Here is a 144,179-nt window from a genome sequence, read left to right as displayed (position 1 = left end):
TACGGGTTAGGGTTAGTGTACGGGTTAGGTTTAGGTTAATGGTTAGGGTTAGGGTTAGGGTACGGGTTAGGGTTAGATTTAGGGTTAGGGTTAGGGTTATGTTACGGGTTAGGATTAGGTTGAGTTACGGGTTATGGTACGGTTTAGGTTTAGGGTTAGGTTTTAGGGTTAGGGTCGGGTTAGGCTTAGGGTTAGAGTTAGGGTAAGAGTTAGGGTCCGGTTTAGGGTACGGATTAGTGTTAGGGTTAGGGTTGGGGTTAGGGTAAGGGTTAGGGTTAGGTTTAGGGTTAGGGTTAGGGTAAGGGTACGGGTTAGGGATCGGTTAGGGTACTGGTTAGGGTTAGGTTTAGGGTTAGGTTACGTGTTAGGTTAAGGGTTCGTGTTAGGGTGACGTTTAGGGCATGGGCTCGTGTTAGGTTTAGGGTTAGGGTACTGTTTAGGGTTAGGGTACGGGTTAGGGTATGGGTTAGGGTGCGGGTTAGGGTTTAGGATTAGTGTTAGGGAAATATTTAGGGTTAGGGTTAGGATTAGTGTATGGGTTAGGGTTAGGATAACGGTTAGGGTTAGGGTTAGTTTTAGGGTACGGCTTACGGTTAGGGTTAGGGTTAGGGTATGGGTTAGGGTTAGGGTTCGGGTTACAGTTAGGTTTAGTGTACGATTTAGGGTTAGGGTTATGGTACGGGATAGGGTTTGGTTTAGGGTACGTGTAAGGGTACGGGTTACGGTGAGTGTTAGGGTTAGGGTAGGGGTTAGGGTATGGGTTAGGCGTAGGGTTAGGGTTTGGGTTAGGTTTAGGGTACGGGTTAGGGTTAGGGTTGTGGTTAGGGTTAGGGTTAAGCATAGGGTTAGGGTTAGGGTACAGGTTAGGTTTAGGGTTAGGTTAGGTTTAGGGTTAGGTTAGGGTTAGGGTTAGGGTTAGGGTACGGGTTAGGGTTAGGGTGGTGGTTAGGGTTAGGGTTAAGCATAGGGTTAAGGTTAGGGTACGGGTTAGGTTTAGGGTTAGGGTAGGGTTAGGGTTAGGGTTAGGGTTAGGGTATGGGTTAGGGTACGGGTTAGGGTACCAGTTATGTTTAGGTTTAAGGTACGGGTTAGGGTATGGGTTAGGATTAGAGTTACGGTACGAGTTAGGGTTAGGGTTAGGGTTAGGGTTAGGGTTAGGGTACAGGTTAGGGTTAAGTATGTTTTAGTGTTAGGGTACTGGTTAGGGTTAGGGTTAGGGTACGGGTTAGGGTTAGTGTTAGGGATAGGGTTAGGGTACGGGTTAGGGTGAGCGTTAGGGGGAGGGTGGGGTTAGGGGTAGAGTTAGGTTTAGGGTTAGTGAGAGGTTTAGGGTTAGAGTATGGGTTAGCGTTAGGCTTAGGGGTTAGGGTTATGGTTAGGGTATATGTACAGTTATGGTTAGGGTTAGGGTACTGGTTAGGGATAGGGTTAGAGTTAGGGTGTGGGTACGGGTTAGGATTAGGATTATGTTTAGGGTTAGGGTACGGGTTAGGGTACCGGTACGGGTACGGGTACGGGTTAGGGTTAGGGTTAAGGTTCTGGTTAGGGTTAGGGTTAGGGTACGGTTTAGGGTTAGTGTACAAGTTAGCATTAGGGTTAGGGTTAGTGTACGGGTTAGGGTTAGAGTTAGGGTTAGGTTTCGGGTAGGGGTTAGGGATAGGTTACGGGTTAGTGTTAGGTTAGGGATAGGATTAGGTTACGGGTTAGGGTACGGGTTAGGGTTAGGGTTAGGTTACGGGCTATGGTATGAGTTAGGGTACGGGATAGGTTTAAGATTAGGGTTAGGTTACGGGTTAGGGTATTGGTTAGGGTATGGGTAGGGTTAGGGTTAGGTTACGGGTTAGGGTACATGTTAGGGTTAGGGTTTGGTTTAGGGTTAGGTTACGGGTTAGGGTTTGGGTTAGGGTTAGGGTACTGGTTAGGGGTTAGGGTTAGGTTTAGGATTAGGATTAGGGTTAGGATTAGGTTTAAGGTTAGGGTAAGTTATAGGGTAAAGGTTAGGTTTAGGGTCAGGGTTAGGGTTAGGGTACGGGTTAAGTTTAGGTTTAGGGTTAGGGTTTGGTACCGATTAGGGTTAGGGTTAGTGTTAGGGGTAGGGTACGTGTTAGGGTCAGGGTTAGGGTTAGGGTATGGGTTAGGGTTAGGGTTAGGTTACGGGATAGGGTACGGGTTAGGGTTAGGTTTATTGTTAGGTTTAGAGTACGGATTGGGGTTACGGTTAGGTTTAGGGTTAGGGTACGGGTAGGGTATGGGTTAGGGTTAGGTTTAGGGTACTGGTTAGGGTACTGGTTAGGGTTAACGTTAGGGTTAGGATTAGGGTACGGGTTATGCGTAGGGTTAGGGTTTGGTTTAGGGTTAGGGTACGGGTTAGGGTTTCGGTAATGATTACGGTTAGGGTACTGTTTAGGGTTAGGTTTAGGTTTAGGGTTAGGGTACACGTTTGGGTTAGGGTTAGGGTTAGTGTTAGGGTACGGGTTAGGGTTAGGCTTAGGGTTAGGTTTAGGGTTAGGGTAGGGTTAATTTACGGCATAGGGTTATTGATAGGGTACGGGTTAGGGTACGGGTTAGGGTTAGGTTTAGGTTTAGGTTTAGGGTACTGGTTAGGGTTGGAGTTAGGCTTAGCGTATGGGTTAGGGTTAGTGTTAGGATACGGGTTAGGGTATGGGTTACGGTTAGGGTAAAGTTATGGGTTAGGGTTCGGGTGAGGGTTAGGGTTAAGGTACGGTTTAGGGTTAGGGTTAGGGTTAGGGTATGGGTTAGGGTTAGGTTAAGGGTTAAGTTTGGGGTTTGGGTTAGTGTTAGGGTTAGGGTTAGGTTACGGGTTAGGGTTAAGGTTAAGGTACGGGTTAGGTTTAGGGTTAGGTATAGGCTTAATGTTAGGGTACTGGTTAGGATTAGGGTTAGGGTTAGTCTACCAGTTAGGGATAGGGTTTGGGTTAGAGTACGGCTTAGGGTTAGGTGGGTTTAGGGTTAGGGTACTGGTTAGGGTTAGGGTTAGGGTTAGAGTACAGTTTAGGGTTAGGGTTAGGGTTAGGGTACGGGTTAGGTTAAAGGTTAGGGTTAGGGTTAGGATTAGGGTACAGGTTAGGGTTAGGGTTTGGGTTATGGTACGGGTTAGGGTATGGTTTAGATTACAGGTTAGGGTACTGGTTAGGGTACGGGTAAGTGTTTAGGATTGGGATTAGGGTGAGGGTTCGAGTTAGGGTTAGGCTTAGGGTTCGGGTTCGGGTTTGGGTTAGGGTTGGGATTAGTGTTAGGGTTTGGGTTAGGGTTCGGGTTCGAGTTATGGTTAGGGTTAGGTTTAGGGTTCGGTTTCGGGTTCGGGTTTGGGTTCGGGTTAGTGTTCGGGTTAGGTTTCAGGTTAGGGTTAGGGTTAGGTTTCGGGTTAGGGTTCCGTTTAGGGTTCAGGTTATGGATTGGGTTAGTGTTAGGGTTAGGATTAAGTACTGGTTAGGGTTAGGGTTAGGGTTCGGGTTACACTTAGGCTTATGGTTTGGGTTAGGTTTAGGGTTAGGGTTAGGGTTGGGGTTAGGTTTTGGGTTCCGGTGAGGGTTCGGGTTAGGGTTAGGGTTAGGGATCGGGTTCAGTTTCAGGTTAGTGTTAGGGTTAGGGTTAGGGTTCGGGTCAGGTTTCAGGTTGGCATTAGGTTTAGGGTTAGGGTTAGGTTTTGGGTCGGGTTAGGCTTAGGGTTAGGGTTCGGGTTAGGGTGAGTGTTCGGGTTAGGGTTAGGGTTTGAGTTCGGGTTCCGGTTCGGATTAGGGTTAGGTTTAGTGTTAGGGTTCGGGTTATTTTCGGCGTAGGTTTCGGGTTAGTGCTAGGGTTTGGGTTAGTGTTAGAGTTAGGGTTGGGGTTATGGTTCGGTTTCGGGTTCGGATATGGTTCGGGTTAGGGTTCGTGTTAGGGTTAAGTTTAGGATTAGGTTTCGGGTTAGGTGTAGGGTTCGGGTTACGGTTAGTGTTCGCGTTAGGGCTTGGTTTAGTTTAGGGTCCGTGTTAGAGTTAGGGTTCGCGTTAGGGCTAGGGTTAGGGTTCGGCTTCGGCTTCGGGTTAGATTTAGTGTTAGGGTTCGTCTTAGGGTTCGTGTTAGGGTTAGGGTTAGGGTTAGGGTTCGTTTATGGTTAGGGTTCGGGTTCGGTTAGGGTGAGGGTTAGGGTTCGGGTTAGATTTCGGGTTGGCATTAGGGTTAGGGTTAGGGTTAGGTTTTGGGTCGGGTTAGGGTTAGGGTTAGGGTACGGGTTAGGGTGAGTGTTCTGGTTAGGGTTAGGGTTTGAGTTCGGGTTCCGGTTCGGATTAGGGTTAGGTTTAGGGTTAGGGTTCGGGTTATTGTTCGGCTTAGGGGTCGGGTTACTGTTAGAGTTAGGGTTGGGGTTATGGTTCGGTTCGGGTTCGGCTATGGTTCGGGTTAGGGTTCGGGTTAGGGTTAAGTTTAGGATTAGGGTTCGGGTTAGGGTTAGGATTAGGTTTTGGGTTAGGTGTAGGGTTCGGGTTATGGTTAGTGTTCGCGTTAGGGCTTGGTTTAGTTTAGGGTTCGTGTTAGGGTTAGGGTTTGCGTTAGGGTTAGGGTTCGGGTTCGGCTTCGTGTTAGGGTTATTGTTAGGGTTCGTGTTAGAGTTGGGTTAGGGTTACGGTTAGGGTTAGGGTTCGGTTTATGGTTAGGGTTCGGGTTCGGTTAGGGTGAGGGTTAGGGTTCGGTTAGGGTTCAGGTTAGGGTTCAGATTCAGGTTAGGATTAGTGTTAGGTTTAGGATTAGCGTTAGGGTTCGGGTTAGGGTCGGGTTAGGGATAGGGTTAAGGTTAGGGTTAGGATTAGGGTTCGGGTTCGGTTTAGGGTTCGGGTCAGTGTTCGGGTTAGGGTTAGGGTTAGGTTTCGGGTTAGGGTTTCGTTTAGAGTTCGGTTTAGGGTTTGGGATAGTGTAAGGGTTAGGATTAAGATCGAGTTAGGGTTAGGGTTAGGGTTAGGGTTCGGGTTACAATTAGGGTTCGGGTTAGGGTTAGGGTAGGATTACAGTTAGGGTTAGGTTTAGGGTTTGGGTTCAGGTTCGGGTTCGGGTTAGGGTTAGGGTTAGAGATCGCGTTCAGGTTCGGGTAGGGTTAGGCTTATGGTTAGGGATAGGTTTCGGTTCGGGTTAGGGTACGGGTTAGGATTCGGGTTAGGGTTAGGGTTATGGATAGGGTTCGTGTTCTGGTTAGGGTTAGGGTTCGGGTTGTAGTTCGGTTTAGGGTTAGGGTAATGGTTAGGGTTCAGGTTAGGGTTCTGGTTAGGGTTAGGTTTAGGGTTAGGGTTCGGGTTATGATTAGGGTTAGGGTTTGGGTTAAGGTTAGTGTTCAGTTTAGGGTTAGGGTTAGGGTTAGGGTTCTGGTAGGGTTCGGGTTAGGATTCGGGTTAGGGTTAGAGTTAGGGTTAGGGTTACGGTTATGGTTCGGGTTAGGGTTAGTGATAGGGTTAGGGTTCGGGTAGGGTTAGGGTTAGGGTTTGGGTTAAGGTTAGGGTTCAGTTTAGGGTTAGGTTTCGGGTTAGGGTTAGGGTTCGGGTTTGGTTTTAGCTTAGGGTTAGGGTTAGGTTTAGGGTTACGGTTAGGTTTAGGGTTCGGGTTAGGGTTCAGGTTAGGTTTAGGGTTAGGGTTAGGGTTACGGTTAGGGTTAGGGTTCGGGTTAGGGTTAAGGTTCAGTTTCAGGTTCGGATAGTGTTCCGGTTAGGGTTCGGATTAGGGTTCGGTTTAGGGTTAGGGTTAGGGTTCGCGTTAGGTTTAGGGTTAAGGTTAGGGCTCGGGATAGGTTTAGGATTAGGGGTCAGGTTAGGGTTAGGGTTAGGGTTCGGCTTCGGGTTAGGGTTAGGTTTCGGGTTCGGGTTAAGTTTAGGGTTAAAGTTCAGTTTAGGTTTATGGTTATGGTTAGGGTTATGGGTAGGTTTAGGGTTAGGGTTACGGTTAGGGTTGGGGCAGGGTTCGTTTAGGGTTAAGATTTGGCTTAGGGTTAGGTTTCGGGTTAGGTTTAGGGTTAAGGTTAGGGCTCGGGATAGGTTTAGTATTACTGTTCGGGTTAGGGTTAGGGTTAGGGTTAGGTTTAGGGTTCGGGTTAGGGTTAGGGTTAGGGTTCAGGTTAGGGTTAGGGTTAGGGTTCGGGTTAGGGTTAGGGTTAGGGTTCAGGTTAGGGTTAGGGTCAGGCTTCGTGTTCGGTTTCGGGTTAGGGTTAGTGTTAGTTTTTAGTTTCGGGTTCGAGTACAGATTGGGTTAAGGTTTGGGTTAGGGTTAGGGATCCGATGAGGGTTTGGTTTAGGTTTAGGGTTAGTATTAGGGTTAGGGTTCGGGTTAGGGTTAGGGTTTTGGTTAGAGTTAGGGTTCGGTTCGGGTCCGGGTTAGGGTTCTGGTTAGTGTTAGGGTTAGGGTTAGGGTTACGGTTCGGGGTAGTGGTAAAGTTAGGTTTCAGGTTCGGGTACAGGTTAGGATTAGGGTTAGGGTTAGGGTTAAGGTTCGGGTTAGGGTTCGGGTTCGGGTTAGGGTCCAGATTAGGGTTAGGGTTAGGGTTCGGGTTACGGATAGAGTTCCGGTTATGGTTCGGATTAGCGTTAGTGTTAGGATTAGGGTTCGGGTTATGTTTAGGGTTTGGGTTAAGGTTCGGGTTACGGTTAGGGTTCGCGTTAGGGTTAGGGTTACGTTAGGGTTCGGGTTAGGGTTCAGATTAGGGTTAGGGTTAGTTTTAGTGTTAGGGTTCGGGTTAGGGTTAGGGTTAGGGTTATGGTTAGGGTTAGGGTTCAGGTTACGTTTAGGGTTCGTGTTAGGGTTCGGGTTAGGGTTAGTGTTCAGGTCGGTTTGGGGTTAGGGTTACGGTTAGGGTTCGGTTTTGGGTTCGGGTAGGGTTCGGGTTAGGGTTCGTGTTAGGGTTCAGGTTAGGGTTAGGGTTAGGATTCGGGTTGGGGTTAGGGGAAGGATTAGTGTTCTGGTTAGGGACAGGGTTCATGTTCGGGTTAGGTTTAGGGTTAGGATTAGGGTTCGGTTTACGTTTCGGGTAATGGTTTGGTTTAGTGTTAGGGTTAGGTTTAGGTTTAGGGTTCGGGATTGGGTTAGGGTTCGGGTTCAGGTTCGGGTGCATGTTAGGATTACGGTTCAGATTGGGTTAGGGTTTGGGTTAGGGTTCGGGTTCGGTTTAGGGTTCGGGTTAGGGTTAGGTTTCGGGTAAGGGTTAGGGTTCGGGTTTCGGCTCGGGTTATAGTTAGGGTTAGTGTTAGGGCTAGGGCTGGGTTAGGGTTAGGGTTTGGTTTCGGGATTGGGTTAAGGTTAGGGTTCGGGTTCGGGTGCGTGTTAGGATTAGGGTTCGGATTACGGTTAGGGTTTGGGTTAGTGTTTGGGTTCAGGTTAGGGTTCTAGTTAGGGTTAGGTTTAGGTTTAGGGTTCGGGTTAGGGTTAGGGTTTGGGTTCGGGTTAGGGTTCGGGTTAGAGTTAGGGTTAGTGTTCGGGTTGAGTTTCGGTTTAGGGCTAGGGTTAGGTTTAGGGTTATGTTTCGGTTTGGGTTAGGGTTCGGGTTAGGGTTAGGGTTCCGGTTATGGCTCGGATTAGGGTTAGGGTTAGGATGAGGGTTAGGGTTAGGGTTAGGGTTAGGGTTAGGGTTAGGTTTAGGGTTAGGTTTAGGGTTCGGGTTAGGGTTAGAGTTAGGATTAGGGTTCGGGTTAGGGTTAGGGTTAGGGTTCCGGTTACGGTTAGTGTTTGCGTTACGGTTATGTTTAGGTTAGGGTTCGGGTTAGGGTTTGGGATAAGGTTCGGGTACGGGTTCCGGTTAGGGTTAGGTTTAGGGTTCGGGTTAGTGTTCGGGTTAGGGTTAGGTTTAGTGTTAGGGTTCGGGTTAAGCATAGGGTTAGGGATAGTGTTAGGGTTCATATTATGGTTAGGTTTCGGGTTAGTGTTAGGTTTAGGGTTCGGTTTCGGGATCTGGTAGGGTTCGGGTTATGGTTCTGGTTAGGGTTAGGCTTTGGGTTCGGGTTAGGTTTAGGGGTAGGATTAGGGTTCTGTTAGGGTTAGGGTTGCGGTTCGGGTTATAGTTCGGGTTAGGGTTAGGGTTCCGGTAAGGGTTAAGGTTAGGGTTCGGGTTTGGGTTCATGTTAGGGTTAGGGGTAGGGTAGGGTTCGGGTTAGGGTTCAGGTTAGGTTTAGGCTTAGTGTTAGTTTAGGGTTCAGAATAGGGTTAGGAATAGGGTTAAGGTTAGGGTTCGGTTTACGTTTAGGTTTCGGTTAGGGTTAGGGTTATGGTTAGGGTTATGGTTCGGGTTCGGATTAGGGTTAAGGTTAGGGTTAGGGTTCGGTTTCAGGTTCGGGTAGGGTTCGGGTTAGGGTTAGGGTTAGGGTTAAGGTACAGGGATAGGGTTAGGGTTCGGGTTGCTGTTAGGGTTCGGGTTCGGGTTAGGGTTAGGGTTAGGGGTCGGGTTATGTTTAGGTTTCAGTTTAGGGTTCGGGTTAGGGTTCGGGTTCGGGTTAGGGTCATGGTTCGGGTTAGGGTTAGGGATATGGTTCGGGTTCAGGTTCGGGTTCGGGTTCGTGTTAGTGTTAGGGTTAGGGTTAGGGTTAGGGTTAGGTTTAGTGTTAGAGTTAGGGGTCCAGTTCGGGTTCGGTTTAGATAGGGTTAGGGTTATGGTTCCGGTTCGGGTTCGGGTTCAGGTTAGAGTTCAGATTAGAGTTAGGGTTAGGGTTCGGATTAGGGTTAGGGTAAGGATTAGGGTTCAGGATAGGATTAGGGTTAGGTTTAGGTTTAGGGTTAGGGTTCGCGTTACGGTTAGGCTTCGCTTTAGGGTTAGGGTTAGGGTTAGGGTTAGGGTTCGGGTTACTGTTAAGTTTCCTGGTTAGGTTTCAATTTAGGGTTAGGGTTAGGGTTCGGGTTAGCGTTAGGGTTCTGGTTAGGGTTCCGATTAGGGTTAGGTTTAGGATTAGGGTTCGGGTTAGCGTTAGGGTTAGGTTTAGGGTAGGTTTCGGTTTACGGTTAAGGTTCTGGTTTCTGGTTAGGGTTAGGGTTAGGGTTAGGGTTAGCGCTCAGGTTATGTTTAGTGTTTGGGTAGGGATCGGGTTAGGGTTCGGGTTCGTGTTTGGTTTCGGATTTGTGTAGAGTTCGGGATAGGGTTCGGGTTAGAGTTCGGGTTAGGGTTAGGGTCTGGGTTCGGTTTAGGGTTAGGGTTAGGATTAGGTGTCGGGTTAGGGTTTCGTTTAGGGATCGGTTTATGGTTCGGGTTAGGGTTAGGGTTAGGGTTCGGGTTACAGTTAGGGTTCGGGTTAGGGATAGGGTTACAGTTAGGGTTAGGGTTAGGGTTAGGGTTAGGGTTAGTGTTTGGGTTCGGATTCGGGTAAGGGTTCGGGTTACAGTTAGGTTTAGGATTAGGTTTCGGGTTAGGGTTCTGTTTAGTGTTCGGTCTAGGGTTCAGGTTAGGGTTAGGATTAGGGTTCGGGTTAGGGTTAGCGTTAGGGTTAGCGTTAGGGTTTGGGTTCGGGTTACAGTTAGGGTTCGGGTTAGGGATAGGGTTACGGTTAGGGTTAGCGTTAGGGTTAGGGTTAGGGTTAGGGTTCGGGTTAGGTTTAGGGTTAGGTTTAGGGTTTGGGGTTGTTTTAGAGTTAGGGTTAGTGGTAGATTTAGGGTTAGGGTTCTGGTTAGTGTTAGGGTTCGGGTTCGGGTTAGGGTTAGGGTTCGGGTTAGGGTTAGGTTTAGGGTTAGGGTTCGCGTTAAGGTCGGGTTTCGGTTAGGGTTAGTGTCAGGTTTAGGGTTAGGGTTAGGGTTACGGTTTCGGTTGGGTTCGGATTAGGATTAGGGTTAGGGTTAGGTATTGGGTTAGGGTTCGGTTTCGGGTAAGGGTTCCAATTAGGGTTAGGTTTATGGTTCGGATTAGGATTAGGTTTCGGGTTATGGTTAGGGTTAGGGTTAGGGGTAGGTGTAGTGTTCGGGTTAGTTTTATGGTTCTGGTTCGGGTCAGGGTTAGGGTTAGGGTTTGAGTCCGGGTTAGGGTTACGATTCAGGTTAGGGTTAGGGTTAGGGTTAGGGTTCGGTTTAGGGTTAGGGTTAGGGTTCGGGTTAATTTTAAGTTTAGGGTTAGGGTTTGGCTTAGTGTTAGGGTTAATGTTCAGGTTAGGGTTAGTGTTAGGGTTAGGTTTCGGGGTATGTTTAGGGTTAGGGTTAGAGTTAGGGATAGGTTTCGGGGTAGTGTTAGGGTTCGGGTTAGAGTTAGGGTTCGGGTTAGGGTTAGGTTTAGGCTTAGGTTTCGGGTACGGTTGGGGTTATGGTTAGGGTTAGTGTTAGGGTAAGGGGTAGGGTTAGGTTTGGGATTGTGTTAGGGTTCTGGTTCGGGTTCGTGTTAGGATTAGGGTTCGGGTTAGGGTTAGGGTTCGGGTTTCAGTTCGGGTTCAGGTTAGGGTTCGGGTTAGGGTTAGGTTTAGGGTTCATAAAAGGTTTCGGGTTAGGGTTCGGTTTAGGGTTCGCGTTTGGGTTAGGGTTAGGATTAGGTTTCGGGTTAGGGTTAGGTTTAGGGTTCGGGTTACGGTTAGGGTTCGGGTTAGGGTTAGGTTAGGGTTAGGGTTAGGGTACGGGTAAGGGTTATGGTTAAGGTTAGGTTTAGGGTACGGGTTAGGGTTAGGGTTCTGGTTCAGGTTCGGGTTAGGGTTAGGTTTACGGTTAGTGTTAGGGGTAGGGTTAGGGTTCGGGTTAGGGTTAGGTTAGGGTAGGGTTCTGGTGAGGGTAGGTTTCGGTTTAGGGTTAGGGTTAGGGTTATGGTTGTATTCGGTTTGGGTTAGGGTTCACTTAAGGGTTAGGCTTAGGGTTTGGTATAGGGTTCGGGTTAGGGTTAGGTTTTGGATTAGGGTTAGGGTTCCGGTTCAGGTTAGGGTTCGGGTTAGGGTTCGGGTTAGGGTTAGGGTTAGGGTTCGGGTTAGGGTTAGGGTTAGGGTTAGGGTTCCGGTGGGGGTTCGGGTTAGGGTTAGGTTTAGGGTTCAGGTTAGCATTAGGATTCTGGTTAGGGTTCAGATTAGGGTTAGGGTTAGGATTAGGTTTCGGTTTAGGGGTATGGTAAGGGTTAGGGTTTGGGTTCGCGTTAGAGTTAGGGTTCGCTTTAGGGTTATTGTTAGGGTTAGGGTTAGGTTTCTGGTTAGGGTTAGGTTTCGGGTTAGGTTTCAAGTTAGGGTTAGGGTTAGGGTTCGGTTTAGGGTTAGGTTTAGGATTAGGGTTAGGGTAAGCGTTAGTGTTAGGTGTAGGGTTAGGGTTCGAGTTACGGTTAAGTTCTGGTTAGGGTTAGGCTTAGGATTAGGGTGCAGTTTATGGTTAGTGTTTGCGTGAAGGTTAGGGTTAGGGTTAGGATTAGGGTTCGGGTTAGGGTTAAGGTTAGGGTTAGGGTTCGCGTTATGGTTAGGGTTCACTTTAGGGTTAGGGTTAGGGTTAGGGTTAGGGTTAGGGTTACGGTTCGGTTTAGGGTTAGGGTTCTGGTTAGGTTTCGGATTAGGGTTAGGGTTAGGATTTGGGTTTGGGTTAGCGTTAGTGTTAGGTTTAGGTTTTAGGGTTCGGGTTATGGTTAATGTTCGGGTTAGGGGGATCCCTGGGTGGCGCAGCGGTTTGGCGCCTGCCTTTGGCCCAGGGCGCGATCCTGGAGACCCGGGATCGAATCCCACGTCAGGCTCCCGGTGCATGGAGCCTGCTTCTCCCTCTGCCTGTGTCTCTGCCTCTCTCTCTCTCTCTGTGTGACTATCATAAATAAATAAAAATTAAAAAAAAAAATGTTCGGGTTAGGGTTAGGGTTAGGGTTAGGGCTCAGGTTATGTTTAGTGTTCGGGTTAGGGTTAGGGTTATGGCTCGGGTTCGTGTTGGGTTTCGGATTCGGGTAGGTTTCGGGATAGGGTTCGGGTTAGAGTTCGGGTTAGGGTTAGGGTTCGGTTTAGGGTTAAGGTTAGGATTAGGTTTCGGGTTAGGGTTCCATTTAGGGATCGGTTTAGGGTTCGGGATAGGGTTAGGATTAGGTTACGGGTTAGGGTTAGCGTTATGTATAGGGTTCGGGTTACAATTAGAGTTCGGGTTAGGGTTAGGGTTACGGTTAGGGTTAGGTTTAGGGTTAGGGTTTGGGTTCGGGTAAGGGTTACGGTTCGTGTTAGTGTTAGGGTTAGGGTTCGGGGTCAGTTTCGGTTAGGGTTAGGGTTAGGGTTAGGGTTAGGGTTAGGTTTCGTTTCGGGTTATGGTTCGGGTTCGGGTTATGGTTCGGGTTCGGGTTAGGGTTAAGGTTAGGGTTAGGGTTAGGGTTAGGGTTCGGGTTAGGGTTTGGGTTCGGTTTAGTGTTAGGGTTAGGGTTCTGGTTCGAGTTCCGTTTAGGGTTAGGGTTCGGGTTAGGATTCGGGTTAGGTTTAGGGTTAAGGTTAGAGTTAGGCTAGGGTTCTGGTTTGGGTTTTGTTTAGAGTTCGGTTTAGGGTTCGGGTTAGGGTTAGGGTTAGGATTAGGGTTCAGGTTAGGGTAAGGGTTAGGTTTCGGGTTACAGTTAGGGTTTGGTTAGGGTTAGGGTTAGGGTTAGGGTTGGGGTTTGGGTTCGGGTTGGGGTAGGGTTCAGATTTGGGTTAGGGTTAGGGATCGGGTTCAGTTTCGGGTTAGGGTTAAGGTTAGGGTTCTGGTTAGGGTTCGGTTAAGGTTAGGGTTAGGATTAGGGGTAGGGTATGGGTTAGGGTTAGGTTCCGGGTTAGGGTTCAAGTTAGGGTTAATGTTAGGGTTACGGTTCTGGTTAGGGTTAGGGTTCGGGTTAAGGATCGGTTTAGGGTTAGGGTTAGGATTAGGGTTCGGGTTAGGGTTAGGGTTAGGGTTACGGTTAGGGTTCGGTTCAGTGTTAGGGTTAGGGTTAGTGTTCAGGTTATGGTTAGGGTTCTGGTTAAGGTTAAGTTTAGGGTCTGGTTTCGGTGTAGGGTTCCGGTTAGGGTTAGGTGAAGGGTTCGGGTTCGGGTTCGGGTTTGGGTTAGGGTTAGGGTTAGGGTTAGGTTTAGGTTTAGGGTGAGAGTTCAGGTTAGGGTTAGGTTTCGGGTTAGGTTTCATGTTAGGATTAGGGTTAGGGTTAGGATTAGGGTTAGGGTTTGGTTTAGGGTTCGTGTTAGGATAGGGTAAGGGTTTGGGTTAGGGTTAGGGTTAGTGTTAGGGTTCGGTTTAGGGTTAGTTTTAAGAGTAGGTTTAGGGTTAGGGTTAGGTTTTGGTTTAGGGTTTAGGTTTAGGGTTTGGGTTAGAGTTAGGGTACGGTAGGGTCAGGGTTAGGGTTCGGGTTAGGGTTAGGGTTCGGATTTGGTTTACGGTTCGGTTTAGGTTTCGGGTTAGGGTTATGGCTCGGTTTAGGTTTCGGGTTAGGGTTATGTTTAGGGTTAGTGTTAGGGTTAGGGTTCGGGTTCAGGTTAGGGTTCGCATTAGGTTTCGGGTTGGGCTTCGGGTTAGGGTTCGGGATACGGTTAGGGTTGAGTTTAGGGTTAGGGAGAGGGATAATGTGGTTGTGGTTGGGGTTAGGGTTAGAGTTAGGGTTATGTTTACGGTTGGGGTTGGGTTTAGGGTTAGAGTTAGGGTTAGGGTTGGGGTTGGGTTTGGGGTTGGTGTTGGGGTTAGGTTTAGGGTTGGGGTTTGGATTAGGTTTAGGGTTAGGGTTAGGGTTAGGGTTTGGGTTAGGGTTAGGGTTAGGGGTTCTGGTTCAAATTAGGTTTCGGGTTAGGGTTAGGGTTAGATTTAGGTTTAGGTTTAGGGTTCGAGTTCGCTTTAGGGTTAGGTTTCGGGTTAGGGTTAGGGTTAGGGTTAGTGTTCGGGTTCAGGTTTGGTGTGGCGGTTGTTGGGGTTTGGGCTAGGGTTAGGGTTACGGTTGTGGTTGTGGTTGGGGTTAGGGTTTGAGTTAGGGGTTAGGGTTAGGGTTTGGGTTAGGTTTAGGGTTAGGGTTCTGGTTCGGGTTCGGGTTAGGATTACGCTTAGGTTTAGGCTTTTGTTTTGGGTTCGGGTTAAGGTTAGAGTTAGGGTTCGTGTTAGGGTTAGTGTTCGGTGTAGGGTATGATTAGTGTTAGGTTTAGGGTTAGGGTTCGGGTTAGGGTTAAGGGTTATGGCTAGGGTTCGTGATAGGGTTAGGGTTCGGGTTCGGGTTAGCATTCGGGTTCGGTTTCGGGTAGGGTTAGGGTTCAGGTTAGGGTTCGGGTTAGTGTTAGGGTTAGGGTTCGGGTTAGGGTTAGGGTTCGGCTTAGGGTTAGGGTTCGGTTAGGGTTACGTTTAGGGTTAGGGTTTGGGTTAGGGTTAGGTTTCGGGTTAGGTTTAGGTATCGGGTTCTGTTTCGCATTCGGGTTAGGGTTAGGGTTCGGGTTAGGGATCGGGTTAGTGTTTGGGTTAGGGTTCAGGTGGGGTTAGGGTTCGGGTAAGGGTTAGGGTTAGGGTTAGGTTACGAGTTAGGGTTAGGTTTAGGGATAGGGTTCAGTTTAGGGATAGGGTTAGGGTTAGGGTTCGGGTTAGGTTTAGGGTTTGGGTTAGGGTTCGGTTTCGGGATAGGTTTCGGGTTCGGGTTAGGGTTAAGAATCAGGTTAGGGTTCGGTTTATGGTTAAGGTTAGGTTTCGGGTTAGTGTTCATTTTAGGTTTAGGGTTAGGGTTAGTTTTAGTGTTCTGTTAGGGTTAGGGTTCGGGTTCGGTTTAGGGTTAAGGTTCACGTTAGGTTTAAGGTTAGGGTTAGGGTTAGGTTAGGGTGCAGGTTAGGTTTAGGGATCGGGTTAGGGTTAGGGTTATGGTTAGGGTTAGGGTTAGGGTTCGGATTCGGGTTAGGGTTACGTTTCCGGATAGGGTTAGGGTTAGAGTTAGGGTTCAGGTTAGGGTTACGGTTAGGGTTAGGGTTAGGGTTAGTGTTAGGGGTAGGGTTGGGGTTCGGTTTCGGGTTAGGGTTAGGGTTAGGGTTTGGGTTAGGGTTAGGGTTTGGGTTAGGGTTCTGTTTCGGGTTACTGTTCTCGTTTGGTTAGGGTTAGGTTTCAGGTTAGGGTTAGGGTAGGGTTAGGGTTAGGGCCGGGTTAGGGTTAAGGTTCAGGTTACGGTTAGGATTCAGTTTCGGGTTAGGGTTAGAGTAAGGGTGAGGGTTAGGGTTGGGTTCGGGTTACGGTTCGGGTTAGGGTTAGTGTTAGGGTTAGGGTTCGGGTTAGGTTTAGGGATCGGGTTAGGGTTAGGATTAGGATTAGGGTTAGGGTTCGGATTCGGGTTAGGGTTAGGATTCCAGTTAGGATTAGGGTTCGGGTTAGGGTTAGGGTTCGGGTTAGGGTTAGGGTTAGAGTTCCGGTTAGGGTTATTGTATGGTTAGGTTTCGGTTTAGGGTTCGGGTTAGGGTTAGGGTTAGGGTTAGGGTTAGGATTGGGGTTAGTGTTCAGGTTGCGTTTCGGGTTCGCTTTCGGGTTATGTTTAGGGTTAGGTTTAGGGTTAGGGTTAAGGTTAGGTTTCGGGTTCGGGGTAGGGTTGGGGTTGGAGTTAGGGTTCGGGTTGTGGTTCGGGTTCGGGTTAGGGTTAGGTTACGGTTGTCTTTGTGTTTGGGGTTAGTGTTAGGATTAGGGTTAGGGTAGGGTTAGGTTTTGGGTTTGTGTTCGGGTTAGGGTTAGGGTTAGGGTTAGGGTTAGGGTTATGGTTAGGGTTGGGGTTAGGTTTCGGGTTGGGTTTCGGGTTCGGGATCGGTTTATGGTTAGGGTTAAGGTTAGGGTTCACTTCAGGTTATGGGTAGCGTTAGGGTTAGGGTTCAGTTTAGGGTTTGGGTTCAGGTTAGGGCTGGGGTTAGGGGTCGTGTTGGGGTTTGGGTTATGGTTCAGGTTAGGGTTAGGGTTGGGTTTAGGGTTAGGGTTAGGGTTAAGGTTGTGGTTGTGTTTGGGGTTAGGGTTAGAATTAGGGTTACGGTTAGGTTTGGCGTTGGGTTTAGGGTTAGGGTTAGGGTTCGTGTTGGGTTTGGGGTTGGGGTTGGGGTCAGGGTTAGGGTTGGGGTTTGGGTAAGGGTTAGGGTAAGGGTTAGGGTTAGGGTTCGGGTTAGGTTTAGGTTTCGGGTTAGGGTTCAGGTTCGGGTTAGGGTTCGGGTAAGGGTTAGGTTTACGGTTAGGGTTAGGTTTCGGGTTAGGGTTTAGGGTTAGGTTTCGGGTTAGGGTTAGGGTTCAGGTAGGTTTAGGGTAAGGGTTCGGGTTAGGGTTAGGGTTCGCGTTCGGTTAACGGTTCGGTTTAGGGTTCGGGTTAGGGTTAGGGTTCGGGTTAGGGTTCGGATTCGGGGTAGGATTAGGTTAGGTTTACGTATAGGGTTAGGTTTCAGGTTCGGGTTAGGTTTCGGGTTAGGTTTAGGTTTAGGGTTTGGGTTTTGGTTAGGGTTAGGTTTCGGGTTTGGCTTAGGGTTCGGGTTAGGGATAGGGTTCGTGTTAGTGTTGGGGCGGTTTAGGCTTAGGGTCGGGTTCGGGTTCGGGTTAGGTTTCGGGTTCAGGCTTGGGTTAGGGTTAAGGTTTGGGTTCAGGTTAGGTTTTGGGTTAGGTGTCAGGTTAGGGTTCGGGTTCGGGTTAGGGTTAGGGTTAGGTTTCACGTGAGAGTTTGGGGTAGGGTTCGGGTTAGGGTTCGGGTTAGATTTCGGGTTCGGGTTAGGGTTCGGTTAGGGTTCAGGTTAGAGTTAGGGTTCGGGTTAGGGTTAAGGTTCGGGTAAGGGTTAGGGTTCGGGTTAGGTTTGTTGTTAGGGTTTGGGTTGGGGTTCAGGTTCGGGTTCGGGTTAGGGTTGGGGTTCGGGTTAGGGTTAGGGTTAGGGTTCGGGTTAGGGTTCGGGTCGGGGTAGGTTTCGGGTTCGATTTAGTCTTAGGGTTTGGGTTAGGGTTAGCGTTAGGGTTAGGATTAGGTTTAGGGTTAGGGTTCGGGTTAGGTTTCGGGTTAGGTTTAGGGTTAGGGTTCGGGTTGGTTAGGGTTCGGTTTAGGGTTCGTTTTAGCGTTCGGGTTAGGGTGGGGTTTGGGTTAGGTTTCGGGTTAGGGTTCAGGTTAAGGTTAGGGTTCGGATTAGGGTTAGGGTTCGGGTAAGGGTTAGGGTTCGGTTTAGGTTTGTTGTTCGTGTTCGGGTTGGGGTTCGGGTTGGGGTTCGGGTTAGGGTTAGATTTAAGGTTTGGGTTAGGGTTCGGGTTAGGTTTAGGATTAGTGTTGGGGTTGGGGTTGGGGTTTGGTTTAGGGTTAGGGTTAGGAATAGGTTTAGGGTTAGTGTTAGGGTTAGGGTTAGTGTTAGGGTTAGGGTTAGGGTTAGGGTTAGGGTATGGGTTAGGGTTAGGGGTAGTGTTCGGGTTAGTGTTAGGGTTAGGGTTATGGTATGGGATAGGGTTATGGTATGGTTTAGGGTTAGGGTTAGTGTTGGGTTTGGGGTTAGGGTTAGGTTTAGGGTTAGGGTTGGGGTGGGTTTGTGGTTAGGGTTAGGGTTGGGGTTGGGTTAGGGTTAGGTTTAGGGTTAGGGTTAGGGTTAGGGTTAGTGTTAGGGTTAGGGTTAGGGTTAGGGTTAGTGTTATGGTATGGGTAAAGGTTAGGATAACGGTTAGGGTTAGGGTTAGGGTTACCGTACTGTTTAGGGTTAGGGTTAGGGTTACGGTATGGTTAGGGTTCAATTTTTGTTAGTATTCTTGTTAGGGTTAGGGTTAGTGTTAGGGTATGGGTTAGGGTTAGGTTTAGGGTTAGGTTCAGTGTTACGGACAGGTTTAGGGCAAGGGTATGGGTAAGGTTTAGGATTAGGGTTAGGGTTAAGGTTAGGGTTACGGTTACAGTTAGGTTTAGGGTTAGGGTTAGGGATAGAGAATGGATTTTTTTTAGGTTACGGTTAGGGTTAGGGTAAGGTTTAGTGTACGGGTTAGGGTTAGAGTTAGGTTTAGGGTACTGGTTAGGGCTGGGTTTAGGGTTAGGTTTAGGGTTAGGGTACTGGTTAGTATTAGGTTTAGGATTAGTTTTGGGTTATGGTAAGGATTAGGTTTAGGGTTAGGATTAGTGTTAGGGTTAAGTTTAGGGTGAGGGTTATGTTAGGGGTTAGGATTAGGTTTAGGGTTTGCGTTACAGTTAGGTTACGTGTTGGGTTAGGGTTATGGAACGGGTTAGTGATAGGGTTAGATTTACAGTATGGTTGGTGTTAGGGTTAGGGTTAGTGTTAGGGTTAGGTTAATGGCTAGAGTTAGTGTTAGGGTTAGGATTAGGGTTAGGGTTGGGGTACTGGTTAGAGTTAGGGTTAGGTATAGGTTTAGGGTTATGGTTAGAGTTTTGGTTAGGGTTAGGGTAACGGTTCGAGTTAGGGGACTGGTTAGTTTTACGGTTAGGCTTAGGTTCAGGGCAAGAGAACGGGTTATGGTAAGGGTAAGAGTTAGTGTTAGGGTTAGGTTTAGGTTTAGGGTTAAGGTGTGGGTACGGGTTAGGTTTAGGGTTAGTGTCAGTTTTAGGATACGAGTTAGGGTTAGGTACTGGTTAGGTTTAGGGTTAGGGTTAGGGTTAAGGTTAGGTTTAGTGTTAGAATACCGGTCTGGTTAGGGTTAGGGTTAATGTTACGGTTAGTGTTAGGATTAGGGTTAGTGTTAGGGTTAGGGTTAGTTTTAGGGTACAGGTTAGGGTAAGGTTTAGGTTTAATATTAGTGTTAGTGTTAGGGTTAGGGTTAGTATTAGGGTAATGGTGAGGGATAGTGTTAGGGTTAAGTTTACGATTAGGGTAGCGGTTATGGTAAGGGTTAGGGTTAGTATTAGGTTTAGGGTTAGGGTTAGGGTTATGATTAGGTTTAGGTTATGGATTAGGGTTAGGTTTAGGGATAGGGTTAGGGTTAGGTTTAGGGTTGGGTTCAAGCCTAGGGTACAGATTGTGGTTAGGGGTAGGGTTAGTGTTAGGGTTTGGGTTAGGTTTAGGTTTAGAGTTCGGGTATGGTTTATGGTTAGGGTTAGGGTTAGTGTTAGGGTTAGGATACAGGTTAGGTTTAGGGTCCTGGTTAGGGTTAGTTTTAGAGTTAGGTTAAGGGTTAGGGTACCAGGTAGGGTTAGGGTTAGAATTAGTGTTAGGGTTATGGTAAGGGTTAGGTGTAGGGTTAGGATTACTGTTAGGGTTAAGTTTATGGTTATGGTTAGGGTAAGGTTAGGGTTAGGTTTAGGGTTTGGGTTAGGTGTAGAGTACGGTTTAGAGTTAGGGTTAGTGTTAGTTTAGTCTTAGGGTTAGATATAGGGTACTACTTAGGGTTAGGAATAAGGTTAGGGTTAGTGTTAGGGTACGGGTTAGTGTTATGGTTATGGTTAGGGTTAGGTTTAGGGTTAGTATTAAGGTTAGGGTTAGGGTTAAGTTGAGGGTACGGGTTAGGGAAAGGGTTAGTGTTAGGGTTAGTGTTAAGGTTAGGGTTAGTGTTAGGGTACTGGTGAGGGTTAGTGTTAGGGTCAGGTTTAGGTTTAGGGTACAGGTTATGGTAAGGTTTAGGGTTATTATTAGGGTTACGGTTAGGGTTAGGGTTAGGTTAGGGTGTGCGTTAGGGTTAGGGTATGGGTTAGGGTTAGTGTTAGACTTAGGGTTAGGTATAGGGTACTGGTTAGGGTTAGGGATAGGTTTAGGGTTAATGATAGGGTATGGGTTTGTGTTAGGGTTAGGGTTAGTGATTGGGTTAGGGTACGGGTTAGGGTTAGGTTTACAGTTAGGGTTAGGATTAGGTTTAGTGTTAAGTTCAGGGTTAGTATTAGATTTAGGTTACGGGTAAGGATTAGGCTTTGGGTTGGGGATAGGGTACGGGTTAGGGTTAGGTTCAGGGCTAGGGTACGCATATGGTTAGGGTTATGGTTAATATAAGGGTTAGGGTTAGGGTTAGGTTTAGGGTACGGGTTAGCGTTAGGTTTAGGGTTAGGGTTAGGGTTACAGAACGGTTTAGGGTTAGGTTTAGGGTTAGGGTTACGTACGGTTAGGGTTAGGGTTAGGGTTAGGGTTAGGGTTACGGATAGTTTTAGGGTTAAGGATAGGGTTAGTTTTAGGGTAAGTGTTAGGGTTAGGGTTAGGTTAGGGTTAGGGTTAGGTTTAGGGTTAGGGCATGGGTAAGGGTTAGGCTTATGGTTAGGGTTAGTGTTAGGGTTAAGTTATGGGTTAGGGTACAGGTTAGGGTATGGGTTAGGGTACGGGTTAGGGTTAGGGTTAAGGTTAGGCTTACGGAATGGTTTAGGGTTAGGGTTAGGGTTGGGGAACGGGTTTTGGTTAGGGTTAGGTTTAGGGTTAGGGTTAGGGTAAGTGTTAGGGTATGGGTTAGGGTTACGGTAAGGGTTAGGGTACTCTTTAGGGCTGGATTTAGGGTAGGTTTAGGGTTAGGTTACCGGTTAGGGTTAGGTTTAGGATTAGTGTTTCGGTTACGGTAAGGATTAGGTGTAGAGTTAGGGTTACTCTTAGGGTTAATTTTAGGTGAGGGTTAGGGTACGATTAGGGTTAGAGTTAGCGTTTGCGTTAGGGTTAGGTTTAGGGTATGGATTAGGTTTAGGGTTAGGGTTAATGTTAGACTTGGTTAGGTATAGGGTACACGTAGGTTTAGGAATAGGGTTAGGGTTAGGTTTAGGGTACAGGTTAGTGTTAGGGTTACAGTTAGGGTTAGGGTTAGGGTTAGGTTAAGTTACGGTTAGGGCTAGTGTTACAGAACGTGTTAGGTTTAGGGTTATGGTTATTGTTAGGGTTAGCTTAAGGGTTAGGGGTAGTGTTAGGTTTAGGGTTAGGGTTGGAGTACTGGTTGGGTTTAGGGTTAGGGTACGGTTTAGGGATTGGTTTTGTTTAGGGTTAGGTTAGGGTTAGGTACTGGTTAGGATTAGGTTCAGGGCAAGGGTACAGGTATGGTTAGGGTTAGGGTTAGTATTAGGGTTAGGGTTAGGGTTAGGGTTACAGTACTTGTTAGGGTTAGGATTAGGGTAAGGGTTAGGGTTATTATTAGGGGTTTTGTTAGGGTTAGGATAGGGCTTAGGTTTATGGTTTTGGCTAGGGTTAGGTTTAGGGTTAGGGATTTGGTAGGGTTAGGGTTAGGGTTAGGGCTAGGGTTAGTGTTAGGGTTAGGGTTATGATTAGGGGACGGTTTAGGGTTAGGTTTAGGGTTAGGGTTAAGATTAGGGTTAGGTTTAGGGTTAGGGTTATGGTACGGTTAGCGTTAGGGTTAGTGTTAGGGTTAAGGTTAGGGTTATTGTTAGGGGTTTTGTTAGGATTAGGGTAGTCCTTAGGTTTATGGTTTTGGCTAGGGTTGTTTTATGCTTAGGGTTTTGTTTAGGGTTAGGGTCAAGGCTAGGGTTAGTGTTAGGGTTAGGGTTATGATTAGGGGACGGTTTAGGGTTAGGTTTATGGTTAGGGTTAGGATTAGGGTTAGGGTTTTGGTTAGGGTTAGGGTTAGGGTTAGGGTTTGTTTTAGGGTACAGGTTAGGGTTTGCTTTAGGGTTAGTATTAGGGTTAGGGTAAGGGTTAGATTTAGGGTTAGGGTACGGGTTGTGGTTAAGGCTAGGGTTAGTGTTATGGTTAGGGTTAGGTTTAGGGTTAGGGTACGTGTAAGGGTTAAGTTTAGTTTTAGGGTTAGGGTTAGGGAACGAGTAGGGTTAGGTTTACATTTAAGGTACGGGTTAGGGTTAGGGTTAGGGTTACGGTTAGGGTTAGGGTTAGGATACGGGTTAGGTTTAGGGTATTGGTTAGGGTTAGGTTTAGGGTTAGGATGAGGGTTAGGGTACCCGTTAGGATTAGGGTTAGGATTAGTGTTAGGTTTATGGTAAGGTTTTGGTGTAGGTTTACAATTAGTGTTAGGGTTAAGTTTAAGGTTAGTGTTAGGGTTAGGGTTAAGTTTAGGGTAGGGGTTTGGGTTAGGGTTAAGGTATGGGTTAGGGTAAAAGTTAGGGATAGATTTAGGTTTAGGGTACCTGTTATGGTAATGGTTATGGTTAGTTTTAGGGTTAGGGTCAGTGTTAGGGTTAGATTTATGGTACGGGTTAGGGTTAGGTTTAAGGTTAGAGTTAGGGTTAGGGCTAGGGTTAGGGTTACGGTCCTGGTGCGGCTTAGGATTAGTGTTACGGTAAGGTTAGGGTTAGTGTTCGGGTTAGGGTTAGGGTTAGTGTTAGGGTTAGTTTGGGGTTAGGTTTAGGGTTGGGTTTAGGGTTCAGGTTAGGTTTAGGTTATAGGTAGGTTTAGGGTTAGGATGAGGGTTAGAGTTAGGGTTAGGGTTAGGGTTAGTGTTAGGGTACTGGTTCGGGTTAGGGTTAGGGTTAGGTTTAGGGTTAGGGTACGGATTATGGTAAGCATTATGTTTAGTTGTAGGATTAGATTTAGAGTTACGGTTAGGGTTAGGTTTAGGGTACCGGTTAGGGTTAGGTTTAGGGTTAGTGTTTGGTTCACAGTACGGGTTAGGTTTAGGGTTTGGGTTACGGTACGGTTAGGGTTAGGGTTGGTGTTAGGTTTAGGGTTAGGGTTAGTGTTAGGGTTAGGGTTGGGTTAGAGTTGGGGTACTGGTTAGGGTTAGGGTTAAGTTTAGGGTTTTGGTTAGGGTTAGATTTAGGTTCAGGGTTAGGTTTAGGGTTAGGTTACAGGTTAAGTTTAGGGTTAGGGTTAGTGTTAGAGTTACGGTACTGGTCAGGGAAAGGGTTCGGGTTACTGTACGGTTAGGGTTACCGTGAGGGTTAGTGTTAGGGTTACGGTACGGGTTAGGTTAAGGGTTAGGGTAGGGTTAAGGTTACGGTACGGGTTAGGGTTAGGGTTAGGTTTAGGGTTTTGTTAGGGTTAGGGTTAGTGTTAGGGTTAGTGTTAGGGTACAGGTTAGGGTTAGGTTAGGGTTACTTTACAATTAGGGTAGGGTGAGGTTTAGTTTTAGGTTTAGGGTTAGGTTTAGTGTTAGCATTAGGGTAAGGGTTAGGGTTGGGGTATTGGTTAGTGTTAGGGTTAGGGTTAGGGGTAGTGTTAGGGTTAGGGTTAGTGTTAGGGTTGGTGTCCTTTTTAGGGTTAGGGTTAGGGTTACGGTTCTCGTAAGGCAACGGAATTTGGTTAGGGTTAGAGTTAGGGACAGGTTTAGGTACTGGTTAGGGTTAGGTTCAGACTAGGGTACGGGTATGGTTAGGGTTAGGGTTAGTATTAGGGTTAGGGTTAGGGTTACGGTACGGTTATGGTTAGGCTTAGGGTTAGTGTAAGTGTTAGGGTTAGGGTTAGGGTTAGGGTTAGGGTTAGTGTTAGTGTTAGGGCTAGGGTTAGGGTTAGGTTTAGGGTAGGGTCTGGTGTAGGGTTAGGGTTAGGGTTAGGGTTAGGGTTGGTTTTAGGTTACGGGTTAGGGTTAGGGCTAGGGTTGTGGTTAGGGTTAGTGTTCAGGTACAGGTTAGGGTTTCGGTTATGGTTAGGGTTAGCGTTAGGGTACAGGTTATGGTAAGGGTTAGGTGTAGTATTAGGGTTAGGGTTATGGATTAGGGTTAGGTTTAGTTTTAGGTTTGGGTTGGGGTTAGGGTTTTGGTTTGAGCTAGGGTTACGGTTAGAGTTAGTTTACGGGTTAGGGATAGGGTTAGGGTTAGTGTCACGTTTAAGATACTTGTTAGGTTTAGGGTACTGGTTAGTGTTAGGATTAGGGTTAGGGTTAGGGTACAGGTTAGGGTTATGTTTATGGTCAGGGTTAGGTTCAGTGTTAGTGTTAGGGTTAGGGTTAGGGTTAGAGTTTGGGTTAGGGTTAGTTTTAGGGTACTGGTGAGATTTAGTGTTAGGGTTAGTTTGAGATTTAGGGTAACGGTTATGGTAAGGGTTAGGGTTAGGTTTAGGGTTAGGTTTATGGTATGGGTTAGGGTTAGGTTTAGGGTTAGAGTTAGGGTTAGGGCTAGGTTAGGGTTATGGTCCTGAGAGGCTTAGGATTAGTGTTATGGTACGGTTGGAGTTTAGGTTAGGGTTAGTGTTCGGGTTAGGTTTAGGGTTAGGGTTAGTGTTATGGTTAGGGTTAGGGTTAGTGTTCGGTTACTGGTTAGGATTTGGGTAAGGGTTAGGGTACAGGGTAGGTTTAGGGTTACAGTGAGGGTTAGGTTTATGTTTAAGGTTAGGGTTAGGGTTAGGTTTGGGTACAGGTTACGGTTAGGTTTAGGGTTCGTGTTAGGGTTAAGGTTAGGGTTAGTGTTCAGGTACTGGTTAGGGTTTGGATTATGGTTAGGGTTAGGGTTAGGGTACGGGTTATGGTAAGGTTTAAGGTTAGTATGAGGGTTAGGGTTAAGTTACGGTTAGGGTTAGGGGTCTAGGGTTATGGTATGGGTTATGGTAAGGCTTAGGGTTAGTATTATGGTTAGGGTTAGGTTAGGGTTAAGGTTTGGATTAGGGTTACGGTATGGTTAGGGTTAGGTTGAGGGTTGGTGTTAGGGTTAGGGTTAGGGTTAGTGTTAGGGTACTGGTGAGGGTCAGTGAGAGGGTTTGGTTTAGATTTAAGGCACCAGTTATGGTAAGGTTTAGGGTTAGTATTAGGGTTTGGTTAGGGTTAATGGTGGGGTTAGGGTTAGGTTTAGGTTAAGGTTAGGGTTAGGTTTAGTGTAAGGGTTAGGTTTACGGTTAGGGTTAGGGTTAGAGTTAGTGTTAGGGTTAGGGTTAGGTTTAGGGTTAGGGTTAGGGTTAGGGTTAGGGTTAGTGTTAGGGTTAGGGTTAGGCTTAGGTTTAGGGTAGGGTCAGGTGTAGGGTTAGGATTAGGTTTAGGTTACGGGTTAGGGTTAGGGTTTGTGTTAGCGTTAGAATTAGGGTTAGTGTTAGGGTACTGGTTGGGGTTAGTTTTAGGGTTAGGTTTTGGTTAGGTTTAGGGTTAGGGTTAGAGTACGGGTAAAAGTTAGGGTCACGGTTTGGGTTACGGTACGGTTTAGGGTTAGGGTTAGGGTTCGGGAACAGGTTTTGGTTAGGGCTAGGGTTAGAGTTAGGGTACGGTATACGGTTAAGGTAAGGGTTAGGGTACGTGGTAGGTTTAGGGATAGGGTTACGGTACGATTTAGGGTTAGGGTTAGGGTTAGGGTTAGTGCTAGGGTTAGGATGCGGGTTAGGGTTAGGATTAGCATTGGGTTTGGGTTTGGTTTCGTGTTAAGTTCAGGGTTAGGGTTAGGTTTAGGGTTTGGGCACCGGTAAGGGTTAGTGTTCGGGTTACGGTACAGTTTAGGGTTAGGGTTATGGTTAGGGTACGGGTTTCAGTTAGTGTTAGGGAAGGGTTAGAGTTAGATTTAATGGTTAGGGTTAGGTTTCGTATTAAGATTAGGGTTAGGGTAGGGTTAGGTTTAGGTTACAGGTTACGGTTAGAGTTAGGGTTAGTGTTCGGGTACTGGTTAGGGTTTCGATTATGGTTAGGGTTACGGTTAGGGTACGGGTAATGGTAAGGTTTAGGGTTAGTATGATGGTTAGGGTTAGGTTACGGTTAGGGTTAGAGTTAGGGTTTGGGTTAGGATTAGGTTTAGGGTTAGGTTTAAGTTTACGGTACGTGTTATGGTAAGGCTTAGGGTTAGTATTAGGGTCAGCCTTAGGTTAGGGTTAGGGTTAGGGTTAGGGTTAGGGTTACGGTTTGGATTAGGGTTACGGTACGGTTAGGGTTAGCTTGAGGGTTGGTGTTAAGGTTAGGGTTAGGGTTAGTGTTAGGGTACTGGTGAGGGTTAGTGTTAGGGTTAGGGTTAGATTTAGCGTACCATTTGTGGTAAGGGTTAGGGTTAGTATTAGGGTTAGGGTTAGGGTTAGGGTTAAGGGTAGGGTTAGTGTTAGGGTTAGGGTAAGGTTAAGGTTAGGTTTAGGATAAGGGTTAGTTTACTGTTAGGGTTAGGGTTAGGGTTAGGTTTAGGGTTAGTGTTAGGGTTAGGGTTAGGTTTAGGGTTAAGGTTAGGGTTGGTTAGGTTTAGGTTTAGGGTTTGTGTTAGTGTTAAGGTTAGGTTTAGGGTAGGGTCAGGTTTAGGGTTAGGATGAGTTTTAGTTTACAGGCTAGGATTAGGGTTAGGGTTTGTGTTAGGGTTAGGGTTAGTGTTAGGGTACTGGTTGGGGTTAGGTTTAGGGTTAGGTTTAGGGTTAGGTTTAGGGTTAGGGTTAGAGTACAGGTAAAGGTTAGGGTCACGGTTTGGGTTACGGTACGGTTTAGGGTTAGGGTTAGGGAACGGGGTTGGTTAGGGCTAGGGTTAGGGTTAGAGTTAGGGTACGGTATAGGGTTAGGGTAACGGTTAGGGTACGGGGTAGGTTTAGGGATAGGATTACGGTACAAGGGATCCCTGGGTGGCACAGCAGTTTAGCGCCTGCCTTTGGCCCAGGGAGCGATCCTGGAGACCCGGGATCGAATCCCACGTCGGGCTCCTGGTGCATGGAGCCTGCTTCTCCCTCTGCCTGTGTCTCTGCCTCTCTCTCTCTCTCTGTGACTATCATAAATAAATAAATTTAAAAAAAAAGGATTACGGTACGATTTAGGGTTAGGGTTAGGGTTAGTGCTAGGGTTTGGATGCGGGTTAGGGTTAGGATTAGGGTTAGGGTTAGGGTTTTGGTATGGTAAGGGTTAGTGTTCAGGTTACGATATGGTTTATGGTTAGGGTTATGGTTAGGGAACGGGTTTTGATTTGTGTTAGGGAAGGGTTAGGTTTAGATTTAACGGTTAGGGTTAGGGTTAGTATTAGGGTTAGGGCTAGGGTTAGGGTTAGGGTTATTGTTAGAGTTAGGTTTAGGGTTAGTGTTAGAGTTTTGGTTAGGGTTAGGGTTAGGGTTAGGGTTAGTTTTCGGGTTAGGCTTAGGTTCAGGGCTAGGGTACGGGTTATGGTTAGTGTTACGGTTAGTGTTAGGGTTAGGTTTAGGGTTAGGGTATGGGGTAGGGTTAGGGGTAGTGTTAGTGTGAGGGTTAAGATACGGGTTACTGTTAAGGTAATGGTTAGGGTTAGTGTAGGGTTAGGTTTAGGTTAGGGTTCCGGTTAGGGTTAAGGTTAGAGTTAATGTTAGCGTTAGTGTTAGGGTTAGGTTTAGGGTTAGGTGATGGGTTAGGTTTAGGTTTAGGGTTCGGGTTAGGGTTAGGGTTACCGTACGGTTTAGGTTTAGGGTTAGGGTTAGGGTACGGTTAGGGTTAGGTTAAGGGTTAGTGTTAAAGTTAGGGTTTGGGTTAGCGTTAAGGTTAGGGTTAGGGTTAGAGTTGGGGTACTGGTTATGTTACGGTTAGTGTTAGGTTTACGGTTAGAGTTAGGGAACGGGTTTTTTTAGGGTTAGGATTAGGGTTAGGGTTAGGGGACGGGTTAGTGTTTGGTTAGGGTTTTGTTACGGTTTGGGTTAGGGTGAAGGTTAGTGTTAGGGTTAGGGTTAGGTTTAGCGTTTGTGTTAGGATTAGGTCGGGTTAGGTTTGGGGTACTGTTTAGTGTTAGGGTTAGGGTACATGTTAGGGTTATGGTTACGGTTAGGATTAGGTTTAGGTTTATTGTTAGGGTTAGGGTTAGTGTTAGGATTAGGTTTAGGGTACGGTTTAGGGTAAGGGTTAGGGTTAGTCTTAGTGTTAGGGGTAAGGTTATGGTTATTATTAGCATACTGGTGAGGGTTAGGGTTAGGGTTAGTATTAGGGTTAGGGTTAGGGTTAGGTTGAGGGTTAGGTTACAGGTTAGGGTTAGGTTTAGGGTTCGGGTTAGGGTTTGTGTTAGGGTTACGGTACGGTTAGCGTTAGCATGAGGGTTAGTGTTAGTGTTAGGGTTAGGGTTAGCATTAGGTTTAGGATAGGGTAGGGATAGGGTTGGGGTACTGGTTAGTGTTAGGGTACAGGTTAGGGTTATGATTACTGTTAATGTTAGGGTTAGTGGTAGGGTTACAGTTAGGTTTAGAGTTAGGTTTAGGGAACGGGTTAGGGTAAGGGTTAGGGTTCGTGTTAGGATTAGTGTTATGGTTAGTTTTAGGGTACTGGTAAGGGTTAGTATTAGTTTAGGTTTAGGGTGAGAGTACCGTTTATGGTAAGGGTTACAGATAGTATTAGCATTAGGGTTAGGGTGAGGTTTAGGGAACGGGTTAGGTTTAGGGTTAGCGTTATGGTTAGTGTTAGGGTACTGGTAAGGGTTAGGGTTACATTTAAGTGTAGGGTTAGGGTACGGCTTATGGTCAGGGTTAGGGTTATTATTAAGTTTAGGGTACGGGTTAGGGTTAGGGTACGGGTTAGGGTTAGGTTTAGGATTAGGGTTAGGGTTAGGGTTTGGGTACAGTTTAGGGGTAGGGTTAGGGTTAGGGTTAGGGAACAGGTTTTGGTTAGGACTAGGGTTAGGGTTAGAGTTAAGGTACAGGTTAGGTTTAGGGTAAGGGTTAGGACACGAGGTAGGTTGACGGTAGTGTAAGGGGACGGGTTAGTGTTAGGGTTAGGGTTACGGTAAGGTTAGCGTTATGGTGAGGTTTAGTGTTAGGGTTAGGGTTAGGTTTAGCATTTGTGTTAGGGCTAGGGTTAGGGTTAGGGTTGGGGTACTCTTTAGGGCGGGTTAGGGTATGGCTTAGGGGTATGGTTATGGTTAGGGTTAGGTTTATTGTTAGGGTTAGGGTTAATATTAGGGTACTGGTGAGGGTTAGTGTTAGGGTTAGGGTTAGGGTTAGGTTCAGGCCTAGGGTAGGGTTTATGGTTAATGTTAGGGTTTGGTTAGGGTTACAGTATGGGTTAGGGTTAGGGTTAGGGTTAGGGTCAGTGCTAGGGTTAGGATAAGGGTTAAGTTTAGGGTACTCGTTAGTGTTAGGTTTAGGGTTATGTTTAGGGTTAGTGTACTGGTTAGGATTAGCGTTAGAATTAGTGTTAGGATTATGCAAAGTGTTAGGTGTATGGTTAGGATTAGTGTTAGGGTTAAGTTTAGGGTGAGGGTTAGGGTACGGGTTAGGGTTAGGTTTAGGGTTAGTGTTAGGGTTAAGGTATGGGTTAGGGTTAGGGTCACCGTTAGGGTTAAGGTGAGGGTTCGTGTTAGGGTAGGGTTAGTGTTAGGTTTAGGTTACAGGTTAAGGTTAGGGTTAGGGTTAGTGTTAGTGTTAGGTGATTGGTTAGGGTAAGCGTTAGGTTTAGGTTTATGTTTAGGGTACGGGTTATGGTAAGGGTTAGGGTTAGTATTAGGGTTAGTGTTAGTGTCAGGATTAGGGTTAGATAAGGGTTGGGTTTAGGGTTAGGTTAGTGTTACAGTACGGGTTAGTGTTAGAGTTATGGTTAGGGTACAGTTAGGGTTACGATTTGGGTTGGTGTTACGGTTAGGGTTAGGGTTGTGTTTGGGTTAGGGTTAAGGGTAGGGTTGGGATACTGGTTAGGGTTAGGGTTAGGGTTAGGGTACGGGTTAGGTTTAGGTTTATGGTTAGGGTTAGGGTAACAGTACGGGTTAGGGTTAGGTTTCAGGTTACGGTACTGTTAGTGTTAGGGTGAGGGTTAGTGTTAGTGTTAGGGTTAGGGTTAGTGTTAGGGTTAGGGTTAGGGTTGGGGTACTGGTTAGTGTAAGGGTTAGGGTTAGGTTTAGGGTACGGGTTTTGGTTAGGGTTAGGATTAGTGTTAGGGTTAGTGTACGCGTTAGGGTTAGGGTTACCTTTAGGGGTAGGGGTTAGGGTACCGGGTTTTGGTTAGGGTTAGGATTAGGGTTAGGTTTAGGTTACGGGTTAGAGTTAGGGTTAGGGTTACGGTACGGTTAGGGTTAGTGTGAGGGTTAGTGTTAGGATTAGGGTTTGGTTTAGCGTTAGGGTTAGGGTTAGGGTTAGAGTTGGGGTACTGGTTATTGTAAAGGTTAGTGTTAGGGTTAGTGTTAGAGTTAGGGTACGGGTTTTGTTAGGGTAAGGATTAGGGTAGTGTAAGGGGACGGGTTAGTGTTAGGGTTAGGGTTATGGTAAGGTTAGCATTATGGTGTGGTTTAGTGTTAGGGTTAGGGTTAGGTTTAGCGTTTGTGTTAGGGCTAGGGTTAGGGTTAGGGTTGGGGTACTCTTTAGGGTTTGGGTGAGGGTACGGCTTAGGGGTATGGTTACGGTTAGGGTTAGGGTTAGGTTTATTGTTAGGGTTAGGGTTAATATTAGGGTACTGGTGAGGGTTAGTGTTAGGGTTAGGGTACCGGTTATGGTAAGAATTAGGGTTAGTATTAGGGTTAGGGTATGGGTTAGGTTACGGGTTAGAGGAAGGTTTAGGGTTCAGGTTAGGGTTAGAGTTAGGGTTATGGTGCGGTTAGCATTAGGATTAGGGTTAGTGTTAGGGGTAGGGTTTAGGGTTAGCATTAGGGTTAGGGTTAGGTTTAGGGTTGGGGTACTCGTTAGTGTTAGGGTTAGGGTACAGGTTAGGTTTATGATTACGGTTAATGTTGGGGTTAGAGTTAGTGTTAGGGTTATGGTTAGGTTTAGGTTTAGGTTTAGGGTACGGGTTAGGGTAAGGGTTAGGGTAAGTGTTAGGGTTAGGGTTAGGGTTAGGGTGAGAGTACCGGTTATGGGATGGGTTACAGATAGTGTTAGGGTAAGGGTGAGGTTTACGGAACGGGTTAGGGTTAGGTTTACTCAATTCAAATCAAAAATACTCGAATTGAATCGAATTAAATTGAACATACACGAATTGAATCGGAAATACTCGAATCGAATAGAAAATACCCAAATTCAATAGAATCGAATTGAAAATACTTGAATCGAGTCGAAAATACTCGAAATGAATCTAAAATACTCGAATCAAATAAAAAAATGATTTGAATCGAAAACACTCAAATTGAATAAAAAGTCCTCAAATCGAATCGAAAATACTAGAATACATTTCAAAATACTCGAATCGAATCGAAAATACTCGTATGGAATCGAAAATACTCGAATGGAATCGAAAATCCTCAAATCGAATCAAAAATACTCGAATATATTCCAAAATACTGGAATCGAATCTAAAATACTCGAATTGAGTCAAAAATACTCAAATCGAATAGATTTGTTTGAAAATATTCAAATCGAATCAAAAATACTCGAATCCAATCGAAAATAGTCGAATAGAAACAAAAATTCTCCAATAGAATCAAATCGAATTGAAAATACTCGAATTGAAATACTTGAATCGAATAGAAAATACCCGAGTTCAATAGAATAAATTGAAAATACCTGAATCGAATTGAAAATACTCGAAAGGAATTGAAAATACTCGGTCGAATGGAAAAAACTTGATCGAAAATACTGAAATCCAATCGAAAATACTCGAATGGAATCAAAAATACTCGAATGGAATCGAAAATCCTCAAATCGAATCGAAAATACTCGAATCCATTCCAAAACACTCAAATCGAATCGAAAATACTCGAATCGAAACGAAAATAGTCGAATCTAATCGAAAATACTCAATTTAAATCTAAAATACTCGAGTGGAATCGAAAATCCTCAAATCAAATCGAAAATACTCGAATCCATTCCAAAATACTCGAATCGAATCGAAAATATTAGAATCGAATCAAAAATACTCGAACCGAATTGAATCAAATTGAGAACACTCGAATTGAATCGAAAATACACCAATCAAATAGAAAAAACTCGAATCAAATCGAATTGAATCAAATTGAAAACACTGGAATCGAATGGAAAATAGTCGTATCGAATCGAAAAAAATTGATTTGAATCCAAAATACTCAAATCCAATTGAAAATACTTGAATCGAATCTAAAATACTCGAGTGGAATCGAAAATCTTCAAATCAAATAGAAAATACTCGAATCCATTCCAAAATACTTGAATTGAATCGAAAATATTAGAATCGAGTTGAAAATACTCGACCCGAATTGAATCAAATTGAGAACACTCGAATTGAATCAAAAATACACCAATCAAATAGAAAAAACTCGAATCAAATCGAATTGAATCAAATTGAAAACACTGGAATCGAATGGAAAATACTCGAATCGAATCGAAAAAAATTGATTTGAATCCAAAATACTCAAATCCAATCGAAAATACTCGAATCGAATCTAAAATACTCGAGTGGAATCGAATCCTCAAATCAAATAGAAAATATTCGAATCCATTCCAAAATACTCGAATCGAATAGAAAATAATCGAATCGAATCAAAGATACTAGAATCGAATGGAATTGATATGAAAATACTACTAATCAGGGGGATCCCTGGGTGGCGCAGCAGTTTGGCGCTTGCCTTTGGCCCAGGGCGCGATCCTGGAGGCCCGGGATCGAATCCCACATCAGGGTCCCAGAGCATGGAGCCTGCTTCTCCCTCTGCCTATGTCTCTGCCTCTCTCTCTCTCTCTGTGACTATCATAAATAAATAAAAATTAAAAAAAAAAAGAAAATACTCTTAATCAAATCGAATATACTCGAATCGAATCAAATATAGTTGAATTGAATCAAAATCAAAATACTCAAATTGAATCGAAAATACTCGATTCGAATCGAAAATACTCGAATGGAATAAAAAATCCTCAAATCGAATCGAAAATACTCGAATCCATTCCAAAAAATTCTAATTGAATCAAAAATACTCGAATCGAATCGAAAATACTCGAATCGAATCCAAAATAATCGAATCGAATCGAATATAATTGAATCAAATAAAATCAATTTGAATATAGTCGAAATGAATCGAATAGAAATACGAGAATCGAATGGAATCGAAAATACTCAAATCGAATCGAATCTAATTGAAAATAATCCAATCGAATAGAAAATACTCGAATCAAATTGAATCGAATTAAAAACACTCTAATTAAATTGAAAATAAACGAATCGAATCGAAAAAACTCGATTCGAATCGAAAATACTCGAATCCATTCCAAAATACTAGAATCGAATCGAAAATACTCGAATCGAATAGAAAATATTCGAATCGAATCGAATTGTTTGAAAATACTCGAATCGAATAGAAAATACTAGAATCGAATGGAAAAAACTCGATTCAAATCAATAATCCTCAAATCGAATCGAAAATACTCGAATCCCTTCCAAAATACTCAAAACCATTCGAAAATACTCGATTCGAATAGAAAATATGCGAATCGAATCGAATTGAATTGAAAATACTCGAATGGAATCGAAAATCCTCAAATCGAGTCGAAAATACTCGAATCCCTTCCAAAAAACTCGAATCGAATCGAAAATACTCGAATCGAATCGAAAATACTCGAATAGATTCGAAAATCCTCGAATCGAATAGCAAAAACTCGAATATATTCCAAAATAATCAAATTGAATCGAAAAAACTCGAATCGAAGAGAAAATACTCAAATCGATCGAAAATACTCAAATAGAGTCGAATCAACCTGAAAATACTCGAATCGAATTGAATAAAAAATACTGAAATCGAACCGAATCTAATTGAAAATACTCGAATTGAATCGAAAATACTCGAATCGAATCGAAAATGGTCGAATCAAATTGAATCGAACCGAAAATACTCGAATTAAATAGAACATACTCGAATCGAATCGAATCAAATTGAAAACACTCGAATCGAATCGAAAACACTCCAATCGAATCGTAAATACTCGAATCGAATCGAATCGAAAAATCTTGAATAGAATAGAATCGAATGAAAATACTCGAATTGAATTGAAAAAACTCGAATAGAATAGAAAATACCCGAATTCAAAAGAATCGAATTGAAAATACTCAAAACAAATAAAAAATACTCGAAAGAATCGAAAAAACTTGATTCGAATCGATAATAATCAAATCCAATTGCAAATACTCGAAAAGAATCGAAAATACTCGAATGGAATCAAGAATCCTCAAATCGAATCGCAAATACTAGAATCCATTCCAAAATATTCGAATCAAATTGAAAATACTCAAATCGAATCAAAAATACTCGAATCGAATCGAATTGAATTGAAAATACTCGTATTGAATTGAAATACTCGAATCAAATCGAAAACACTCGAAACGAATCGAAAATAATGGAATCGAATCGAAAATTCTTGATTCTAATCGAAAATACTCAAATACAATCGAAAATACTCGAAACGAATCAAAAATACTCGAATGGAATAAAAAATCCTCAAATCGAATTGAAAATACTCGAATCGAATTGAAAATACTTGAATCGAATCGAAAATACTCGAATCGAATCAAAATATTGAAAATACTCGAATCGAATCGAAAATACTTGAATCGAATCGAAAATACTCAAATCGAATCGAAAATTCTCAAATGGAATCGAATCGAATTGAAAATACTCGAATTGAATCGACAATACTCGAATCGAATAGAAAATTCCCGAATTCAATAGAATCGATTTGAAAATACTTGAATCGAATCAAAAATAATCGAAACGAATTGAAAATACTTGAATTGAATTGAAAATACTCGAATCGAATCGAATTGTTTGAAAATATTTGCATCGAATTGAAAATACTCGAATCCAATAGAAAATAGTCGAAGAAAAACAAAAATTCTCGAATAGAATCAAATCGAATTTAATCGAATTGAAAACCCTCGAATCGAATCGAAAATACTCGAATTGAATAGAAAATACTCGAATCGAATCGAATTGATAATACTCGAATCGAATTGAAAATACTCGAATAGAATCAAAAATACTCGAATTGAATCCAAAATACTCGAATCGAATCGAAATAACTCAATTTGAAGAGAAAAAACTCGAATCGAATTGAATTGAAAATACTCGAATCGAATTGAATTGAAAATACTCGAATCGAATGAACAATACGCAAATTGATTCGAGAATAATCGAATCGAATCAACAATACTCTAATTGAATCAAAAATTCTCGAATCAAATCGAAAATACTCAAATCCAATCGAAAATACTAGAATCGAATCGAATTTAATTGAAAATACACAAATCAAATAGAAAATACTCCAATCGAATAGAAAATACCCGAATTCAATAGAATCGAATTGAAAATACTTGAATAGAATCGAAAATACTGGTAATGAATCTAAAATACTCGAATCCATTCCAAAATATTCGAATCGAATCGAAAATACTCGAATCGAATTTAAAAACCACGATTCGATTAGAAAATACTCAAGACGAATCGAAAATACTCGAATGAAATACAAAATCCTCAAATCGAATTTAAAACTCTCGAATATATTCCAAAATGCTCGAATCGAATCGAAAATACTCGAATCGAATCAAAATGAATTTAAAATACTCGAATCGAATGGAAAATATTCGAATCGAAACGAAAATAGTCGAATCGAATAGAAAATTCTTGAATAGAATCAAATCAAATTGAAAATACCCGAATTGAATCGAAAATACTCGAATCGAATAGAAAATAATCGAATCACATCAAATCGATTGAAAATACACGAATCGAATCGAAAATACTCGAATCGAATCAAAAGTACTCGAATCGAATCTAAAAAACTCGATTCGAATCGAATATACGCAAATCCAATATAAAATACTCGAAATGAAGTGAAAATACTCAAATGCAATCGAAAATCCTCAAATCGAATCGAAAATACTCGAATCGAATTGAAAATACTCTAACCGAATCGAATTGAATTGAAAATGCTTGAATCGAATCGAAAATACTCGAATCGAATTGAAAATAGTCGAATCGAATCGAAAATTCTCGAATAGAATTGAATTTAATTGAAAATACCCGAATTGAATCAAAAATACTCGAATCGAATAGAAAACACTCGAATTCAATAGAATCGAATTGAAAATAATTGAATCAAATCGAAAATATTCAAAACGAAACAAAAATACTCGAATCTAATCGAAAAAAATTGATTCAAATAGAAAATACTCAAATCCAGTTGAAAATTCTCGAATCGAATCGAAAATATTTGAAAGGAATCGAAAATCTTCAAATCGAAAATACTCGAATCCATTCCAAAATACTCGAACGGAATCGAAAATACTTGAATCGAATCGAAAATACTCGAATCGAATCGAACTGAATTGAAAATACTCGAATTGAATCGAAAATACTCGAATCGAATCGAAAATAGTCGCATTGAATCGAATCGAATTGAAAATATTCGAATCGAATCAAAATACTCGAATGGAATCGAAAATAGTCGAATCGAATCGAAAATTCTCGAATAGAATCGAATCGAATTGGAAGTACCCGAATTGAATCGAAAATTCTCGAATCGAATAGAAAATACTCGAATCCATTCCAAAAAACTCGAATCGAATCAAAAATACTCGAATCGAAACCAATATACTCGAATCGAATCAAAGGTACTCGAATCGAATCGAAAATAATTGAATCAAATCAAATCAAATTGAAAATAATCGAATCGAATCGAATTGAAAATATTCGAATCGAATTGAATTGAAAATACTCGAATCGAATCGAATCGAATTGAAAATAATCGAAACTATTCGCAAATACTTGAAACGATCGAAAATACTCAAATAGAATCAAATCGAAAATACTCGAATCGAATTGAAAATACTCAAATTGAATCGAAAATACTCGATTCGAATCCAAAATACTCGAACCGAATCGAAAATACTCGAATCGAATCGAATCAAATTGAAAATATTCGAATCGAATTGAAAATACACGGATCGAATCCAAAATACTCGAATCGAATCCAAAATACTCGAATCGAATCGAATCCAATTGAAAATACTCGAATCAAATCCAAAATACTCGAATCAAATCCAAAATACTCGAATGGAATAAAAAAAACTTGATTCGAATAGAAAATACTCAAATTGAATAGAATCTAAAATACTTGAATAGAATAGAAAATACCCGAATTCAATAGAATCGAATTGAAAATACATGAATTGAATCGAAAATGCTCGAAATGAATCAAAAATACTCGAATTGAATCGTAAAAATTTGATTCGAATCAAAAATTCTAAGTCCAAACGAAAATACTCGAAAAGAATCGAAAATTCTCGAATGGAATAGAAAATCCTCAAATCGAATCGGAAATACTCGAATCCATTCCAAAATACTCGAATCGAATCGAAAATACTCAAATTGAATCGAAAATACTTGAATCGAAATGAATTAAATTGAAAATATTCGAATAGAATCAAAAATACTCGAATCAAATAGAAAATACTCGAATCGAAACGAAAATACTCGAATCCAATCGAATCGAATCGAAAATCCTCGAATGGAATCGAAAATCTTCAAATCGAATTGAAAATACTCGAATCCCTTCAAAATACTCAAATGAAATAGAAAATACTCGAATCGAATCGAAAATACTCGAATGGAATTGAAAATCCTCAAATCGAATCGAAAATACTCGAATATATTACAAAATTCTCTAATCGAATAGAAAGTACTCGAATCGAATCAAAATACACTAATCGAATCAAATTGTTTGAAAATAATCGAATCGAATCGAAAATACTCGAATAGAATTGAAAATAGTGGAATCGAATCGAAAATTCTTGAATAGAATCGAATCGATTTGAAAATAAAAGAATTGATACGGAAATACTCGAATCAAAAAGGAAACACCCCAATTCAATAGAATCGAATTCAAAATATTGAATCGAATCGAAAATACTCAAAACGAATCGAAAATAATTTAATCGAATAGAAAATACCTGAATTCAATAAAATCAAATTGAAAATACTTGAGTAGAATAAAAATATTCGAAACGAATCGAAAATACTCGAATCGAATCAAAAAAATTGATTCGAATCGAAAATACTGAAATCCAATCGTAAATACTCAAATCGAATCGAAAATACTCGAGTGGAATCGAGAATCCTCAAATCAAATAGAAAATACTCGAATCGATTCCAAAATAATCGAATCGATTCGAAAATACTCGAATCCATTCCAAAATACTCGAATCGAATCGAAAATACACGAATGGTATCGAAAATACTCGAATCGAATCGAATTGTTTGAAAGTACTCGAATCGAATCGAAAATACTTGAATCGAATCAAAAATAGATGAATCGAATCGAAAATTCTCGAATATAATCGAATCGAATTGAAAATACTCAAATTGATCCGAAAATATTCGAATCGAATATAAAATACCCGAATTCAATAGAATCCAATTGAAAATGTTTGAATCGAATCGAAAATACTCGAAACGAATCGAAAATACTCGAATGGAATCGAAAATCCTCAAATCGAATCGAAAATACTCGAATCCATTCGGAAATACTCAAATCAAATCGAAAATACTTCAATCGAATCGAAGAAACTTGATTCGAATCGAAAATACTGAAATCCAATCGTAAATACACGAATCGAATCGAAAATACTCGAGTGGAATCGAGAATCCTCAAATCAAATTGAAAATACTCGAATCGATTTCTTAAATACTTGAATTGATTCGAAAATACTCGAATCCATTACAAAATACTCCAATCGAATAAAAAATATTCGAATCGAATCGAAAATGCACGAATGGTATCGAAAATCCTCAAATCGAATCAAAAGTACTCAAATATATTCAGAAATAATCAAATCGAATCGAAAATACTCGAATCGAATCGAAAATAGTCTAATCGAAACGAAAAATCTCAAATAGAATCGAATCGAATTGAAAATACTCAAATTGATCCGAAAATATTCTAATCGAATAGAAAATACCCGAATTCAATAGAATCCAATTGAAAATATTTGAATCGAATCGAAAATACTTGAAACGAATCGAAAATACTCGAATCGAATCGAAGATACTCGATTCCATTCCAAAATACTCGAATTGAATCGAAAATACTTGAATCGAATCGAAAATACTCGAATAAAATCGAAAATACTCGAATCGAATCGAATCGAATTCAATTAAAACTCCTCGAATCGAATCGAAAATACTCGAATGGAATAGAAAATCCTCAAATCTAATCGAAATACACGAATATACAAAATACTCGAATCTAATCAAATTGAATTGAAAATCCTCAAATCGAACCGAAAATACTCGAATATATTCCAAAATATTCGAAACAAATCAAAAATACTCGAATGGAATCGAAAATACTCGAAAGGAATCGAAAATCCTCAAATCGAATTGAAAATATTTGAATCCATTCCAAAATACTCGAATCGAATCGAAAATACTCGAATTGAATCGAATTGAATTGAAAATACTCGAATCAAATCCAAAACTCTCGAATCGAATTGAAAATACTCGAATTGAATCGAATCGAATCGAATTGAAAATACTCGAATCGAATTGAAAATACTCGAATCTGGGATCCCTGGGTGGCGCAGCGGTTCGGCGCCTGCCTTTGGCCCAGGGCGCAATCCTGGAGACCCGGGATCGAATCCCACATCGGGCTCCCGGTGCATGGAGCCTGCTTCTCCCTCTGCCTGTGTCTCTGCCTCTCTCTCTCTCTCTGTGACTATCATAAATAAATAATTTAAAAAAAAAAAAAGAAAATACTCGAATCTAATCCAAAAAACTCGAATCCAAAATACTAGAATCGAATTGAAAAACCACGATTTGACTACAAAATACTCGAATCGAATTGAATCGAAAATACTTGAATAAAAAAAAAAGAATAAAAAAAAAGAAAATACTCGAATAGAAAAAACCCGAATTCAATAGAATCGAATTTAAAATACTTGAATCGAATCAAAAATACTTGAAAGGAATCGAAAATACTCAAATCGAATGGAAAAACTTTATTCGAATCGACAATACTCAAATCCAATAGAAAATACTCAAATCAAATCAAAGATACTCAAATGGAATCGAAAATCCTCAAATCGAATAGAAAATACTTGAATCCATTCCAAAATACTCGAATCGAATCGAAAATACTCGAATCGAATCGAAAATACTCAAATCGAATCGAAAATACTCAAATCGAATCGAAAATACTCGAATATATTCAAAAATAATCAAATCGAATCGAAAATACTCAAATTGAATTGAAAATACTCGAATTGAATCAAATTGAATTGAAAATACCTCTATCGAATCGAAAATACTCGAATGGAATAGAAAATCCTCAAATCGAATAAAAAATACTCGAATATATTCAAAAATTCTCTAATCGAATTGAAAATATTCGAATTGAATCGAAAATACTCGAATTTAATCGAATTGTTCTAAAATACTCTAATTGAATCGAAAATCCTCAAATTGAATCGAAAATAGTTGAATCGAATCGAAAATGCCCGAATCGAATAGAAAATACACGAATCGAATCGAAAATACTTGAATACAATCGAATTGAATTGAAAATACTCGAATCAAATCGAAAATACTAGAATGGAATCGAAAATCCTCAAATCGAATCGAAAATACTCGAATATATTCCAAAATACTCGAATCAATTCGAAAATACTTGAATTGAATCGAAACGAATTGAATTGAAAATACTCAAATCGAATTGAAAATACTCGAATCGAATCCAAAGTACTCAAATCGAATCAAGAATACTCTAATGGTAATGAAAATACTCGAATAGAATAGAAAATACCCGAATTCCATAGAATCGAATTGAAAATACTTGAATCAAATCGAAAATACTCGAAATGAATAGAAAATACTTGAATCGAACAGAAAATACTCGAAACGAATCGACAATATTCGAATCGAACCGAAAAAACTTGATTCGAATCGAAAAACTCAAATCCAATTGAAAATACTCGAATCGAATCGAAAATTCTCAAGTAGAATCAAAAATCCTCAAATCAATTCAAAAATATTCGAATCCATTCCAAAATACTCGAATGGAATCAAAAATACTCGAATCGAATAGAAAATACTCGAATCCATTCCAATACTCGAATCAAATCGAAAATACTCAAATCCAATAGAAAATACTCGAATCCATTCCAAAAACTCGAATCAAACCAAAAATACTCAAATCCAATCGAAAATACTCGAACGAATCGAAAATACTCGAATGGAATAGAAAATCCTCAAATCGAATCGAAAATACACGAATCCATTCCAAAATACTCGAATCAAATTGAAAATACTCGAATCGTATCGAAAATACTCTAATCGAATTGAATACAATTGAAAACACTCAAATTGAATCAAAAATTCACGAATCGAATAGAAAATACTCGAATCGAATCGAATTGAATTGAATTGAGAAAACTTGAGTTAAATCGAAAATACTCAAATCGAATAGAAAATACTCGAATCGAATCGAATCGAATCGAATTGAAAATACTCGAATCGAATGGAAAATACTTGAATCGAATCCAAAATACTCAAAACGAATAGAAAAACTCGATTCAAATAGAAAACACTCGAATCGAATAGAATCGAAAATACTCGAATAGAATAGCAAATACCCGAATTCAATAGACTTGAATTGAAAATACTCGAATCCAATCGAAAATACTCGAAACGAATCGAAAATACTTGAATGGAAACGAAAATCCTCAAATCGAACCGAAAATACTCGAATCCATTCTAAAATACTCGAATCGAATCAAAAATACTTGAATCGAATAGAAAATACTCGAATCCAATAGAAAATACTCGAATCGAATTGAATTGAATTAAAAATACTCAAATTGAATAAAAAATACTCGAATCGAATAGAAAATACTCGAATCGAATAGAAAATACCCAAATTTAATAGAATCGAATTGAAAATACTTGATTCGAATCAAAAATATTCAAATCCAATGGAAAATACTCGAATTGAAACGAAAACACTCGAATGGATTCGAAAATCTTCAAATCGAATCGAAAATACTAGAATCCATTCCAAAATATTTGAATCGAATCGAAAATACTCAAATCCAATAGAAAATACTCGAAACAAATAGAAAATACTCGAATGGAATCGAAAATCCTCAAATCGAATTGAAAATCAATTCGATTCGATTCGATTATTTTCAATTAGATTAGTGTATTTTCAATTCCATTCAATTCGATTCGAGTATTTTCTATTCGATTCGAGTATTTTCGATTCAATTCGAGTGTTCTCAATTCAATTCAATTCGATTCGAGTATTTTCTATTCAATTCGAGTATTTTTGATTCGATTCGAGTGTTTTCAATTCGATTCAATTTGATTCGATTCGAGTTTTTTCGATTTGATTCAATTTGATTCGATTCGAGTTTTTTCTATTCGAATCGTGTATTTTCGATTCAATTCGAGTATTTCAATTCGATTCGATTCGATTCGAGAATTTTCGATTCGATTTGAGTATTTGTGATTCGATTCGAGTATTTTCGATTCAATTAGTGTATTTTCGATTCGATTCGATTATTTTTTAATATATTCGAGTATTTTCCATTCAATTTGAGTATTTTCTATTCCATTCGAATATTTTCGATTCAATTCAAGTATTTTCGATTCGATTCGAGTATTTTGGAATGGATTCGAGTATTTTCGATTCGATTCGAGTATTTTGGAATATATTCAAATCAATCGAGTATTTTCGATTCGATTCGAGTATTTTCGATTCAATTCGAGTATTTTCAATTCAATTCAATTTGATTAGAATATTTTCGATTCGATTCAATTTGATTCGATTCGAGTCTTTTTGATTCAATTCGTGTATTATCGATTCAATTCGAGTGTTCTCAGTTCAGTTCAATTCGATTCGAGTATTTTCTATTCGATTCGAGTATTCTTTTTGGATTCGAGTATTTTGGAATGGATTCGATTATTTTCGATTCGATTTGACGATTTTTGATTCGAGTATTTTCGATTCGATTCTAGTATTTTGGAATATATTCAAATCAACCGAGTATTTTCGATTCGATTTGAGGATTTTCGATTCTTTTCGAGTATTTTTGATTCGATTCGAGTATTTTCAATTCGATTCGAGTATTTTCGATTCAATTTGAGTATTTTCAATTCAATTCAATTTGATTAGAATATTTTCGATTCGATTCAATTTGATTCGATTATAGTCTTTTTGATTCAATTCGTGTATTTTCGATTCAATTCGAGTGTTCTCAGTTCAGTTCAATTCGATTCGAGTATTTTCTATTCGATTCAAGTATTCTTTTTGGATTCGAGTGTTTTCAATTCGATTCAATTTGATTCGATTCGTGTTTTTTCGATTAGATTCATGTATTTTCGATTCGAGTGTTCTCAATTCGATTCAATTGGATTTGACTATTTTCGATTCGATTTGAGGATTTTTGATTCGATTCGAGGATTTTCAATTTAATTCGATTGGAATCGAATATTTTCGATTCGATTGGAGGATTTTCACTTCCATTCGACTATTTTCGATTCGACTCGAGTATTTTCGATTGGATATGAGTATTTTCGATTCGAATCAAGTTTTTTCGATTCGTTTCAAGTATTTTCAATTTGATTCTATTGAATTCGGGTATTTTCTATTCGATTCGAGTATTGTCTATTCAATTCCAGTATTTTCAATTCGATTCGATTCTATTCAAGAAATTTTTATTCGATTTACTATTTTTTTATTCGATTCGAGTATTTTCAATGCAATTCGAGTATTTTCAAACAATTTGATTCGTTTCGAGTATTTTCGATTCAATTCGAGTATTTTCAATTTGATTCGAATATTTTGGAATATATTCGAGTATTTTCAATTCGATTGAGGATTTTCTATTCCAATCAAGTTTTTTCGATTCGATTCGAGTATTTTGGAATGGATTTGAGTATTTTCGATTCAAATCAAGTTTTTACGATTCAATTCGAGTATTTTCGTTTTGTTTCGAGTATTTTCAATTCGATTCTATTGAATTCGGGTATTTTCTATTCTATTCGAGTATTTTTTATTCTATTTGATTCATGTATTTTCTAATCGAATCGAGTTTTTTTGATTCGGTTTGAGTATTTTGGATTCGATTCGAGTATTTTGGATTCTATTCAAATCGATTCGATTCGAGTTTTTTCGATTCGAATCGTGTATTTTTTATTCAATTCGAGTGTTCTCAATTCGATTCAATTCGATTCGAGTATTTTCGATTCGATTCGAGTATTTTCGATTCGATTCGAGTATTTTGGAATGGATTCCAGTATTTTCAATTCGATTTGAGGATTTTCGATTCCATTCGAGTATTTTCGATTCTTTTCGAGTATTTTCTATCGGATTTGAGTATTTTTTATTCGATTCGAGTGTTTTGGAATGGATACAAATATTTTTGATTCGATTTGAGGATATTTGATTCCATTCAAGTATTTTCAATTCGATTCGAGTATTTTCGATTGGATTTGAGTATTTTCGATTCGAATCAAGTTTTTTCATTTCGATTTGAGCATTTTCGATTCGTCTCGAGTATTTTCGATTCGTTTCAAGTATTTTCAAATCGATTCTATTGAATATGGGTATTTTCTATTCAATTCGAGTATTGTCCATTCAATTCCAGTATTTTCAATTTGATTCGATTCTATTTGAGAATTTTCAATTCGATTTACTATTTTCGATTGGATTAAGTATTTTCGATTCGATTCGAGTATTTTCGATTCGATTCGAATATTTTGGAATATATTCGAGTATTTTCGATTTGATTGAGGATTTTCGATTCCAATCGAGTATTTTCGATTTGATTCGAGAATTTTGGAAGTGATTCGAGTACTTTCTATTCGATTGAGGATTTTGATTCCAATCAAGTATTTTTGATTCGATTTGTGTATTTTGGAATGGATTTGAGTATTTTTGATTCGATTTGAGGATTTTCGATTTCATTCGAGTATTTTCGATTCGTTTCGAGTATTTTCGATTGGATTTGAGTATTTTCGATTCATATCAAGTTTTTACGATTCGATTCGAGTATTTTCGATTCGATTCGAGTATTATCAATTCGTTTCGATTATTTTCAATTGGATTCGATTCGATTCGATTCGAGCTTTTTCTATTTGATTTGAGTATTTTCGATTCGATTCAATTCGATTCGATTCGAGTTTTTTCGATTAGAGTCATGTATTTTCGATTCAATTCGAGTGTTCTCAATTCGATTCAATTCGATTTGATTCGACATTTTTCTATTCGATTCGTGTATTTTTTATTCAATTCGTGTGTTCTCAATTCGATTCAATTCGATTCGAGTTTTTTCGATTCCATTCGAGTATTTTCGATCTGTTTCGAGTATTTTCTATTTGATTTGAGTATTTTCGAATCGATTCGAGTATTTAGGAATGGATTCGATTATTTTCCATTCGATTAGAGCATTTCGATTCGATTCGAGTATTTTGGAATGGATTTGAGTATTTTCGATTTGATTTGAGGCTTTTCGATTCCACTCGAGTATTTTCTATTCGATTCGAGTATTTTCGATTGGATTTGAGTATTTTCGATTCGAATCAATATTTTTCGATTCGATTCGAGTATTTTCCATTCGATTCGAGTATTTTCGATTCAATTCGAGTATTTTGGAATGGATTTGAGTATTTTCAATTTGATTTTAGTATTTTCGATTCCACTCGAGTATTTTCGATTTGATTCGAGTATTTTCAATTGGATTTGAGTATTTTCGATTCGAATCAACTTTTTTCGATTCGATTCAAGTATTTTCGATTCGTTTCGAGTATTTTGGATTCGATTCAAGTTTTTTCAATTCGATTCTATTGAATTTGCGTATTTTCTATTCAAGTATTTTCGAAACAGTTCGAGTTTTTTCAATTCGATTTGATTCTACTCGAGAATTTTCGATTCGATTCGACTATTTTTGATTCGATTCGAGTATTTTCAATTCTGTTCGAGATTTTTCAAACAATTCTATTCGAATCGAGTATTTTCAATTCGATTTGAGAATTTTGGAATATATTCGAGTATTTTTGGTTCGATTTGAGGATTTTCGATTCCATTCAAGTATTTTCGATTCGATTTGAGTATTTTCAAATCGATTCGAGTATTTTGTAAGGGATTCGAGTATTTTAAATTCGATTTGAGGATTTTTGATTCCATTCTAGTATTTTCGATTCGATTCGTGTATTTTCAATTCAATTTGAGTATTTTCTATTCGATTCGAGTATTTTCTATTCGATTCGAGTATTTTCAATTCAATTCAATTCGTTTTGAGTATTTTCGATTCAGTTCGAGTATTTTGGAATGGATTCGAGTATTTTAGATTTGATTTGAGGATTTTCGATTCCATTTGAGTATTTTTGATTCGATTCGAGTATTTTTAATTCAATTCGATTCGATTCGAGTATTTTGATTCGATTCGAGTATTTTCTATTCGAATCGAGTATTTTTGATTCGATTTGAATATTTTCTATTCGATTTGAATATTTTCGATTCGATTTGAGTATTTTCAATTCAATTCAATACGATTCGAGTATTTTCAATTCGATTCGAGTATTTTGGAATGCATTCGAGTATTTTCGATTCGATTTGAGGATCTTTGATTCCATTCGAGTATTTTCTATTCGTTTCGAGTATTTTCTATTGGATTTGAGTATTTACTATTCGATTCGAGTATTTTAGAATGGATTGGAGTATTTTCGATTCGATTTGAGGATTTTCGATTCGATTCGAGTATGTTCGATTAGATTTGAGTGTTTTCGATTCGAATTATGTTTTTCCATTCGATTCGAGTATTTTCGATTCGATTCAAGTATTTTGGAATTAATTCGAGTATTTTCTATTCGATTTTAGGATTTTCGTTTCCATTCGAGTATTTTCTATTGGTTCGAATTTTTCTATTTGGTTCGAGTATTTTGGAAAATATTAGAGTATTTTCGATTTGATTCGAGTATTTTCTATTCCATTCAAGTATTTTCTATTCGATTCGAGTATTTTAAATTCAATTCGATTTGATTCGAGTATTTCGATTCAATTGGATTAGAGTATTTTCTATTCGAATTGAGGTTTTTTTATTCGATTCGACGATTCGAGGATTTTGGATTCGAGTATTTTGGCCTCGATTCGAGTATTTTCAATTCAATTCGAGTATTTTCAATTCGATTTGATTCGATTCGATTCGAGTCTTTTCTATTCGATTGGAGTATTTTCGATTCGATTCGAGTGTTTTCATTTCAATTCGATTCGATTCGAGTTTTTTTTATTCGATTCTTGTATTTTCGATTCAATTCGAGTGTTCTCAAATCGATTCAATTCGATTCGAGTATTTTCGATTCGTTTCAAGTGTTTTCGATTCGATTCAAGTGTTTTGGAATGGATTCGAGTATTTTCAATTGGATTTGTGTTTTTTTGATTCGATTCTAGTTTTTTCGATTCAATTCGAGCATTTTCGATTAGTTTCGAGTATTTTCAATTCGATTCTATTGAATTCCACTATTTTCTATTCGATTCGAGTATTTTCGATTGAATTCGAGTATTTTCAATTCGATTCCATTCTATACGAGAATTTTCAGTTCGAGTAGAGTATTTTCTATTCAATTTGAGTATTTTCGATTCGATTCGATTATTTTTGAATATATTCGAGTATTTCCAATTCATTTGAGTATTTTCTATTCCATTTGGGTATTTTCGACTCAATTTGAGTATTTTCGATTCGATTAGAGAATTTTCAATTCGATTGGAGTATTTTGGAATATATTCGAGTATTTTTTATTCGATTTGAGGATTTTCGATTCTATTCGAGTATTTTCAGTTTGATTCAAGTATTTTCGATTCGATTCAATTTGATTCGATTTGATTATTTTCCGATTCGATTAGTGTATTTTCGATTCAATTCGAGTGTTCTCAATTCAATTCAATTCGATTCGAGTATTTTCGATTCGATTCTAGTATTTTCAATTCGATTCGATTCGACTATTTTCAATTTGATTTTATTTGATTCAATTATTTTCGATTAGATTCGATTATTTTGTATTTGATTCGAGTATTTTCAATTCGATTCGAGTATTTCGATTCGATTTGAGTACTTTTGATTCGATTCGTGTATTTTCGATTCGTATATTTTGAATTCAATTCGATTCGACTATATTCGATACAATTCGAGTATTTTCGATTCCATTCGAGTATTTTCGATTTGATTCGAGTATTTTCGATTCAATTCGAATATTTTGAATTCGATTCGATTCGATTCGATTTGACTATATTCGATTCGATTCGAATATTTTCGATTCGATTCGAGAATTTTCAATTCAGTTTGATTCGATTCGAGTATTTTCGATTCGAATCGAGTATTTTGGAATGGATTCGAGTATTTTCGATTCGATTTCAGGATTTTGGATTCCATTCAAGTATTTTCGATTCGATTCAATTATTTTCTATAGGATTTGAGTATTTCGATTCGAATCAAATTTTTTGAATTCAATTCAAGTATTTTCGATTCGACTTGAGTATTTTCGATTCAATTCGATTATTTTCAATTCAATTCAATTCTATTCAAGAATTTTCGATTCGATTCGACCATTTTCTATTCGATTGGAGTATTTTTGATTCTATTCGAGTATTTTCGAATCAATGAGAATTTTCGATTCAATTCGAGTATTTTGGAATATTTTCGTGTATTTTCAATTCGATTTGAGGATTTTCGATTCTATTCGAGTATTTTCGATTCAATTCGAGTATTTACGATTCGATTATATTGAATTCGGGTGTTTTCTATTCAATTGGAGTATTTTCGATTCTATTCGATTCGAGTATTTTGGATTCGATTCAAGTATTTTCAATTCAATTCGATTCTATTTGAGTATTTTCTATTCGATTGGAGTATTTTTGATTCAATTTGAGTATTTTCATTCGATTCGATTCTATTCAAGAATTTTCAATTCGATTCGATTCTAGTATTTTCGTTTCAATTCGAGTATTTTCGATTCGATTCGAGTGTGTTCTATTCAATTCCAGTATTTTCGATTCGATCAAGTATTTTTGATTCAATTCGAGTATTTTCAATTCGATTCGATGCGATTAGAGTATTTTTGATTCAATTCAAGTCGAGTATTTTCGAGTCGATTCTATTCTATTTGAGTATTTTCGATGGATTAGAGTATTTTATATTCGATTCGAGTATTTTAGATTCGATTCAAGTATTTTGGAATATATTCGAGTATTTTCGATTCGATTAGAGGATTTTCGATTCCATTCGAGTATTTTCGATTCAATTCGAGTATTTTGGAAGGTTCGAGTATTTTCTATTCAATTTGAGGATTTTCGATTCCATTCGAGATTTTTCGATTTGATTCGAGTATTTTCGATTTGATTCGATTCTAGTATTTTGGAAGGGATTCGAGTGTTTTCAATTCGATTTGAGTTTTTCGAGTCCATTCGAGTATTTCCTATTGGATTTGTGTATTTTTTATTCGATTTGAGGATTTTCGAATCCATTCGAGTATTTTCTATTCAATTTGAGGATTTTCGATTCGATTCGAGTGTTCTCAATTCAATTCGATTCGATTCGAGTTTGTTCTATTCAATTCGAGTATTTTCGATTCAATTCGATTGGATTCGACCATTTTTGATTCGTTTCGAGTATTTTCCATTCGATTCAAGTATTTTCAATTCGATTCTATTGAATTCGTGTATTTTCTATTCAATTTGAGTATTTTCGATTCAATTCGATTCGAGTATTTTCTATTCAAATTGAGGTTTTTCAATTCCATTGTAGTATTTTGGATTCGAGTATTTTGGATTCGATTCGAGTATTCTCAATTCGATTCGAGTATTTTCCTTTCAATTCAATTTGATTCGATTCGAGCATTTTCTATTCAATTCGAGTTTTTTCGATTCGATTTGAGTGTTTTCAATTCGAATCAATTTGATTCAATTCGAGTTTTTGTGATTCGATTCGTGTATTTTCGATTCAATTCGAGTGTTCTCAATTCGATTCACTTCGATTCGAGTATTATCGATTCGATTCGAGTATTTTCGAATCGATTTGAGGATTTTCTATTCAATTCGATTTTATTCGAGTATGTTCTATTGGATTTGAGTATTTTCGATTCGATTCGACTATTTTGGAATGGATTCGAGTATTTTCGATTCGATTTGAGGATTTTCCATTCCATTCAAGTATTTTCGATTCGATTAGACTGTTTTCAATTTGATTCAATTCGATTCGATTCGATTCGAGTATTTTTCTATTCGATTTGAGTATTTTCAATTCAATTCGAGTGTTTTCGATGTGATTCGAGTATATCATTTCGATTCTATTGAATTCGAGTATTTTCTATTTGATTCGAGTATTTTCCATTCGATTCGAGTATTTTCAATTCAATTTGATTGGAGTATTTTCTATTCGAATCAAGGTTTTTCTATTCGATTCCAGTATTTTCGATTTGATTCGAGTATTTTGGAATGCATTCGAGTGTTTTGGATTCGATTTGAGGATTTTCGATTCCATTCGAGTATTTCCGATTCGTGTCAATTTTTTTAAATTGGATTTGATTATTTTCGATTCGAAATGAGTTTTTTCAATTCGATTCGTGTATTTTCGATGCAATTTGAGCCTTGTAAATTCGATTCAATTCGATTTGGTGTTTTCCTTTCGGTTCGAGTTTTTTCGATTCAATTAGAGTGTTTTCAATTCAATTCGGTTCTATTCGAGTATTTTCGATTCGATTCGAGCTTTTTCGATTCGATTCGAGTATTTTCGATTCGATTCGAGAGTTCTCAATTCGATTCAATTTGATTCGAGTATTTTTTATTTGATTCGAGTATTTTCAATTCTATTCGAGTATTTTCGATTCGATTCGAGTGTTTTCAAATCGATTCAATTCGATTCGATTCGAGTTTTTTCGATTCGATTCAAGTATTTTCGATTCGATTCGAGTGTTCTCAATTCAATTCGATTCGAGTATTTTCTATTCGATTTGAGTATTTTCAATTAATTTCGATTCGATTTGAGTATTTTTTATTCGATTCGAGTATTTTCGATTCAATTCGAGTATTTTCGATTCGATTAGAGTATTTTCAATTCGATTCGAGCATTTTGGAATGGATTCCAGTATTTTCGATTCGATTTGAAGATTTTCGATTCCATTCAGGTATTTTCGATTCGTTACGAGTATTTTCTATTGGATTTAAGTATTTTCGATTCGTATTCAGTTTTTTCAATTCGATTCATGTATTTTCAATTCAATTCGAGTGTTCTCAATTCAATTCAATTCTATTTGAGTATTTTCAATCGTTTCAAGTATTTGCGAATAGTTTCGATTATTTTCAATTCAATTCGATTCGATTTGATTATTTACGATTCAATTCGATTCGAGTATTTTCAATTCGATTCAATTCGACTATTTTCAATTTGATTTGATTTGATTCAATTATTTTCGATTAGATTCGATTATTTTGGATTCGATTCGAGTATTTCGATTCGATTCGAGTATTTTCAATTCCATTCGATTCGACTCGAGTTTTTTCGATTCGATTTGAGTATTTTCGATTCGATTCGAGTATTTTCGATTCGATTTGAGTATTTTCGATCCGATTTGAGAATTTTCAATTCCATTTGACTATTTTCGATTCGATTCAACTATTTTCGATTCGATTCAAGTATTTTCGATTCGAAACGAGTATTTTCAATTCAATTTGATTCGATTTGAGTATTTTCTATTCGATTTGATTCGACTTTTTTTGAATATATTCAAGTATTTTCTATTCGATTTGAGGATTTTCGATTCAATTCGAGGATTTTCGATTCTATTCGATTCGACTATTTCCAATTTGATTTGATTTGATTCAATTATTTTCGATTCGATTAGATTATTTTGGATTTGATTCGAGTATTTTCTTTTTTTTTAATTTTTATTTATTTATGATAGTCATACACAGAGAGAGAGAGAGAGAGAGGCAGAGACACAGGCAGAGGGAGAAGCAGGCTCCATGCACGGAGAGCCGGACATGGGATTCTAACCCAGGTCTCCAGGATCGCGCCCAGGCCAAAGGCAGGTGCTAAACCGCTGCGCCACCCAGGGATCCCTGATTCGAGTATTTTCGATTCGATTCGAGTATATCATTCAATTCGAGTATTTTCTTTTTTTAAATTTTTTTTTTAATTTTATTTATTTATGATAGTCATACAGAGAGAAAGAGAGAGAGGCAGAGACACAGGCAGAGGGAGAAGCAGGCTCCATGCACCGGGAGACCGATGTGGGACTCGATCCCGGGTCTCCAGGATCGCGCCCTGGGCCAAAGGCAGGCGCCAAACCGCTGCACCACCCAGGGATCCCCAATTCGAGTATTTTCAATTCGATTCGATTCGACTATTTTTGATTTGATTCGGCTATTTTCGATTCGATTCGAGTATTTTGAATTCAATGCGATTCGATTCGAGTATTTTCGATTCGATTCGAGTATTTCAGAATGGATTCTAGTACTTCGATTCGATTTGAGGATTTTCGATTCCATTCGAGTATGTTCATTTCGATTCGTGTATTTTCGATTCAATTCGAGTATTTTCAATTCGATTCGAGTATTTTCAACTCGATTTGAGGATTTTCGAATGGATATGAGTATTTTCGATTCGAAAATAGGTTTTTCGATGCGATTCAAGTTTTTTCGATTCGATTCGAGTATTTTCGATTCAATACGAGTATTTTCGAATGGATTCTAGTATTTTCAATTCTATTCGTGTATTTTCGACTCGATTCGACTCGATTTGTCTATTTTTGATTCGATTCGAGTATTTTCATTCGATTCGAGTATTTTAGATTCAATTTGAGGATTTTCGATTCCATTCGAGTATTTTCGATTCGATTCGAGTATTTTCGATTCGATCCGAGTATTTTCGATTCGATTTAATTATTTTCAATTCGATTTATTGAATTCGAGTATTTTCTATTCGATTCGACTATTTTCGATTCAATTCGGGTATTTTCAATTAGATTCGATTCTATTCGAGAAATTTCCATTTGATTCGACTATTTTCGATTCCATTCGAGTATTTTCGATTCAATTCGATTCGATTTGAGTATTTTCGATTCGATTCGAGTATTTTGGATTATATTCGATTATTTTTGATTCGATTTGAGGATTTTCGATTCCATTTGAGTATTTTCGATTCGATTTGAGGATTTTCAATTCCATTCGAGAATTTTCGATTTGATTTGAGTATTTTCGTTTGGATTTGAATATTTTAGAATCGATTCGAGTATTTTCAATTCCATTCGAGAATTATCGATCTGATTTGAGTATTTTCGTTTGGATTTGAATATTTTAGAATCGATTCGAGTATTTTCAATTCGATTCGAGTATTTTCAGTTCAATTCGATTCGATTCGAGTATTTTCAATTCGATTCGAGTATTTTCGATTCGATTCGAGTATTTTGGAATATATTTGAGTATTTTCGATGCGATTTGAAGATTTTCGATTCCATTTGAGTATTTTCGATTCGATTTGAGGATTTTCAATTCCATTAGAATTTTCGATGTGATTTGAGTATTTTCGTTTGGATTTGAATATTTTAGAATCGAATCGAATCGATTCGATTCAAGTATTTTCGATTTGATTTAAGTATTTTCAATTCAATTTTATTCGATTCGAGTATTTTCAATTTGATTTGAGGATTTTCGATTTCATTTGAATATTTTCATTTCAATTCGATTATTTTCGATTCGATTCGAGTATTTTGGTATGGATTCTAGTATTTTCGATTCGATTTGAGGATTTTTGATTCCATTTGATTATTTTCTATTCGTTTCGAGTTTTCTATTGGGTTTGAGAATTTTCTATTCGATTCGAGTATTTTGGAATGGATTCGAGTTTTTTGGATTCGATTTGAGGATTTTCTATTCCATTCGAGTATTTTCAATTCGATAGGAGTATTTTCAATTGGATTTGAGTATTTTCGATTCGAATCAATTTTTTCGATTCGATTCGAGTATTTTCGATTTGTTTCGAGTATTTTCAATTCGATTCAAGTATTTTCAATTAGATTCTATTGAATTCGGGTATTTTCTATTCAAATCGAGTATTTTCGATTCAATTCGAGTATTTTCTATTCGATTCAAGGATTTTGGAATAGATTCATGTATTTTCGATTCGATATTAGGATTTTCGATTCCATTCGAGTATTACGATTCGATTCGAGTATTTTCGATTCGATTCGAATATTTTCGATTCGATTCGATTATTTTGAAATATATTCGAGTTTTTTCGATTCCATTTGAGGATTTTCAGTACCATTTGAGTATTTTTGATTCGATTTGAGTATTTCGATTCGATTCGAGTATTTCCGATTTGATTCGAGTATTTTCAATTCGATTTGAGGATTTTAGATTCCATTAGAGTATTTTTTATTCAAGTATTTTCTATTAGATTTGAGTATTCAAATTAGATTTGAGTATTTTTTATTCGATTTGAGTATTTTCAATTCAATTCGATTCGATTCGAGTATTTTCAATTTAATTCGATTCGATTGGAGTTTTTTCTATTCGATTCAAGTATTTTCGATTCGATTCTAGTATTTTTGGAATGAATTCGAGTATTTTCGATTAGATTTGAGGATTTTCGATTCAATTCGAGAATTTTTGATTCGATTCGAGTATTTTCGATACTGTTCGTGTATTTTCAATTCGATTCGATTCGATTCAATTATTTTCTATTCATTTCGAATATTTTCATATAGATTATTTTTTATTCCATTTGAATATTTTTGATTCGAATGGAGTACTTTCGATTCGATGAACGTATTTTCAATAAGATTCCATTCATTTTTATTCGATTCCATTCCATTCGAGTGTTTTCAATTTGATTCGAGTATTTTCATTTGGATTAGAGTATTTTCTATTCATTTGACTATTTTCGATTCGATTTGAGGATTTTCTATTCCATTCGAGTATTTTCAATTCGATTCGAGTATTTTCGATTGGATTTGAGAATTTTCTATTCGAATCAAGTTTTTTCAATTCGATTCGAGTATTTTCGATTTTTTCAATCGATTCGATTCGATTCGAGTATTGTCTATTCGATTCGATTATTCTCTATTCGATTCGATTTTTTCGATTCAAATCGAGTGTTTTCAATTCGATTCAAGTATTTTCAATTCAATTCCAATATTTTCCATTCGATTCAATTCTATTTGAGTATTTTCGATCGTTTCGAGAATTTTCTATTCGAATTCGAGTATTTTCGATTCAATTCGAGTGTTCTCAATTCGATTCGATTCTATTCGAGTATTTTCTATTTGATTCGAGGATTTTCGATTCGATTCGATTCTTTTTGAGTATTTTCGACCAATTCGAGTATTTTCGATTCGATTCGTTTCGATTCGACCATTTTCGATTCGATTCGAGTATTTTCGATTCGATTCGAGTATTTTCAATTCAATTCGATTCGATTCGAGTATTTTCAATTTGATTGAGTATTTTAGAACGGGTTCAAGTATTTTCGATTCGATTTGAGGATTTTCGATTCCATTCGCGTATTTTCGATTCGATTCGAGTGTTTTCTGTTGGATTTGAGTATTTTCGATTCAAATCGAGTTTTTTCGATTCAATTCATGTATTTTTTATTCAATTCGAGTGTTCTCAATTCTATTCTATTCGATTCGTGTATTTTCTATAAGATTCAAGTATTTTCAATTCGATTCTATTTGAGTATTTTCGATCGAATCGAGTATTTTCGAATAGTTTCGATAATTTTCAACTCGATTCAATTCGATTTGAGTATTTTCGATTCAATTCGATTTCAGTATTTTCAACTTGATTCATTTGACTATTTTAGATTTGATTTGATTTCATTCGAATATTTTCGATTTTATTCGATTGTTCTCAAATCGTTTCGAGTATTTTCGATTCGATTCGAGTATTTTCCACTCGTTTCAATTTGACTATTTGCGATGCGATTCGAGTATTTTGGAATGCATACGAGTATTTTCATTTCGATTCGAGGATTTTCGATGCCTTTCGATTATTTTTTATTCGATTCGAGTATTTTCGATTGGATTTGAGTATTTTCGATTCGAATCAAATTTTTTTGATTCGATTCGAGTATTTTCGATTCGATTTGAGTATTTTCGTTTCGATTCAAATATTTTCAGTTCGATTCTATTGAATTCAAGTATTTTCGATTCGAGTCGAGTATTTTCGATTCCATTCGAGTATTTTCAATTCGATTCGATTCTTCTCGAGAATTTTCGATTCGATTCGAATATTTTCATTTCGAAAATACTCGACTCGAATCGAAAATACTCGAATCGAATCGAAAATACTCGAATCCGGGATCCCTGGGTGGCGCAGCGGTTTGGCGCCTGCCTTTGGCCCAGGGAGCGATCCTGGAGACCCGGGATCGAATCCCACGTCGGCCTCCCGGTGCATGGAGCCTGCTTCTCCCTCTGCCTGTGTCTCTGCTTCTCTCTCTCTGTGTGTGTGACTATCATAAATAAATAAAAATTAAAAAAAAAAGAAAATACTCGAATCCATTCCAAAATACTCGAATCAAATCGAATTGAATTGAAAATACTCGAATCAAATCGAAAATCCTCGAATCGAATCGAAAATAATCGAATCCCTTCCAAAATACTCGAATCGAATCGAAAATAATCGAATCAAATAGAAAAAATTCGAATCGAATCAAAACAAATTGATTAATCGAATCGAATCGAATTGAAAATACTCGAATCGAATTGAATCGAAAATAATCGAATTGAATCGAATGGAATTGAAAATAATTGAAACTATTCAAAAATACTCGAATTGATCGAAAATACTCAAATAGAATCAAATCGAATCGAAATACTCGAATCAATCGAAAATAATCTAATAAAATCGAATCGAATTGAAAATATTCTAATTGAATTGAAAATACTCGAATCGAATCGAAAATACTCGATTCGAATAGAAAATACTCGAATTGAATCGGATGGAATTGAAAATACATGAATCGATTTGAAAATACTCGAATCAAATCGAAAATACTCTAATAAAATCAAATCGAATTGAAAATACTCGAATCGAATAGAAAATACACGATTCAAATCGAAAATACTCAAATCGAATCGAAAATAATCGAATGGAATCAAAAATAATTGAATCGAATAGAATCAAATTATTTTCTATTGTATTCTATTCGATTCGATTCAGTTTGATTCAATTCTATTCTTTTTTATTTTATTCTATTCGATTCGATTCTTTTGTGTTCTCTTCTATTCTCTTCATTTCGATTCTATTCTATTCTATTCTATTCTATTTGATTTGATTCAATTCGATTCTTTTGTACTCTGTTGTATTTGACCCGATTCGATTGAATTAGATTCGATTCTTTTCTATTCTAATCTATTCTATTCTATTTTATTTGATTCAATTCTTCTCTATTCTGTTCTATTCAATGCGATTCGATTTTATTCCATTCGATTCTTTTCTATTCTGTTCTTCTATTCTTCTATTCTATTCTATTCTTTTTGATTCTTCTCTATTCGATTCAATTCAATTATTTTCTATTCTATTCAATTTGATTCGATTAGATTCTATTCGAACTTTTCTATTCTATTCTATTCTTCTATTTGATTCGATTCTTTTCTATTCTATTCGATTCAATTCAATTATTTTCTATTCTATTCAATTTGATTCAATTAGATTCTATTCAAACTTTTCTATTCTATTCTATTCTATTCTTCTATTCGATTTGATTCTTTTCTATTCTATTCCTTTCTATTTGATTCGATTCTTTTCTATTCGATTCGATTCAATTCGATTCGATTCATTTCGATTCTTTTCTATTCGATTCAATTCGATTCGATTCTTTTCTATTCTATTCGATTTGATTCGATTTGATTCAATTCTTTTCTATTCTCTTCTATTCAATTCGATTCAATTCTTTTCTATTCTATTCTATTCGATTTGATTCCATTCAATTCTATTCGATTCTTTTCTATTCTATTCTATTCTGTTCTTTTCTATTCTGTTCTTTTCTATTCGATTCGATTCGATTCGATTCTTTCTATTCTAATCTATTCTATTCTTTTCTATTGTAATGTAATCCATTCTATTCGATTCTATTCAATTCTTTTCTATTCTATTCTATTCTATTTGATTCTTTTCCATTCTATTTTTTCCATTCTTTTCTATTCTTTTCTTTTTTCTCTTTCTTTTTTTATGAGGATTCCCTTTTCAACACTTATTTCTTCTCTTTTTTATTTTTGCCATTCTGACAGGTGTGAGGTGACATCTCATCATAGTCCAGATTTGCACTTCTTTGATGATGAGTAATGTTATGTTGAGTATTCTCATTTGTCTGTTGCCCACCCATCTGTCTTTGGAGAAATGTCTGTTCAGGTCCTCTGCCCATTTTTTATCAGGTTATTCATTTTGTTTTGTTTTGTTGTTTTATACGTTCTGTATGTATGTTTTGGATATTAATCCCTTATCAGATATGTCATTTACCAATATCTTCTCCCCGTCATTGGATTGCCTTTTCATTTTGTTGATGATTTCCTTTGCTGTGCAAAATCTTTTAATTATGCTGTAGTCCCAGGAGTTCATTTCTGCTTTTGTTTCCCCTGCCTGAGGATACAGGTCCATAACTATGTTGCTGAGGTGAAGAATATATTATTATCCCCATTTTACAAATGAGGAAACCAAGGCTCAGAGTAAGAGATTTTTTAACAAATACTATTTTATTACTTAAAAATACATAATGATCATATGTCAATAATTACAAAAGAAAAATGTACAGAAAAAAGTGGAGACAAATGTATTAAAAGACAAGTTACCCATTCATATAGAGTCCACTGAGAATAAAACAGTTCTTGTTAGTTAGATAAGGCCAAGAAAAGACAGAGTGCTATGTAGAAAATGCCAGCTATCTCGAAATATTCCTTTAGTAAAAAGAAGAAATGTATTGGTACTGTATCTATATATGTCCTGAATTAAATTATAACATTCTATTCTATTCTTTTCTATTCTTTTCTATTATTTTCTCTTCTATTCTTTTCTATTCTATTATATTCTTTTCTATTCTATTTTATTCTTTTCTATTCTATTTTATTCTTTTCTATTCTATTTTATTCTTTTCTATTCTATTTTATTCTTTCCTATTCTATACTCTTTTCTATTCTCTTCTATTCTTCTCTATTGTATTCTTTTCTTTTCTATTCTATTCTATTCTATTCTATTTTCTATTCTATTCTATTCTATGTTTTCTATTCTATTCTTTTCTATTCTATTCTATTCTTTTCTATTCTATTCTATTTTATTATTTTCTATTCTTTTCTATTCTATTCTTTTCTATTCTACTCTTTTCTATACTTACAGAATTATAAGGGAATACTATGAAAGATTATACGCTAACAAACTGGGATAACTCGAAGAAATGGACAAATCCCTAGAAATGTGCAAATGAGCAAAACTGAAATAGGAAGGAATAGAAAATGTGAACAGACCCATAACTAGCAAAGGAATTCAATCAGCAAAGCACCTGGGTGCCTCAGTGGTTGAGCATCTGCTTTGGCTCAGGTCATGATCCCGGGGTCCTGGGGGATCAAGCCCACATCAGGCTCCCCCCATGGAGCCTCATTTTCCCTCTGCCTATACCTCTGCCTCTCTGTGTCTCTCATGAATACATAAATAAAATCTTTAAAAAAGAGAAAAGATAAAAAGATAAGAAAGGACCCAAATAAAATCACAAATGAGAAAAGAGAAATAACAACCAACACTAGAGAAATACAAAAGTTTATTAGAGACCATTATGAAAAATTATATGCCAGCAACCTAGAACCTGGAAGAAATAGATCAATTCCTAGAAATATGTAACATAGCAAAAATGAAAAAGGAAGATATAAGAAACTTGAACAGACAGATAACCAGCAAAGAAATTGAATCAGCAATCAAAAATCTCCCAACAAGAGATGCTTAGATCAATAGAACAGAATGGAAAGCCGAAACAAGATACAAACCTGTAACTCTATGATCCATTAATCTACAACAAGGCAGGAAGGACTATCCAATGGCACAAAGACAGTCTCTTCAACAAACCCTAACCCTGACCCCAGGATAAGAACAAATGGGTTGGGAAAACCAGGCAGCCACATGCAGAAGAATGAAACTGGACTACTTTCTTACACCATATATATAAAAAATAAATTCAAAATGGATGAAAGACCTAAATGTGAGACCTGAAACCATAAAAAGAAGAAAAGATAGGCAGCAACGTCTTTGACATTGGCCATTGGATCTTCTTTCTAGATATGCCTCTGAGGCGAGGGAAACAAAAGCAAAAATACTATTGGGACTTCATCAAATTGAAAAGCTTCCACAAAGTGAAAGAAACAACCAAAGCTAAAAGGCAACATACAAAATGACAGGAGATATTTGTAAACAACACATCCAGAGTTAGTTACCCTGTGAGGCCCCAGGGTTACTCTAGAGTTAGTATCCAAAATATATAAAGCAAATATAAATCTCAGCATCCTAAACACAAATTATCCAACTGCAGATGGACAGAAGACATGAATGGACTTTGTCTCTGACAAGACATCCAGATGGCCACCAGACACATGGAAAGACACTCAGCCTCACCCATCATCAGGGAAATGCAAACCAAAACCACAATGAGATGTCACCTGACAGCCGTCAGAATGGCTAAAATTGACAACACAAGAAACAACAGGTGTTGATGAGGCTATGGAGAAGGGGGAGCCCCCTTACACTCCTGGTGGACATGCGAACAGGTGCAGCCACTGTGGAAAACAGTGTGGAGGGTCCTCAAGAAGTTAAAAGTAGAGGAGGGGCAAGATGGCAGAAGAGTAGGGTCCCGAAATCACCTGTCCCCACCAAATTACCTAGATAACCTTCAAATCATCCTGAAAATCTACGAATTCAGCCTGAGATTTAAAGAGAGAACAGCTGGAATGTTACAGTGAGAAGAGTTCGCGCTTCTATCAAGGTAGGAAGACGGGGAAAAAGAAATAAAGAAACAAAGGGCCTCCAAGGGGGAGGGGCCCCGCGAGGAGCCAGGCTGAGGCCTGGGCGAGTGTCCCCAGGACAGGAGAGCCCCGACCCTGAGGAGCAGGAGCTGCACCAACCTTCCCGGGTGGAAAGGGCCTCGCAGGGAGTTGGAGCAGGACCCAGGAGGGCGGGATGCCCTCAGGCTCCCTGGGACACTAACAGGCACCTGCGCCCCCGAGAGAGTGCCCCGAGCTCCCTAAGGGCTGCAGCGGGCACGGCGGGAACCGGAGCAGCTCAGAGGGGCTCAGGCGGCAGCTCCGCGGAGGGGGCTGTGGTCGGGAGCGCGAATCCAACGCAGGCCCCGGAGCACTGGGACCCGGGACACAGCCCAGGGTCCGGCCTCCCCCAGGGACAGCCAGAGGCCAGGAGGGCCCAGGACCGCAAGGACGCTCCTGCCCCGAGCTGAGCAGATCAGCGACCCGCCCCGGAGCCTCCAGGCCCCTGCAGATGGAGAGCCCTGGAGCTACTGCGGGAGCTGACTCCAGGGCTCCAGACCTGCCGCCACCACTGGGGTTGTTCCTCCTGGGGCCTCACAGGGTAAACAACCCCCACTGAGCCCTGCACCAGGCAGGGGGCAGAGCATCTCCCCCAAGTGCAAACACCTGAAAATCAGCACAACAGGCCCCTCCCCCAGAAGACCAACGAGACGGACAAGTTCCAGGGGAAGTCAAGGGACTTAAAGTATACAGAATCAGAAGATACTCCCCCGAGTGTCTTTTTTTCTTTTTGATATCTGATTGCTTCCCCCAACCCTTTTATTTCACCTTTCTTTCTTTTTCTTTCTCTTTTTCCTCTTTTTTCCTTTTTTTCTTCCTTTTTTATTTTTTCTTTTTATCTTTTCTTTCCTTCTCTCTCTCTCTTTTTCTCCTTTTCCCAATACAACTTGTTCTTGGCCACTCTGCACTGAGCAAAATGACTAGAAGGAAAACCTCACCTCAAAAGAAAGAATCCAAAACAGTCCTCTCTCCCACAGAGTTACAAAATCTGGATTACAATTCAATGTCAGAAAGCCAATTCAGAAGCACTATTGTACAGCTACTGGTGGCTCTAGAAAAAAGCATAAAGGACTCAAGAGACTTCATGACTGCAGAATTTAGATCCAATCAGGCAGAAATTAAAAATCAATTGAATGAGATACAATCCAAACTAGAAGTCCTAACGACCAGGATTAACAAGGTGGAAGAACGAGTGAGTGACATAGAAAACAAGTTGATGGCAAAGAGGGAAACTGAGGAAAAAAGAGACAATTAAAAGACCATGAAGACAGACTAAGGGAAATAAACGACAGCCTGAGGGAAAAAATACGTTTAATTGGGGTTCCTGAGGGCGCCGAAAGGGACAGAGGGCCAGAATATGTATTTGAACAAATCCTAGCTGAAAACTTTCATAATCTGGGAAGGGAAACAGGCATTCAGATCCAGGAAATAGATCCCCCCCTAAAATCAACAAAAACCGTTCAACACCTCAACATTTAATAGTGAAGCTTGCAAATTCCAAAGATAAAGAAAAGATCCTTAAAGCAGCAAGAGACAAGAGATCCCTGACTTTTATAGGGAGGAATATTAGGGTAACAGCAGACCTCTCCACAGAGACCTGGCAGGCCAGAAAGGGCTGGCAGGATATATTCAGGGTCCTAAATGACAAAAACATGCAACCAAGAATACTTTATCCAGCAAGGCTCTCATTCAAAATGGAAAGAGAGATAAAGAGCTTCCAAGACAGGCAGGAACTGAAAGAATATGTGACCTCCAAACCAGCTCTGCAAGAAATTTTAAGGGGGACTCTTAAAATTCCCCTTTAAGAAGAAGTTCAGTGGAACAATCCACAAAAACAAGGACTGAATAGATATCATGATGACACTAAACGCATATCTGTCAATAGTAACTCTGAGCATGAATGGGCTTAATGACCCCATCAAAAGGCGCAGGGTTTCAGACTGGAAAAAAAAAAGCAGGACCCATCTATTTGCTGTCTACAAGAGACTCATTTTAGACAGAAGGACACCTACAACCTGAAAATAAAAGGTTGGAGAACCAATTACCATTCAAATGGTCCTCAAAAGAAAGCAGGGGTAGCCATCCTCATATCAGATAAACTAAAATTTACCCCGAAGACTGTAGTGAGAGATGAAGAGGGACGCTGTATCATACTTAAAGGATCTATCCAACAAGAGGACTTAACAATCCTCAATATATATGCCCCGAATGTGGGAGCTGCCAAATATTTAAGTCAATTAATAACCAAAGTGAAGAAATACTTAATAATACATTTATACTTGGTGACTTCAATCTAGCTCTTTCTACCCTCGATAGGTCTTCTAAGCACAACATCTCCAAAGAAATGAGAGCTTTAAATGATATACTGGACCAGATGGATTTCACAGATATCTACAGAACTTTACATCCAAACTCAAATTAATACATATTCTTCTCAAGTGCACATGGAACTTTCTCCAGAATAGACCACATACTGGGTCACAAATTGGTTCTGAACCGATACCAAAAGATTGGGATCGTGCCCTGCATATTCTCAGACCATAATGCCTTGAAATTAGAACTAAATCACAAGAAGTTTGGAAGGACCTCAAACATGTGGAGGTTAAGGACCATCCTGCTAAAAGATGAAAGGGTGAATCAGGAAATTAAGGAATTAAAAAAGATTCATGGAAACTAATGAGAATGAAGATACAACCGTTCAAAATCATGGGATGCAGCAAAAACAGTCCTGAGGGGGAAATACATCGTAATACAAGCGTCCATTCAAAAACTGGAAAGAACTCAAATACAAAAGCTAACCTTACACATAAAGGAGCTAGAGAAAAAAACAGCAGATGGACCCTACGCCCAGCAGAAGAAGAAAGTTAATTAAAATACGAGCAGAACTCAACAAAATCGAGACCAGAAGAAATAGAACCGTGGAACACATCAACAGAACCAGGAGTTGGTTCTTTGAAAGAATTAATAAGATAGATAAAGCATTAGCCAACCTTATAAAAAACAAGAGAGAGAAGACTCAAATTAATAAAATCATTAATGAGAAAGGAGAGATCATTACCAACACCAAGTAAATACAAACGATTTTAAAAACATATTATGAATAGCTATACGCCAATAAATTAGGCAATCTGGAAGAAATGGACGCATAACTGGAAAGCCACAAACTACCAAAACTGGAACAGGAAGAAATAGAAAACCTGAACAGGCCAATAACCAGGGAGGAAATTGAAGCAGTCATCAAAAACCTCCCAAGACACAAGAGTCCAGGGCCAGATGGCTTCCCAGGGGAATTCTATCAAACGTTGAAAGAAGAAACCATACCTCTTCTACTAAAGCTGTTTGGAAAGATAGAAAGAGATGGAGTACTTCCAAATTCGTTCTATGAGGCCAGCATCACCTTAATTCCAAAACCAGACAAGACCCCACCAAAAAGGAGAATTACAGACCAATATCCCTGATGAACATGGATGCAAAAATTCTCAACAAAATACTAGCCAATAGGATCCAACAATACATTAAGAAAATTATTCACCATGACCAAGTAGGATTTATCCCTGGAACACAAGGCTGGTTCAACACTTGTAAAACAATCAATGTGATTCATCATATCAGCAAAAGAAAAATCAAGAACCATATGATCCTCTCATTAGATGCAGAGAAAGCATTTGACAAAATACAGCATCCATTTCTGATCAAAACTCTTCAGAGTGTAGGGATAGAGGGAACTTTCCTCGACATCCTAAAAGCCATCTATGAAAAGCCCACAGCAAATATCATTCTCACTGGGGAAGCACTGGGAGCCTTTCCCCTAAGATCAGGAACAAGACAGGGATGTCCACTCTCACCACTGCTATTCAACATAGTATTGGAAGTCCTAGCCACAGCAATCAGACAACAAAAAGACATTAAAGGCATTCAAATTGGCAAAGAAGAAGTCAAACTCTCCCTCTTCGCCGATGACATGATACTGTACATAGAAAACCCAAAAGCCTCCACCCCAAGATTGCTAGAACTCATACAGCAATTTGGTAGCATGGCAGGATACAAAATCAATGCCAGAAATCAATGGCATTTCTATACACTAACAATGAGACTGAAGAAAGAGAAATTAAGGAGTCAATCCCATTTAAAATTGCACCCAAGACCATAAGATACCTAGGAATAAACCTAACCAAAGAGGTGAAGGATCTATACCCTAAAAACTATCGAACACTTCTGAAAGAAATTGAGGAAGGCACAAAGAGATGGAAAAAATATTCCATGCTCATGGACTGGCAGAATTAATATTGTGAAAATGTCAATGTTACCCAGGGCAATTTACACGTTTAATGCAATCCCTATCAAAATACCATGGACTTTCCTCAGAGAGTTAGAACAAATTATTTTAAGATTTGTGTGGAATCAAAAAAGACCCCGAATAGCCAGGGGAATTTTAAAAAAGAAAACCATATCTGGGGGCATCACAATGCCAGATTTCAGGTTGTACTACAAAGCTGTGGTCATCAAGACAGTGTGGTCCTGGCACAAAAACAGACACATAGATCAATGGAACAGAATAGAGAACCCAGAGTTGAGCCCTCAACTTTATGGTCAACTAATATTCGATAAAGGAGGAAAGACTATCCATTGGAAGAAAGACAGTCTCTTCAATAAATGGTGCTGGGAAATTTGGACGTCCACGTGCAGAAGAATGAAACTGGACCACTCTCTTGCACCAGACACAAAGATAAACTCAAAATGGATGAACGATCTAAATGTGAGACAAGATTCCATCAAAATCTTAGAGGAGAACACAGGCAACACCCTTTTTGAACTTGGCCACAGTAACTTCTTGCAAGATACATCCACAAAGGCAAAAGAAACAAAAGCAAAAATGAACTATTGGGACTTCATCAAGATAAGAAGCTTTTGCACAGCAAAGGATACAGTCAACAAAACTAAAAGACAACCTACAGAATGGGAGAAGATATTTGCAAATGACGTATCAGATAAAGGACTAGTTTCCAAGATCTATAAAGAACTTATTAAACTCAACACCCAAGAAACAAGCAATCCAATCATGAAATGGGCAAAAGACATGAAGAGAAATCTCACAGAGGAAGACATAGACATGGCCAACATGCACATGAGAAAATGCTCTGCATCACTTGCCATCAGGGAAATACAAATCAAAACCACAGTGAGATACCACCTCACACCAGTGAGAATGGGGGAAATTAACAAGGCAGGAAACTACAAATGTTGGAGAGGATGGGGAGAAAAGGGAACCCTCTTACACTGTTGGTGGGAATGTGAACTGGTGCAGCCACTCTGGAAATCGGTGCGGAGGTTCCTCAAAGAGTTAAAAATAGGGATCCCTGGGTGGCGCAGGGGTTTGGCGCCTGCCTTTGGCCCAGGGCACGATCCTGGAGACCCGGGATCGAATCCCACATCGGGCTCCCGGTGCATGGAGCCTGCTTCTCCCTCTGCCTGTGTCTCTGCCTCTCTCTCTCTCTGTGACTATCATAAATTAAGAAAAAAAAGAGTTAAAAATAGACCTGCCCTACGACCCAGCAATTGCACTGTTGGGGATTTACCCCAAAGATACAGATGCAATGAAACGCCGGGACACCTGCACCCCGATGTTTCTAGCAGCAATGTCCACAATAGCCAAACTGTGGAAGGAACCTCGGTGTCCATCGAAAGATGAATGGATAAAGAAGATGTGGCTTATGTATACAATGGAATATTACTCAGCCATTAGAAACGACAAATACCCACCATTGGCTTCAACGTGGATGGAACTGGAGGGTATTATGCTGAGTGAAGTAAGTCAATCGGAGAAGGACAAACAGTGTATGTCCTCATTCATTTGGGGAATATAAATAACAGTGAAAGGGAATATAAAGGAAGGGAGAAGAAATGTGTGGGAAATATCAGGAAGGGAGACAGAACATAATGACTCCTCACTCTGGGAAATGAACTAGGGGTGGTGGAAGGGTAGGAGGGCGGGGGGGTGGGGGTGAATGGGTGTTGGGCACTGAGGGGGACACTTGACGGGATGAGTACTGGGTGTAATCTGTATGTTGGTGAATTGAACACCAAGAAAAAATAAATTTATATTAAAATAATAATAAAAATAAATAAATAAATAAATAAATAAATAAATAAATAAATAAATAAATAAATCAGGGTGCAGGTGTCCTGCATTTCATTGCATCTGTATCTTTGGGGTAAATCCCCAACAGTGCAATTGCTGGGTCGTAGGGCAGGTCTATTTTGAACTGTTTGTGGAACCTCCACACAGTTTTCCTGAGTGGCTGCAGCATTTCACATTAACAAAATATTTAAGAAGAAAAAATGATATAATCTCAAAAGAGAAAAACAAGAATCAGAAATGTAGAAGATAAAAAAATCTAATTGATCTGATAAGAGGATTGCCACCCAACTTTCTTTTGAGGACCATTTATATGGTAAGTAGTTCTCCACCCCCTCATTTTCAGTCTTAAGTTTTCTTTCAGTCTAAAATGAGTCTCTTGTAGAAAGCATATATATGGGTCTTGCTTTGTTATCCTGTCTGTTACCTTGTGCCTATTGACTGGAGCATTCAGCCCTTTCAGGTTCAGAGTAACTATTGAAAGAAATTAATTTAGTGCTATTGTATTTCCTGAACATCTAATTTTATCTAATATTATGTTTATCTAATATTTCTTCCTCTGTATGTTAGGAATATCTTGTCTTTTTCAGGATTTTCTTTTTTTCTCTGAAATTTGTAAGCTTTACTATTATATGTCAGAGTGTTGCTCTATTTTTATTGATTTTGGGAGGGGTCCTCTCTACCTCTTGAATATGAATGCCTACTTGCTTCCCCAGACTTGGGAAGTTCTCAGCTATGATTTGCTCAAGTATACCTCTAGTCCTCTGTCTCTCTCTTTCTCTCTGCACTCTCATAAATTCCAATAATTCAGATTTTTTTCATACCATCAATTATCTCTCAGAGCCTCTCCTCATGGGTTATTGTTTTTCTCTCTTTTCCTCAGTTTACCTCCTTTCCATCAACTTGTCTTCTATGTCACTTATTCTCTCTTCTTCTCATTTACCCTGTTAGAGCATTCATTTTAGACTGCATCTCAGAGTATATTTAATCTCAGCATGATTAGATCTCATTTCTGGGTGAAAAGATTCTCTACAGTATTTTATGATTTTTTCTTTTTTTGTATTTTTTTTATTGGAGTTCATTTTGCCAACATATAGTAGAAGAGCACCCAGTGCTCTTCTCGTTAAGTGTTTTATAATTTTTTTCTTTTTTTAAAAGATTTTATTTTATTATTTATTCATGAGAGAAACAGAGAGACAGAGAGAGGCAGAGACACAGGCAGAGGGAGAAGCAGGCTCCACGCAGGGAGCCTGATGTGGGACTTGATCCTGGGACTCCAGGATCATGCCCTGGGCCGAAGGCAGGTGCCAAACCACTGAGCTACCCAGGGATCCCCCTATGATTTTTTTTCAAGCCCAACCTGTAACTAAAATTGTTATGAACTCCATCTCCGACATTTTACTCAACTCCATATCCATTAGGTCTGATTCTTTCTTTTGTTGTCTAGTCATTTTGTCTAATGAAGAATGACTGTATGAGTGAACAGAATAAAAAATATCAACCACACCCTAAGCAAAATGCACACTAGATAAATCTGAAGAGGTAAGGAACAGGAAAATAAAAAAGACAAAGACAAAGACAAAGATAAAACCAAAAAAAAAAAAAAGAAGAAGAAGAAACTGAAGGGGTCAGGATATAATCTCACAGAATGGACAAAACAGGGTGATCCAGTTGGTCCTGAATATATTTTGGTCTCTGTGTTAGAAGATACTAAAATTCAAAATTATAAAGGAAGCAAAAAACTGTATTTATACAAAAATAAAATTGAATACAGTGAAGGGAGGGAGGCACTTGGCGGGATGAGCACTGGGGGTTACGGTATATGTTGGCAAATTGAACTCCAATAAAAATTTTTTTTAAATGAATACAGTGAAAGGAAGCCAAAAACGAAGAATATATCCATAACATGTAATTGTAAAATATGAAAGTTTTTTTAAAAAACTTAAAAACAAAAAGTTGATAAGAAACTAGTTGAAAAGGGAAAAGAAAGTAGAATATTTTTAACTGAAAGGTAAACAAATTATAAGAAAAAAAACTCAAGTTCTATATACTATTTCCCCCTAGCCCTGGAGTTTTACAGTCCTTTTTGGTCAGTAAACTTGCTTTGCATCTATTCTTCCAGCTGGTTCTCTGGGGGAGGGGCCTGCTGCACTGATTCTCAGGTGTGTGTGCCCGGGTAGAGTTACACCACTCTTTGCCAGGGGGCCGGGCTCAGTGTTTTTGTTGTTGTTGTTGTTGTTGTTGTTGTTGTGTGTGGCTTTTGTCCCCTGAAGGCTTTCTGTGCCTCTTTAAAGGGTGAAAATAAAAATAGCTGCACCCGATCTAGACTCAGAACTACAAGATTGGAGTGTGTGCCAAACTCTGCAGATTCCTGTCGGCCACCCACCCAGATCCTACCTGAGAGAAGGCAGAGGAACACTGATTTGTGCAATTTGCAGGGCTCTGGTAAGGAGAGCTTTTGCCCCCTCGTGCAAACACCCACTCAGCCCCCCCTTGAGGAAGCAGAGGGTCATCTCCTTTCTGTCCATTGCAGGGCCCTGGCACCAAGAGTATTCATCCGATGAAGAGTGTACCACTCCAACACTCCTGGAAAAGGCAGAGTGTTGATGCACTGCAGTCCTTTGCAGGGACCCAACACTGAAAGTGGTCACTCAATCCCCTACATAAGTTTGTGATTTATGGAAAAACATGCTGAGAGCCCCCTCCCAGCTAGCTAACCTAAACTCATTTCCTGCTCCAGTGCTTGGGAACTATGCTGGATCAGGCACCCCTGTTCTTTCTGTGGCTCCTGGGATATTGAGACCCCACTGTCCCACCTGCAATTCTGCCCCACTTCACCACTGAACACCTTTCAGGCAGGGAAATCTCTCACAGGAGATTTCTATAGGTCCTGATTTTGAGCTCCAGGGCTGCATCACTTTTCTGTGGCAGCTTACAAAGGCTCTCTCTCCCCCTTCTCTTCTCCTCAGTCCTACCTTACAAAAAGTGGGCACTTTTCTATTTGTAGAGTTCCGGCCATTCTTTCCTTACATCTCAAGTTGAATTCATATGTGTTCAAGATAGCTTGATAGTTATCTAGCTAAATTGAGGGGACTAGCTGAAATGAGGACCCCTACTCTTCCACCATCTTGGCTCTTCCTCATGTTAACTGGAATTAAAATAAAAACTTGGGAAAGAAGAAGCCTAGGAGCACCTGGATGGTTCAGTTGGTTAAGCATCTGACTCTTATTCTAAGCTTAGCTCTTGATCTCAGTGTTAGGAGTTCAAGCCCCATGGTGGTCTCCATTGCTGGGCATGGAGCCTACTTTAAGAAAAAAGAAGCCCAAAAAGTAACTGATGTTAATCAGCACCAATTTAGCAGTATCTATTACTATTTTTAGATACTCATGTCCTTTTTTTATTTTAAAGATTTTTATTTATTCATTCATGAGAAACACAGGGAGAGAGAGAGAGAGAGAGAGAGAGAGAATGGCAGAGACACAGGCAGAGGGAGAAGCAGGCTCCATGCAGGGAGCCCGACATGGGACTCAATCCCACCAGGATCAGGCCCTGGGCTGAAGGAGGCGCTAAACCGCTGAGCCATGCAGGCTGCCCTAGATACTCATGTCCTTGACCTAAATAATTTCACTTCTCAGTACCCACAGAAATATTTATACATGCACAAAAATATGTCTAAAGGTGGTCATTTATTCTGCCTTTTTTAAATACTAAAGAAATGGAAATGCCCTTAACATTCACCAATAGATGGGAATCTAAAAATATAATAATCTATGGAATAAAACACAACTTTTGCAAGAGGATTTTCTAGGGCACTTTTAAATGAATAATTTATTATGTAAAAATCATATAAGTGATATATTTATGCAAATGCATAGAAAACAGCCTGTTGACATACACACCTTGTACTGCATGAAATAATGTCTCACAAAAATTCATGTCTTTCTGGAACTCTAAAATGTGAACTTATATGGAAACAGAGTCTTCACAGATATAATCATCTAAGTAAAAATGAGGTCACAGTGGATTAGGGTGGGCCCTAAATGCAGTAATTGGTATACAAAGGTCATATGAAGACCTACAGGAAAAAGGCCATGTGAAGATGGAGACATGGTGTGACATTAGGTACCAGTCAATGAATGGCAAGGCCTACTGGCAACCACCAGAAATTAGGAGAGAAACATGGACCTTCCCTCAGAGGTGCCGGAAGGAACCAACTTTGCCAATACTTTACTTTGAACTTCTAGCTTTCTGAACTGTAAGAGAGAAAAAATCCTGTGGTTTTAAGCCACTCATTTTGTGATAACTTGTTATGGTAGTTCTAGGAAGCTAATTATATACCTGTTTAACAATGGTTTGCTCTAAGGAAGAGATTCTATGTATTTCTATATGCTTGAACATTTTACATTGAGAGTTTATTATTGCATTGCTAACTTTTTGCCAATAAAAATAAATTATCCACATTTTATGTTGGAAGTTTTGACTGCCATTTATCACGTATGAAATCTTGAGCAAGTCATTAAACATCTGAATGTTTCAATTTCTTCTTTTGTAAAATGGAGATAGTAATGTCTACCCTCCTCACCTTCCTGGTTGGTACTGGAGTCCTGCCTGGGCCCTGTTTCTCTCGCTGTCCACATACATTCTTTCTCCAAAATGGCTCTAGTGACTATGAACACCTTTCCATTCACAGTACCATCTCTGTCTCTAATTCATGTCACCAGCCCCCAACAGATTCATTTTGCCAAAAGCACCGTATGTTCTTTTCCTCTTTGAACCTCTTCAACACTTCTTCAGTACCTATTAAATTAGTTCCAAACTTACTTGTTTAAGACCTTCTCCATTCTGAGCGCCACCCAGCCTTATCAGTCTCCACTGTTTCCTTGGTAGAGGGAAGCCAGTTTTGTGGATAATCTTTGAATCTTGAACTTTGCCTTTTTAAGCTATGCCATTGTGTATGCTTATTCGTGTGAATGGATTATCCTCCATCCTATCTCTCTTTCCATCCACAATAGAAATATTTTACTGTCCTTTGAATTTCTGTAGCATTTTCTGTCTTTAAATTCTGTAGACCTTAAGTTTTTTAATTATTTAATCACACTCCCCCCCCCCCAATTAAACTGCAAACTCCTTCTGAGAAAAAGACCTTTATTCACTCTGGTGCCTAGCACACCATCTTATGGAGAGCAGGTGATCAATACATATTTGTCAAATAAATGAATAACAATTAAAAAACACTTGACTTTCACAGAACTGATATGGGTTCTAAAATTGTTTTAAATCATAATGTAATATCCTGCCAGTACATACCAGGACAGTCACGCTAGCTGTAAAATACAGAAATACATCCCTACCACTGCCCCTTGCCACCTGAGAGCCTCCCACTACCACTGTTGGCCTGGTTTCTCCTCCTCCAGGGGCGTGTGGACTCTTGCACTCCCCTAACTAAAGAACTGATGCCTTCCACAGCAGGCAGCATTCAGGCCCCTGCTCCAGCCATATGGCCGGGGTCCACAGGTGGAAGTCTCCATTCTGGCCAATCAAGACCCATGCAAAGTCACTGTCGAATATTTGATAATTACCCCTGATTATATGTAAAGTTTGAAATGTATATGTAAAATTTGAAAATGAGGTTTCTTCTCACTGCAAAATCTCTTGAAAGAGTCAGCAAATCCAGGGATAGAAAGGAAAATGAAACTTTGTCAGTCTCTGAAGGTCTAGGGTACATCCATTAGGACTCAATCTTCATGTAAACCAGAAGGTAAGCAGTTTCCCGCCTAGAAAGAAAAAAAAATGCATCAGCATAACAGAGATGAATCATTTATAGTCAACAGATCCATTTATTAATTCATGATGGCACAAGCATCAGAAAAGTTTCTGGTTGTTGGATCAAGTCTTCATCTATCCAATACCTCAGAGGGGGAAAATGGATAACTTGAAAAAATAGCCACTAATCTTCTACTAGTTGACATCTCTATCAGGGGTTGACAAACCAACAGCCCACAAGCCAAATATCACCATGTTTCTGCGAATGAATTTAGCTGTAATACAGCCACACCCATTCATTGAGGTATTGTCTGTGGCTGCTTCTTGCTACAGGTTAGAGTTGAGGACTTGCAACAGAGACTTTATGGCCCACACAGCCTTATTTACTCTCTGGCCATTTACAGAAAAAGTTTGCCAAACACTGTCTAAATAAAGGGAGAACTGATCACAGACAACCAGAAGGTGACAGAGAATGGGCATCTAAGGAAGATGTTCAGAAGAAAGAAAAGATAAAAACCAGAAGACTATAAGAGGATTTCAAAAACAAATTTCATCTACTTCATTATTTTTCACATAATCAGGCCTACTCCTGCTCCTGAAATCATTTCAAATACCACCTGTGGTATACAATGTCACTGCTAACCCAGAAACTCAACTTAAAAAAAAACTTACAAAGTCTCCCTGTTTTAACCTCATCCAGGAGGAGACAGGTAAGATGGCGGAGGAATAGGGGACCCTAATTTTGCCTGGTCCCTGGAATTCATCTAGATAGCTATCAAATCATTATGAACATCTGCAAATTCAACTGGAGGTCTAAGAAAAGAATTGCTGCAAATGTACAAATACAAAAAGGACCACTTTTTGCAAGGTAGGAGGTGTAGAGAAGTGAATCTGAGGTGATATATCAGAAGATAAATCCTGTAAGACAATACTGGAGAGTGATAATAGCAGCAGAGTGCAAAACTGAAACCTTTAGAAGTCTTCTCTGGTGAAGGACGTCCCTGCCTGCAAGGTGCTCAGGTGGCAAAGGAGGGCAGAATCCTAGGTGGAACAGTGTGTCTCAGGATCCCCAAGGCCACAAAAAGAACGGGGGTGCCTGAGCACAAAAGAGTTCCCAAGCATTGGAGCAGGGAACCCAGCTGCCAACAGTGAGCCCAAGGAGTGGGTTTTCTGTTTGATGTTGCCATAAATCATGAAGTGTTACACGGCTGGGTGACTACTCTCCAAGGAGGGGCCCAGCAAGAGGCAGAAGAGCAGCAAGACCACCCTCCATGACATGGGAGAGGCAGTGCGGGTGCATGCCACCGCAAAAGTTTGTAAAGTTGGAGACTCAAAACAAGGTCTCATGCCTGAGATAAAAATGTTCCATCACAGGCTGGGTGAGCTTGGAGTGTGGAAGGAATCCAGGGAGACAAGAGTGATTAACTGTTTTACCCTGAGGGCACACTGAGGAGTGGGGGACATGAGCTTTCAGCTCCAAGGCTGGAGATTTGGGCACCAGCATTTTTATTTTCATCCCTCAAATTGGTGCTCAAAGCCTTCAGGGAACAAAAGCCACAGAGAGCAATTGAGAGCTGATTATACTGAGCATGGCCCCCTTGGCAAAGGGAGCGCAATACTGCCCGAGCAAAGACACATGAGAATCAATGCAACAGGCTCTAGAATATTAGTAAGAACATCTAGATAATACCAAGTTTACTGATCATAGAGAACTGCAAAATTCCAGCACTAGGCATGTTTCTTTCTCATGATTCTTTAGTTTTTCATTTAAATTTTTTTCCATTCCAACTGATTTTTTATTTTAGCAACTCCTTTTTTAATTTATGTTTTATATATCTATTTTTAATTTTTGGCTTCCTTTCACTGTATTCAATTTTATTTTTGTATACACATAAGTTTTTCTTTCTTTACAATTCTGGGATTTAGTTTTTCTAATAGATCAAAATACATGCAGGATCTAATTTATTGCTCTGTTTTGTTCACCTTCTGTGTGATTTTATTCCTTTTTTTCTTCTTTTCTGTAGCTTCTTAGTTGATCTCTTCTTAGTTGTTTAGTGTATATCTTTCTGGATTGTTGCCATTTTTATACTTTGTGCTCTCTTTCATCTATTCTTCTCCGGACACAATGACAAAAGAGAAGAACTCAACCAAAAAAAAAAAAAAAGAGAGAGAGAGAGAGAGAGAACAAGAGCTAGGGACTTATTCAGTATGGATATAAGTAAGATGTCAGAACTAGAATTCAAGACAATGACTACAAAAATACTAGCAGGATTTGAAAAAAGCATAGAAGACAATGGAGAACCCCTTTCTGGAGAAACAAAACAACAAAATACTAATCAGGTTGAAATAAAAAAGATATAACTGAGATGTGATTTTTTTTTTAAATGGAGGCTCTAACTGCTAGGATAAAGGAGGCAGAAGAGAAAGTCACTGATACAGAAAAAAATGGTGGAAAATTTAATAAATGAGAAAAAGAGAGAGAAATAACTACTGGATCATGAAGGGGAGAATTCAAGAGATAAGTAACACCACAAAGTGAAATAATATGAGAATACTTGGCATGCCAGAGAAAGAAGAAAGAGGGAGGGTAGACAGTTTATTTGAGCAAAATTATAGCTGAGAACTTCTCTAATCTAGAGAAGGAAACAAGTATTCTCCAGGAGACACAGAGAACCAAAATCAATAAAAACAGATCAACACCTTGAAATACAATACTGAAGCTTGAATATTTCAAAGACAAACGGAAACTCTTGAAAGCAGCTCAGGACAAAACGTCCTTAATCTACAAGGATAGAAACATAAGGCTGACAGCAGACTTATCCACAGAGACCTGGCAAGCCACTCTCCTGGCAAGCAGGGGAAGCCTGCTTCTCCCTCTGCCTATGTCTCTGCCTCTCTCTCTCTTTCAGCCATTAGAAACGACAAATACCCACCATTTGCTTCAAATCATTCTGAAAACCTACAAATTCGACCTGAGATCTAAAGAGAGAACAGCTGGAATGCTACAGTGAGAAGAGTTTGCCCTTCCATCAAGTACAACTTGTTTTTGGCCACTCTGCACTGAGCAAAATGACTAGAAAGAAAAATTCACCTCAAAAGAAAGAATCAGAAACAGTCCTCTCTCCAACAGAGTTACAAAATTTGGATTACAATTCAATGTCAGAAAGCCAATTCAGAAGCACTATTATAAAGCGACTGGTGGCTCTAGAAAAAAGCATAAGGATTCAAGAGACTACATGACTGCAGAATTTAGATCTAATCAGGCAGAAATTAAAAATCAATTAAATGAGATGCAATCCAGGGATCCCTGGGTGGCACAGCGGTTTAGCACCTGCCTTTGGCTCAGGGCGCCATCTTGGAGACCCGGGATTGAATCCCACGTCGGGCTCCCAGTGCATGGAGCCTGCTTCTCCCTCTGCCTATGTCTCTGCCTCTCTCTCTCTTTCTCTCTCTGTGTGACTATAGTAAATAAATCAAAAAAAAAATTTAAAAAGTGAGATGCAATCCAAACTAGAGGTCCTAATGACGAGGGTTAATGAGGTAAAAGAACAAGTGAGTGACATAGAGGACAAGTTGGTGTCAAGGAGGGAAACTGAGGAAAAAAGAAAAACAATGAAAAGATCATGAGGATAGGTTAAGGGAAATAAATGACAGCCTCAGAAGGAAAAATCTACGTTTAATTGGGGTTCCCCTGGCACAAAAAGAGACACATAGATCAATGGACAGAATAGAGAACCCAGAAGAGGACCCTCAACTTTATGGTCAACTAATATTCGATAAAGGAGGAAAGACTATCCACTGGAAGAAAGACAGTCTCTTCAATAAATAGTGCTAGGAAATTTGGACATCCACGTGCAGAAGAATGAAACCAGACCACTCTCTTGCACCAGACACAAAGATAAACTCAAAATGGATGAACGATCTAAATGTGAGACAAGATTCCATCAAAATCTTAGAGGAGAACACAGGCAACACCCTTTTTGAACTTGGCCACAGTAACTTCTTGCAAGATACATCCACAAAGGCAAAAGAAACAAAAGCAAAAATGAACTATTGGGACTTCATCAAGATAAGAAGCTTTTGCACAGCAAAGGATACAGTCAACAAAACTAAAAGACAACCTACAGAATGGGAGAAGATATTTGCAAATGACATATCAGATAAAGGGCTAGTTTCCAAGATCTATAAAGAACTTATTAAACTCAACACCCAAGAAACAAGCAATCCAATCATGAAATGGGCAAAAGACATGAAGAGAAATCTCACAGAGGAAGACATAGACATGGCCAACATGCACATGAGAAAATGCTCTGCATCACTTGCCATCAGGGAAATACAAATCAAAACCACAATAAGATACCACCTCACACCAGTGAGAATGGGGGAAATTAACAAGGCAGGAAACTACAAATGTTGGAGAGGATGGGGAGAAAAGGGAACCCTCTTACACTGTTGGTGGGAATGTGAACTGGTGCAGCCACTCTGGAAATCGGTGCGGAGGTTCCTCAAAGAGTTAGAAATAGACCTGCCCTACGACCCAGCAATTGCACTACTGAGGATTTACCCCAAAGATACAGATGCAATGAAACATCGGGACACCTGCACCCCGATGTTTCTAGCAGCAATGTCCACAATAGCCAAACTGTGGAAGGAGCCTCGGTGTCCATCAAAAAATGAATGGATAAAGAAGATGGGGTTTATGTATACAATGGAATATTACTCAGCCATTAGAAATGACAAATACCCACCATTTGCTTCAACGTGGATGGAACTGGAGGGTATTATGCTGAGTGAAATGAGTCAATCGGAGAAGGACAAACATTATATGTTCTCATTCATTTGGGGAATATAAATATTAGTGAAAGGGAATAGAAGGGACGGAAGAAGAAATGTGTGGGAAATATCAGAAAGGGAGACAGAACATAAAGACTCCTAACTCTGGGAAATGAACTAGGGGTGGTGGAAGGGGAGGAGGGTGGGGGGGTGGGGGTGAGTGGGTGACAGGCACTGAGGGGGACACTTGACGGGATGAGCACTGGGTGTTATTCTGTATGTTGGCAAATTGAACACCAATAAAAAAATAAATTTATTATTATTAAAAAAAAGATATGAAGAAGAACACTATATCATAATAAAAGGGTGTATCCAACAAATCCTCTTGTAAATATTTATCCCGTAACTTGGAAGTAGCCACATATATAAATCAATTCATAACAAATTTAAAGAAGCATATTGGTAATAATGCATTAATAGTCGAGGACTTTAACATCCCACTCACAGCAATGGGGATATCATCTAAGGATATCAAAAGGAAACCAGGGCTTTGAATAACACACTGTACCAGATAAACTTCACAGATATGTTCAGAGCATTCCATCCTAAAGCAACAGAATACATATTCTTCTCCAGTGCACATGGAATATTCTCCATAATAAATCACAAATTGGGTCACAAATCAGGTCTCAACCAGTACCAAATATTGGGATTATTCCCTGCATATTTTCAGACCACAATGCTTTATCATTTGAACTCAATCACAAGAGAAAATTTGAAAGGAAAACAAATGCATGGAGATTAAAGAGCATCCTACAAGAGATTAGGAATGGGTCGACCAAGAAATTAAAGAATATTTTTTTTTTAAAGTACATATTTTTTTTTTAATTTTTATTTACTTATGATAGTCACAGAGAGAGAGAGAGAGGCAGAGACACAGGCAGAGGGAGAAGCAGGCTCCATGCACCGGGAGCCCGATGTGGGATTCGATCCCGGGTCTCCAGGATCGCGCCCTGGGCCAAAGGCAGGCGCCAAACCGCTGCGCCACCCAGGGATCCCAAAGAATATTTTTTTAACGCATGGAAACAAGGAAATGAAAACCTTTTTGATGCAGCAAAGGTGGTCCTAAAGGGAAGTATATAGCAATAGAAGCATTTCTCAAGAAACAAGAAAGGTCTCAAATATACAACCTAACCTTACACCTAAAGGAGCTGGAGAAATAACAGCAAATAAAGCCTACATCAAGCATAAGAGAAATAATAAAGATTAGAACAGAAATCAGTGATTTAGAAACCAAAAGAAAAATAGAACAGATCAATGAAAGTAAGAGCTGGTTCTTTGACAGATTTAACAAGATGGATAAACTCCTAGCCAGACTTATCAAAAAACAAAGAGAGAAAGGCCCCAAATCAATAAAATCATGAAAGAAGAGAGATCACAACAACCACCAAAGAAATACAAACAATTATAAGAACATATTGTGAGCAACTATACGCCAACAAATTAGGCAATCTGGAAGAAATGGATGCACTGCTGGAAACCTACAAATTATCAAAACTGAAACAGGAAAAAATAGAAAACCTAAACAGACCAATAACCATCAAGGAATTTGAAGCAGTCATCAAACCCCTACCAAGAAACAAGAGTCCAGGGACAGATGGCTTCCCAGGGGAATTCTACCAAACATTTAAAGAACAACTAATACCTATTATTCTGAAGTTGTTTCAAAAAATAGAAATGGAAAACAATTTCCAAACTCATTCTATGAGGCCAGCATTACCTTGACCCCAAAACCAGACACAAAGACCCAATCAAAAAGGAGAATTACAGACCAATATGTCTGACAAAGATTAATGTCAAAATACTCACCAAGATACTAGCCAATAAATGTATATTAAAAGGATTATTCACCAGACCAAATGGAATTTATTCCTAGGATGCAAGGATGGTTCAACATCTGCAAATCAATCAATGTGATACACCACATTAATAAAAGAAAGGACAATAACCATATGATCCTCTCAATAGATGCAGAAAATACAATTGACAATTGTTTCAAAGTGTTTCAAAGAAAAAACAATTTCTTTATTAAAACTCTCCACATTGTTAGGGTAGAGGGAACATACATTAATATCATAAAAGCCATTTATGAAAAGCCCACAGTGAATATCATTCTCAGTGGGGAAAAACTAAGAGCTTTTCCACTAAGGTCAGGAACACAACAGAGATGCCCACTCCCACCATTTTTGTTGAAAGTAGTACTGGAAGCCCTAGCCTCAGAAATCAGATTAAAAAAATAAAGAAAAGGCATTCAAATTGGAAAAGAAAAAGTCAAATTCCACTCTTTGCAGATGACATGATACTCTATGTAGAAAACCCAAAAGACAGCATCCAAAATTGCTAGAACTCATACAGCAATTCAGCAATGGGGGAGGATATAAAATCAATGCACAGAAATCAGTTGCATTTCTTCTATACACTAACAATGAGGCAGAAGAAAGAGAAATCAAGGAATCCATCCCATTTTCAAATGCATCAAAACCTACAAGATACCTAGAAAAAAACCTAACCAATGAGGGAAAGGATCTTACTCCAAAAACTATAGAATATTCATGAAAGAAATTGATGAAAGACACAAAGACATGGAAAAATATTCCACGCTCATGGGTTGGAAGAACAAATATTGTTAAAATGTCTATGCTACACAAAACAATCTACATGTTCAATGAAATCCCTATCAAAATACCATCAACATTTTTCAGAGCTGGAACAAATAATTCTAAAATTTGTATTACTCAGCCATTAGAAACAACAAATACCCACCATTTACTTCAACATGGATGGAACTAGAGGGTATTATGCTGAGTGCAGTAAGTAAATCGGAGAAGGATAAACATTATATGGTTTCGTTGATACGGGGAATATAAAAAATAGTGAAAGGGATTATAGTGGAAAGGAGAGAAAATGAGTGGGAAATATCAGAGAGGGAGACAAAACATGAGAGACTCCTAACTCTGGGAAATGAACAAGGGGTTGTGGAAGGGGAGGTGGGCAGGGGGATGGGGTGACTGGGTGATGGGCACTGAGGGGGCACTTGACGGGGTTAGCACTGGGTGTTATGCTATATGTTGGCAAATCAGACTCCAATAAAAAATATACAATATATATTTTTTAAAGAATTTTAAAAATAATAAAATAAAAAAAATAAAATTTGTATGGAACCAGAAATGACCCCAAATAGCTAAAGGAATGTTGAAAAAGACTAAAGCTAGTAGCATCACTATTCTGGACTTCAAGCTGTATTACAAAGCTGTAATCATCAAGACAGTATAGTACCCACCCAAAAACAGACACATACACCAATGAAACAGGACAGAGAATCCAGAGTGGACTCTCAACTGAATGTTCAACTAATCATTGACAAAGCAGAGAAGAATATCCAATGGAAAAAAGACAATCTCTTCACCAAATGGTGTTGAGAAAATTGGACAGCCACATGCAGAGGAATGAAACTGGACCATTTTCTTATACTACACATAAAAATAAACTCAAACTGGATGAAAGACCTGAATGTGAGACAGGAATCCACCAAAATCCTAAGGAGAACACAGGCAACAACCTCTTTGACTTTGGCCACAGCAACTTCTTGCTAGACTCCTCTCCAAAGGCAAGGGAAACAAAGGCAAAAATGAGCCACTGGAATTTCAAGATAAAAAGCTTCTGCACAGGGATCCCTGGGTGGCACAGCGGTTTAGCGCCTGCCTTTGGCCCAGGGCGCGATCCTGGAGACGCGGGATTGAATCCCACGTCGGGCTCCCAGTGCATGGAGCCTGCTTCTCCCTCTGCCTGTGTCTCTGCCTCTCTCTCTCTCTCTCTGTGACTATCATAAATAAATAAATAAATAAATAAATAAATAAATAAATAAAGCTTCTGCACAGCAAAGTAAAGAGTAAACAAAAGCAATAGACAACCTACAGAATAGGAGAAAATATTTGCAAATGACGTATCAGATAAAAGACTAGCATCCAAGATCTATAAAGAACTTCTCAAACTCAACACCCAAAGAACAAATAATACAGTCAAGAAATGGGTAGAAGACATGAACAGACATTTCTCCAATGAAGACCTACACATGGCCAACAGACACATGAAAATAATACTCAGCATTACTCAGCATCGGGAAAATACAAATCAAAACCACAAAGAGAAACCACTTCACACCAGTGAGAATGGCTAAAATTAACAAGTCATAAAACAACAGATGTTAGTGAAAATGCAGAGAAAAGAGAACCCTCTTACACTGTTGGTGAGAATGCAAGCTAGTGCAGCCACTTTGGAAAACCGTGTGGAGGTTCCTCAAGAAGTTAAAAACAGAGCTACCCTATGACCCAACAATTGTACTACTGGGTATTTAGCCAAAGGACACAAATATAGTGATTTGAAGGGGCACCTGCACCCCAATGTTTAAAGCACAATGTCCACAATAACCAAACTATAGAAAAAGCCCAGATGTCTTTTGACAGGTGAATGGATAAGGAGGATGTGATAAATATATAGATAGATAGACATAGATATAGATATTTAATGCAATAGTACTCTTCCATAAAAAGAAACTGAAATCTTTTGCAATGGCATGTATAGAACCAGAGGGTATTATGCTAAGCAAAATGGTAAGAAAAAGATAAATACCATATGATTTCACTCATATGTGGAATTTAAGAAACAAAATAGGATCTAGGGGAAGGGAGAGAAAACTAAAACAAGACGAAATCAGAGAGGGAGACAAACTATAAGTCTAAATCTAAGAAACAAACAGAGTTGCTGGAGGGGAGGTGGGTGGGGGAATCGGGTAACTGGTGATAGATAGGCTATAAGGAGGGCACATGATGTAATGAGCACATGTTATATACAACGGATGAATCACTGAACTCTACCTCTGGATATAATAATACACCATTTAAATTAATGAATTTAAATAAAAATTTTAAAAGACCTTCATCCAGCTTTTTTCTCTACCTGCCCTCTGCAGTTGTTGATTTTTAAAGATGTACTTATAGCTACTTACTAAATGCAAGCCACTGTACCAGGCAAAGAAGAAGAAAAGAATGACCCTTGCTCACAAATACATGGCATGTTATAAAAGTTATATAAACAAACAATTACAAACAGGGTGGTCCTTGCTATAAAGGAAGTATGCTTAAAGTGCAGGACAAGCATATGAAAAGCCCCTAAAAATCTTCTGGAGTCAATCAACAAAGGCTCTACAGAGTAGGAGAAGCCATCAACAGAGATATTATAGCATGAGTGGGAGTTTGCCTCAATAATAAATTAGGAGAGGGCAAAACAGAGCAGAAACTGCATGTGAAAGCCATAGACGACATGACATTTGAAGCACTACTTATACTTTAGTATTATTGGAATCTAAATTGTGAAAAATGCATGGTTTGGTGAGATATGTAATGAGAGAGGAGGCTAAGCAGTCACTGGGGAGTTTTCCAAATATAAGTGGCAGCTGAATCCATGAGAGTTTCATACAGCAATAAGAACCTTGTGTACAGGATGCCTGGGTAGCTCAGCAGTTGAGCATCTGCCTTTGGCTCAGGGTGTAATCCCGGCTCCCAGTGGAGAGCCTACTTCTCCCTCTGCCTATGTCTCTGCTTCTCTCTGTGTGTCTCTCGTGAATAAATAAATAAAATCTTAAAAAAAAGAACCCTGTGTGAACTCATTGGGCTTCCATTACACAAACACTTCTCTTACCAGCGGTAGTTATGATTTCCATAAGTACACTGGATGTCTTCCCAGGATACCTGGAAGTACATAAATAGATGAAGTGAAGCATCCAGCTGACATATGTTAAGCACCCAGATAGTACAGGGTGCTACCATTTACCCTTCCTCAATCACCCAAACAACCCCACCCCTAGTACCTCCCAAGACCTGGATCATCCAGTGTCAGGATGCCATGTTTATAAAGCTGCTTTTAATATCCTTGGTCTCTCCATTTAAACTTGACTGTGCTTGGTTTTTGCATATATCTAACTCTTCTTTCTTTCCCACAGAGCATGAAGCTAGAACACCAAAAACCTGGATACTGTGCTACGTGGACTCTCACAGAGCTATACGCTAGATGGGGACTTCATGCAGAAAAGGACTTTAAGCAGAATCATACCTATAAATATAACAAACCAACGGTTGCTAGAAGGGTGGGGAGTGGGGATGGGAAAAATGTGAAGGGGATTGGAAGATACAGGCTTCCCAGTATGGAATGGGTAAGTCACAGGAATAAAAGGCACAGCATAGGGCACCTACATTGCTCAGTCAGTTGAACATTCAACCTGATTTTGGCTCAGGTCATGATCTCAGGGTCATAAGATTGAGACCCATGTCAGGGCTCTGCACTGAGCATGGAACCTGCTTGGGATTCTCTCCCTCTGCCCCTCTCTCACCCCCACTTACTCGCACTCGCTCTCTCTCTCTCTCTCTCATAAAGAAAAAGGCACAGCGTAAGGAATGTAGTCAGTGATGCTTTGATAGCATTGTATGGGAACAGATGGTAGCTATACCTCCAGTGAGCACAGCATAATGTATGAACTTGTTGAATCATTATATTGTACACCTGGAATGAATGTAATATTATGCCAACTATGCTTTAGTTTAAAAAGCTTTTCATAAAGAAAAGGACTTGTTTTTAAAGGCCCCATGCACAGAAATAACTGGCTCACAATGGGGCCTGACCTTGAGAACACATCTAGTACTGGGCTCAGAATTTATTAGAGGTGGCTAACCCAGGACAAAATGAAATTTTGGACAACATTCTCACCCAAGAAACATTGGAATCATTGAAGCAGAACCATTTTCCATCCACAGAATTCTGGATATAGGCACAGTAATGACCAAAGTCAGCTGCTCCCACATGGGCAACCACAGCAAAGAGTTCATATTGTCTTCCAAGCTGGAAGGACATAAGGCACAGTATTATGCACCATCATCCCTCCTTTTCTAACCGTAGTCTAGAATAAAGAAACATTATTTCGTCACATATTTATTTAGTGCCTACTCTGTGCCAGGCACTGGTACTTCAAGGGTCCTAGAAAATAGTCCTTGAACTCAAGAATTTCACAATTAATTAAGCCACAATTCTATTGCCATGCCCCTGAAAAGGAGAAGGAACAATCACCTGGGGAAAGCTCCCCAGAGAAGATATGCTTTAATTGATCCCAAAGGATGAACAAGGCTAGCAGACAAGTTATAGCTATGAGGGATACTCAAATGGACCTAAAAATTGCAAAGACTTGGCAGCACGGCAAAACACAGCATGCTGAGAAAGTGGAAGTCAGAGGTGGTGCTGGGAACTCACAGGAGATGAAGCTACAAACGTCAAGTCAATAATTGGAACTTTATTTTTTTGTAGTTTCGTTTTTTAACATTCCAGTTAGTTAACATAGAGTGTAATATTAGTTTCAGGAATAGAATTTAGTGGTTTTTGAATGAGAATTAGAGTTACTGAGTGTCATCAGATGGGTTTAAGCAGAGAAGGAACATCATCAGATTTGTGCTTGAGGAAAACACCAGAATAACATGGTTTGAAAAATGGAATGAAAAGTCATGTGAGACAAATGAGGTAAGTTAGGGCACTGCAACAGTTCAGAGAAGAAATGGTGATAGCCTAGATACTTACCATCAGTAGTAATCATTAAATAATAATAATCGTTCTTAACCTCATCATTATTAGCCAACTCTTGGCATTCACTATGCATTTAGCTACGTCTTTATATGAATTACTTCATTCAGTACTCACAACAATCATGTAAGATGGGTGCTAATATAAATCTTATTTTACAAAGGTGGAATCTAAGCTCAGGGAGGTAAAGTAAATTACACAAAGGTCAGAACTTATAAATACAAGAGGCCGGATTCCAACCTGGGCCTGACTTCAAAGTCCAAGCTCTTAATCCTCACTCTATACTAAGAAAATGAGAATAAAGGTGGGGATGAAGGGACAAATTTGTGTAAAACTAGGGATAAATAACCAAAAATACTTTGTAAATGAATGGATATTGGGCAGAGGGCAAGTAGGAGGCATCACTGGCTTAGAAATTAGGAACATATTGGTGCTGTAAAATTAAATTGGAACAGAGCTGATTTAGGAGTGAACATAATGAACTTGGGGACTATGTGACAACATTTGGTAGGAGGTCAATACATTGGTCTGGAGCTCAAGTGTAATACCTGGACAAGAGATACAGATTTGGGTGTCTTCAGTTTGAAATGACTGTTGAAACCACAAGAATTAATGAGATGAAAATTTGAAAAATGGAAAACAGAAAGAATGAATTTTTTTGTTTTTTATATAAATTTATTTTTTATTGGTATTCAATTTGCCAACATACAGAATAACACCCAGTGCTAATCCCATCAAGTGCCCCCCTCAGGGCCCATCACCCAGTCCCCCCACCTGCCACCCACATCCCCTTCCACCACCCCTACTTCATTTCCCAGAGTTAGGAGTCTCTCATGTTCTGTCCCCCAGAAAGAATGAAAGTAAAATTAAATACCACTTTCCGAATCTGGGAAGGGAAACAGGCATTCAGATCCAGGAAATAGAGAGATCTCTCCCTAAAATCAATAAAAACCGTTCAGCACCTCGATATTTAATAGTTAAGCTTGCAAATTCCAAAGATAAAGAGAAGATCCTTAAAGCAGCAAGAGACAAAAAGTCCCTGACTTTTATGGGGAGGAGTATTAGGGTAACAGCAGACCTCTCCACAGAGACCTGGCAGGCCAGAAAGGGCTAGCAGGATATATTCAGGGTCCTAAATGACAAAAACATGCAGCCAAGAATACTTTATCCAGCAAGGCTCTCATTCAGAATAGAAGGAGAGATAAAGATCTTTCAAGACAGGCAGGAACTGAAAGAATATGTGACCTCCAAACCAGCTCTGCAAGAAATTTTAAGGGGGACTCTTAAAATTCCCCTTTAAGAAGAAGTCCAATGGCACAATCCACAAAAACAGGGACTGAATAGATATCATGATGACACTAAACTCATATCTTTCAATAGTAACTCTGAGCGTGAATGGGCTTAATGACCCCATCAAAAGGTGCAGGGTGTCAGACTGGATAAAAAAGCAGGCATCTATTTGCTGTCTACAAGAGACTCATTTTAGACAGAAGGACACCTACAGCCTGAAAATAAAAGGTTGGAGAACCAATTACCATTCAAATGGTCCTCAAAAGAAAGCAGGGGTAGCCATCCTTATATCAGATAAACTAAAATTTACCCCGAAGACTATAGTGAGAGATGAAGAGGGACACTATATCATACTTAAAGGATCTATCTAACAAGAGGACTTAACAATCATCAATATATATGCCCGGAATAGAGCTGCCAAATAAATCAATCAATTAATAACCAAAATTAAGACATACATAGATAATAATACATTTATACTTGGTGACTTCAATCTAGCGCTTTCTACACTCGATAGGTCTTCTAAGCACAACATCTCCAAAGAAACGAGAGCTTTAAATGATACACTGGACCAGATGGATTTCACAGATATCTATAGAACTTTACATCCAAACTCAACTGAATTCACATTCTTCTCAAGTGCACATGGAACTTTCTCCAGAATAGACCACATACTAGGTCACAAATCAGGTCTGAACCTATACCAAAAGATTGGGATCGTGCCCTGCATACTTTCAGACCATAATTCCTTGAAATTAGAACTAAATCAAAACAAGAAGTTTGGAAGGACTTCAAACACGTGGAGGTTAAAGACCATCTGGCTAAAAGATGAAAGGGTCAACCAGGAAATTAAGGAATTAAAAAGATTCATGGAAACTAATGAGAATGAAGATACAACCGTTCAAAATCTTTGGGATACAGCAAAATCAGTCCTGAGGGGGAAATACATCGCAATACAAGCATCCATCCAAAAACTAGAAGGACCTCAAATACAAAAGCTCACCTTACACATAAAGGCGCTAGAGAAAAAACAGCAAATAGATCCTACACCCAGCAGAAGAAGAGAGTTAATAAAGGCTCAAGCAGAACTCAACAAAATCGGGACCAGAAGAACTGTGGAACAGATCAACAAAACCAGGAGTTGGTTCTTTGAAAGAATTAATAAGATAGATAAAGCATTAGCCAGCCTTATTAAAAACAAGAGAGAGAAGACTCAAATTAATAAAATCATTAATGAGAAAGGAGAGATCATTACCAACACCAAGGAAATACAAACGATTTTAAAAACATATTATGAACAGCTATATGCCAATAAATTAGGCAATCTAGAAGAAATGGACGCATTCCTGGAAAGCCACAAACTACCAAAACTGGAACTGGAAGAAATAGAAAACCTGAACAGGCCAATAACCAGGGAGGAAATTGAAGCAGTCATCAAAAACCTCCCAAGACACAAGAGTCCAGGGCCAGATGGCTTCCCAGGGGAATTCTATCAAACGTTTAAAGAAGAAATCATACCTATTCTACTAAAGCTGTTTGGAAAGATAGAAAGAGATGGAATACTTCCAAATTCGTTCTATGAGGCCAGGATCACCTTAATTCCGAAACCAGACAAAGACCCCACCAAAAAGGAGAATTACAGACCAATATCCCTGATGAACATGGATGCAAAAGTTCTCAACAAGATACTAGCCAATAGGATCCAATAGTACATTAAGAAGATTATTCACGATGACCAAGTAGGATTTATCCCTGGGACACAAGGCTGGTTCAACACTCATAAAACAATCAATGTGATTCATCATATCAGCAGGAGAAAAATCAAGAACCATATGATCCTCTCATTAGATGCAGAGAAAGCATTTGACAAAATACAGCATCCATTCCTGATCCAACTCTTGAGAGTATAGGGATAGAGGGAACATTCCTCAACATCTTAAAAGCCATCTACGACCCCACAGCAAATAACATTCTCAATGGGGAAGCACTGGGAGCCTTTCCCCTAAGATCAGGAACAAGACAGTGATGTCCACTCTCACACTTCTATTCAACATAGTACTAGAAGTCCTAGCCTCAGCAATCAGGCAACAAAAAGACATTAAAGGCATTCAAATTGGCAAAGAAGAAGTCAAACTCTCCCTCTTCACCGATGACATGATACTGTACATAGAAAACCCAAAAGCCTCCACCCCAAGATTGCTAGAACTCATACAGCAATTTGGCAGTGTGGCAGGATACAAAATCAATGCCCAGAAGTCAGTGGCATTTCTGAACACTAACAATGAGACTGAGGAAAGAGAAATTAAGGAGTCAATCCCATTTAAAATTGCACCCAAAAGCATAAGATACCTAGGAATAAACCTAACCAAAGAGGTAAAGGATCTATACCCTAAAAACTATCGAACACTTCTGAAAGAAATTGAGGAAGGCACAAAGAGATGGAAAAAATATTCCATGCTCATGGACTGGCAGAATTAATATTGTGAAAATGTCAATGTTACCCAGGGCAATTTACACGTTTACTGCAATCCCTATCAAATACCATGGACTTTCTTCAGAGAATTAGAATAAATTATTTTAAGATTTGTGTGGAATCAGAAAAGACCCCGAATAGCCAGGGGAATTTTAAAAAAGAAAACCATAGCTGGGGGCATCACAATGACAGATTTCAGGTTGTACTACAAAGCTGTGGTCTTTAAGACAGTGTGGTCCTGGCACAAAAACAGACACATAGATCAATGGAACAGAATAGAGAACCCAGAAGTGGACCCTCAACTTTATGGTCAACTAATATTCGATAAAGGAGGAAAGACTATCCACTGGAAGAAAGACAGTCTCTTCAATAAATGGTGCTGGGAAAATTGGACATCCACATGCAGAAGAATGAAACTAGACCACTCTCTTGCACCAGACACAAAGGTAAACTCAAAATGGATGAAAGATCTAAATGTGAGACAAGATTCCATCAAAATCCTAGAGGAGAACACAGGCAACACACTTTTTGAACTTGGCCATAGTAACCTCTTGCAAGATACAGCCATGAAGGCAAAAGAAACAAAAGCAAAAATGAACTACTGGGACTTCATCAAGATAAGAAGCTTTTGCACAGCAAAGGATACAGTCAACAAAACTAAAAGACAACCTACAGAATGGGAGAAGATATTTGCAAATGACATATCAGATAAAGGGCTAGTTTCCAAGATCTATAAAGAACTTATTAAACTCAACACCAAAGAAACAAACAATCCAATCATGAAATGGGCAAAATACATGAACAGAAATCTCACAGATGAAGACATATACACGGCCAACATGCACATGAGAAAATGCTCTGCATCATTTGCCATTAGGGAAATACAAATCAAAACCACAATGAGATACCACCTCACACCAGTGAGCATGGGGAAAATTAACAAGGCAGGAAACTACAAATGTTGGAGAGGATCAGGAGAAAGTGAAATAAGTCAGTCAGAGAAAGAAAAATGCTGTATGATTTCACTTATGTGTCGAATTTAAGAAACAAAACAAATAAGGAAAAAAAGCGGAGAGACAAACCAAGAAATACACTCTTAACTATAGAGAACAAACATACGGTCACCAGCAGGAGAGGTGGGTGAGTGGGGACGGGTGAAATAGGTGATGGGGACTAAGAGTACACTTATTACAATGAGCCCTGAGTAATGTACAGAATTGTTAGATCACTGTATCATACATCATAAATTAATATATCACTATGTTAACTATACTGGAATTAAAATTGAAAACTTGATAAAAAAAATTATATGATAGAATTGGTTACATTTAGAAAAAAGAGATCTCATTCTTTAGAAATACATGATGAAATACTTCAAATGAAAGAGCACAGTGATCAGGACTTGCTTCAAAATAATCCAATAGGGGTTTGGAGAAAGAGGATGAGGATGTTGGCAAGAAAGATTGGCAATGGGTTTTGATAATGGTTTAAGCTGCTTGACGGACATGGGAATTCATTGTAGAATTCCTCACAACTTTGATATGTATTCAAATTGTCCATAGCCATGTTTTTTTAAGTGGAAAAAAATTTAGGATATTATTTCATCTGTTTTTTTAAATTCCACATATGAGTGAAATCATATGGCATTTGTTTTTCTCTGACTGATTTATTTTGGTTAGCATAATACGCTCTAGTTCCATCCGGAAGAACAGAGGGGAAGGGAAGGAAAAATAAAATAAGATAAAAATAAGCAGGTAAATCATAAGAGACACCTAATTCCAGGAAACAAACTGAGGTTTGCTGGAGGGAAGATGGGTGAGGGGATGGGATAATTGGGTGAGGGCATTAGAAGGACATGTGATGTAAGGAGCACTGGGTGTTAAATGCAACTCATTAATCACTAAATTCTACCCTGAAAGTAATAATATACTATGTTAACTACATTGAATTTATATTTAAATAATTTAATTTGAATTTAAAGAATTTTTAAGAGATTATTTCATTAAGATATACTTCACAGTGCAGAAGTAGAAAGAAGAAAAACTCAAAGGACAAAAAATGAGAATCTTATGAAATGTATATGCACTGAATAGGTGAAGAAACTATGTCATATAGGAACTATTATATTATTAGGTCTCAATTTTTATTTTTTATTTTATTTTCTTAATTTGAGTTCATTTAATTAACATATAATCTATTATTACACTATATGTTTCAGATGTAGAGTTCAGTTGCATATAATACCCAGTGCTCATTACATCATGTGCCCTCCTTACTGCCCATCACCCAGTTACCCCATCACCCTCACACCCACCTCTCCTCCAGCAGCCCTCTGTTTCCTAGATTTAACACTCTCTATGGTTTGTCTCCTTCTCTAATTATGTTTTGTTTTTCCCTCCTTTCTGTGCTCCTCTGCTTTCTTTTTTTTTATTTATTAATTTACTTTTCTATATATTTTTTATTGGAGTTCAATTTGCTAACATATATAACACCCAGTGCTCATCCTGTCAAGTGCCCCCCTCAGTGCCCATCACCTAGTCACCCCCCACCCACCTCCCTTTCCACTACCCCTTGTTCATTTCCCAGAGTTAGGTGTCTCCCATGTTCTGTTACCCTCACTGATATTTTATTTCTTAAATTCCACATTATGAGTGAGATCATATGATAATTGTTCTTTCTCTCATTGACTTATTTTGCTTAGTATAGTACCCTCTAGTTCCATCCATGTCATTGCAAATGGCAAGATTTCAATTTTTTTATGGCTGAGTAATATTCCATTGCGTGGATATACATACATCCCATCTCTTTATCCATTCATGTGTTGCTGGACATCTGGGCTCTTTCCATTGTTTGGCTATTGTGGACATTGCGGCTATAAACATTGAGGTGCAAGTATCCCTTTGGATCATTATGTTTGTGTCCTTTGGCTAAATACCCAGCAGTGCAATTGCTGGGTCATAGGGTAGCTCTATTTTTAACTTTCTGAGGAACCTCCATACTTCCATACTGTTTCCTAGAATGGCTGCCCAGGTTGCATTCCCACCAACAGTGTAAGAAGGTTCCCTTTCCTCTTATCCTCACCAATATCTGTTGTTTCCTGACTTGATCATTTTAGCCATTCTGACTGGTGTGAAGTGGTATGTCATTGTGGTTTTGACTTATATTTCCCTGATGCTGAGTGATGCTGAGCATTTTTCATGTATGTTGTAGGCCTCATTTTAAAAATACTATGGTTCTACATAAAGACTCCTAACTCTGGGAAACGAACTAGGGGTGGTGGAAGGGGAGGAGGGCGGCGGGTGGAGGACAATGGGTGACAGGCACTGAGGGGGACACTTGATGGGATGAGCACTGGGTGTTATTCTGTATGTTGGTAAATTGAACACCAATAAAAATTAATTTATTAAAAAAATAAAAATAAAAATAAAAATAAAAATAAAATAAAAATAAAAATACTATGGTTCTAGAGCATGAATACTGTATATATATATATGCTAAATGCTACATTTAGTAAATTCTGTATTAATGTATTAACTAAATTCTGTATTTATATACATGTATATATATACAGAATATATATTAATATATAATTAATATATAAATACAGAATTTAAATACATTAATACAGAATTTACTAAATGTAGCATTTCAAACCTAAGAAAATATATATTTATGTCATATTTTTTCTCAGAATTTCCCAGTAAGTTATTAGCTCAGGACAACTAAATTCAACTTTATTTTGATTGAATTTGGCCTAGTGAACTGGCTCTTTTGTTACGATCCTCAAAGTGGGCATCAGCTGTTTTAAGAAGAAAGTTAGGTTGGTACTGTGTTTAGAACCCAAGATGTTGTGCTTACATATATATATATATATATATATATATATATATATATATATATATACAAATATATATATTATATGTCTTATTTTTTTTATTTTTTTATATGTCTTATTTAAGCTGAAGGTCCTGAATTATGGGTTCCTTCCCTTCCTCAGTGCTGTGAGGGATATGAATAAAACCCAATATTTAGAAATAAGGTCTTTTGATTTTTAATTTAAATTAAATTAATTAACATATAGTGTATTATTATTAGTTTCAGAGGTAGAATTTAGTGATTCATCAGTTGCATATAACACCCAGGTTCATCACATCACATGCCTCCTTCATGCCTGTCACCCAGTTATCCCATCCCCCTACCCACCTCCCCTCCAGCAACCCTCAATTTGTTTCCTAGAGTTAAGAGTCTCTTATGGTTTGTCTCCCTCTCTGATTTCATCTTAATTTCTTTCTCTCTCCCTTCCTCCATGATCCTCTGTTTTGTTTCTTAAATTCTACATATGATTGAGATCATATAATTATCTTTCTCTGATTGACTTATTTCACTTAGCATAATACCCTCTAGTTCCATCTGCATCGTTGCAAATGGCAAGATCTCTCTCTCTTTTTTTTTTTTTTGGTGGCTGAGTAATATTGCATTGCATATATACCACATCTTCTTTATCCATTCATCTGGCACCTGCACCCCAGTGTTTATAGCAGTAATGTCCACAATAGCCAAACTGTGGAAAGGGCCCAGATGTCCATTAACCAAAGCCTTTTGGATATTTTTTTAAAAATATTTTATTTATTTATTCATGAGAGACAGAGAGAGAGAGGCAGAGACACAGGCAGAGGGAGAAGCAGGCTCCATGCAGAGAGCCCAACGTGGGACTTGATCCCAGGACTCTAGGATCATGCCCTGGGCCAAAGGCAGGCACCAAACTGGTGAGCCACCCAGGCATCCCAGCCTTTTGAATCTTAAGAGAAAAGCAGCTGTAAACAGCAAATGTTGGTGATAGTAGTATGGTGATAACAACCCATCACTGTTATTCAAGAAAACATAGATTTCCATCATTAAAATACTGTTTAAAAAAAATAAATGTTTCTTGAGCATATGAATATGTTTTATGAATCACACCAAGCAGCTGCTGGTGAGTTTTCCTCCCTGTATGTACCCCAAGCACAGCCAATAGAGGCCATGATTTATGAGACGCTATAATAACACAGATGAGATGTCCAAAAGTGCTCTGTTGAGCAGGTGACTTCAAGCACCTTAGGGGAAGAGAGGCAAAATCAAGCAAAGGATCTGAAGAGATGGAGGATAGAGGGGAATTAAGGAGTTTCTCACCTGTTCCTCAGCATCATAAAGGTCTTCCTCCATCAGAAGGACCTGACTTAAATCCAAGCTCTGTGGGAAATAGAGTGAGTGGCAGATTTTTTCTGTCCGTGAATTCCTGATGGAGAACCGCAAGAGGTGGATTGTCAAGGTCTGGGGTAAATGGGTCAGCTTCAAGACCTGAAAAAGCAAAATTACTGTGGAGATGAAACCCTAAGGTACTTGAAATAGGTAGGTTTAGAGAAATATCATGGCCGATGGTGTGTTCTTCTTCCCCACAAAGGATTGGAATGATATAATACAGTTAAGGGCCCCCTTCTGCTGAATCTGTTGAGCAGCCCACAGAAGGCATGAGCAGCCCTAGTGTTCTGCACAGGAACCAGAGCCCAGGGGAACCACAGAGTCTGCTCTAGAGAGTCAGTCTAACCTTGCATGTAAAACTCTGCCTCCTGATCTCGGACCTTCTCTTATCTTTTAAAATGCTCTGCCCCTCTCAGTGATGGGCCTCTGAAAGTCAGAGGCCCCAGATTCCAGATATTAGCCAGATATACTTCCTCCCTCAACCAACACATGGGACCCTCAAGGCCTCTGAAGACTCTATCAGGAAATCCACTAAAGGCAACCCCAGATTAGGGAAGCTTCTGGTTTCAGACAGTGAGTACCTGTTTCCCACAAGTCTTCTTCCCACATTTCTCACAGAAGCATTTGCTTTTGCCTGATAACTCCCTGGGCTGGAAGAAACATCGAAGGGCATCCTCCTGTCCCAAGAGATCAAGAAAAAGCAGAGAGGATATTTACCATCTAGAGTACATCCCCTCACCCTACAGATAAGGATTTAAGTTTCTTTCTGGTTCTTTCCATGTACCCTCTTAACACCTGGCCCAGTGTAGTGCATGTGGCAGGATCCCCCAAAGTACCTACTGATTGGAAGGAAAAATAGAAGGGAGCACTTGCTAAGGTAGCAGTATGAGGAAAGGAAGTAAAAGGAAACAAATTTTATTTCCACCAAATCAAAGGAGAAACTTAGAACTGTGCAAAGGAAATAGAAATTACTTTTTAAAAGGCAACAGTGATTAAAGAAGCAAGGGCACATTGGCAGCACTGGGTGTATGGAAACAGCAAATTAACCAAGAAAAATCCCTCACCAGTGTTTTCAGAGGTTTTGAGTCCATATCAAAAAGAGGAAGGGGGAGGGTCAGCATGCTACTGTTTCTGCTCCTCTCCACAGTACATTCAAGGCAAACCAAGGACTCCTTCACCCGAATTGTATACAGAGCCTTCAGCCTCTCTACCTGTTAATAGAGAGGAGGTGAGAGGAAAGAAGGGTACAGAGCCATAAACAAACCAGGTCAGGTCAATTTCCAGAAATGGTAGCCAGCAGACAGAAGCTCCAAAAATGGCAGCCACTGATGTTCTTTGCTCTTTGAAAAGGAGCAAAGTAATAACAGTAATAGTAGTACGGAATTGTGATAAGCATTTTATGTGGATTTCTCTTTTAATCCTCTCTATACATTATATTAATGATTGCTGAATGAGCTAAATGAACAGCATCTTAAACTTCTGAGTTCTCTGATTCTAGTATCTCACCAAGTCCACATCTGTGATTTGGTCCTTAATTAGGTTCCAAACTGTGAGGTAGAGTTGAGCAGCATCATGCTGGACAAACACTGGCCAAAGAGAAAAATAACAGCCCGATCAGTGAGATCACCAGGGACATTTTTCATGCATACCCTTGTGCCATAGCTACCTAGATGTACATGAACACTCATCACTTTGTCCTCTCCTAGCCTCCCCTGCTTTAGTTAGGCACTAAAAATGAAAAATAAGCTTGTTATTTATTTTTTAGAACTCCTGTTAAAACTTAAAATCCAGTCCAACTGCATCACAGAAGTTTCCTTTCCACTGACTGGTCAACCATGCCTACTGGCCTCTACTGGGGGACCTAGCCAGATAAAAACAACATTCAATAGTGGATTCTCTCCTATTCCAAGCCAAGCCGGCACTCTAATTGGACTCTAGTGGCCACTTGTTTCTCTGTACCTTTATTTAATCTCTTTTTAATTCCCCAGAAATTGAGCAGTTTCCCAAAACTCATATCTGACCCAGGTCTTCCCCAAAGGTATCTAGGAGAACAGGAAAGGAAAGAACCATCTCAGTGTTGATGCTGGCTAAGAGGAAACAGGAATGAAGCAGTGAATTCTCCATATGTTATATAAATAAATGTAAGCCCAAAAGACAGATGTAAATGAATTTCTGTCATTGAAAAGAAACATAGGACGACAAAGAACATGAAAAACACACTGAGGACTATTTTACAAAAAGACGGATGTCTGCCAACATGCAAAGATATTGCAAGAAAAGGTAGTTCCTGTAAATGTATTAAATATTCATATCATCTATCTCAACACCATTTTATTACTTCCTTCATGATACCACAGTTTGTACTTAATGCTTTTGGATTTCATTTTGCTTTATTTTACTCTTGTTTTGGCCTTTCTCTTCGCTAAACTAAAGCTTCATTGATACAAAGACTCTATCATCCGCCTTATATCCTTATCTACAGAACCAGCACAATACCTGGCACACAATAAATATGAGCTGAATGAATTAATTAATTCATATTTAAAGGTAACAATCCCCAAACCTAAAGACAAACAGAGTGGAACTAGGATTGAACTATGCTGTCTCCAGGAATTATTTGCAGAAGGCTACCTACCACAGAGCCAACACTGAACATAAAGGAAGTTAGATCACCTTGCCATATGAAGACATTTTGCCTCATCTGACCATACCAGAGCCAAGAGTCCTGATTCATCTAAAAAATAAAGGGTGTTATTCTGTATGTTGGCAAATTGAACACCAATAAAAAAATAAATTTATTATTAAAAAAAATAAAGGGATGGTGCACCGGGGTGGCTCAGTGGTTGGGCATCTGCTTTCAGCTCAGGTCATGATCCCAGAGTTCTGGGATCAAATCCCATATCAGGCTCCCCACAGAGAGCCTGCTTCTCCCTCTACCTATGTCTCTGCTTCTCTCTGTGTGTCTTTCATGAATAAGTAAATAAAATCTTTTTTTAAACTAAAAAAATTAAAAATATAGGGATATTTGCCCAACCCATAATTTACTTAACACCTGTTATGTGCAAGGCATTGCAATTGCTAGAGAAAGTCACTGTCCCCAAGAAACCTATATTCTAGGTTCTTGTTCTAGTGGACAAGTATCCATTAAGTCTTAATTCAAAGAATAAGAAAAATTCCCAAAGTATATAAACTACTATGAAAAGCTGTATTAAAGTGAGAATACAACTGGAATGGTGGAGTGAGGATCTCTATAAATCTACTCCTCCAAAAAAGCAATGAAAATGCTGGCAAAAAAAAATGTCAAAATCAATTTTTCAGAACTCTGAAAATTACCTAAAGGTTTACAAAAATCCTAGGAATATTTATTCAACAAACACTGCAGAACCTAAGTAAGAAGAACAGGATTTGAGACTTTTCAACCTGGCCAATTTCCATTTCCTTCTTCCCAGCTCTGTAGTAGCCTTGAAAACAAGAAAACTTGCCATCATGAAAACTGTTAACCGGAAGCCTTGTGACCAGAAAAAGGAGTAGACTGGGGCTGGAGTTCCTCAAAAAGCCCCATACTGAAAACATTTTTATTTTTTGACCTGTCTTGCAGCTTCATGGAAAAGCCCCATTTGAAGAAGTTTGTCATTATTTGACCCAACTCAAAGCTTTGAGCCCTATCCCCAGGGTATTTGTGGAAAAAAGTCAATGATAATTAATATTGTGACTGCCTAAGGCTGTAATACCAGTTGGGACAAAAAAAGAGTCTGGCTGAAACTTAAAAGATGGTTGTGGGAACTGAGATGTCCATAGGGAACTTCTAGAAGTTCTGACATATTTCTGGTGATCTAGAAGGCCTTTTGCATGCCTCAGTAAGACCTGAGAAGGTCTCAGTCTCTCATATTTGGCTAATATTGACACCCTATGCAAGCAAGAAAGGCAGGCTAAAAGTGTCACAAACAGCCTGAGCTTTGAAGGTAAGCCCCACTAGACACACAGAGTTCCTCATCAAAGACTGGAAGACTCACTGGTTCAAAGCATTTTTAAAAAATCTCTGACCAATCATTAGGTGACATTAAGCTAAACAGACAAAATCTTTAGTGGCCACACACTATAGGGAACATAACCTTTACAAAATTAGTCCAGGAGAGTCACTAAACAATAGCAATGACAAAAATAATAGCAACAACTCCATTGTGGGGGTTTCTTATTTCCACTGTTGTCACTGTTGTCCAAAATGTTTAGTTTTTAACAGAAAATTACAAGACACAATAAAACAAAAAAGTATGGTCCCTCCCACACACACACACGAAACAATCAGTAGAAATTGTCATTGAGAAGATCCAGATGTTAGTCTCACTAGACTTTAGATTAATTATCATTATATGTTCAAAAGAACTAAATAAAACCGTATCAAAATAACTAAAGTATGAAACAATGTCTCACCAAATGCAGAATATCAATAAAGAAAAAAATTATTTAAAAGAATCAAAATAGAAATTCTTGAGCTGAAGAATACAATGACAGAAATGAAGAGTTTGCAAGAGGTGGTCAATAGCAGATTTGAGCTGATGAAAAAAGAATTATCAAACTTTGAAAACAAGTCAATTGAAACCATACAGTCTGAAGAATAAAAATAAAAATGAATGAGGACAAATAAACAGAGCATCCAACAGGCTCAGTAATTAATTCTACCAAACATTTATGGAACAAATTATACCAGTTCTCAAATATATATATTTCATTTATATGAAATATATATATGTATGAAATATATTATATATATATATTGACCAATATATAAAGGTCAATCACTTTCCTATATTATCAGCAATGAACAGAGGAATTTTCAATTAAAAGCACAGTATTGGAAGGGGAATAAAGGGAAAGGAGATAAAATGAGTGAAAATATCAGTGAGGGTGACAAAACATGAGAGACATCTAACTCTGGGAAATGAACAAGGGGTAGTGGAAAGGGAGGTGGGTGGCGATTTGGGGTGACTGGGTGATGGGCACTGAGGGAGGCACTTGGTGGGATGAACATTGGGTGTTATGGTATATGTTGGCAAACTGAACTCCAATAAAAAAAAACATTAAAAAAAGCACAATATTGTTAACATTAGAACCCATGAAAATGAAATACTGAGTTATAAATCTAACCAAATGTGTACAAGATCTATATATGAAAAACTATAAACTCTAATGACAGAAATCAGAAGAATTACATAAAAGGAGAGATACCCCATGTTCATGGATAAGAAAACTCAATATTGTCAAGATGCCAGTTCTTTCCAACTTGATCTATGCACTCAATGCAATTCCAATCAAGATCCCAGCAAGTTATTCTGTGGATATTAACAAAGTGATTATAAAGTTTATTTGGAGAGGCAATCACAGAATAGAAGACACAATATTGAGGGAAAAAACAAAGTCAAAGAACTAATTCTGAACTTAGAATAAAGTGTCAGTAACTAAAACAATGTGGGATCAAAGGAATAAAACAGAGATCCCAGGAATACACCAACATAAACAACATCGACTGCTCTTTGACAAAGTAGCAAAGGCAATACAATAGAACAAAGATAGTTTTTCACCAAATGGTGCTGCAATCCTGAATATCTACATGCAAACAAATGAATCTATACACAGACTTTACATCCTTCAAGAACACAAATTCAAAATGTATAATAGACTTAAATGTAAAATGCAAAACTACAAAAGTCCTAATATAATACAGGAGAAAAATCTAGAAGACCTTCTGTTTTGTGATTACATTTTAGACACTTTTTGGCTAAAACTCCAATGTACAAGCAATAAAAGAACGAAGCGATATACTGAACTTCATTAAAATTAAACATTTCTGCTCTGTGAAGGATACTGTCAAGAACATGAGAAGACAAGTCATGGACTGAGAAGAAATATTTGTAAAAGGCCTGATAGAACATAAAGACTCCTAACTCTGGGAAACGAACTAGGGGTGGTGGAAGGGGAGGAGGGCGGGGGGGTGGGGATGAATGGGTGACAGGCACTGAGGGGGGGCACTTGACGGGATGAGCACTGGGTGTTATTCTGTATGTTGGCAAATTGAACACCAATAAAAAATAAATTTATTATTTTAAAAAAGCCTGATAAAGGATTGTTATCCAAATATACAAAAAAACTCTTCATATTCAACAATAAAACATAAAAACCAACCTAATTATAAAATGGATAAGAAACCTGAATAGACACTTCACCAAGAAAGATATATACAAATGGAAAATAAGCATAAGAAGCAGGGCTTGGCATATGTCAATGACAAATCACAAGTTAAAATAATGAGACACCTCTACAAACCTATCAGAATGGCCAACATTTAAAACATCAACATAATATTAAAAGTCCAAGCCTCAGCAATCAGACAACAAAAAGAAGGAAAAGGCAAATTGTCAAAGAAAAAGTCAAACTCTCACTCTTCACAGATGACATGATACTGTATGTGGAAAACCCAAAAGTCTCCACCCCAAAATTGCTAGAATTCATACAGCAATTCAGCAACATGGCAGGATACAAAATCAATGCACAGAAATCAGTGGCATTTCTGTACACTAACAATGAGGCTGAAGAAAGAGAAATTAAGGAATCGATCCCATTTTCAACTGCACCAAAATCCATAAGACACCTAGGAATAAACCTAACCAAAGAGGTAAAGGATTTATACTCTAAAATCTACAAAGTCTTATGAAAGAAATTGAGGAAGATACAAAGAAATGGAAAACATTTCATGCTCATGGATTGGAAGACTAAATATTGTAGAAATGTCTGTGCTACCCAGGGCAAATTACAGGTTCAATGCAATCCCTATCAAAATACTATGGTCTTTCTTCACAGAGTTGGAACAAATAATCTTTAAGGTTTGTATGGAATCAGAAAAGTCTGAATAGTCAGAGGAATATTGAAAAAGAAAACCGATGCCAGGGGCATCGCAATGCCAGATTTCAAGCTGTATTACAAAGCTGTGATGGTCAAGACAGTGTGGTACTGGCACAAAACAGACATATAGAACAATGGAACAGAATAGAGAATCTAGAAATGGATCCTCAACTCTGTGGTCAAATAATCTCTGACAAAGCAGGAAAGAATATTCAATGGAAAAAAGTCTGTTAAGCAAATGGTGTTGGGAAGACTGTACAGCCTCATGCAGAAGAATGAAACTGGACCATTCTCTTACACAAAGATAACACTGACACAAAGATAAGCTCAAAATGATGATAGACATAATGTGAGACAAGAATAAAACCTAGAAGAGAACAAAGGCAGGGACTTCTTTGACCTCAGCCACAGCAACTTCTTGCTAGACTCATCTCTAAAAGCAAGGGAAACAAAGGCATAAAGAACTATTTGAACTCATCAAGATAAAAAGCTTCTGCACAGCAAAGGAAAGAGTAGACAAAACCAAAAGAGAACCTACAGAATGGGAGAAGATATTTGCAAATGGCATATCAGATAAAGGGCTAGTATCCAAGATCTATAAAGAACTTATCAAACTTAACACCCAAAACACAAAAAATCTAGCAAGGAAATCAGAAGACATGAACATACATTTCTCCAAAGTAGACACAAATGGCCAACAGACATGTCAAAGAATGTTCAGCATCACTCAGCATCAGGGAATACAAGTCAAAACCAAATGAGATACCACTTCACACCAGTCAGAATGGCTAAAATTAACAAATCAGGAAACAACAAACATTGGTGAGGATGTGGAGAAAGGGGAACCCTCTTGCACTGTTGGTGGGAATGCAAGCTGGTGCAGCCACTCTGGGAAACAGTATGGAGGTTCCTCAAAGAGTTAAAAATAGAGCTACCCTATGACCCAGCAATTGCACTACTAGGTATTCACCCAAAGAACACAAACATAGGGATCCAAAGGGGCACCTGCACCTCAGTGTTTATAGCAGGAATGTCTACAATAGCCAAACTACGGAGAGAGCCTAGGTGTCCATCGGCAGATGAATGGATATATATGGAATGGAATATTACTCAGCCATCAAAAAATGAAATCATGCCATTTGCAATGACATGGACACAACTAGAGAATATCATGCTAATAGAAATAAGTCAATCAGAGAAAGACAAATATATGATCTCACTCATATTTGGAATTTAAGAAACAGAGGAGCATAGGGGAAGGGAGGGGAAAAAAACAAGACAAAATCAGAGGGCAACAAACCATAAGAGAGTCTGAAATCTAGGAAATAAACAGGGTTGCTGGAGGGGAGGTGGGTGGGGAGATTGGGTAACTGGGTGATGGGTTATAAGGAGGGCACATGATGTAATGAGCACTACATGTTATATACAACTGATGAATCACTGAACTCTACCTCTGAAAATAATAATATACTATATGTTAATTAATTTAATGTAAATAAAATTTTAAAAGGAAAGAAAAAAGGAAGGAAGGAAAGAAAAAGGAAGGAAGGAAGGAAGGAAGGAAGGAAGGAAGGAAGGAAGGAAAGAAGGAAGGAAGGAAGGAAGGCCTTGGTATCTCCCAAATTTGGGGAGAGATTTAGACATCAAAGTTCCTGAAGCATGTCCACAATAGCCAAACTGTGGAAGGAGCCTCAGTGTCCATCGAAAGATGAATGGATAAAGAAGATGTGGTATATGTATACAATGGAATATTAGCCATTAGAAACGACAAATACCCACCATTTGCTTCAACGTGGATGGAACTGGAGGGTATTATGCTGAGTGAAATACGTCAATCGGAGAAGGACAAACATTATATGGTCTCATTCATTTGGGGAATATAAAAAATAGTGAAAGGGAATAAAGGGGAAAGGAGGAAAAATGAGTGGGAAGTATCAGAAAGGGAGACAGGACATGAGAGACTCCTAACTCTGGGAAACGAACTAGGGGTGGTGGAAGAGGAGGGGGGCAGGAGGTGGGGGTGACTGGGTGATGGGCACTGAGGGGGGCACTTGATGGGATGAGCACTGGGTGTTATTCTATATGTTGGCAAATTGAACACCAATAAAAAATAAATTTATAAAAAAAAGTTCATGAAGCTCTTAGTTCCCTAAACATATTCAACTCAAATGAGTATTCTCCAAGACACATCAATAGTAAAGCTTTTTAAAATCAAAGACAAGGAGAAATATTAAAAATCAGTAAGAGAAAGGGAGTTTATCACTTACAAGGGAACCCCCCTCCCATAAGGCAATCTGTATATTTCTCAGCACAAACCTGACAGTCCAGGAGACAACGGAATGCCATATTCAAAATGATAAAAGAAAAAACTGCCAATCTAGAAAACTTTACTTCAGAAATGAAAAATACATAAGGCTTTTCCAGACAACTGCTGAGGGAGTTCATCACTGCTACACTTGCCTCATAAGAAATTGCCTAAGGAGTTCAGTTTTTCAACTAACTGCAAAAAGGAAATTTGTCATTTTGAAACATCCTACAAAGAAAAGCCCAGGTCCAGGGGTCTTATGTTTTTTAATAATAAATTTATTTTTTATTGGTGTTCAGGGGTCTTAATTCTACCAAATATTTAAGGAATTAATACCTACCCCTTCACAAACCTCTCCAAAACAAAGAAGAGGAGGGAACAGCTCCTGACCTATTCTTTGAGGCACTCCCTCTCCCCCTGTTCCCTCTCCCCAGCCTCCTCCCTCTCCCTGTCTCTCAGAACTGAGAGGGCTGTCTTACTTGGAACATTGTACTTCTGGAGACAGTAGGCAAGCTCCATAGGTTGCACTGCTTTCTGACGGCTGTCCTGCATCCTCTCCAGTAGCAAGAGCAATTGGAAGGGGACACTTTTCCTCTGCTCTTCTGTTCCCCTTGGTACCGTTATCCTGCCAAATAAGCACATCCATGAACCTCCTTATTCCCAGAGTTCTCAATGTGAGCTGCATACTGGAATCACTTGGGAGAACTTTCTCAACTCTCCATGCCCAGGCCACTCTGCAGACAAACTAAATCAGAATTTTTTTAAATCAAAATTTCCAATGGTGGGGCCCAGTTATCAGAATATTTAAGTTTACCAGATGATTTAAATGTAGAGATAAGGGGCAACTTGGTGGCTGAGTTGGTTAAGTTTCTGCCTTCGGCTCAGGTTAAGATTCCAGAGTCCTAGAATCAAGCCCCACATCGGGGTCCCTGCTCAGTGGGGAGTCTGCTTCTTCTTCTACCCCTCACCCCCTCATGCTCTCTCTCTCTCTTTCACTCTCAAATTAAATATAAATAAATAAATAAATAAAGTTGAGAAGCATCATATTAGCAAATTGGCTATAGAGAATATCCTCTCAAGAGGAGAATCAGACAACTGTTACCTCACCCCTCTCCCCACTCTGCCCAACAATCACACTTAAATGAAGGGCAGATAAGAAGTCCTAGGTCCACAGCAAAGTGGCCATACCACAAAATGTCCAGGCTGAAGTACTCCAAAGTGAAAAGGCAAATACTGATCTAGGCTCTGGCAATAAAAGAAAACATGAAGTAATGTCAGTTTATTTTGAAAATGATTTGCCCAATAATAGGCGTCTCTCAGTTGCCCATGCAATTAGAAGGGAGAACACAATTAGGAACACAACTAGATAACTATTGGATCATCTCAAAATCTGACCTGAAGACAGAACAAACTCCACAACTAAAGGTAGAAAAGAATACAGGAAGTGCAGAGATGCAATTTTGGGGAGAAACAGACTGCAGGTGCTGCAGAGGGGATGGAGAAGGGGAGAAATAGAGAGGAACACACAGGAGAACACACAAAGAGAACATTTCCCCAAAGCTATTGGCTTAGAAAAGGAGAGGAGCAGAATTTCATGAGTTCTTGCAATCAGCAGGACTTAAAGCTTGAAATTTTAAAGATCAGAGGGTTTGGCTGGGCTAGAGCCTGGAGTTCACTACGCTGTTCCTGGAAAGAAGGCAGGAAACAACCTGGGGGAAGACAGCATTGAAACAGTGATCTAAAGACTGTCTGGGGCATACAGTGGGAAGAGTATTTGCTCTTCTCAAAGCACGTCCCTGAGAGACAGCATGCACAGAGACACCATCCAGGAATGAAAGAGCCAGGTGGCACCATTTCACTCCCCTGCCCCTCAGCATAAACACACAGCCACCTGTGGGAAGCAGCACAGTGACAACACTGGCTGCCTAACTTACCTACAACAAGCCCCATACTCCGTCACTCCAGTCATACTTGCCTGTATCCCAATGTGGTGATCCCCTCACCCAAAAGACCAGTACAAATCCCATTCCACACTTCCCAACTAGAGTCCTACAGGACCTCAGTTGTGGGGGAGGTGGTGACAGGTCTCATTTCACAAGAAGACCAGGGCACACCTAGTTTGAATTCACAACCTATTAAAATTCAGGCCAGGGACAAAACACTGCCTACAGCAGGCAAAGAGACCTCTTCAAACAACTGGCCTGAAGGACAGATCAGCCAAAACACAACAGAAGAGAACATGCAGCACACACAGGAGACACTCCCTAAAGCAGCATGCCTTTGACACTATCTGACCTCCCTTCTTTAGGCCATTACTTCCAGGAAGAGGAGACACAGCTGGATTTTCTAACAAAGAAGCAGGCAGAGACTTAGACACAATGGGAAGGCAGGGGAATTTATCCCAAATGCAGAACATGATAAGGCCATGCCAGAGATCTAAGTGAAACAGACATAAGTAACATGCCTGAGGGAAAATGTAAAGTAACAATTATAAGGATACTCACTGGGCTTGAGAGAAGAATGAAAGACAACAATGAGATCCTTACCACAGAGACAAGAGTTTAAAAAGAACCAATCAGGTCTGGGGGAAAGATGGTGGAGTAGGGGCTTCACCTCACCTGGCCCAAACTCACCTAGATAATTTCCAAACCATCCTGACACCTAGGAACTCAACTTGAGATTTAAAGAGAGAATAGCTGAATGCTACAGAGAGAAGGGTTTTCGCTTCTAACAAGGTAGGAAGGCGGTAAAAAAAGAAAATAAAAAAGAATCAAGTGGGAGAGGGGCCCCGCGAGAACCTCCGGGACAGGAAAGCCCAGCCCCAGAGAAGTGGAAACTTTAAAAATCCGCACGGGATTCTTCCCTGACAGAGAAAAGCTCAGCAGGGAAATTGGGAAGAAGCACAGGAGGGGGAAGTGAAGCCTCCAGTCTCCTGGAGTCACTACTAGAGGAAGTGCGCCCAAGGAAAGCACGGGCCAATCTCAGTAAAGGGCTGGGCATGCACCCAGAAGGGCATCAGGAAGAAGTCAGGTCAGGTGGGGGCTCCAGACCGAGGGGTCTGCACCCTGCTGCTTTCAGGAGCCACTGCCCCGGAGCACGATTCCAGCAGCGCAGGCCCTGGATTCCAGGGCACCGGGGGACACAGCTCACCATCCTGAGCTCCCCCCGTACAGGCGGAGGTGGGGAGAGCACAAACAGCGAGGACTCTCCTGCTGCCAGGTGCCCCAAGATGTGCAGGTCAGTGCCCCCACCCTGGGAACATCTAGGCCAGTGTGGACTGGGAGACTGAGGGCGGTTACTGGGGAAGCTGACCCCAGAGTTGGAGTCAGTGTTGGCCGCCGCCAGTGTTGTTGTTCCTCCTGGTGTCACCTGGTACCTGGGAGGGGCAGAGGCCCAGGGGACAGAGGCCTCACAGGTAAACAGCTCCCACTGAGCCCAGCACCCAGCAGGTGGTGGGGGCATCTCCCCAGGTACACACGCCTGAGAGTCAGCACAGCAGACCCACCCCCAGAAGACCAGCTGGAGGGACAGAGGAAGAACAAATTCTTGACCAAGCAGCGCTGGAAAGCTCCAGGAGAATTCGAGGTATTTATGGTATATAGAACCAAAGGGTACCCCCTCCTTTTTAAAAAATTTTTAAAAGTATTTTCCCTTTTTCCATCACAACTCATTTTCATATCAGACTAAAAGTTTCCAATATTTTTTTCTCTTTTCCCACCTTAACTACAATATTTCACCACTTCTTCATTTTTAAGTTTCTTCCTTTTTGACTTCCATATTTCTACAATTACAGGTCTTATATATATATTACACTTCTAGATTCCCTTCACCATAATCAACTTACTTTGGGGAGGATATAAAGATAAGTTTTGTTTTGTTTTGTTTTCTGTTTTTTGTTTCCTCTGCCTCATTTTGTTCTACAATGGAGGAAGTTAATACCTTATAAAACATGACCAGCATGCACCCAGACCAAGTAGAATACCATGCTGGTTCATTCTGTGAGACTATCTTCTCTCTTCATCCCCATCCTGCCCCCTTCTTTTATCTCATTTATGTTTTGGTGGTCAATGTTGGGGCTTTCTACAAGTATTGCTGGTTTACATAAATTTGGGACTGAGCATCTTCTAACATACAGAGATTAATATACTCAGAACCAAAGGATCACCATCTAGGACCCCTCAGGTAGATTATATTCTCCCTCCACTATAACTTCGTCACCACCACCATCTCCCAGTCCCCTGCCCTTTTTCTTTCTTCTCCTTTCTTTTTCCTCTTTTTTCTCTTTTACTTTTGCATATTTCTCTTTTTTTCTTTTCTTTTTTTTCTTCTTCTTTGGGATTCTTGGCCTTTTATTACTTACTACTTTAAAATTGTTTTAAAATTTTTTTTTCGCTTTAGTGGTCCTTTTGTTTAATTTTGTTCTGATCTTTGTTTTCAATTTCTGGTCTCTGACCTCATCAAAATCATCAAGGGTGAAATTTACTTAGGTCATGGTTGATACTCTGGAGTCAGCCAACTCATACTCAGCACTGAGCAAAATGACTGGAAGTAAGAACTCACCACAAAAGAAAGAATGAGAAACAGCACTCTCTGCAACAGAGTTATAAAACTTGGATTAAAAGTCGATGTCAGGAGGAGGAGTGAGATGGCGGAAGAGTAGGGTCCCCAGGTCACCTGTCCACACCACATTACCTAGATAACCTTCAAATCATCCTGAAAACCTACGAATTCGGCCTCAGATTTAAAGAGAGAAGAGCTGGAATGCTGCAGTGAGAAGAGTTTGCGCTTCTATCAAGGTAGGAAGACGTGGAAAATGAAATAAAGACACAAAAGGCCTCCAAGGGGGAGGGGCCCGCGAGGAGCCGGGCTGAGGCCGGGGCGAGTGTCCCCAGGACAGGAGAGCCCCGTCCCGGAGGAGCAGGAGCTGCACCAACCTTCCCGGGCGGAAAGGGCCTCGCAGGGAGTTAGAGCAGGACCCAGGAGGGCGGGGATGCCCTCGGGCTCCCGGGGACACTAACAGGCACCTGCTCCCCGGGAGATGCCCCGAGCTCCCTAAGGGCTGCAGCGCGCACGGCGGGACCCGGAGCAGCTCGGAGGGGCTCGGGCGGCGGCTCCGCGGAGGGGGCTGCGGGGCGGGAGCGCGAATCCAACAGCGCAGGCCCCGGAGCACAGGGCGCCTGGACACAGCCCAGGATCCGGCCTCCCCTGGGACAGGCAGAGGCCGGGAGGGCCCAGGACACCGAGGACGCTCCTGCCCCGAGCTGAGCAGATCAGCGGCCCCGCCCCGGAGCCTCCAGGCCCTGCAGACGGAGAGCCCTGGAGCTACTGCGGGAGCTGTCTCCAGGGCTGCAGAGCCGGCCCTGCCAATGGGGCTGTTCCTCCTGGGGCCTCACGGGGTGAACAACCCCCACTGAGCCCTGCACCAGGCAGGGGCAGAGCAGCTCCCCCAAGTGCTAACACCTGAAAATCGGCACAGCAGGCCCCTCCCCCAGAAGTCCAGCTAGAAGGACAAGTTCCAGGGGAAGTCAAGGGACTTAAATTATACAGAATCAGAAGATACTCCCCCGTGGTTTTTTTTTTCTCTTTTTGATTTCTGATTGCTTCCCCCACCCCCTTTTTTATTCACCTTTCTCTTTTTCTTCTCTTTTTTCCTTTTTTCTTCCTTTTTTTTCTTTTTCTCTTTTCTTTCCTTCTCTCTCTCTCTTTTTCTCCTTTTCCTAATACAACATGTTTTTGGCCACTCTGCACTGAGCAAAATAACTAGAAGGAAAACCTCACCTCAAAAGAAGGAATCAGAAACAGTCCTCTCTCCCACAGAGTTACAAAATCTGGATTACAATTCAATGTCAGAAAGCCAATTCAGAAGCACTATTATACAGCTACTGGTGGCTCTAGAAAAAAAGCATAAAGGACTCAAGAGACTTCATGACTGCAGAATTTAGATCCAATCAGGCAGAAATTAAAAATCAATTGAATGAGATGCAATCCAAACTAGAAGTCCTAACGATGAGGCTTAACGAGGTGGAAGAATGAGTGAGTGACATAGAAGAGAAGTTGATGGCAAAGAGGGAAACTGAGGAAAAAAGAGACAGACAATTAAATGAAGCCAGACTAAGGGAAATAAACGACAGCCTGAGGAAGTAAAACCTACATTTAATTGGGGTTCCCGAGGGCGCCGAAAGGGACAGAGGGCCAGAATATGTATTTGAACAAATCCTAGCTGAAAACTTTCATAATCTGGGAAGGGAAACAGGCATTCAGATCCAGGAAATAGAGAGATCACACCTAAAATCAATAAAAACCGTTCAACACCTCGATATTTAATAGTTAAGCTTGCAAATTCCAAAGATAAAGAGAAGATCCTTAAAGCAGCAAGAGACAAGAGATCCCTGACTTTTACGGGGAGGAGTATTAGGGTAACAGCAGACCTCTCCACAGAGACCTGACAGGCCAGAAAGGGCTGACAGGATATATTCAGGGTCCTAAATGAGAAGAACATGCAACCAAGAATACTTTATCCAGCAAAGCTCTCATTCAAAATGGAAGGAGACATAAAGAGCTTCCAAGACAGGCAGGAACTGAAAGAATATGTGACCTCCAAACCAGCTCTGCAAGAAATTTTAAGGGGGACTCTTAAAATTCCCCTTTAAGAAGAAGTTCAGTGGAACAATCCACAAAAACAGGACTGAATAGATATCATGATGACACTAAACTCGTATCTGTCAATAGTAACTCTGAACGTGAATGGGCTTAATGACCCCAACAAAAGGCACAGGGTTTCAGACTGGAAAAAAAAAAGCAGGACCCATCTATTTGCTGTCTACAAGAGACTCATTTTAGACAGAAGGACACCTACAGCCTGAAAATAAAAGGTTGGAGAACCAATTACCATTCAAATGGTCCTCAAAAGAAAGCAGGGGTAGCCATCCTTATATCAGATAAACTAAAAATTACCCCGAAGACTGTAGTGAGAGATGAAGAGGGACACTATATCATACTTAAAGGATCTATCCAACAAGAGGACTTAACAATCCTCAATATATATGCCCCGAATGTGGGAGCTGCCAAATATTTAAATCAGTTAATAACCAAAGTGAAGAAATACTTAGATAATAATACACTTATACTTGGTGACATCAATCTAGCTCTTTCTACCCTCGATAGGTCTTCTAAGCACAACATCTCCAAAGAAACGAGAGCTTTAAATGATACACTGGACCAGATGGATTTCACAGATATCTATAGAACTTTACATCCAAACTCAACTGAATACACATTCTTCTCAAGTGCACATGGAACTTTCTCCAGAATAGACCACATACTGGGTCACAAATCGGGTCTGAACCTATACCAAAAGATTGGGATCGTGCCCTGCATACGTAGTAATTCCTTGAAATTAGAACTAAATCAAAACAAGAAGTTTGGAAGGACTTCAAACACGTGGAGGTTAAGGACCATCTTGCTAAAAGATGAAAGGGTCAACCAGGAAATTAAGGAATTAAAAAGATTCATGGAAACTAATGAGAATGAAGATACAACCATTCAAAATCTTTGGGATGAAAAATAAATAAATAAATAAATAAATAAATAAATAAATAAATAAATAAAAATTAAAAAAATTAAAAAAAAAAAAACAAAATCTTTGGGATGCAGCAAAAATAGTCCTGAGGGGGAAATACATCGTAAAACAAGCATCCATTCAAAAACTGGAAAGAACTCAAATACAAAAGCTCACCTTACACATAAAGGAGCTAGAGAAAAAACAGCAAATGGACCCCATGCCCAGCAGAAGAAGAGAGTTAATTAAAACTTGAGTAGAACTCAATGAAATCGAGACCAGAAGACTGTGGAACAGATCAACAGAACCAGGAGTTGGTTCTTTGAAAGAATTAATAAGATAGATAAACCATTAGCCAGCCTTATTAAAAACAAGAGAGAGAAGATTCAAATTAATAAAATCATGAATTAGAAAGGAGAGATCACTACCAACACCAAGGAAATACAAACGATTTTTTTAAAATTTTTTTTTAATTTTATTTATTTATGATAGTCATACAGAGAGAAAGAGAGAGAGGCAGAGACACAGGCAGAGGGAGAAGCAGTCTCCACGCACCGGGAACCCGACGTGGGATTTGATCCCTGGTCTCCAGGATCGCGCCCTGGGCCAAAGGCAGGCGCCAAACCACTGCGCCACCCAGGGATCCCACAAACGATTTTAAAAACATATTATGAACAGCTCTACGCCAATAAATTAGGCAATCCAGAAGAAATGGACGCATTCCTGGAAAGCCACAAACTACCAAAACTGGAGCAGGAAGAAATAGAAAACCTGAACATGCCAATAACCAAGGAGGAAATTGAAGCAGTCATCAAAAACCTCCCAAGACACAAGAGTCCAGGGCCAGATGGCTTCCCAGGGGAATTCTATCAAACGTTTAAAGAAGAAATCATACCTATTCTACTAAAGCTGTTTGGAAAGATAGAAAGAGATGGAGTACTTCCAAATTCGTTCTATGAGGCCAGCATCACCTTAATTCCGAAACCAGACAAAGACCCCACCAAAAAGGAGAATTACAGACCAATATCCCTGATGAACATGGATGCAAAAATTCTCAACAAGATACTAGCCAATAGGATCCAACAACACATTAAGAAAATTATTCACCATGACCAAGTAGGATTTATCCCTGGGACACAAGGCTGGTTCAACACTTGTAAAACAATCAATGTGATTCATCATATCAGCAAGAGAAAAACCAAGAACCATATGATCCTCTCATTAGATGCAGAAAAAGCATTTGACAAAATACAGCATCCATTCCTGATCGAAACACTTCAGAGTGTAGGGATAGAGGGAACTTTCCTCGACATCTTAAAAGTCATCTACGAAAAGCCCACAGCAAATATCATTCTCACTGGGGAAGCACTGGGAGCCTTTCCCCTAAGATCAGGAACAAGACAGTGATGTCCACTCTCACCACTGCTATTCAACAGAGTACTGGAAGTCCTAGGCTCAGCAATCAGACAACAAAAAGACATTAAAGGCATTCAAATTGGCAAAGAAGAAGTCAAACTCTCCCTCTTCGCCGATGACATGATACTGTACATAGAAAACCCAAAAGCCTCCACCCCAAGATTGCTAGAACTCATACAGCAATTTGGCAGCGTGGCAGGATACAAAATCAATGCCCAGAAATCAATGGCATTTCTATATACTAACAATGAGACTGAAGAAAGAGAAATTAAGGAGTCAATCCCATTTACAATTGCACCCAAAATCATAAGATACCTAGGATTAAACCTAACCAAAGAGGTAAAGGATCTATACCCTAAAAACTATCGAACACTTCTGAAAGAAATTGAGGAAGACACAAAGAGATGGAAAAATATTCCATGCTCATGGACTGGCAGAATTAATATTGTGAAAATGTCAATGTTACCCAGGGCAATTTACACGTTTAATGCAATCCCTATCAAAATACCATGGACTTTCTTCAGAGAGTTAGAACAAATTATTTTAAGATTTGTGTGGAATCAGAAAAGACCCCAAATAGCCAGGGGAATTTCAAAAAAGAAAACCATATCTGGGGGCATCACAATGCCAGATTTCAGGTTGTACTACAAAGCTGTGGTCATCAAACGGTGTGGTACTGGCACAAAGACAGACACATAGATCAATGGAACAGAATAGAGAACCCAGAAGTGGACCCTCAACTTTATGGTCAACTAATATTCGATAAAGGAGGAAAGACTATCCACTGGAAGAAAGACAGTCTCTTCAATAAATGGTGCTGGGAAAATTGGACATCCATATGCAGAAGAATGAAACTGGACCACTCTCTTTCACCATACACAAAGATAAACTCAAAATGGATGAAAGATCTAAATGTGAGACAAGATTCCATCAAACTCCTAGAGGAGAACACAGGCAACACACTTTTTGAACTCGGCCATAGTAACCTCTTGCAAGATACAACCATGAAGGCAAAAGAAACAAAAGCAAAAATGAACTATTGGGACTTCATCAAGATAAGAAGCTTTTGCACAGCAAAGGATACAGTCAACAAAACTAAAAGACAACCTACAGAATGGGAGAAGATATTTGCAAATGACATATCAGATAAAGGGCTAGTTTCCATGATCTATAAAGAACTTATTAAACTCAACACCAAAAAAACAAACAATCCAATCATGAAATGGGCAAAAGACATGAACAGAAACCTCACAGAGGAAGACATAGACATGGCCAACAAGCACATGAGAAAATGCTCTGCATCACTTGCCATTAGTGAAATACAAATCAAAACCACAATGAGATACCACCTCACACCAGTGAGGATGGGGATAATTAACAAGGCAGGAAACCACAAATGTTGTAGAGGATGTGGAGAAAGGGGATCCCTCTTGCACTGTTGGTGGGAATGTGAACTGGTGCAGCCACTCTGGAAAACTGTGCGGAGGTTCCTCAAAAAGTCAAAAATAGATCTGCCCTATGATCCAGCAATTGCACTGTTGGGGATTTACCCCAAAGATACAGAAGCAATGAAACGCCGGGACACCTGCACCCCGATGTTTCTAGCAGCAATGTCCACAATAGCCAAACTGTGGAAGGAGCCTCGGTGTCCATCGAAAGATGAATGGATAAAGAAGATGTGGTCTATGTATACAATGGAATATTACTCAGCCATTAGAAACGACAAATACCCACCATTTGCTTCAACGTGGATGGAACTGGAGGGTATTATGCTGAGTGAAATAAATCAATCGGAGAAGGACAAACTTATATGGTCTCATTCATTTGGGGAATATAAAAAATAGTGAAAGGGAGTAAAGGGGAAAGGAGAAAAATTAGTGGGAAATATCAGAAAGGGAGACAGAACATGAGAGATTCCTAACTCTGGGAAACGAACTAGGGGTGGTGGAAGGGGAGGTGGTTGGGGTTGGGGGTGACTGGGTGGCGGGCACTGAGGGGGGCACTTGATGGGATGAGCACTGGGTGTTATTCTGTATGTTGGCAAATTAAACATCAAAAAAAATAAATTTATATAAAAAAGTACAAGTCACTGTGAAAAATTATATATGTGGGGGATCCCTGGGTGGCTCAGCGATTTAGCACCTGCCTTAGGCTCAGGGTGTGATCCTGGAGACCCAGGATCGAGTCCCACATCAGGTTCCCTGCATGGAGCTTGCTTCTCTCACTGCCTGTGTCTCTGCCTCTCTCTCTCTCTCTCTCTCTCTCTCTCTCTCTCTCTGTGTCTCTCATGAATAAATAAAATATTTTAAAAATTATATATGTGAAAATGTACAGTAATATATATGCTTATCAACCTGAATAATAGTCTTACCTCTTCAATATCTTGGTGAATCCCACATTCATAATTAATATCTGAATCAAGGAGTTAAGACAGCAGGTCTGTCCAATGTTGTGTAAACCAACAGGGCCTATATAGAAAAGAGAAAAAAATACTGAGGACAAGATCAAGCTAAGCAATTTAACAAAAATCAAATGTCTTTCTAAGATCTAACAAGGACATGAAATCCCACAAAATTCTCTCAGAGGTACAAAGACTTCACTAAAGAGCTTGCAACCAAATTGGAGAGGAGGGATAAAGCATGGGATTCTGAAAAGCAAACTAGTAGTAAAACTTTTGATAGTTCTTAGGAAAAGAGAGCTGTCACAAGAAAGTATTATGCAATGTCAAACGAATAGTACAAGCAATTGTTATAAAAGCAAAGAGAAAGAAAGAACTACAGAAAGTACAACTGAGAGAATTATGAGTTCCTCCCACTCAAGCTGTTCCTTATAGAGTTGAGTCAGAATGGGCAGAATTACTTCAGAGATAGAAGTAATTTCCTAGCTAGTATAGTTCAGACTCCAGTGAACAGGATCCTACCTAGTCCCCACCAGTTGAAGAATATCAGGGGAAGAAAACTCTGTGAGAGATTCACTAATCTAAGCTCACCTCCAGAGGCTGGAAACCAAAAGGAATTTATGAAGATGTGAGAAAACCAAAAGATAGCATTTCTCTGAAGTCTCCTTTCCCAACCCAACTTGGGGTCATCTGACCTCACAAAGTGAGTAATTTAAGAGGGAGGTAAAAACCACTAAACTCAGAGTTCCTGAGGAAAGGATTTTTGTGTATATGAGATAGGATATTAAGATAAAAAAAATCCAGGGACAGTAAGTATTCACAGATTTTGGCTCCTGAATCAGCAGAAGAACCTCTAGACATACTAGCACACAGGTGCAACAGTAAAGGCAGGAACTAATGCTGAATGCCACTATATGCCAAGCATTAATTTGAGGCACTTTCCACAGATTATTTCATTTACCCCTCCCAACAACCTTATGTACTCAGTACTAGTATTATGCCCACTTTACAGATGCAGAAATGGAGGCACATGAAATCAGGAGTCATTAACCACAAAGCTCTACTGGTTCAGAATACAGTAGGTGAGCAAAGTATTTCTATACAGCCAAAAAGAGAAAAATGTGAGGTATCTAATGACCATGAGGACAGTCCCAGGCGCTGAGGCACTCCCTTCGCTGCTCCTTCTTCCTCTTCATATTGTTCTCTTCCTTATTTTCAGTGGGTTCTGCTGAGAAATGCTGAGACTCAGCCAGGATGCACTGACAAGTTACCTCAGGAACCCCAACACCTGACCCATTAGTGATCACTCCAAAATCCCCAGGCTACTGGCTGCCCGGCTTGTCTTCAGGACTGCACACTTCCAGGAAGAGTTCACCTGAGTCAGCTTTGGTGGGAGCTCTGTGAAAACACACCACAGCCAGGTAAGAATAAGGGAGAAGGAAAGCATATCCATGTGATCAGTTCTGATTCCAAAGAGACAAGTCACGTGGATGGAGGCAAAACATATTATTCTAAGTGAAATAAGTCATTCAGAGAAAGACAAATATGTATGATCTCACTCATGTGTGGAATTTAAGAAAGAAAATAGATGAATATATGGGAAGGGGACAGAGGGGAAAAAAAGAGAGAGGGAAACAAGCCATAAGTGACTCTTACCAATAAAGAACAAACTGAGGGTCTATTGACTAATATATGTAGTTAGAACTTGACTTTCTGGGAATCTGCTGAAAATCAATGAATGAATGAACGAACAAGCAAACAGCCAGCCAGCCAGCCAGCCAGCCAAACCAACCAACCAACCAACCAACCAACCAACCAACCAACCAACCAACACCTCAGAAGGTTTCAAGACACGTGCCTACAAAGGATCACGGATCATTACAAAACTGAAAACATCAGTATCTGCTTTGCCAAGTTGGCCCTAGGAGATTCTACAGGATATTATAGAGTTGTCACCAAATGTAGCTCCTTTACTATTGAGAAGTTCTCACTCTCTTACGTAGGTAAAGACCAGATAAAAATTAATATAAAAATCTTGCTGTTCTGGGCAGGTAAAAGAATAAAAATATTGTCTTTTCTTCTCTGTTCACAATCTCTTCTCAAGAGTAGACTACCAATGCAAGAAAACTTTGGCATTTTAAGAGAGAAGAGCTAAATCTCAACGTTATACCAGTGTACTTGTAAAACTCACTTCTCCCAATCTCAGTCTGTCCAGACAATGCATAAAATTCCATTTCAAAAAGTCTCCTTCAGGGACACCTGGGTGGCTCAGCGGTTGAGCGTCTGCCTTTACCTCAGGGCATCATCCCAGGGTCCTGGGATCAGGTCCCACATCGGGTTTCCTGTGGGAAGCCTGCTTCTCCCTCTGCCTATGTCTCTGCCTCTCTCTCTCTCTCTCTCTCTCTGTCTCTCTCTGTCTCTTTCTGTCTCTCATGAATACATAAATAAAATCTTTAAAAAAAAAAGGATCAATCTGAGGGTTGATGGAGGGAGGTTTGTGGAGGATGGGCTAGATGGGGGATGGACATTAAACAAGGCACTTACCTGCAATGCCGTGGATGGAACTAGAGAGTTTTATCTGTCCGATAAAGACAAATATGTATCATATGTGGAATTTAAGAAACAAAACATAGGGGAAGGGAAGGAAAAATAAGTTAGAAACAGAAAGGGCAAACCATAAAAGATTCTTAACTATAGGAAACACATTGAGGGTTGCTGGAGGGGAGGGGGTTAAGGAGATGGGGTAGCTGGGTGATAAGCATGAAGGAAGCACATGATGGAATGAGCACTAGGAGGATGACAGAACATGAAAGACTCCTAACTCTGGGAAACGACCAAGGGGTAGTGGAAAGGGAGGTGGGCGGGGGGGTTGGGGTGACTGGGTGACAGGCACTGAGGGGGGCACTTGACAGGATGAGCACTGGGTGATATGCTATATGCTGGCAAATTGAACTCCAATTTAAAAAATAATAAAATAATAAAAATAAATAAAAATTAAAAAAAAGAATGAGCACTGGGTGTTATATGCAACTGATGAATCACTAAATTATACCCTGAAACTAATAATATACTGTATGTTAAGTATATTGAATTTAAATAAAAATAAATTAAATTGAATTTAAGTAAAAATTTAAAAATAAATAAATAGGGCACTTGTGATGAGCACTGGGTGTTATATGTAAGTGATGAATCACTGAATTCTATTCCAAGAAACCAATATTGCACTGTATGTTAACCAATAAAATTAAAAAACAAAGAGATAAATCTTAAAGGGAAAGATATGTTCAGCTTATAAAGCTCTAGGGTTATAAGTGAAAACTAAACTATACATTCCTTATCTCTCCCACATGTTTCCGTTTTTTTTCTTCTTTAGAGCAGACAGCCATATGCTTTTTCCCGTAGGTTCTCTACTCTGCCAAATAGCACAACATTCACCAAGGGGGTCCAGACCAGAAACCTAGGTATCTCTTTTCTTCTCACCCCCAGGCCCAGTCATTAAGGACTGTCAATTCTACCACTTAAAGGTTGCTCACAGGCATTCTCCTTGCTAACCATACCCTTGACTTCCTGGGAAACCTGTCCTGGCTCCTCAGCTGAGCCTCCACATTGTCTATGTGTCCGTGCAGTTTGTACTCAGAGCTCTTCAAATAATTGGTGTGCTATATTCTACTGTGGGGAATAGCTATGTCTCCACTTGTACTGGAGAGTGGTGCACCACTCAGACTCTTCCTGCAGGGCAGACATGATTTCTCAGGCAGCACTGGTTGACAGCTCCCCACTGAATCCCTGTCCAGTAATTTACCCTTGAGAAGGAATGTATCCCTATCCAGTGACTGGACAATAGAGAGTATAAAAGTCTTATCACCTTGCCTCAAAGTGATATAGCTCTGAGGGGCCATCCAGCCCCTTAAGATCACCTAAGGCCTCAGATGCAACTATCTGCCAGGACAACTCCTCCCTCTGCCCATCCCTGCTTTTCTCACCTCTCCAAATTGTTGTTCCCAAGGGTACTCCCCAGTAAACCTCCTGCATACACATCTCAGAGTTTCAGCATCTGACCTGAGACCCTAAATTGTGAACATCTGGAAGGCAGGGAATGTGTATCTTCAATTGCTACCATTACACTTTGCACAGAGCATAGTGAGAATTCAATAAATAACCACTGAATGAATGAATGAATGAATGATGAACGAATGAACACATACATGAATAAGGATCTATATGGAACAAAGAACTGTTTTCAAATATCGAAAAGACTATCATGTGGAAGAGACACGATTAGATTTAATTATATTTCTTGTCTTTGGGGCATGAGGGTGGGGGAGGTCAAATGATGTGATGTATGAAAACTATTAAGAAATAGATTTCATGGGATCCCTGGGTGGCGCAGTGGTTTGGCGCCTGCCTTTGGCCCAGGGTGCGATCCTGGAGACCCGGGATCGAATCCCACGTCGGGCTCCTGGTGCATGGAGCCTGCTTCTCCCTCTGGCTGTGTCTCTGCTTCTCTCTCTCTCTCTCTCTCTCTGTGACTATCATAAATAAATAAAGAAAAAAATATTTTAAAAAAAAAGAAATAGATTTCATTTCAAAATAAAGAACTTTCTCACAGCTGGCAAGCCAACTCCAGAAGCAGTAATTTGTATGTAAGCAGAGGCTAGGCAAGCAAGCCCTTGAAAGAGAATGTAGAAAAGAACTGAATGATGGGTGGAGGCTGAGATCTGTTGTTTACCTTCCAAACCTGAAGCCTCTGATCCCCTCTAGATATTCATTTTAATTCAAGTGGAAGCATTCAAATGTGTCCCACTGAATTATGTATTCTGGAGAATTACCATCGCAGCTGCAGAGAGAAATCACTGTTGTTCCTAGAGAAGACAGTCCCCTTATACATATATAAATACCCACCAAGGAAAGAAATATATACATTTTTTAATTTTTATTACAATTTTTAAGGTTGTTATTTTTCAGATAATGCTAACTTATAAAGAATATTTGTAAAATTCAGAAACATAAAATGAAGAAAACATACATCATTCATTATCCTAGGATTTGAGGATAACTACTACTTCGTATGCACCAAGTCTTTTTTCTTATGAATTTTTGTGTGTGTGAGAGAGAGAGAGAGAACAGGTGAGGAATACAGGGAGAGGGAGACAGAATCCCAAGCAGGCTCCACATTCAGCACAGAATCCCACTCGGGGCTTGATCCCATGACACTGAGATTGTGACCTGAGACGAAATCAAGAGTTGGATGTTTAACCAACTGAGCCCCCTAGGTGTCCTTTTTCCTAAATATGTTTTACATGGCTGATATTTTACTTTTTTCTCATTTCACATTATAACATGAATTTTTCCAAGCTCTTCATAAATACCTTTTGATGACTGATACAACAATAAAACATTGTGAAGTATTCTGGTTCTTTTTCAATATTTTACAATTATAACAAATACACTTTGGTGAACATTTTTAGGCATGAAACTTTTTTCTACCTATTTGATGTTTTTTCATGCAAACTAACACAACAAAACTTAGCTATAAATGAGGTCATATTAACCACGTAACCCAAATTCCCCCCTACTCTTTTACTTTCTCCTGACAACACAGACTTCAGCCACCCATAAATGCTCCCAGGCATATTTTGGAATCTTAAGAGGAGTCTCTTATGTGTTTTGGAACAAGGTGACAACCACTGTACCCTGCCTCTGCCCACTCCCGAATTTCCACTACGCCTGCAAGGCAATGCAAGGTAAAACAATCAGTGAATTAAGGTTCCTTCCTATTTCCAAGTAGGGGCTTGATGTGGAAGTGGGATACATGCCCAGGTCCTCCCACTGCCCTGTGCCCTTCGATTTCACCAAATTCCTTCTGAAAGGGCTTCACCCTCTGCCTGCAGCTGCTCTCTGTCCAGGGCTTTCAGTCCTGTGCCCAGGTCTAAGTTGGGAAGCATAAACTATTCTGTCTTCTCTACGTGTCTACACAGGGGCATACATGCAAGATTTCCTTATTTGTTCCCCTCTTTCCATGCAAGTAAATCTGCAGCCCTCTAACTATTCTGATCATCAGAAACAACCAGACATTTTATCAAGGTTTAGGACAGATGCTTAGAAATGTAATTATAGGGGATTCCTGGGTGGCTCAGCCGTTTGGCACCTGCCTTTGGCCCGAGGTGTGATCTTGGAGTCCCGGGATCGAGTCCCACATTGGGCTCCCTACATGGAGCCTGCTTCTCTCTCTGCCTGTGTCTCTGCCTCTTTCTGTCTCTCATGAATAAATAAATAAAAATCTTTAGAAATGTAATTACAATAGGATAATTGGGTAATGGGTATTAAGCCTCAAGGGCATGTGATGTGATGAGCACTGGGTGTTATACACAACTAATAAATTATTGAATACTACATCTGAAACTAACGATAATTGAATTTAAATTTTAAAAAGCAATGTAATTACAAGGTTGAAGTATACAATGTTTGAGATTCTTAATATATGTTGCTAAATACCTTGTACCAGTTTATACACCAACCAGTGGGGTGTGAGCAACCCATCAGAACCCAAGGGTTAAATGAAATAACCTAAGTTCATTGATGTTTACAAGTACAGGCTTTCTGGAAAAAAGTGAGTCTTGAATTAGGTTTATTAAAGAAGAAAGAGTATAGTTTGAAATAAGGGGCATCCTGAGGCAAGGCAGGTGATATGCAAGGATCAGTGGTTGGAGAAGAGAATATGGGGAAAAGTGTACAAAGGATCATATAAGCAGATTTGCATAAGTAAATCCAAACCAGGATTAGAATAAAACGTAAAAATTCCAAAATTTTATTTTTATAAAAAGTAACTGGCCACTAGTAGTCAGGGAAATGCAAATCATGACCACAATGAGATACCATTTTATACTATTCAATTGGCAACAATGAAGAATTCTGACTGAACCAAGTGTTGGAGAGGATGTGAATAAATAGGATCGTTTATATACTACCAGGGAAGGCATGCAAAATGGTACAATCACGTGGGAAAACAATTTGGTATCATCTTCTAAGGTTAAACATTCACTTAACTTCAACCAAAAAATTCCAAAGGAAATTCTTACATGAAAAAAATAAATAAATAAAAAATAAAAATAAAAATAAAGAAATTCTTACATGTCCCTGCAGACATATAAAAGAAAGTTCTTAGCAGTACTGTTTATAATAGCAAAAACATGGGGGAGGGCAGCCCAGGTGGCTCAGTGGTTTAGCACTGCCTTCAGCCCAGGGCCTGATCCTGGAGACCCGGGATCGAGTCCCACGTCAGGGTCCCTGCATGGAGCCCACTTCTCCCTCTGCCTATGTCTCTGCCTCTCTCTCTCTCTCTCTTCCTCATGAATAAATAAATATTTTTTAAAAACATGGGGGAAAAAATCCAAGCTTTCAATCCAATGGACAGAAGAATGGGTGCATATGCTGTAATAAAGTTATACAATGAAATAATATTCATCAGTTGCATATGAATGAACTACAGTACATGTCATAATATGGTGACTCTTAGAAACATAATAAGTCAAAATATATACAAATTCAAGGAGTCAAAATATATTCAAACTCAAAATATATTCAAACTATGTTGTTTAGGCATCAATGTATATGTGTATGATAAAGTTTTTTAGATAAATAATGAAAACTGCAAGGATCAGATGTGACTGACCTGTGATGGGGAGGAAGACAGATGAGACCAGTGGAGAGCATGTTATTGCTAGCAACAGTCTAGTTTGGGGGTGAGGAGGCTTCCTAAAGGTTTTATTATTAATTAAGTAATTAATTGGAACTTGGAGTCAAGGTTAATGGTCTGAGGAAGACATGGTCTAACACAGGCCTGAAAGAATCATTCCCTCTGCACAGAATTTATACCACAGCTCAAGCAGTTAAGGCAGAATTAACACAACTGATGACAAATCTGAACTTATGACAAGTCACTTTATGTACTTTCCCCAGCAACACTGAGTTTTAATTGATTATGATGAGGAGTCCTGAAAGGCAGATGTGCTGTCACAAAGCTCTTAATGTAGTGTGTTCTAGTGGAAAAAATTAAGCCAAACTAAGTTTGGGTATGTAGGCACTGTCCCCTAGTGGAATATGTGAAGAATATCCAGGTGGAAATGAGGTGAAGAAAGACTGCCAAGCAGTATACCAAGTAAATAAAAGTGAGCACACATTAAACAACATATAATAGAGAGGAGCCAAGATGGTGGAATTGTAGGGGTCCTCATTTCAGCTAGTCCCCTCAATTTAGCTAGATAACTATCAAGCCATCATGAACACATGAATTCAACCTGAGATATAAGGAAAGAATGGCTGGAACTTTACAAATAGAAAAGTGCCCACTTTTTGCAAGGTAGGACTGAGGAGAAGAGAAATGGAGGGGATATATCAGAAGACAAACGGTGGGGGAGGGAGCCATTGTAAGCCGCCACAGAAAAATGATGCAGCCCTGGAGCTCAAAATCAGGACCTGTAGAAATCTGCTCCTGTGAGTTATCTCCCTGCCTGAAAGGTGCTCAGTGGTGAAGTGGGGCAGAATTGCAGGTTGGACAGGGCGGGTCTCAATATCCCTGGAGCCACAGAAAGAACAGGGGTGCCTGAGCCAGCAGAGTTCCCAAGCACTGGAGCAGGAAATGGGTTTAGGTCAGTAAGTCTGGGAGAAGGCTCAGCTTCTTGTGCCATAAACCATTAACTGCCAAGGGATCAGGTGACCACTCTCTGTGCTGGATCCCTACAAAGGACTGGAACACAGCACCTTTCTCTGGGAGAGGCAGAGCCGGCACACACTGTTGGGGTAAACACTTTCCATCCAAGAGCCCTGCAATGGACAGAAGCAGGGTGATCCTCCACTTTCACTGGGAGGGGTGGGAAAGGTGTGCATACAAGCAGGCAAAAGCCCCACTGGGGCTCTGCAAATTGCACAAATCAGTGTCCCCCCTGTCCCCTCCCCCAGGATCTGAGCGGGTGGACACGATAGGAGTCTGTAGTTTGGCACATGCCATTTTTTTTTCTTTTTTCTTTCACTTTCAAAAGAGGCCCAAAAGAAACAAACTAGGGGTGGTGGAAGGGGAGGAGGGCGGGAGATGGGGGTGACTGGGTGACGGGCACTGAGGGGGGCACTTGATGGGATGAGCACTGGGTGTTATTCTGTATGTTGGCAAATTGAACACCAATAAAAAATAAATTTATTATTTTAAAAAAAAGAGGCCCAAAAGACCCCAGGAACAAAGACCTCACATGGCAAACTGCATACACTGAGCCCAGCCACTTAGCAAGGGGCAGGGGCATCTCCACCCAGGCACAGACACCTGAGAATCAGCCCAGTAGGCCCCTCCCCCTCCCCCAGAAGACCACCTGGAAGAACAGGCAAACAACAAGTTTACTGACAAAGCCTCGCTGGAAAACTCCAGGACTGAGGGAAAATCGTATGTAGAAATCAAGGTTTCTCTCTTATGATGTGTTTATATTTCAGGTTAAAATTTTCCAATATTTTTTTCTTTTCTCTCATCTCAGTTTAGTATATTATCAATTCTTCAGTTTTAAGTTTTCTTCTTTTTTACCTTTGATATTTCACAATTACATGTTATACATAGATTCATTTCTGGCTAACTTTTCACCATATTCCATTTTAATTTTATATATATATTGCTTTTTAATATAATTTTGGAATTTAGTACTTTCTAACAGACAGACCAAAATACACTCAGAACCAATTGGATCATTTTGGTCCACTCTGTGAGATTATATTCTCTCTCTCCACACTTCCCTGCATTTTTCTCTTTTTTTCTTTTTTGTGTTGTTGTCTTTCTATATAAGTTTTGTTTTTTTTTATAATTTTGGAATTTAGTACCTTCTAACAAATGGACCAAAATACACTCAATCAAGGGGATCACTGTTTTGGTCCACTCTTTGACATTATATTCTCTTCCCCATTTTTATTTGTTTTTCTTTTTACTTGTATTTTTTTATTTTATTTTCTGGTCCTTACCATCTTCAGAACTGTCTAGTGTGTATTTTGCTTGGGTCATGGTTGATATTTTTGACTCTGCTCACTTGTACATCATTCTGCACTGGACAAAATGACTAAAAGGAAGAATTCACCACAATTTTAAGAAAAAACCAGAGGTAATACTCTCTGCCACGGATCTAATGGATATGAATCCAAGTAAAATGTTGGAGATGGAATCAGGATTACAATTATAAAGTTACCAGTTGGGCTTGAAAAAAAGCATACAAGACTCTAGAGAATGTCTTAGTGCAGAAAAGAGATCTAATCAGGATGAAATATTTTTAAAAACCTATGAAATGCAATCTAAGCTGGATGCTCTAACAGCTAGGGTAAATGAAGCAGAAGAGAGAATAAGTGACTTAGAGGACAAGTTGATGAAAAGGAAGGAAACTGAGAAAAATAACTAAGAGTCCATGAAGAGAGGCTCCAAGAAATGTGTTAGTTTGAAAAACAATAATAACATCCATATTATCAGAATTCCTGAGGCTGCAGAGAGAAAGAGGACCAGAAGGTATATTTGAGCAAATCACAGATGAGAACTTCCCCAATCTGGAGAAGGAAACAGGCATTCACTTCCAAGAGCTAGAGAGGACATCTCCCAAAACCAACAAAAATTGATCAACACCCAGACATAATAGTGAAGCTTGCAAATTTCAGATAAAGAGAAAATCCTGAAAGCAACTCAAGACAAGAGACTCTTAATATACGAGGAAAAATATTAGATTGACAGAAGACCTATCCTCACAGACCTGTCAGGACAGAAAGGGCTGGCATGATATATTCAGGGCACTAAATGAGAAAAATATGGAGCCAAGAATACTTTAACCAGCAAGTTTGTCATTCCTAATGGAAGGAGAAATAAAGAGCTTTCAGGACAGACAGAAACTGAAAGAATATGTGACTACCAACCCAGCTCTGTAAGAAATATTAAGGGGGATTCTGTAAGTGAAGAGGGAGCCCAAAGAAACAGAGACAGTCTGCAGAAACAGGGACTGTACAGGTAATACAATGGCTCTAAATTCCTATCTTTCAATGTTACAATAAATTTGAATGGGCTAAATGCTCCAGTCAAAAGACACAGGATATCAGATTGGATGAAAAAGCAAAACTCATCTTTATGCTATCTCAAAAAACTCATTTTAGACCTCAAGACACCTTCAGACTGAAAATGAGGGAGTGGAGAACCATTTACCATGCAAATGGACCTCAAAAGAAAGCTGAGGTAGTAATCCTCACATCAGATAAATTAGTTTTTATTTTATTTTATTTTTTAAAGGTTTTATTTATTTATTCATGAGATACAGAGAGAGAGAGAGAGAGAGAGAGAGAGAGAGAGAGAGAGAGGCAGAGACACAGGCAGAGGGAGAAGTGGGCTCCATGCAGGGAGCTCGATGTGGGACTTGATCCTGGGACTTCAGGATCACACCCTGAGCCGAAGGCAGGTGCTAAACCACCAAGCTATCCAGGGATCCCTAAATTAGTTTTTAAATCAAAGACTGTAGTAATAGATGAAGAAGGACATTATATCATACTTACAGGGTCTATCCAACAAGAACACCTAACAATTATAAAGATTTACGCTCCTAATATGGGAGCAGCCAATCATATCAGCCAATTAATAACCAAAGTAAAGAAACACATAAACAATAATACATTATTGGGGGATCCCTGGGTGGCGCAGCGGTTTGGCGCCTGCCTTTGGCCCAGGGTGCGATCCTGGAGACCCGGGATCAAATCCCACATTGGGCTCCAGGTGCATGGAGTCTGCTTCTCCTTCTGCCTATGTCTCTGCCTCTCTCTCTGTGTGTGTGTGACTATCATAAATAAAAAAAATTTTTTTTAAATAATACATTATTGGTAGTAAACTTCAACACTCCACTCTTAGCAAAGGATAGATATTCTAAACAGAGGATCAACAAAGAAACAAGGGCTTTGAATGACACACTGAACCAGATAGACTTCACAAATATATACAGAATATTCCATCCTAATGCAAGAGAATACACATTCTTCTCAAGTGTACATGTAACTTTCCCCATAATAGACCACATATTGGGTCACAAATCAGGTCTCAATTTATACCAAAAGATTAAGATAATCCCCTGCATATTTTCGGACCACAATGCCTTGAAACTAGAACTCAATCACAAGAAGAAATTTGGAAGAAACTAAAACACATGGAGGTTAAAGAGCATCCTACTAAAAGATGAATGGGTCACCCAGGAAATTAGAGAAGAATTAAAAAGGTTCATGGAAAATAATGAAAATGAAAATATAACTGTTCAAAATCTTTGGGATACAGCAAAGGTGGTCCTAAGAGGGAAATACATTTCAGTAACAGCCTCTCTCAAAAATTAAAAAAAATCTCAACTACACAAGCTAGCCTTACACCTAAAGGAACTAAAGAAAGAACAGCAAATAAAGCCTCAACCAAGCAGAAGAGAGATAATAAAGATTGAGCAGAACTCAATGAAATAGAGACCAGAAGAACAGTAGAACAGATCAATGAAAGTAGGAGCTGGTTCACTGAAAGAATTAATTAGACAGATAAACCCCTACCCAGACTTATTAAAGAGAAAAAAGATTCAAATTAATAAAATCATGAATGAAAGAGGAGAGATCACAACCAACACCAAGGAAATACAAAAAAATTTAAAAACGTATTATGAGTAACTATATACCAACAAATTAGGCAGGAATGGGAAGAAATGGATGCATTCTTGGAAACCTACAAATTACCAAAACTGAAACAGGAAGGAATAGACAACCTGAACAGACCAATAACCATCAAGGAAATTGAAGCAGTCATCAAAAACCTCCCAAGAAACAAGAGTCCAGGGCCAGATGGCTTCCCAAAGGAATTCCACCAAACATTTAAAGAACAACTAATACCTATTCTATGGAAGCTATTTCAAAAGATAGAAATGGAAAGAAAACTTCCAAACTTGTTCTTTGAGGCCAGTGTTACTCTGGCCTCAAAACCAAACAAAGACCCTACCAAAAAGGAGGCCCACCACAGCTTTTGCAGTGGGAGATGGTGGCCACTAGAGCCCAAGAGGGGAATTTTCCTCTGCCAGGATGGCTTCTAGAAGGTAAACTTTGAGCTTCAGTGAAAGGCATCAGAAATCAGTAGATATAAATCACTGCAAACAATTGTAATCACTAAGAAAGATATAGAATAATGTCAGGGGCCAGGTGGTGCAGAATGAAAATGATGACTGCGTGGAGCACAAGAGATTCCTCAGATTACTACAGAATGAACAATTTGAGTTGGATATGGAAGAGGCCATTCAAAAGGCAGAAAAAAACAAAAGACTGAGGAACTCCAGCTTGAACAAGAAGAAAAATTGGCTGTGAAATTGGCAAAACTAAAACATGATAGTCTAACGGATAAAAAGATGAGGCGACAAATAAGAGAAAACAGTATTAAGCTCAGAGAATTGAAGAAAATTAAAAGCAGCTTACATGAATAAAGAAAGGGCAGCTCAGATTGCAGAGAAGGATACCATTAAATATGAGCAAATGAAACAGTGTGCTGAAATAGCCAAAACCATGATGGAATAACGTAAGAGAGCAATAAAGGAAGAGACTGCTGCAGAGGACAAAAGAAATAAAGTAAAAACACAGTATTATCTGGACTTAGAGAAACAACTTGAAGAACAAGAAAAGAGAAAGCAGGAAGTGTATGAGCAGTTCCTGAAAGAGACACTCATGATTGATGAAATTGTTTGGAAAATCTATGAAGATCAATTGGAAAGACAACAAAAGTTAGAAAAAATGAATGTAACTCAAAGGTATATAGAAGAGTTTCAGAAAGAAGAAGGAAGAAGTGTGATAAGATGGAAGAAAAAAACAGAAAAATCATAGAATTTGCCAACATGCAGCAACAAAGTGAAGAAGATCGGATGGGCAGCCCGGGTGGCTCAGCCCGGGTGGCTCAGCGGTTTAGCGCTGCTTTCAGCCCAGGGCCTGATCCTGGAGACCTGGGATCAAGTACCATATTGGGTTCCCTGCATGGGGCCTGCTTCTCCCTCTGCCTGTGTCTCTGCCTCTCTCTCCCTATGTCTGTCTCTCATGAATTAATAAATAAAATCTAAAAAAAAAAAAAAGAGGGATCCCTCGGTGGCACAGCGGTTTAGCCCCTGCCTTTGGCCCAGGGCGCAATCCTGGAGACCCGGGATCGAATCCCACGTCGGGCTTCCGGTGCATGGAGCCTGCTTCTCCCTCTGCCTGTGTCTTTGCCTCTCTCTGTGTGACTATCATAAATAAATAAAAATTTAAAAAATAAATAAATAAATAAAAAGAAAGGAAGAAGACTGGATGGCAAAAGTTCAAGAAAATGAGGGGAAAAGGCTACAGCTTCAGAATATGCTGACTCAGAAACTGGAAGACATGCTGTGGCAACGTGAAGATCTGGAACAAGTGAGACAAGAATAATACCAGAAAGAACAAGCTGAAATACATAAGATGAAACTAAAAGAGAAAGCAGAAGAGAAATTGAGAAAGCAAAAGAAGTTGAAGCAAAATTTTATAGAATAATGGCCATGAAGGAACTAGTTCTCCAGGCTGCCAAAAGGAAGAGTAAAATTTTTGAAAGGCTATGCTTGCTAAGTTTGCTGAGGATGATCAGATAGAACTGATGAATGCTCAGAAACAAAGAATGAAGCAACTAGAACACAGGAGGTCTGTGAAAAAACTCACTGAAGAACGTCATAACCAGTCCCTTACAAACAACATGAACTGGAAGAATGGCAGTTGTAGCAAAGAAGACAAGGATGCATTAATGGAATTATTAAAGAAGACTAAAACTTCTTAGAGAACATGCTACAAAATTACTAGGATATCTCCCTTCAGGGGTATTTAAAAAAGAGAATGATATCAATAGGCTTGGTGAAGAATTTAGAAAAAGGAATGGAATTTGTGAAGACAAGTGATACCATCAAGATTTGGTGGCAGCCTGGGTGGCTCAGCAATTTAGCACCGCCTTTGGCCCAGGGCATGATCCTGGAGACCTGGGATCGAGTCCCACGTCAGGTTCCCTGCACTGAGGGGGGCACTTGACGGGATGAGCACTGGGTGTTACGCTGTATGTTGGCAAATGGAACTCCAATAAAAAAACACACACAAAATTGGTAAAACATGGATTGTTTTTACCGCTAGATGTCACTATAACTTTCATTTTATGGATTCACTATCACTGAAATGTAATCTATTTGGATTTTCTAAAAGCATCTCTGTAATTCATGATTTGTAAACAATTATAAGAAAATATTTTCTTTATGATTTTAAAAATTACAGAATATTTTTAGCTGCAAAATTGATTTTAGTCAAACTCTTGTACTGATAATTTGAAGATCTGAGTTCCATACCACATCACAACCTCCATATATAAAAATACATGATGGGCCAAACTCAGGAAACTAATTTCTCCATACAACTTGTGCTGCTTAGAGCTTCTCCTGCATCTTCATTCAGACTATAGCTCCATAAGTATTTGTGTTTTAGGAACCTTACTCCTGGAATAAAGGGGAAAGGAGAGAAAATGAGTGGGAAATATCAGAGAGGGTAATAGAACATGAGAGACACCTAACTCTGGGAAATGTACTAGGGGTGGTAGAAAGGGAGGTGGGCGGGGGTTGGGGGTGACTGGGTGATGGGCACTGAGGGGGGCACTTGGCGGGATGAGCACTGGGTGTTATGCTATATGTTGGCAAATCGAACTCCAATAAAAAAATATACAAAAAAAAAAAAAAAAAAAAGAAAAGAAACTCAACATGCTAAAAAAAAAAAAAAAGGAACCTTACTTCCCATATTTGGCCAAAGTATCTTTTTCTTTATACTCTAAAGAAAGAGAATGTTAAGACTGAGGAATTTCAAAGGGCTTTATTGTCAATAAGAACTTAACAGAATTTCTATCACACAAACTATCATTTATGAACTAAAGCTGAATAACTAGAACATAACGGGCAAGTGGGTCACAAGAAAGAACCAAAAGTTAAATTCTTATTATTTTACAAAATATTTTCTTTAATAATTACATGTCAATTCTGTATCCCCTAAATCTAAACAGGGATTTCTCCAGAGTTGCTTTGATTTCATTTGCTTTTCACCAACTATCTTCCTTACTTATAAAGAGTAAAAATACTTTAATTATAAAGTAGATCATTTATGAATTTCCCCATTCAAGTGCCTGGATAAATTCCTCTTCAGTGAAAGACACCATCTTGGCAGCTTCAATATGTATCTGCGTTTATAACAGATCAATATTGTTTTAGTATTAAGAGTAGACCACAGAACAATAGGAAATTGATAAAGGTGTGTGCATAAATATGCTATCAAATTATAAGCTCTGTTGAAATGTGTACTCGAATTCCAACAAACATATTTGAAATAATTTTTTAAAAGACCCTATCAAAACGAACTAGGGGTGGTGGAAGGGGAGGTGGGCGGGGGTGCGGGTGACTGGGTGATGGACACTGAAGTGGGCACCTGACAGGATGAGCACTGAGTGTTATTCTATATGTTGGCAAATTGAACACCAATAAAAAATAAATTTATAAAAAAAACAAAATAAAATAAAAGCAAAGCCAACTTAATAAATAAATAAATAAATAAATAAATAAATAAATAAATAATAAAAGACCCTATCAAAGGCAGCCTCGGTGACTCAGCGGTTTAGCGCCGCCGCCTTTGGCCCAGGGTGGGATCCTGGGGACCCAGGATCAAGTCCCATTTCGGGCTCCCTGCAGGGAGTCTGCTTCTCCCTCTGCCTGGTCTCTCTCTCTATGTCTCTCATGAATAAATAAATTTTTAAAAGACCCTATCAAAAAGGAAAATTAGATACCAATGTCCCTGATTAGCATGGATGTCAAAATACTCACCAAGAAGAGGATGCGGAGAAAAGGGAACCCTCTTACACTGTTGGTGGGAATGTGAAATGGTGCAGCCATTCTGGAAAACTGTGTGGAGGTTCCTCAAAGAGTTAAAAATAGACCTGCCCTACGACCCAGCAATTGCACTGTTGGGGATTTACCCCAAAGATACAGATGCAATGAAACGCCAGGACACCTGCACCCCGATGTTCATAGCAGCAAAGTCCACAATAACCAAACTGTGGAAGGAGCCTCGGTGTCCATCGAAAGATGATGGATAAAGAAGATGTGGTTTATGTATACAATGGAATATTCCTCAGCCATTAGAAACGACAAATACCCACCATTTGCTTCAATGTGGATGGAACTGGAGGGTATTATGCTGAGTGAAGTAAGTCAATCGGAGAAGGACAAACATTATATGGTCTCATTCATTTGGGGAATATAAATAATAGTGAAAGGGAATAGAAGGGAAGGGAGAAGAAATGTGTGAGAAATATCCGAAAGGGAGACAGAACATAAAGACTCCTAACTCTGGGAAACGAACTAGGGGTGATGGAAGGGGAGGAGGGCGGGGGGGGGGGGTGACTGGGTGACGGGCACTGAGGGGGCACTTGACGGGATGAGCACTGGGTGTTATTCTGTATGTTGGCAAATTGAATACCAATAAAAAAAAATTTGGTTCCTCAGCGTCAGACAACAAAAAGCAATAAACGGTATGCCCAAATGGCAAAGAAGAAGTTAAACTCTGACTCTTCAGAGGTGACAAGATGCTGTGTATGAAGAAACCAAAAGACTCCACCCTAAAATTGCTAGAACTCTTACAGCAATTCAGCAATGTGGCAGGATATAAAATCAATGCACAGAAATCAATTGCATTTCTAAATTGTACACTAACAATGAGGCTGAAGAAAGAGAAATTAAGGAATCGATCCCATTTTCAATTGTGCCAAAATCTGTAAGACACCCAGGAATAAACCTAACCAAAGAGGTAAAGGATCTATACTCTAAAAACTACAAAAAGCTTATGAAATAAATTGAAGAAAATATAAAGAAATGGAAAACACTTCATGCTCATGGATTGGAAGAATAAATATTGTGAAAATGTCTATGCTACCCAGAGCAATTTACACATTCAATGCAATCCCTTCAAAATACCATGAGCTTCAGCGGTTTAGCGCCTGCCTTTGGCCCAGGGCGTGATCCTGGAGTCCCAGGATCGAGTTCCGCATCGGGCTCCCGGCATGGAGCCTGCTTCTCCCTCCTCCTGTGTCTCTGCCTCTCTCTCTCTCTATGTCTATCATAAATAAATAAATAAATAAATAAATAAATATATATATATATATATATATATATTTTTTTTTAAAAAATACCATGAGCTTCCTTCACAAATAATCTTAAGATTTGTTTAGAACCAGAAAAGATTCCAAATAGCCAGAGCGATGCTGAGAAAGAATACCAAACCTGGGTATCACAATGTTCTCATATCACATCATATCATATCATAATATAGCTACTTTACAAGGCTGTGATCAAGACAGTACACTACTGGCACAAACACATACACATAGATCAATGAAACAGAATAGAGAACCCAGAAATGGACCCTCAACTCTATAGTCAAGTAATATATTCAACAGAGCAGGAAAGAATGTCCAATGGAAAAAAAGTCTCTTCAACTAATGGTGTTGGGAAAAGTGGACGGCAACATGCAGAAGAATGAAACTGGACCACTTTCTTACACCATACACAAAAATAAACTTAAAATGGATGAAAGATCTAAATGTAAAATAGAAATCCATCAAAATCATACAGGAGAACACAGGAAACAACCTTTTTGGCCTCAGCTGCAGCAACTTTTAGAAGATGTGTCTAAAGGCAAAGAAAACAAAAGGAAAAATGAACTATTGGGACTTCGTCAAGATAAAAAGCTTCAGCACAACAAAGGAAACAGTTGAAAAAACTAAAAGGCAACCTACAGAATGGGAGAAGATATTTGCAAGTGACAAATCAGACAAAGGGCTAGTATCCAAAATCTATAAAGAACTTATCAAACTCAACACCCAAAAAACAAAAATTCCAGTCAAGAAATGGGCAGAAGACCTGGACAGATATTTCTCCAGAGCAGACCCACACATGGCCAACAGACACATGAAAAATGCTCCGCATCACTTCCCATCAGAGAAATACAAATCAAACCCCTCAGGCCTCTCAGAACAGCTAAAGTGAACAACTCTGGAAACAACAGATGTTGGTAAGGATGTGAAGGGGAACCGTCTTACACTGTTGGTGGGAATGCAAACTGGTGCAGCCACTCTGGAAAAACAGTGTGGAGGTTCCCTCTAGTTAAGTTAAAAATAGAGCTACCCTCTGACCCAGCAATTGCACTACTGGGTATTTATCCAAAGGATACAAACATTGATTTGAAGGTGCATATGCACCACAATGTTTATAGCAACAATGCCTACAATGGCCAAACTATGGGAAGAGCTGAAATATCCATCAACTGATGACTGGAAAAAGAAGAAGTGAGATAGATGATATAGAAATAGATATATTTATATAGATATATAACGGAATATTACTCAGCCACTAAAAATGAATACTTACCATTTACATCAACATGGATAGAACTAGAGGGTATTATGCTAAGCAAAATAAGTCAGTCAGAGAAAGACAAATACCATCTGATTTCACTCATATGTGGAATTTAAGAAATAGAACAAATGAACATTGGGGAAGGGAAGGAAAAATAAGATAAAAACAGAAAGGGAAAAAAAACATGAGAGACTCTTAACTATAGGAAACAAACTGAGGGCTGCTGGAGGGGAGGTGGGGGAGGATGGGGTAATTGGGTCATAGACATTAGGAGGGCACTTAATGTAATGAACACTGGATGTTATAAGCAACTGATGAATCACTGACCTCTACCACTGAAACTAATTATATAGTATTTGCTAACTAAATTGAATTCATTTTTTAAAGATTTTTTATTTATCTATTTATTCATGAGAGACACACACAGAGAGAGAGAGAGAGAGAGAGAGAGAGGCAGAAACACAGGCAGAGTGAGAAGCAGGCTCCATGCAGGGAGCCCAATGTGGGACTCCAGGATCATGCCCTGGGCTGAAGGCAGGCACCAAACTGCCAAGCCACCCAGGGATTCCCCTAAATTGAATTTAAATTAAATTTTTTTAAAGAGAAAAGAAAAGCAGGTCTCCAGACCGCAACATCAGCATTTTCTGGCAGTCTATTAAAAAGCATTTATTAGTCCCCAGTCAGGCCTATGGAATTGAATCTGCAGTTCAACAAGATTTCTGGCTATGTACATATGCCTTAAAGCTTGCGAAAATGTTCTAGACAGCAAGTACTAAAGAAGCTTAGGATGTCAAGGGTTGACCAGTGACATACAGGATTCAATGCCAGACGACAACCTTTTAATTAGTTACATGAAAATTGTTCTGTTAGTTTCTCTAAAAGTGCATGATTTCCTGGTTGTTTTATTTGCATTTAAGGAAGTCATTAGTGAAAACCTCATGTTGCTTATTTGTAAAAATATGGAAGATACAAAGCTTTTGGGAACAGGTCTAGCGGTACCAACCAACTTTCCATACTTACCCATTTTACAAGTATTCCACACTCTGCCATTGGGAGTAAAAGCTGCTACAGCCAGCCTTGACACAAATTTGGCAACATGTATCACAACCTCAACAATGATCAGTCAACATCTGTCATTTCTGCCAGCCCACTGCCCGCCTTTAGGTAGCAAAATCACCTTTTCTTTTTAAAAAAAAGATGAATGGATAAAGAAGATGTGGTTTATGTATACAATGGAATATTCCTCAGCCATTAGAAACGACAAATACCCACCATTTGCTTCCACATGGATGGAACTGGAGGGTATTATGCTGAGTGAAGTCAATCGGAGAAGGACAAACATTATATGGTCTCATTCATTTGGGGAATATAAATAATAGTGAAAGGGAATAGAAGGGAAGGGAGAAGAAATGTGTGAGAAATATCCGAAAGGGAGACAGAACATAAAGACTCCTAACTCTGGGAAACGAACTAGGGGTGGTGGAAGGGGAGGAGGGCGGGGGGTGGGGGTGAATGGGTGACGGGCACTGAGGGGGGCACTTGACGGGATGAGCACTGGGTGTTATTCTGTATGTGGGCAAATTGAACACCAATAAAAAATAAATTTATTATATAAAAAAATAAAATAAAAAATAAAAATAAAAATAAAAAATATCTCCATTTTCATACTTTGATGATTAGGTAGAGCTCATCCCAACTGCTCACACCCACTCTCTGGCTCAAACATGATCCAGGTCTGACCACATGGTGTCCTCAGTGGCTGTTTTAGCAATGGTCATGTGATCTAATCAGAGCTGATCATCATCAACCCTTAGACTTGTCAGATGGCATTCTGAGCTGGGAAAAAATAAATCAGATCATCCTTCCTACCACAGAAAGAAAATCCACCAGCCAAAGAAGAGCCACTAACAGAAAACAGAACCAAGAGATGGGAAAGAAACTGAGACAGAATTCTGAGGCCAAGAGAAGCCCTCAAGCTGCCCCCCCACCAAATTTCTCCACTCAGGCTCTCCTCTGCTGATTTGGTTTTTGTTTTGTTTTTAAGATTTTATTCATTCATTAATTCATTCATTAATTCATTCATTTGAGAGAAAGAACACTTCAACACAAGCAGGGGGAGGGCCACAGGGAGAAGAAGAAGCAGACTCCCCACTGAGCAAGAAGCCTGACCCAGGACTCGATCTCAGGCCCCCAGGGTCATGATTTGAGCTGAAGGCAAACACTTAACTGACTCAGCCACCAGGTGCCCCTCCTCAGCTGTTTTTAAAATTGCTTTGTGGGAAGCCTGGGCAGCTCAGTGGTTGCCTTCAGCCCAGAGCATAATCCTGTAGTCTTGGGATAGAGTCCCACATCGGGCTCCCTGCATGGAGCCTGCTTCTCTCTTGGCCTATGTTCTGCCTGTCTCTCATGAATAAATAAATAAAAACTTTAAAAATAAAATAAAATTACTTTGAAAAAGCTTCCTGGGGCACCGGGGTGGCTCAGTGGTTGAGCGTCTGCCTTTGGCTCAGGACATGATCCCAGAGTCCCAGGACTGAGACCTACATCAGACTTCCCGCGGGGAGCCTGCTTCTCCCTCCGCCTATATCTCTGCCTTTCTCTGTCTCTCATGAACATATATAAATAAACTCTTAAAAAAATAAAAGGAAGAAAGGAAAAGCTTCCTGTTACTTGTAGCTGAAAGAGTACCAATTCATACTGATTAAAAAAATAGTTGATGGGTGGAATAGGTGATGGGGATTAAGGAGTGCACTTGTTGTGATGAGCACTGGATGATGTATGGAATTACTGAATCACTGTATTATACACCTGAAAGTAATATAAAACACTATGTTAATTATACTGGAATTAAAATAAAAACTTAATAAATAAAAAATAATCAGAGATACATATAAAGATCTATTTAAGAGATTCATTTTTATGGCCTATTTTCCTTATGCATTTTACAAATAAAATGAAACACTGATGAGGAAAAGTGCAGTATTTAGGAGAGTGAAATCACTCTATTACCATTTTGTCTATTCTTTTAAATATCTTTTTGTTCCTCCTTAATTAACATTAGATGATATTTCAAAGGGGGATTTTTTTGTTGTTGTCAACTGACAAAAAAAATAAAAGGATGCTTTCAAATCTAAGAGCTAAAGCACTACTTACATTGGCCAAAAGAAAAAAAAAAGGAAATTCAACAATAAAAGTTAACTAAATTATGACACACTAATAAAATGAAATACTATAGTGACATTAAAATCATTTTAGACTAAGAAAGATGGGAAAATGACTAATATTTCACTGAATAAAAAAGAAATTATTAAAAAAAATCACATGGTATTAACTTAATATTTTAAACATAAATAGAACTAAGAGAGAGAGGAAAGCCTGGATGAAATATGCCAAAAATGTCAATTAAGAGTGATTCTCACTGGTGGGATTACAAATCATTTTTTAAAAATTATTTCTCTTAATTTCCAAACTTCTTGTAATTAATTAATATGCAATTTTAAAATAAGCAATAATTCATTTAGGGGACAGATTTAATATCTCTTAAAGGAACTTTTTGGCAATAGTGTTCCTATTCCAAATTCCAAAAAATTAACAAGTTAAGAATGAGAAGAATTGTTAGAATTTCTTTTTCTTAATTCTTTTACAAAATGTAAAGCAAACGTGAAAATCTGAAATTGGAAAACACCTAAACATATAATTGACATATATTAATAAATCAAGTTAAATGACCCAGATTATAACCTCTTTTACTTGGCATTTATTTTCAACAGTCATAAGCAGTCTTAATAGTCTCTTCACCTGGCTGGCTCAGTCAGTAGAGCATGGGACTCCTGGCCTTGGGGTTGTAAATTCAAGCCTCATGTTGGGTGCAGAGATTACTCAAAACAAAAAAAAATTAAAGGGCCGCCTAGGTGGCTCAATGGTTGAGCATCTGCCTCCAGCTCAGGATGTAGCCCCGAAGTCCTGGGATCGAGTCCCGCATTGGGCTCCCCACAGGGAGCCTGCTTCTCCCTCTGCCTGTGTCTCTGCCTCTGTGTGTGTGTGTGTGTGTGTGTGTGTGTCTCGTGAATAAATAAAATCTTTAAAAAAATAAAAAATATTAAAAAATAAATAGTCCCTTAATAAATTAAATAAATAAAAAATAGTCTCATAGTCTTATAAGGCTCATCATGAAGGGTTAAACTAAGAGAGAAATGATGGCAGCTGGCAATTCCATGAGCAAGAAATAGGATTCTAAGACCACACTGAGGGAAATCTGATGAAACAGAGTAGAACAGGACCAGCCTGTGTTTTCCAGAGACATTGTTCTATACTCCACTAAGCCCTCAAAACTATTTATGTCAGCCCAATATAGCAGTAAAACCCAGTGAAGAGTATCATTTGGGTAAGCTGGCAGGTCAGATTCCAAAAGGGCAATCGTCAGAGCTGATCATAGAGGGGAAACAGGTAGGTGTGGCTACAAAATGAAGGAAAATGAAACCTAGAGGTCTAAGAAGGTTGGAGAAAGGCAGAGTGATCAGAGAACATGCGGTTGAACTAAGAAGGTGGCAAGAAGCATCAACCAGAGAAAAAAAGATGGTTTTATTTCAAGGAAAGTGAATTTTCAAACTCAAGCCCTGACTCAAAAAGTTTGCTCCAACAGACGATTTTTAGGGCAGTGAAATTATTCTGTATGATACTATAATGGTAGATACTCGTCATTATACATTTGTCAAAACCCATATGACACCAATAGTGAACCATGTTGTGTAAAGTATGAACTTTTGGTGATAATGATGGTGTCACTGTAGGCTCTTTAATTGCAGCAAATGTATCACTCTGGTGCCAGGTGTTGTTAATAATGGTCTCGATGGGGCAGAGGGAGGGAATGATCTGTAGGAACTCTGTATCTCCCAACTTTGTTCAACTTTGCTGTGAACCTAAAATTGCTCTAAATGCAGTCCATTATTTTTTAAATGCTTTTTGGTTCCAAAGAACTAAACTAATTTGGCTCCCAACCTCCCCCAAATTTTTATCCTTAAAATAAGTAGGAGATGTGAATGATAGAAGCAGGTCTAAGTCCACCATCACTGTGGCCACAGAATCAATCAGTCTTCCAAGAAACAGCAAAAAATGTGATGCAGGAAAACTGAGTGGTCTGGGTCTCTACCTGGGCTGGGCTCTTCCCCACAACTAGGCTCTCCAGTCAGGAAAACTGACTGTCTTTAAATGGCCTAAAAGGAACAAAATTAACATGCCTATGACATGATACAAACCATATCACAGTCTTCCAAATCCAAATCATCATGGCAACAACAAATTTAGACCTTATCCTTAATCATGTGTTTTGCTTCTTGAGTAATGGTGATGTGCTGTGTACACCGCTTAGAGCACACCAGATGAAACCCCAAATAAGACGGAATGAATCTTGAGACTACTCTCTCCAAAAGAATCAACTCATGTGGAAGGCATTAGGATTTATCTTCTTTGAGGCTGTGTACATATTAAGTATTTCCCCTTTGCAAGCCCATCATTGTGTAAAAGTGCCAAAAGCACAACACATTATTAATAGTGAAAAAGGAAAAAAAAAACTTTCTTAAAGTTCTTTGATAGTGGGATCCCTGGGTGGCGCAGCGGTTTGGCGCCTGCCTTTGGCCCAGGGCACGATCCTGGAGACCCGGGATCGAATCCCACGTCGGGCTCCCGGTGCATGGAGCCTGCTTCTCCCTCTCCCTGTGTCTCTGCCTCTCTCTCTCTCTCTCTGTGACTATCATAAATAATAAAATAAAAATTAAAAAAAAATAACATTTAAAAAAAAAAAAGTTCTTTGATAGTGCTCCATAAATCAAGATGGAACTGCTCTCCTACTCCCTCCTACTTATTTTGTTCTTATGAACACGTTAGATAGCCTAGGTATCTAGATCTAAACTCCTCCCCACCTCACTGCCACCACATAACACTATAAAGAAATGTTTTTAAACATTTGCCTTATTTAAGGGGCACCCAGGTGGTTCAGTTGGTTAAGCCTCTGAGTCTTGATCTTGGCTCAGGTCACGATTGTAGGGTCCTGAGATTGAGCCCCACCCCCCACCCCCCACCCCCGCCGCTCCCCCCCTTGGGCTCTGCACTCAGGGTGGAGCCCACTTAAGGTTTTCTCTCTCCCTCTTCCAATGCCCCTTCCCCCCTCTAAAATTTTTAAATAAAATACTAAGTAAATAATTGCTTTGTTTTTCTGGAGTAATTTCAAAGTATAACTACCTCACTGCTATAAAATATGCAGTTAAAGCTACCGCTTTAATTTTCAAACACTCTGAAACCCATATTTTCAAGAGTTTTGGAATGAAGTTTTATGTTTCAATAGATCTAAATTTAGTTCTCTTCCAGGAAAAAAAAAGGCAAAGAGGTTGGAGGAAGATCAAGATTAAAATACTCTGATTTGCACATTTTGACAAAATCCTTCAAATTTCTCAATATGTACATCCGCTGACTGAGCAATTCCACCTCTAGGAATTTTTCACAAATATATTTGTATATTCACATCAATGTGTACATAAAATGATATCCACTGCTGCATCATCTATACCAATAAAAACTGGAAACAACCTAATGTCTATGAATTGTTTAAATAAATAATGTACTTGCCATATTATGTACCAATTTTTCTAAACGAGGTTGATGTATCTATGTTTTGCTATGAAAAGAGGTCCATCGTATACTGTTCAGTGGGAAAAGGCAAATTCCAGAACAATTTTAATGACTTGTCTGGATGAGAATTTAGCACCCAACTTGCCTCAAGCTCCACGAGACAGCCAAGCCTGCACTTCGAAGTCCGACGCTAGGGAGCCTCCAAGAAGCCTTCTCTGCTCCTGCCCGCAGCAAGCTCCGCGAAGCAGCCGCTGGAGAGCACAGGCGCGGCCGCGTCCTCGGGCTCCCGGGCCGAGCCGAGCCCCGCGCCGCCCCGCCCCGCCCCGCGCCGCCCCTGCGGCCGCCCCGCCCCGCCCCGCGCCGCCCCTGCGGCCGCCCAGCTTTCGTTTCCCACAGAACAGAAAGCGAAACTCAGCGAGCGGCTGGCTGCGCGGGCGGCCTCCGCGCGTGGGGGAGGCTCGGGGGCCGGCGACGCCCCGCCCCCCGGGGGCTCGGGGAGCCCGGGAGCCACACGCGTTCCCTCGTCAGGATGCGTGCTGCTGGGGGGGGGGGATGTGAGCTGGGGTAGCCGCTCCGGAAAACTGTGCGGGTTCCTCAAAGAGTGAAAAATAGACCTGCCCTACGACCCAGCAATTGCACTGCTGGGGATTTACCCCAAAGATGCAGATGCAGTGAAACGCCGGGACACCTGCACCCCGATGTTTCTATCAGCAATGGCCACAATAGCCAAACTGTGGAAGGAGCCTCGGTGTCCGTCGAAAGATGATGGATAAAGAGGATGTGGTTTATGTATACAATGGAATATTACTCAGCAATTAGAAATGACAAATACAAAAAAAAAAAGAAAGAAAGAAATGACAAATACCCACCATTTGCTTCAATCGGAGAAGGACAAACATTATATGTTCTCATTCATTTGGGGAATATAAATAATAGTAAAGGGATTATAAGGGAAGGGAGAAGAAATGTGTGGGAAATATCAGGAAGGGAGACAGAACATAAAGACTCCTAACTCCGGGATTCGAACTAGGGGTGGTGGAAGGTGGGGGGTGGGGGTGAATGGGTGATGGGCACTGAGGGGGGCACTTGATGGGATGAGCACTGGGGGTTATTCTGTTGTTGGTAAATTGAACACCAATAAAAAATAAATTTATAAAAATAAATAAATAAATAAGTAAATAAATAAAGATCTGTGCTGTGCTTGCGGTCCTTGCGGCCCTTGCCCTTTTCCTGCCCTTTGTCCAGGAATACAGGGGTCTCTTTTTTGCCACTTTGGGATCCTGGTAATTAGGATGCACCTTACAGTCGTTTGTCACATTTTGTCTTTCATTATCACAAAATCATGCATCGTGAACTCGATGGCTGTAGGTTCACTGAGATGTGGCGCCCAGGAGGACGTCTTTGTGCTGTGTCCTGCTGCCACTCTGAGAAGCCAGCAGAGGACAGACGTGGGACAGTGGGAAAAGGAGGAAAGAAGTCAACTATTTACTCCTCCTTAAAACTTAGGGTGGCGAGATCTAACAAGATGGTGCTCTTTGAACGCACTGGTTGACATTTCTCAAAACTAGGCAAGAAAGAGGGTTTTTTTTTTTTTCATTTGTTTTTATTGAAGTTTGATTTACCAACGTATAATATAACACCCAGGGCTCATCCCATCAAGTGCCCTCCTCAGTGCCCGTCACCCATTACCCCATCCCCCACCCACCTCACCTTCCACAACCCTTTGTTTGTTTCCCAGAGTTAGGAGTCTCTGGTGGTTTGTCTCCCTCTAATTTTTCCCACTCAGTTACTCTCCTTCCCTTATAATCTCTTTATATTCCCCGTATGAGTGAAACCATATGATTGTCCTTCTCCCACTGACTTACTTCACTCAGCATAATACCCTCCAGTTCTATCCATTTTGAAGCAAACGGTGGGTATTCATCTCTTCTGATGGCTGAGTAATAATCCATTGTATACATAGACCACATCTTCTTTATCTATTCATCTGTCAAAGGACATGGAGGCTTCTTCCACAGTTTGGCTATTGTGGACATTGCTGCTAGAAACATCGGGGTGCAGGTATCCCCGTGTTTCACTACATCTGTATCTTTGGGGTAAATACTGCAAGAAAGAGTTTAAATTGAACCTGAGTAATAATTGTTTCAAAATAAAGTTTGGGCCCTGAGAAGTATTTTCTGTAGCTTGCACAGTGTCACTGAAAATTGCAAATGGATTTCGTTCTCTTTTCCCTTTTTAATTTAAAGCGCAAGACAAAAAAGCCACACCTAAGTGCTAAAATTGAAATTCTGCCTAAAAATTTGGTCAGAGAGGAAGAAGCTTGGCTGACTTTATGGAATTATCTAGTTATTCTCCTTAGAGAAAAGTTAATTGTCAAAAATGATGAACAATTTATAGAACCTGATGCTAATTTTTGTTCTAGGAAAAGGACGGACTTTGTTGCATGGGATAGGGGCAAGTGATGTTTTAAGAAAAAGGAAAAATGGGCAGCCCAGGTGGCTCAGCAGTTTAGCGCCGCCTTCAACCCAGGGCCTGATCCTGGAGATCCGGGATCCAGTCCCACTTCAGGCTCCCTGCATGGAGCCTGCTTCTCCCTCTGCCTGTGTCTCTGCCTCTCTTTCTCTCTCTCTCTCTCTCTCTCTCTCTCTCTCTCTCTCTCCTCTGTGTGTCTCATGAATAAATTTTAAAAAAAAGAAAAAGGAAAAAATCAATGACTAATAAAGTACATAATTGGTAGTTCTTTCCATAGCTCATTTGTCCACAAACACATCTATTTTCAGGTGACCGGTTTGCTTTTTCTCTCCACAACTTGTCTATTTGCCTCTGCATTTTATCAAGATGTGCTTTTTTATTTTAAATTTTATTTTATTTTGCATGGTTCCTAAAACAAATTATACATTTGCTTTTCAGGTATGTAGATTGAATCTCTCTCATAGAATTCCTTTGGGTAAACAAACATATTCTCTTAAGAAGAAGTGAGTGGAGATAAATTGAAGCTGTCAAACAGAACTCTTAAGTTTCAATTTCCTGGCATGGATGACAGGGTGGAACTAAAACAGAGTACTGGTTAACATCTATTACCTTTCCTAAATTATTCTGTATCCTCTGGCAATTTATTGCCTTAATGGAGGACTCTTTAAACCAAATATTTTAGGGATCCCTGGGTGGCCCAGCGGTTTGGCGCCTGCCTTTGGCCTGGGCATGATCCTGGAGACCCAGGATCGAATCCCACGTCGGGCTCCCGGTGCATGGAGCCTGCTTCTCCCTCTGCCTATGTCTCTGCCTCGCTCTCTTTCTGTGACTATCATAAATAAATAAAATTTAAAAAATAAATCAAATATTTTATATTTGGAAAATAAACAGAGAAGTTACAAAAATATTACAATACCCCATATACTCTTTACTTAGTATTAACGTTGCAGCACAGTTGCTTAATTACTTTTCCCTCTTGTGTACACACACACACACACCCTGTATATATTTTACATCAGTGTTGTTTGTTTGCTGAACTATTTGGGAGGAAATTGCATATCAAGATTCACCACCCCTAGATAATCCAAAGTATTTCCTAAGATCAAAGAAATTTTCTTACGTAAAGCAAGGGCAATTGTCAAAATCTGGAAATTTAATATTGATACAATACAATTTTCTAATGTATACAGTAAATATTTAAATGTT

The 144,179-nt window shown here is 39.5% G+C and overlaps 1 protein-coding gene and 1 pseudogene across 10 annotated transcripts; one reads left to right on the top strand and one right to left on the bottom strand.

Annotated features, from left to right (window-relative positions):
* Positions 1-71,730: 71,730 nt before the first annotated feature.
* USP18 (ubiquitin specific peptidase 18) lies at positions 71,731-140,816 on the bottom strand. 10 transcript variants are annotated; one of them, XM_072766421.1, is made up of 12 exons: positions 118,799-118,922; positions 116,938-116,971; positions 115,532-115,791; positions 114,367-114,463; positions 103,501-103,646; positions 95,326-95,405; positions 94,884-95,030; positions 94,401-94,496; positions 93,751-93,918; positions 83,958-84,089; positions 82,896-82,945; positions 71,731-72,376 (listed from the first exon to the last, which is right to left on the bottom strand). In XM_072766421.1, exons 3-12 carry the CDS (start codon positions 115,587-115,589, stop codon positions 72,331-72,333), a joined length of 1,020 nt encoding a protein of 339 aa, XP_072622522.1. In that variant the 5' UTR covers positions 115,590-115,791; positions 116,938-116,971; positions 118,799-118,922; the 3' UTR covers positions 71,731-72,330. The 10 variants fall into 10 exon arrangements, with proteins under 10 accessions (XP_072622522.1, XP_072622521.1, XP_072622523.1 ...); XM_072766420.1 differs by lacking the exons at positions 116,938-116,971; positions 118,799-118,922 and adding an exon at positions 140,647-140,816; XM_072766422.1 differs by lacking the exons at positions 116,938-116,971; positions 118,799-118,922 and adding an exon at positions 140,647-140,808 and having other exon boundaries at positions 115,532-115,618.
* On the top strand, positions 127,486-129,630 carry LOC112917603 (meiosis-specific nuclear structural protein 1-like; annotated as a pseudogene).
* Positions 140,817-144,179: the final 3,363 nt, after the last annotated feature.

The sequence above is a fragment of the Vulpes vulpes genome, chromosome 8, assembly GCF_048418805.1.
Source record: "Vulpes vulpes isolate BD-2025 chromosome 8, VulVul3, whole genome shotgun sequence".
Classification (NCBI taxonomy): domain Eukaryota; kingdom Metazoa; phylum Chordata; class Mammalia; order Carnivora; family Canidae; genus Vulpes; species Vulpes vulpes.
This window is presented reverse-complemented; position numbering and strand designations above follow the sequence as displayed.

Coding starts and splice junctions, on each gene's coding strand:
- USP18 (XM_072766420.1), bottom strand. CDS start 115,589: ATGAAGAGGAAGAAGGAGCAGCGAAGGGAGTGCCTCAGCGCCTGGGAC. Junction 114,464..115,531: donor CGCCTGGGACTGTCCTCATG/GTCATTAGATAC, acceptor TTTTCTATATAG/GCCCTGTTGGTTTACACAAC. Junction 82,946..83,957: donor ATGATTCCAATGTTTCTTGG/GTGAGAATGTTG, acceptor ATGTACTTCCAG/GTATCCTGGGAAGACATCCA.